This window comes from Anabrus simplex, chromosome 11, assembly GCF_040414725.1.
Source record: "Anabrus simplex isolate iqAnaSimp1 chromosome 11, ASM4041472v1, whole genome shotgun sequence".
Classification (NCBI taxonomy): Eukaryota; Metazoa; Arthropoda; class Insecta; order Orthoptera; family Tettigoniidae; genus Anabrus; species Anabrus simplex.
The window spans coordinates 99,139,355-99,283,533 of record NC_090275.1 but is presented as its reverse complement, the minus strand read 5'-3'; positions in this window follow the sequence as shown (position 1 = coordinate 99,283,533).

Here is a 144,179-nt window from a genome sequence, read left to right as displayed (position 1 = left end):
ACGGAAATTCCATGTACTTACGTTGATATATCGAACTCAGGAGGAAAATCTACCCAAATACATCTCTTCAAAATTCCATTTATTATCCTCACTCCATAATTGTAACACTAGATCTGGCACTCCCCTCGCTATTCTCGTCAACCACTCTTCAATACATAACAGATATTTCGTTGTGGCTGGGTCATGACTTTGGAATTCACTGCCAGCTGCTGTCAGGAACTCTAACTGGATATCAAAATTTAAGACTGCATGTAGAGATTACCTGTTGAATACCGCTGATAGTTTCGTGTGATTGGTGACCCATAATAGGTTGTGTGATTGTGGTCATTATTATTATTATTATTATTATTATTATTATTATTATTATTATTATTATTATTATTATTATTATTATTGTTGTCGTTGAAAATGAAAACCTACAACCTGTTTTCCAGTCATTGACCGGGTCAGGGATGGAAATGAATGAAGCAGATATAGGCTATAAGGACGATGGGGTCGCCACTCCCAAAGTGATTTATTAATGAGTGATAGATGCTATGAAATGAGAATGGAGAGTGTTGCTGGAATGACAGATGACAGGGAAAACCGGAGTAACCGGAGAAAAACCTGTCCCGCCTCCGCTTTGTCCAGCACAAATCTCTCATGGAGTGACCGGGATTTGAACCACGGTATCCAGCGGTGAGAGGCCGACGCGCTGTCGTCTGAGCCACGGAGGCTCCCATTATTATTATTATTATTATTATTATTATTATTATTATTATTATTATTATTATTATTATTATTATTATTATTATAGTGTAATGTACATAATATTTAGCTTCTTAATCATGTACATAGATCACTTTTATGGGCATACTTATATTCCCATTTACTTTATTACTTATTGTGTTTCCTTTATGCCTTGCTTATTTTTTCAGTTTGTATCTTACTTTTTCATTATGACTTTGTCTCTTTTTATCTTTACGCTTCGAATTTATTCTATTTTATTTGTTGAACTCTGCTTTCTTTCTTGAATATATGTTGTCCAAATCTGTAATTTTTAGCTTATCTTTGATTTTATAATATAATAGTACTGTACCATTACGTTACGATTGACGTCAGTTTACATGAATATACATCGGAAGAAAAATGGCGCAGATCAGCTTCAAGCGTTAAGAATGCACGGAATAACTTTTTGTGACAAGTTGACCGCAATTAGGAGGCAGTGCCTGGCGAGATGGAAAGGAAACTCTATGAGAAATGAACCATTATACGTAAAAAAAATTGAAAAACGATCTATTATTATCTACTTTGGCAAGAAGAGTTTTCGTCGTAAACGGACTGTGAATTGCAATTACTTGACCAGAAGATTAGCTGACATAATCAATATAACCATAATAGGAGCCATACGAAGGAAGAATCCAGAAACAAACTACTGGAAAATACGTAAAAACGGCAGGGAAACACGCATAATAGATTTCAAATACTGTACGGAAGAAGAGGTGTTGGAATACGGCATTCGTAAATAAGGCCTACACTGACTTAATAAACGGCCAAATTTTCATCAAATTATACGTATTGCCCATTGATAAGATTTAAAGAACATTATTCAGACAACATAAAAAAGACCAAGGAAGAGCCAGTTTATGAAAATAAAATTGAATCTGAGCAGTATCTTTAGAGGAAAAGAACTATATATACAGTTAGAGAATGTACTTGGAAAAGCTTTATATACTGAAAATTAAGATGTATTCTATCAATTTAATATTGTCTTTTCGTTGCATGGAAATTGGACACGAAATGGAGCTAGCCTAGAGCGATGGAGGGAGGCTGACCGGATCATCGTAAGCTCAAGCCTGAAGACCTAGAGGTCCAGCATGACGTGATCCAGTGCAAGGCTAGGCTTTCCGAGATGCCGTGACGAGGAAGAAGAAAGCAGAGTCGGACATAACATGGCCAGAGATAAGTAACATTCTAAGAAATTTAACTATAAAGTATTTCATTTGGTGTAGTATAATTGTAGGAATGCTGAAGTGCCAAAGATATGACCTGTTTGTGCCATTGTGTGAATTCTAAGGCATATGCCGGAGAAAATAACCACAGATACGTATTATTTATGTGTAGTAATATACTGCCGTGCTCATAAGTTTGACATGAGGTTAATGTGAGCAGTATCGGGAAGAGAATTATGATGTCTTTGAACCTATATGCTTACGAGAACGTCATATATTAAACTAGGCAAGGCTAAGATAGTGAAGTGCAATATAATAATAATAAACCTAGGCTACCCAATGACCAGATTGAATAACTAGGCCAATATCGTCTACATTTACGATGAGTTGAAATAAACAGTAGCAGCTTGCGGTGTTTTGAGTAGATATTTAGGTAAAAGGAATGTTTTACTGCGACGTGGTAGACATTACGTGGAAGCTGAGTAGAGATATTGTTGTATGCGGAGGAATCGCAGTAATTAAAAGCATAAATGATAATATGTTGTTGGAGATTTGAGATGTTGAATAGATATTGTGTAAGTAAATGATTGAAGGAAATAGGTGCGAATTTATGCTTAGCTACAGTTATGTTGCGATTGAAAATGAGGCAAGCAGTGAAATTAAGGCCTAGATACGTGAATATATTAAGTGTAGCAGTGAGATTAAATGGTCTATTGGTCGAACTTATATGGAATATGGTGATAGATGGATCGTAATTTACATGTGTTTTGAAGTGCATATAGAAAAGAGATATAGTCGCCTAGTAATATATTCGTCTCACATAATGAATATATAGCAGTGGAGCACGCGTTAACCTGAAAATGGTAAAATTAGTAGGCAGTAGAAGGAGTAATTTTAATTGAAAATACACATAATAATTAATCGGTCGGTACGATTCTGACAGGTCATGACGGTTGAAGAACATGGCGATGGCATTCGTAAATGAAGATATTTAATTTTATTTTTGGCACACATTTTTAATATATAAGGATGTTGGAATTAATATTTATGGTTAGGATTAATTTCTTTTAGATACTTAAAATGGCATTTTGAAGCCATATTTGGAAAGAGTTACTTATCTCATGCCATAAACAAGTCAATACGCAAATTCCCAAACCAATTCGAAAGAGTAGAGCAAATAGACCTAAAGGAAAGAAAGACCACTCCCTCCTTTAATAAAGAGTAAATCCTAGTTGTCCCCATATTGAAATAAAGTGATGAAGTGTGGTCACGCAACAAAATAATAATTGCCCAGATGAATTAAAGATACCTGCCCAATTTTAATTATGTCAATTCGTCAATTTTAGTTGTCAAGAAAAATAATATGTGATTTTTTGAGTTTACTTTCCTCTATTACCAAAGATGATCATTATTTTGTTAATTATAATATTGGCATGCTAATAAATTAGTTTTAAGATTATTCTAGCGTTTATTTTCAAAGGTAGAGATAGGAAGATTAGTTGTAAGGATACATTTAGGCTGATATTTCGGAGTCATGATATTTAAAGGCTTATATTAATTCTACGGTAGGATTTCGGAGTAAATGAGTAACACATTGAACTATACACCCTCTTCAACGGAACTTGCGAAAGTAAATAGTATTGTTGAATATATATAGATGTTTTTACCCTGAGATATTGACTTAATATGGACATGCAACCACCGCGTTTGATTGGTATATCCATCCCCGATTTCGCATAGTTAATTAGCAACATGTAAGTGGAAATATTGCACGGGCAACATCATATTAAATTAGTACTACAACTTGAGGTGAAGTATGAGGAAGTACAGCGCGATGGTGATACCTATATTTTTATCAGTCCAACCTGGACCTTGGTAAGAATTAGGACTACGAGGCCACCAAAGGTTGCATTAAATTTGTTGCCCATACATGGGGCAAAGTGAAGAGAAAAACACTGTTGCCGCAGGTTGCAGTACATTTATTTTGTATACAGTATGTATTATCTGTAAATTAATTATGTGGTTAAGTGTAAGAGAGGGCCACGAGTCCTAACTTCGCCACTGCTTAAAGTCAATAAATAAACAAATAAATAAATAAATAAATAAATAAATGGCCATCACCACCAGGTGAGATTAAACATGATACCTCGGAACTTTTGAAATTATAATTATTTTCTCATCATTTTTATTTTTGTTAATGACTCTTAGCGTTTCAAATAATTTTTCATTTACTTTGCGAATACATTAATATGGTTGTTAATATTCTCATTCTCATTACCGAGCTCGATAGCTGCAGTCGCTTAAGTTCGGCCAGTATCCAGTATTCGGGAGATAGTGAGTTCGAACCCCAGTGTCGGCAGCCCTGAATATGGCTTTCGTGGTTTCCCATTTTCACACCAGGCAAATGCTGGGGCTGTACCTTAATTAAGGCCACGGCCGCTTCCTTCCCAGTCCTAGCCCTTTCCTGTCCCATCATCGCCGTAAGACATATCTGTGTCGGTGCTACGTAAAGCCATTAGCAAAAAAAATCTCATTGTTAAGCATCGATGTGATGATGATGATGATGATTATTATTATTATTATTATTATTATTATTATTATTATTATTATTATTATGATGCTTGTTGTTTAAAGGGGCCTAACATCTAGGTCATCGGTCCCTAATGGTACGAAATGAGACGAAATGTGATGAAAAATTTAATGTCCAAAATCCTCCACTGACCAGAATTCAAAACGTGAGGACAAAGAATGAATGGATGGATATGAATTTGAAACAATCAGTGAATCAGACCGGCAAAGCCTAACATTCACAGAAAGTGACGTAAAACAATAGTATTACTGACCAAGGGACTGCTTCTATAGCACAATACTGAATCGATGATGCTTGTAGTCTAAAGGGATTCAAAATGCAGGTCATCGGCCCCTCATAATGGTACTTATTGCTAGGAAAGTAGAACCATGGTATTTGTCATTTTGCGGTACTAATCTAAAGTAGCGTAGACTCGCGATATTCCACACACTATTCACAGGTAATGAAATTCGCACATGTAACACAGACCTATCGTGTTTCGCACATTGCGGCGCCAGTGCAGACAACGCAGACCTATGGTGTTCATCACATAAGTGTACTAACCACAACGACTCGTACTATCCCGTGGTGTTCCTCATATAGTGGGTACTAATCATAGGCATGCCAGAACCATGGTGTCGTTCATATAGTGGTACTAATCACAGGTACTGCAAAAGCCGACAGCGCACTCTGTTGCTACTAATAACAAACCTATTCTGTACCTAACATAGTGTTACTACGCGCAAGTAAAAGCGACCCATGGTGTTTTCTGTGTGGTGGTACTAATTACAAGTAGTCTCATGGTTCTATTTCGATCATCCCTTGGTCGTCCCTTTTTGTCGCCTCTTACGACAGGCAGCGGATACCGTGGGTGTATTCTTCGTCTGCGTCCCCCACCCACTTGAGGTAAGAATCGATGCCTTCGGGGTAATCTCATCTTTCCATTTACTGAAAGGAGGCGCTACTGGGCCACCTAGAGGAACGACTGTGTTTAATTTAAGAACTTCGTTGGTATAAATGTGATATCTTTGAAAATACTGGAGAGATAAGAATGTACCTCCTTACTGGTTCTGCTGTAGTATAATTGAAAACATTATCTTCAACATCATTTATTTTGTAAAGGGAACGATTACACATAAAAATTACTAAGAATGTACTCGTTACAAGAAATGCGATTACCTTTACTCAACTACTTCTCAACTCCGGTTGTAACCATACCAGACTGGCATACTAATAGGGAAACTACTGTTGGTTGACGGTACCGAATTACTAATCTCCATGACATAAGTGCCCAAAAGAAGCTAAATAATGAAGTACCACAAGGCTCAGCACTGCCTCCTCTTTTATTTAGTTCATACATCGCTAATATACCTAATACGATTTCAAGAAAGTATGGATATGCTGATGATTATTCAACAGGTAGCCAGCACACAAACAAACAGGCCACCGAACACACACTTACAAAGGATTTAACCACACTTCGATGTGGTTTTCGACAGTGGAGGCTTCAACCTTGCATGAACAAAATAATAGTAGCAACTTTCTATCGATATGCTAGAATAACTAACAAGGATCTTACAGTGTACTTTAATAACATTCGTTGATAGAAAATAGCCATATTAAGTACCCAAATACTATTCTCAATACAATAATTGTCTTTTAAACGAAGTCTTCAAACCTCTGATGTCATTATAAAGACGAGAAAAAACATCCTCCGGAAACTCCAAGTAGTACCACAAATCATCTGCAGGATAATTTTCTGGCTCCTAATTTGGCAGCTGTATTATCAAGATGTTTATTAAAAGACAGTGCACGGTCCAGAGCGATACCTAAATATTGAAGGTGTTTATTACATCTCAGCACTAAACCTTAAAACGATACTTGTACAGCACTATCCGCCAATCTGTTGTTTAAATCGACGCATGGTACCTCAGGTTTTGTTGCACTTGGTTGGAGCCTCCATTTATGAATTCTTTTTCAAGACTTGTTAAGACATAATTGAGTACATTCTCTACGACACTGACATAATTGTGCCTTATAGTCAGACGTCAGAATAACAAAACTACGTGGACTGTGTTTCTAGTAGGTATGAGAGATAAATATTGAAGAGAAGGGGACACAGCACTGAACCTTGTGGAAACCCGTTGTTCTGCTTCTTTGGTTTGCTTATTGTTTTTCCAAGAACGACTTGGAAACATCTGCTATTGAGCATGTTACCAATAAGCTGAATGGTAATTCTGAAGAATATTACTCGTGTTTGTTTTGCTCCTGGACTTACATGTCCTGGTTTTGAACACTGAGCAGCATATTGGTAATAAACACATCTTACGTAAAGGAAATAGACACCCAACTAAACCACCCCATGCGTTACCCCTCCTCAGTGACTTCCCATCCTAAGTTCTATCCCTCCAGAGCAATGCTCTAGTTCGAAATTATCTTAAAATAATTGATAATCAACAACTGCTTATTCATGAAACTGTCGCAAAAAAGTGAGTTTAATACGCGGTCTCGGTTACGTAGCTGTGAGTTTTATTCGGGAGATAGAGGCTTCGGAACTCACCATCGGTAAGTTTCCCATTTTCACAGCAAGAAAATACTGGATCAGTACCTGAATTAGGGCCACTGTTCCTTCGTTCACACTCTTAGCCATGTCTTATTCCATCGTGCCGTAAGACTTGTCTCTGTTAGTGAAGTAAAACAAACCAAAATATGATGTCAAATTTCCATTTGGGAAAATCAAATAATTCTAAATACGTATTTCAATAAATATAAAACTCAAATTCATAACGATTAATTTGATGTTTCTAACGAATCGTTTTCTAGAGACACGTGGACGGAATGTAGTCGATAAGTGCAGGATTCAGCGCATCAAAAAGAAGAAACTGACTCAGGGAATATGAAACTACCAGGAATTAAATAAACAGTACTGTAGACTGTGATGAGGCGAGGCCTCTTTAATAAAAGAGAACTATACGTTTCTCAATCTTGACGATACACCAATACTTCACATCACAACCTGCATGTTTGTTAGAAAGCATCCCGTCACAATATTTGTTTCCCTAATTTCACATGATACCCAACTATAAGGCACATTTATGTCAAAAGGATATCTGGGCAGACTACTTTCGATCGAGGCTTCCCTTCTTCAGCTGACAAAGGACGTAGACAAACAGTGATCACAAGTGTGCCAAACATTCTGATCTCTATAGCTTAGCGGCTTTCCATGAATTACTCTCCCCGGATTTCACCCCCTCGAGGAATTCATCAACTCTTATCCGCGCACGAGTGCACACAGTTTGTCGGGAATTCCTCTATCAGTGTATTTTTAAAAAATCCTCATGTGAGGCTGGTGGACAAACTGTCCGCCACGCCACTCAAGAGTATGTTCTGAATGGGACGCAGGAAACTTTCCAAGCAATTGATTGAATCACGAAACTTAAATTGAAAACTGTAATTTTTGTGCATTGAATATAATGAACGCCATATGCTTCGCTATTGTACATTTCCTCCGCTACGCGAAAACGCATAAATTCATGTAAATATTTTTGGGCTTAGAAGAACGAGTACAGATTATTTGGTTGTTCCCCTCTTAGTAGCCTCTTACGACATGCAGGTGGTACAGATAATGCATCCTTTGACTCCACCCACAGGGAGAGCCCTCTGATGTCATTGTGCCTTACAGCCAGAGCTATATCGTCAGCATATCAGAACTTCATGTACTGTGTTTCTAGTACGTATGAGAGGTACAGATTGAAGAGAATGGGAGATAGCACTGAACCTTGTGGAAACCCGTTGTTCTGCTTCTTTGGCTCGCTTATTCTTTTTCCAAGAACGACTTGGAAACATGGCTAAGAGTGTGATGGAAGCAACAGTGGCCTTAATTCAGGTACTGCCCCAGTATTCTCTTACTGTGAAGATGGGAAACTTACCGATGGTGGGTTCCAAAACCTCTATGTCCCGCTCACAGCTACGTAACCGAGACAGCGTATTAAACTTGCTCTTTTTGCGAGAGTTTCATGATAAATCAAAAGAAAAATTACTCTGTCCACAAAAGAATGGTAAGGCTCAGGAATTGTGCAAAAATGAAAGACATTCTAGAGCTCGTAAATATAATACTAATCTAATTATGCTTCGTCTGCTTACTTCGCAATTGACGTACTTTGGACCACAGTAAACAATTGACTGCTGGTTAGTCCCTTTTCCTTCTCACAGAACTTCATCATTTCGCTGTGGTTCCCCCTTCCGCTCCTCCGATGATATGTTCCTGGACCTTTATTTTGCTTTTCCTGAAACCCCTTGAATTTATCAATGTTAGCTCAAAACACATCTCTATTAAATATTTCTTTTGGATTGATGCCAACTTCCTTCATGTCCTTTCTTGTTTCTTCTAACCATTTAGTTGTTGTTTTTATTTTTTGATGATGTAGTTAAAGATTTTATTTCGTTCATTCTTGTGAGGTGCCCATAGAACTTCAGTCTCCTCTTGCGTCTGATGTCTGTGATCTTCTCTGTCCGTCTGTATAGATCTTCACTTATCCTCTTCCTCCATGTACCATCCTTTCTTTTTTCGGGTCCCAAGATCTTTCACGAGATTTTTCTTTCTTTCTTCTCTAGCTCATCCGTTTCGCCTTTCTTATTCAGAATCAGACATTCTGAACTGGAAAGTCGCTCTGGCTTGATAACCGTGGTATAGTATCTGATCGTTCTATTGTTGTATCTATTCTGTTCTCTAACGAAGAAATATTACAGAGAGCAAACACTAAAAGAGAACTACTGATTAACATCAAATGCAGGAAAATTGCGTACTTAGCGCATGTGTTACGTGGTGAAATATATGCAGTATTGCACCTCATTTTAAAGGGTAAAATCGAAGGACAGTGAGGAATAGGCAGAAAAAAAAGTCATGTCTCAAGAACATTCAAGACTGGACTGGACGACGATCCGTCGCACAACTCTACCGTGTTGCTGAAGATCGAAGAACACTGTACATACTGACCGCCAACGTCCGAGAGACTGGGCAGGACATATAGAAGAAAAATCTATTCTGTACTAATCTATAGGCTAACTCTACCTTTCTGATCCTTCTGTTATTTTCTTCTTTATCAAGCCCATTCGAATGGATCCATTCACTAAGTATTTAAATTTAACTGATGTCTTGACTTTCCCATAATTTGTTTCCAGATGCTTTTCTTTAGTGTGTTTGTACTCTATGTACTCTGTCTTTGATATAAGATCCTGATTCCTGCTTTCTCTGCGTTTTCATGTATTATTATTATTATTATTATTATTATTATTATTATTATTATTATTATTATTATTATCATCACCACCAATACCTATGGTGTAGAAGTAACGTGCCTGTCCCTTATTCCACGGCGCTGAGTTCGTTTTCCGCCCAGTTCAAGGATTTCAATTCTGGACTGAAGCGGAGAACAGATTTCACTTGATACGGGATTTTCTCAAGCTCTTAGTTACAGGAAGAAAGCGCACAGTGAGAAGATGGCGCTACTGACCTAGTGTACATAGACCAACAATGGTTGCCATGGTTACACCACCACCAGCCTAAAGCACATACATGTTAAAATCATTCCTCACCCTCAGTATAAATAATGAGGCTTGTAGACAAACTGTCTACCATGTCACTCATGCTTTCCTAAGGGACCCAAGAGACTTCCACTTGACAATATTCTAAGGATTTCCAAAAGGAATTTAAGAGTGTAATTTTTGCTCATGGAATGTATTGAAAGCCATACGCTTAAACAAAAAATAAAGGAATCTCCATAATACCATATTTGTTAGCAAGTTGGGGCCGAATTAGGTGTAATTTGCGAGGCTTGGTGACGAATTAGTAAACTCCGCCGCAGAAGACAAAGGAATATGTAGAGAATCTTACTAAACGGAAAAACCAGCCACAGGGTTGAATTACATTACTCACCAAGACGATAGCAGATATTGAAACTTCACGACATATACTTTATAAGTCATCAGAAATTTCCGAATATAAATTTCGTGAGGAGACGCTATATTATAATAATGACTATCAGATTTTAAGATACGCTTGATAAAAATAAATAATGTAGTTATTTTACTATTATTACTCTGCAGATACATAGAATTTCTTTCTTACTTCACGAGAAAGAATTTAACACACTAACTGAAGAAATGCATTCGTTCCAGTTGAAAGAACTCCGATCTTCTTACAACAAGACTTCCTTTTTTTTTTATTAAGGAGCCAATGTGAGTGAGAGTCTAACAAGATGGAGGGAATTGAGAGACAGGATATACGGATCTGTAATTTCGCGCCGTTGGTGTACAACTGTTACAAGGCTAAAGCCTAGTCTTTAATTTTAATGCTTTAGAAAACTGAAATTGATGTGTTTTATCTGATAATGACAGTGAAAGACGGCTCAATTTTTGCAGCTTAGAATCGCTTGTTATTGGACGGTACCTCAGCTCTTGCCCTCGGCAAATATAGTCACATAATTGCATCTCGTTTAGTCTTGCCTTGTCTTGTTCCTGATTTATAACATTACCTCGCAGTACCCCCCCTCGCCTTGCTCGTCATCTCTCTCCCTCTTTCTTTCATAAGACTCTTCTCAGATCCAGAGCATACATACATTCTACAGGTTTTTAACGTCCCACTAACACATCGAAGATTTTTGGCGAACCAAGTGTGTGAAAGAGCTGGGATTGGGAAAGTAGTGGCAGTAGACTTTTCCCTTTGAGAAAATCAAATGATCAGAAATAGGGCTCGCAATTTGAGGAACCGAGTTCGATAGCTGCAGTCGCTTAAGTGAGGCCAGTATCCAGTATTCGGGAGATAGTGAGTTTGAACTCCGCTATAGGTAGTCCTAAAGATGGTTTTCCGTGGTTTCCCATTTTCGCATCAGGCAAATGCTGGGGCTGTACCTTATCTAAAGGAACGACCGCTTCCTTCCCACTCCTATCCGTTTCCTGCCCCATCGTTGCCATAAGGCCTATCTGTGTCGGAGCGACGTAAGGACAATTATTGAAGACGAGGAAAAATCCTTTTCGTCTTGAATGTCCGAAAAAGAGGCCCAATAAAATGTACGTTCATTCTGGGTCATTGCAGGCCAGAAAATTGTGGGTTTGATTTGTGCATTTCTTCCCTTTTCGCTGTTTTTTCTTATACGCCCTTTTTTAGATTTTTAGGCCATAAAGGCTTTTTTGCAACTTTCCCTTGTTTCGATTACATTTTTACTTCCCATTCTCAATTCGAATCAGCATTATTTCATCCATCACCTCTCAAACGTCTTTTCTGTAGTAACAAAGAAAGTGAAATGAAGATGAAATAAAAAATGAAACTAATGCTAGGGACTTCAAAATATGTGCAAGATAAGTGAGATATTGAAAGGAGAAAATGTTTATTTGTGTGTTATTGAAGAGAAAGATCTCACTTGTTTCAAGTATCAACCGATGATGATGATGATGATGATGATGATGATGCTTGTTGTTGAAAGGGACCTAAAATCTAGGTCATCGGCCCCTAATGGTACGAAACGGGACAAAATATAATGACAATTTAAAAGTCCAAAATCTTCAAAACATAATGATGAAGAAAGAGTGGATGAGTATGAATTTTAGAACAATCAGCGGGTCCGACCCTCATTGCCCCACCTTAGGAGAAACTACCTTAAAAAAATAGAATTACTGATCAAGGGACTGCTTCTAAAGCACAGTTCTGAAGCTCATGATGCTTGTTGACTAAAGGGGTTCAAAATCCAGGTCAACGGCCACTCATAATGGTACTTATTGCTAGTCAAGTAGAACCATGGTATTTGTGATGTTGCGGCACTAATCAAAAGTAGCGTAGACTCACAGTGTTCCATACTGAACCCATGACGTTTGTGCCCTAAGAACATTATGCATAATGTAACAATTAAAGTAAAGTTGGATTCTTGATAGCATGGATTTGACACGTGACGAGGGGGTGATTACCTTCGGTCCCACGCTCTGGGGTACGTGACGTCAACCACACGTGTCGACGGCGGAAGAATCTCAAGTCATTTTTACGAACTATTTCAAAGCGCGTGTACATGGCGTGACCACGCCAAGTCAAAAAATATAGTGCCTATCAAAGGAGGTCAATCATCTCACAAATCTAACCCGTAAAATTTTTAAATGTCCATGAACACTACCGTCAGAAATGTAGCAAGCATGTAGTCACTTTCAAAACTCTTGAAATTACAGTTTAGGTAAGTCAGAAATGTTAGAGAAATTTTCTTGGCGGCAAAGGGAGAGATCCGAAGAGAGGGGGTAACTGCTATAAATATGAAGGGACGCCATGACGAAGCTTCCTTCTCCGGCATTTGTGATACAAAGCGGACGAAAAATTGTTGAGCTGCTCTGCGAAATCAAACCAACGAAAGTAGACTGAGTTCAACTGCAGATTTTAGCCATTGCGGCTAAGTCTTGACTCCATGAGGAGATAGTTTTCTTGAGTGAAATAACTGTACCAGATAGGACGGTCAAAGTACTGAAATATTCTAATGTGATTAAGTAATTCGTGTGCGGGAATAATTATAATCCATCGTGTGCGCTCCGCAAACAAGTGAAGGGTATTTCTTTTTTTTTTTATGCTTTATTCCAGGAAACCTGAAGAAACATAATGAGATGTACAGCCATGAATGTAAAGATGGCTAAATAAAATGCCAGGGTCACAGGTGAGCCCTAAGACGAATACTGGCGTGACGACATGAGGTAGGTGGCTTTCCATCTTACTACCTCTTATATCTCGTCTCGTGATTTCTAAAAGTGTATTTGCATGGGGATATACGACGCAGTGGTCGCCCTACTAAGTTTTGTAAATGTGAGAATACGACTAAAAGAGTCATTTGTTTTATTTCCCACTTGGATAAAATTTTGAAGTCTTGCGAGTGTCGTATAATGTTCTAAAAGTTATTGAATAGGGTTCTGAAGTGATATCACGTCCAATGTAGATCGTCATCCGTGTGAGTGTACTGCCTGTATTTTGTGATGTCGAAGTAAGATGTTCATTCGATGTAATATTCTTCTGTCTGCAATTTGACGTTAATAATAATAATCCATGGTCACTCATTTTCAATCGAGTGGAAGCGCGCTGTCGGGTGAGAGCCAAGGGTGATGAATTTGGTCACGGAGAGAAACGTTCTTTTTTAATGCCCATTTTAAACTGTGTCTGACTGACAATAAAAAGGATCTAGTAGAATGTTTCAGTCATTTCTCGTAAAAATCAAGTTATTAAATACGATATCATTTATGCGAAGTTATTCATGAGTAATGCATTGTGCGATATTAGACGTTGGGATTTCTAGTGGGGATTTTATTCCAGTTCTTGGTCGATGATAATTGTGGAGCTGGGAAACAGAGGTTAGTTTTGTGAATCAGGTTGGACCTGTCATTGAAGCCGGGACCCGGAAGCCCGAGGAATGTTTTATATGAGTTGAGATGAGATGTGCGAATCAGGTTGGAGTCCTGTCATTTGAAGCCGGGACATGATAGCTCGAGGAATATTTCATAATGTTGAGAATGGAAAGAAATTCGTAGAAATCCATAGCGGTATAATTGGCGACGCGTATAATTAGTGTGGGCATCTTGAAGCATATCTGTGCATTTTGTTGGTTAGAATATCGTATTTGTTTAATCATGTCGGCAGAGTTTAAAGGGAGCATTTTGAGAAGTCAGTCAGGTAGAACGAACCGGGTGGTTTATGTAACTGCCAAGCGAGCTTGGGGGGATGAGAGAGCTCAGCTATGATAGCGGGAAAGGAGTGGACTTGAGATTGTACTGTAATTCTCGGCCAGGGATACGTTAAAATGCTGGATTTAGTTGAAAATTCATAGCCGGTAATGATCTAAGTATTGTGAAATACTGTAATTGAGGACGTAATGAACATTTGAAACCATGAACTTTGAGTATAAGGAACAGAGTAACCAAATTTAGGGTTGTCCAAAATATAGAGCGATGGTCGTGACGGTCGGTTTGTCTGTGAGGGGTGTGCAAAATTCATAATGGTAATGACGGGATATGACATCGTAATTATATGGCGAGTTGTTTGGTTTGTACGTAGATTATTAGGATATCCAAGTGTTAATAACGGTTAGGACTAGATTAGAATTTTAAAGTGTGATATCACGAGACGAGATATATAGCTGGACATGAATGATGTAACAAATTCTTTTCCAGCCAGATAAACATCGCAATATTGAACTCACATCAGAGCTGCGTAGAAATTTGTGAAGAAACCAGAGTCCGCGGAGATAAAATTTACTGATCTTTAACATTTCGTTAAATCATTTAAATTTATTTAATTATTAAATTCAGTGAAACCGCATTTTGAAATAACTTTAATCAAGCGAATAACTTGGAGATGCATTCTGGAAATTTTAGTTTGTTTCTGGGAAATATAAAAATAAAGTAACGATTAAGGGGACATATCCGAAGGAAATGGATTTTTCTGCCACTAAGTTTGTGAGCATTGCTATTGTTGTAATTATTGAACTTTGATTGATTGAGCAGTGAATGTGCTGGGGATAGTAAAGTGGAACTTTGGTCATAAACCGATGTAACTTAATTGTGTTTAGCCTTCAGCCTAGAAACTTGGATGGTCAGGGGGTCATCAACCTCAGTGACTTAGATTAGGGCCATATGCCATCGTAGAATCATTTCCTTGCGGTCATCATCCACAATGACTTTAAAGTAACTTAAAAGATTAGATGTCGGTCCATGACATAGACGCAGGTCACATCGATTCAATTAAGGGTCCATGCCGTAGAACCACTGTGTGGCACACACCGATTGGACGGCCTTAATTATACTCAGAGTCCAGAGTTCGTGTTACGAGGGCTGGACCATAACGAATCACTATGATGGTACATGTGGTCTCACATGGAAGCCGAATTTAAGGATTTCCAGACTTTCCTTTCTTAAATGATTAATAATTGAGACAATGGTTTCTAGTAAGAATGCCCATCAGGCAATTACGTTAAAGTCTCACACCAGTGTTCTGACATTTATGTAAAAATGATTGTGGTGTCCAGTGGACACAATTGACTATGACACCGTTGACCTAGTAAATTACTTCAGAAATTTCCTGAATAAATAGGAATCTTTTAAATAGACCTTTCATTCCAGTAGATAGATTAGAATTAATGAACCCTACCTTTACCTCAGCAAGTGACGAAGAACCCGAAACGACCCAAGAGACAGATCTCATGAACTTTGCTGATAGGTAAGGAAGGTAGGTATCCCTCAATATGGACCTAAAGGGTTCAATACATTTCGGTAATACTCTCAAGTATTGTACGTCGCACAGGTAACGTAAGACCTATGGTGTTTATCACATAGTGGTGCAACTCATAGGAAACGCAAACCCATGGTGTTGCTCAAATAGGTGTAACAATCACAGGGACTAGTATTATCCTGTGGTTTTTCTGGCATAGTGGATACTAATCACAGGCAGCGCAGGCCCATGGTGTCGCTCATAGAGTGGCACTAATCATAGGCAACGTAAGCCCGCGGTATTCCGCATATAGTGGTACTAATCGCAGAAAACGCCCAGACCCGTGGTGTTTATCACATGACGGTACTAATCGCAGAAAACGCCCAGACCCGTGGTGTTTCTCACATAACGGTACTAATCACAGGCAACGTGAGCCCGCGGTGCTCCGCATGTAGTGGTAATCATCACAGGTACTGTAAACCCACAGTGAACCCCACTCTCTTGCAACTAATCACAAACCTATTGTGTACCTAACATAGTGATACTACTCGCAAGTAAAGGCGACCCATGGTGTTCCCTGCGTGATGGTACTAACCACAAGTACATTAATGGTTCTAATAAAATTATCCCTTGCTCGCCCCTTTCAGTTGCCTCTTACGGCAGGCAGGGGATACGGTGGGTGTATTCTTAATCTGCGTCCCGCACCCACAGGGGTGTCAAGTATGAACCCTTAACATCCGTTGATCTGAAGAGGATTTTCTCGATGTTTTGCAACGTGCTGTCTGAAAACCTTTTACACCGAAGAACCTGGAGTTAACTATTGTGATATACTTCAAAGCCAACTGAAGTGAGGTTTCCGAATTCCAATTTCTGTAACCCTAGTGTTGTTAAACCGAATATCATTCCAGTTATATTAATTTCAATTTCTTTCACTAGGACGTCCATTGCAGGATCGCTGAACTCACTGCAGGTGGCAAAACATTTCATTCTAAATTCTCCAAGCACTTTATTTAACAAACACGGAACTCCTTTTCAAAAATCACCGTTGATCTAAAAATATATAATGTCTGAAAGAAGATGTTTTCACTGTATGTTTCATACCGCCAGCCTTTTAAATTTAAGAACATATTCCTTTATTGCATTTATGTATTTAGAACAAAAATTATAAATGAATTTCGACCGCATTTGTATGTTCCTTTTGCCCGATTTAGGTCCTCTTTTGCACATTTTAAGACCTCTTACAGGCCTGTTTAGGCAATTTGTAGGTCTTCAATTTCCGATCCCTAATCATAAATATGTCTCTCGGTCATGGCCAGCCATCAACGGCTGCTAATTTCAGATGGCAACCAGCCATAAGGCATAGCTTGTACAGTTGCTAGGTAACATTGTCTGGCCATTCATCCATACCTTACATCACAGTCTGCACGGTTGCTAGGTAACATTGTCTGGCCATTCATCCATACCTTATATCACAGTCTGCACGGTTGCTAGGTAACGCTGTCTGGCCATTCATCCATACCTTATATCACAGTGTGCACGATTGCTAGATAACACTTCCGTCACACATTTTGTGACATTCACACTAGTTACACAAATTTTCGAATGACCCAAAGCTCTAAGACATACTTACGTCAAAACTGGAAGTCGAGGAGAGAAGAATTTTGAGAATAATCCTGGGGCCTGGCACTGTAAAATGAGGAATATCGGAGATGTCACAATTCAGAGCTGTACTTCCAGATAGAGCGGTTCTCTGTCTGTGCTAGGAAACAGAGAGTAGATTTCTATGGTTATGTGGCAAGATTGTCTCCCAACACACTGACTGCCAACCTGTTTGCATTCTGACAAAACTAGAAAGTCCGTACCAAGTGACTGATGGAGACTGAGACGGACAAAAGAGATCTGGGGTTGACGGATGTACAACAGACGGACTGTGGTGGTTGTGGTGGTGGTGGTGGTGTTTTTAAGAGGAAGTACAACTAGGTAACCATCATCAGGGAACAAATTAAATGGAAATAAAAGTGAAAATAAATTTGAAACTATTTATTAGACTAAGAAATTTGAAACTCAATTTTTTCTTACATTCTTAATCTGGTCACCCTTCAGGGTTGATTTCTCCCTCAGACTCAGAGAGGTATCACACCTCTACCGCCTCAAAGGCAGTATCCTGGAGGACAAGACTTTGGATCGGGGATACAACGGGGAAAAAGGACCAGTACTTCATCCAGATGGGCTCACTTGCTATGGAGAACAAGGGCCTTGTGGGAAGATGAAAAGATCGAAAGGGATAGGCAAGGAAGATGGAAGGAAGTTGTCGAGACCTTAAGTTAGGTACCATCCCGGCATTTGCCTGGAGGAGAAGTGGCAAACCACGAAAAACCACTTTGAGGATATCTGAGGTAGGAGTCGTACCCCCCCCCCCCTGTCTTCTTAATATTGCTATCAGCTTGTTGGGAGATCGGATAACTGGCCACTCCGATTCCCAGCCGCCAAAATTGTTCGACGAAACTGAGAACAAATATCCGTAGTGGTACGTTCTTAGGTTCAGCTGGTAAAAATGCAGCTTCATCCGCAAGTTAATTTCCCGCAATCTCACTGTGGCTTGGGAGCCATGCGAATGTGACTGAAAAAATTCCGTGGTTTTCAGGAAAAGCCTCCAAGGAAGAAATGTACTCCGTAGTTAGAGGATCTACACCGTGGCAATACTGGGCAAAGGTCAAATCTCAAAGGCTGAGCAAGTGTGGCCCAAGTAGGACCAATCGAAAGAAGCAGAAGAAGAAGCTACAAACTTTGGGGTACAAGGCGGAAATATTCTTCTGTGTATTTTTCTTTCCTTTATGTACAGCCATATTTAAGGCCCTGCGGGGTCATTTAAATCACACCTGAGCGTCACTTAACATGAGCACACTCGCTCCAGCTTTGTTTCCTTTCTCTAAAGTAACCTCTTCTATAATTCAGCTGGCTCTAGACAAACCTGTTGTAACTTGATTAGCTCCTAACTTTGCACTAAGCCACAATACATGTGATTCATAATTTGCACCATCAATTGTTAAAACGCTTGAAACCTCCCGATATATAAACTTCGTTTAAAGATGCGATGCCTCTAATTAACAAAAAGTTGTTAAAGTATAAGCTTCAAAATATTTCTATTTTCTTTCTTAGCTTAATAATCAAGTCTGAAATCAGAAAATGAAAGATTGGTTGACATACAGCATTATTTTGAAATTAAAAAAAGAGGCCCACTCTTTTAGAAAAAGAAAAAGTCATAATTCCGAAACTAATTGCTCAATTTGAATTCAATCTTGAATTTGTCTTTATTTGGAGTGCATTTATAGTCTCACAGAATTTAGTGTAAACTAGGCTAAAATTAATAAGAACAGAGGTTGTTGGTTTTTTGCTAGTGGTTAAGCGTTGCGCTAACACATCGAAGGTTTCGGTGACGCAAGGTGGAAGTGGCCGTGGCCTTAATTAAGAAACAGCCCCAGCTTCCCTATGGTGTAAAAATGGGAAACCACGGAACACCACCTTCAGGGCTGTCGACAGTGGGATTCAAATCCACGATCTCCAGAATGCAACCTCACAGCTGGGCGATCCTAACCATACGGCCAACTAGTTCAGTGAATTCAGTAAAAAACACGCACACGCCTTTTTATAATGTTTATTTTTAAGAACATTTTCATTCCTCCCCTGAAAGGGGAGGTGGGACATCTAGAAGATAACGCCTTCTCTCTGGCCAGGGGATTCAGGCGCGTTAAAGCTGAAGTGAGGGATTTAGGAGTTGGGCAGGGGATGTGTGGAAATAAGGAGATGGTTAGGCGTATTGGCAAATCTTATTTGTTCTTTTTTCCTTTTTCTTTTATTCTATATTTTCTTCTATTTGTGCCAACGGCCGTAGATGTGTTGAAACACCGGATCCCGTGAAATCTCCGAAGTTAAGCAACATTGGGCGTGGTCAATATTTGGATGGCTTGCCACGCAGTGTTGGTGGGGGTAAGGGAATGGAGGAGCAGAAAGGAACTGGCCACCCTACCGTACGTAAACTCCGGCTCAGGCACACCTCTCCGGAGGTTCAGACCTGCCTTCGGGCAGAATACACCTTTACCTTAACTCTTCTATTTATTATTTAGAGTACATAGCTTGGGATATTTATAATTTTAGTTTTATCAAGATGTACATAAGCCTAATACTTATTTGGTTTTAAGTATATATATTCGCATTATTTATATACAAAGTTTCCCATTACAATTGTTATTGTGGATCATATTGACTTTTTAATTTTTTTTTAATTGGGTGAGAGATGGGAGGAATGTAGGGTTTAGGGTGTTCTGTCACAGATCATAGTTAAACATCACATCAGGGTGGGAGGAGGGACCGGTAAAGATGTAGGGGAGTCTGGATAAAGTCTGGGGAAGGGGGATGGCGATCACGTAGGAGTTGGTTAAGGGAGCGGTGATCTCGGTTGAGGTCTCAAAGGAAGGCACGTTGGAATTGGATTAGGTAACGCCTTCTTTCGAATCGTGGATATTGGTAAAATCTTAGTGAAGGTTTCCAGTCGGCTGTGCTTACGTCGAGGACCCATGGTTTCTTGATTTACTAGTACGATAAACGATCCTCTTTAGGATAATATTCCAGCATTCCAGCCACACATAAAAGCCACAGCAATTGAATTGACATTACAAACACCGAAGGAGTATTATTACTGTTCTTATTGGTAGATCACGCTAGCAGCTGTTGGCGTCTTTACTACATGGTAAGAGATCAGCTCGGATCAATTTACTCAGAGAGAGTCATTCTGAAAAACTCCGAAGACGAATATTAACAGAAGTGTACATTGAAAGAGTTATATCTCACCTGTGTTTAACTCGGCCCAAGGTCAACTAAGCGTAAATCCCGGATGAGATCTAAGTACAGACAGGTGATTCTCACCTCCACAATCAACCAATTCTTCCTGAGGCGAACGATTCACGAGAACGTGTATGGAGGCTTTCATGTGGAACCAATTCGAACCATAAGGTTCGACAACATTTGACATAACACATACAAAGGTCAATTCTCCACTATACCGGGGATATACACCGCCGGAGCTAGCTCTTGATGATATATTTATTCTCCACTGGCTTTTCCATCTGTCAATAACGGGTTAGCTTTTATACCATTGCAGAATATATCTTTTCATCATCCCTTTACAAGTAATACAGTTTGACGGTCATCCGTGGTAAATTATAGGAATAGATATAATTACCCGTACCTAATGTTATTAGTTTCACGGTTTTTACAGATGCCGAAATATTTTCCCCAAGAACAAATGTACCCTAAACAGTTTCTCAATGTTTGATGTTAAAAGTGTGTAAGCAATTATTTTCATTTTTTTCCCGTTTTGATGGATGTAACTCACGTTTTTCCGTCCCTCTCTTAGCATTTATTATTAAATATTTTCCCTATTCTTTTTATATACCCCCATTTAACGTCCTTAAGGTCGGATGCGAACTCACTTTAAGTACATCGGGATATCCTTCAAATATTCTATCTTTGACAAGTGATCATTTTGGCTACTTTGTTGTTTAATGAGCTACATACATCAGATTCATACTATGGATTATCAATAGACAGTGATATACAATTTACTCTCATAAGACTCAATGTGTTCCAGATGAAATAATTTCTTCACGTCCCAATTTTAAACTATTTGTTTTTTCTACATCTTAACAACCATTAACTGGTTGTTTTGCCTGTAATTTGTACATAATCTTTTGATTACTTTTAAAACATTGTTAATTTGTATGACACAACCTGTACACAATTATTGGAACATTCCTATCAAGTTTTTAAATTAGTCTATTCTCATTATTTCTGAAGACTTTTTCTTTTTCTAGTGGCTTTAGGTCACACCGACACAGATAGGTCTTACGGCGACGATGGGATAGGAAGTGGCTAGGAGTTGGAAGGAAGCGGCCATGGCCTTAATTAAGGTACAGCATTTTCCTGGTGTGAAAATGGGAAACCACGGAAAACCATCTTCAGGACTGCCGACAGCGGGGTTCGAACCCACTATCTCCCGGATGAAAGCTCACAGCTGCGCGCCGCTAACCGCGCGGTTAACTCGCACGGTCAAATAGTTATCAACTCATAGACTTCAGCCCGAAGGGATCTTGTTGGCGACCACTGAGCATTTAGCTCAGTTCCGGCATTGCTTCCACTTATTTGTGCCAGGCTCCTTACTTCCTTTTATCGTATCGGAGCTCCCTTGATCTACACTTGTTCTTTTCTGACCCCGACGGTATTAGGCTTCTGAGTCCTACGGTGTCTTTAATTTTCACGCCCTTCGTGATCCTTGTCCTTCCTTGGCAGATAGCTTCACTTGTTTGAAATGTCGGACCCCTTCTGATTAGTGTTAAAAGGGGATCGTTGCCCATTTGCAGTTCCTCGTAAAACAATAATCACCACCACCACCATCACTCTTAGACTTCAACTTTCACATGATCGCCACTGATATTTGTGTTATTTCTACTGTATCATAAAAAGAGGTATAAAACTCTAGATATAAATAAGACTCTAAAATTTTTGCTCTATGCAATTACTTTTTCTGTTTTGTCATAAATATATCTTATGACTGGGGGTCATCTGAAAATTTGCGTGACAGAAGTGTAACCCTAGCAACAGTGCAGGCTATGGTGTAAGGTACGGTTGGATGGCCAGACAGTGTTACCTTGCTACCGTGAAGGCTGTGATGTAATCTATGGATGGTCAGACAGTGTTACCTAGGAACCGTACAGGCTTTGATGTAATGTATGGATGGTCAGGCAGTGTTACCTAGGAACCGTACAGGCTGTGATGTAATGTATAGATGGTCAGGCAGTGTTACCTAGGAACCGTGCAGGCTGTGATGTAAGGCATGCATGGTCACACAATATTACCTAGCAAGCGTGCATGCTGTGGTGTAAGAAACGGTTGGATGGCCAGAAAATGTTACCTAGTAACCGTGCAGGCTGTGATGTAAGGTATGGTCGGATGGCCGGACAACGTTACCTTGCTACCGTGCAGGCTGTGGTGTAAGGTACGATTGGATGGCCGGACAACGTTACCTTGCTACCGTGCAGGCTGTGATGTAAGGTACGGTTGGATGACCAAACAACGTTACCTTGCTACCGTGCAGGCTGTGATGTAAGGTATGGATGGATGGCCGGACAGTCTTAACTAGCAAGCGTGCAGGCTGTGGTGTAAGGTACGATTGGATGGCCGGACAACGTTACCTTGTTACCGTGCAGGCTGTGATGTAAGGTACGGTTGGATGGCCAAACAACGTTACCTTGCTATCGTGCAGGCTGTGGTGTAAGGTACGATTGGATGGCCAAACAACGTTACCTTGCTACCGTGCAGGCTGTGATGTAAGGTATGGATGGATGGCCGGACATGTTACCTAGCAACCGTGCAGGCTGTGATGTAAGGTATGGATGGATGGCCGGACATGTTACCTAGCAACCGTGCAGGCTGTGATGTAAGGTATGGATGGATGGCCGGACATGTTACCTAGCAAGCGTGCAGGCTGTGGTGTAAGGTACGGTTGGATGGCCAGACAATGTTACCTAGTAACACAGCAGATTATGATGTATGGTATGGTATGGTATGGGCGGAAGGCCAGGCAATGTTACCTAGTAACCGTGCAGTCTGTGATGTAAGGTATGGATGTTTGGCCAGACAATGCTACCTAGGAACCGTACAGGCTGTGATGTATGGTATAGAAGGATGGCCAGACAATGTTACCTAGGAACCGTACAGGCTGCGTCTTATGGCTGGTTGCCATTTGATATTAGCAGCCGTTGTTAGATGGCCATGACCGAGCGAAATATTTATGATAATTTAATTTTTCGCAAAGGGAAAAGTGTGCTTTGTCATCGTCAGTTGAATTTGAAATCCTATCATAGTGGCAGGATCCTAATCCGATATAATGAATCGGGTGGTAACAGCTGACTAACTACAGTGGGCAGTCGCCTACCCTGAAAGTGGAACAACAACAATTACAACTCCAAGTTGCTCCAGAAAATCGTAGCACACCTGTGTTGAAATAGAGCAGTAGATATCTCATTATTTTTAGCAATTCACTTAAACCCTTTTGAATTGGAAATGTCTCCTCAATCGAAATGGATAGTTGCGAACCGTACCCAATAAAATACGTTCCAGGAACTCATCCATCTCGATGGTAACAAGTATAAACCACATTCCAATTTATGTTGAGAGTTATACACCTCTTTAGTGTGACAAACGAGAGAGTAACATTCAATCTAAGATGCTTTCAGATCGAATGGAGCGAGAAGTGTGGGAGAGAATAACGTTATATAATTTGAGCACGTCTTCGACACGGTAATTGTACAAGTACAGTTTCACCCACAAGTTTCGAACATTGTGGTCATTGAAAACAGTTTTGGCGTCGTAAGTCGAGATCGAATTTGGGTTCCTTGGTTGTGTCTCATTTGCTATTACAGGAAAATTTGTCCCATTTACGATCAAGAAAAAGGAACCACCTTTCACTTTGCGAAAATAAAATGATCATAAATATTTTATTTATTTATTTGTTCATTGTTCAACAGGCATTTCTGGCCACTTAAAGAACATTTCCATTTCTTATTTCTAATTTTATAAATAATTTACAGTAAAAATTAACATATGAAAACTAATAGTATACTTATGAACTATGGACAGTGGTAAGTATGTGTTTCAACTTATTATTTTAATTTCTCCTAAAATATACATTTTTAATCTAAATTAATCCAAGGACTTAATTATTCATGGCACACAAGTATGCTACACTATTTAATTTATGTCTTCTCTTTGTGTGATTTCACCTATGACTGACCCTAACAAGACACTCTCCTCGTGAAATATTTTATTAATTGTCTGACATATTCTGTTTAATGGTGAATTCTTATGGTGATTTGTGTCCGAACTTTTAACAAAGAAAGTTGAATTATTTCTATGACTTCCAAATGGTGCATACAGGTTTATTTGGTGGAGTAACTCTCGGTTTTCTATGTAGACATTTTACACTCGTTAATGTTCTCCTAGTATGAAAATTATCTATCCCAAAATTTGTTAGTAAGTCACTATATGCCACATATTGTGCACGAGTTTTAGAGATACAGAAATACAGAGAAATTTAGCTTGGAAATTTTCTATTTCTTATATACGTTTATTACAAGATGGATTCCAGACTGTAGATGCACATTCTAATACTGTTCAACTAGTGAATTGTATACGTGCATTATGGCTTTGATATTTTTGAATTTGTTTGTGTTTCTCATTAGAAATCCTAGGCTCATACATGCCTTATTTACGGCGTTATTTATGTATATATTGAACTGAAGTTTACTATATAATATCACTCCTAAATCCTTCTTTTCTTTAACTCGTTTTAGGATGATTCTGTTCATTTCATAAGAATGAATTTTTGGTTGTCTTTTTCTAGTAAAGAACATCTCCCGGACATGGCCATCCATCAACAGCTGCTAATTTCAGATGGCAGCCGCAATACATAGTCTACACGGTTGCTAGGCAACACTGTCTGGTCATCCAACCATACCATACATCACTGCCTGCACGGTTGCTATGGTTACGTTTCCATCACACATCTTGTCGCGTTACATTACACAAATTTTCGGATAATCCTGAGCCATAAGATAAACAAACTGGCGGTAGGTGGTAGGGTCGAAGGGTTACTTATTAGGAACTGACCACGATGTATTCACAATGACAGCTAACTTTCAAATGAGTGCGCAAGTCAACACAGCGCCATCTTATAAAAAAGTATACGTATGACGTCACATATTTAGCATATATTTTGCCTTACTTTGCAGCGCTATTTCATCATTATTCATAATAATAATAATTTCGTGCGGCTATTTTAGCCGGGTGCAGCCCTTGTAAGGCAGACCCTCCGTTGAGGGTGGGCACGCTATTTCATGAAAAGTACGCTTCAGATTTTCATTTTATTTACGTATTTATTTTTAGCGACAGGTAGCCCGGTCTTTTAACTTTCAATTGAGACATTAAACATAATCGTGAGTTAAATACTCTACACTAAATACACTAAAAAGATCTCCGAATTTTTATTTCCATGTAACCATTGTCGAGGAACGTAAGTCTACGTTAAAACAGTGCGAAGAAATACTAGTTCGTATCTTATTTGCAATCACTGTAAAATTATCAACAGCCTGTCAGGGTTTTCCAACGTCCGTGTTAATTAGGGCGTACTCCAGATAACCGTCAGATAAGGCTAGACTTAGGGTTTTTCCAAACCCGTCCCCTCTTTCTGGAATTAGTTCTTGAAGTATTATCACAGTCTAATATATACAGTCGCGAAGCTCTAATAAGAGGATGGTTCATTCACTTGACAGCTGGAGCGACACTAGCACCTCTAGCGGCGAGGTAGAGGCAACTTGCTAGCAGACAACAGGGAACGAATTACCACTACAGTATAAAATGGTCATAACTTCTGAACCATTCATGCAGATAATGTCCTGACCAGGTTATTGTAATCCTTATGAAATAGTGGAGGTCAAACAATTTATTTCGATGCAGAGTTCGAGGATAATATCGAAATATGTATTTAATCTTAAGGAGTTATTTTTTTACCGCGGACTATAACATAAAATCGCTTCTAGTGGGCAGCCGGTTCGAAATAGGTATATACAATCGCGGACTTTTTTGTAGAGGTTTTTATGCTATACAATTCGTACGCTTACACTTGGGGTCTATCGTTGACGGTTCAACGGCCAAGAAAGCAAGTGACCTACCATGTAGAGCGCTGGCCTTCTTAGCCCAACTTGGCAGGTTCGAAGTCGGTCGGTCGGTCACTTGCTTTCTTGGCTTACGCTGCCTGAACCGTCAACGATAGACCCCAAGTGTAAGCGTACGAATTGTAGAGCATAGAAACCTCTACAAAAAAGTCCGCGATGGTATATACCCCTTTTGAACCGACTGCCCTCTAGAAGCGATTTTATGTTACAGTTCGGTATCTTTAAGTCTTTGGAACAGAGAATGCGGGCTGCTGTTACGGGCAGGACGTCGAGAAACACATGGTGGGCTGCAGCTTGGCTGCAGTCTAAATATGTCAAACACATTGCGGGCAGCTAGAAATGAATGCCAGACTGGTGATAGAAAGCTGGAACAGCTAGAGGAATTCAAGTATTTAGGATGTGTGTTCTCACAGGATGGTAATATAGTAAATGAGATTGAATCAAGGTGCTGTAAAGTTAATGCAGTGAGATCGCAATTGCGATCAACAGTATTCTATAAGAAGGATGTCAGCAACCGGACGAAACTATCGTTACATCAGTCTGTTTTCAGACCAATTTTGCTTTACGAGAGTGAAAGCTTGGTGGACGCAGGATACCTTATTCGTAAGTTAGAAGTAACAGACATGAAAGTAGCGAGGATGCTTGGTGGTGAAAACAGGTCGGAACAATGGCAATGACGCTGATTTAGGAATGTACTCGATGGATGAAACTGTACACATAAACCGGCTTCCCTGGTGGCGTCATGTGAGACGAATGGAGGAGGGTATGTTACCTAGAAGAGTAATGCACTTTGTTATGGGAGGTAAGAGAAGTAGAGGGAGACCAAGGCGCGATCGTTAGCCTCAGTTTCTAACGATTCACAGATAAGAGGTATAATAATAATAATAATAATAATAATAATAATAATAATAATAATAATAATAATAATTCTATTTGCTTTACGTCCCACTAACTACTTTTTCTGTCTTCGGAGACGCCGAGGTGCCGGAATTTAGTCCCGCAGGAGTTCTTTTACGTGCCAATAAATCTACCGACACGAGGCTGACGTATTTGAGCACCTTCAAATGCCACCGGACTGACCCAGGATCGAACCTGCCAAGTTGGGGTCAGAAGGCCAGCGCCTCAACCGTCTGAGCCACTCAGCCCAGCAAATAAGAGGTATAGAACTAAATAAGGTGACAGCACTAGTTGCAAATTGAGGTTTGTGGTGACGTTTACTAAATTCACAGAGGATTGCAGACTGAACGTTGAAAGGCATAACTTTCCATAATGATGTATGTATGTATGTATGTATGTATGTATGTATGTATGTATGTATGTATGTATGTATGTATGTACGTAAGGGACATTTTAAGAGAATCAATTGAGAATTGTTCCATTTTAATTGTTATTGTTTCGAAAGTATGTTTTGTCAGAGTGCTATCAGTTCTAACAACTTCCAAATTTAACTTGCTTTTCTCTCTCTAAAAATAACACCAAACTTTACAGTAGTTTAAAAATACTTCAGTGCAAAAACCTGAACGAAAACGCAGAACAAATCGAAAAACTCAGAAATGGGAAATGTACACCAATAGGCCTACCTACATTTCTTGTACAGCTATGGGATTCTCTCGCTCTCAAATGGACACTGCTTCACAACATCGCTATCGCCGCAATACGAGGTTCAGTAGCCATACTCCGCAATCGTCTATATAACATTTGACGAGCCACATTCGAAATTTATTTCTGAGCCTTGAGATTGTTGACATTTCTATCTGGAACACTAGCAAACTCACCAATGACTTGGAAGACATAATATTGTGTTAACGATATACTTTGTAGCAGCCTCTTCATAGGGGAAGTTGTATTAATAATTAATTATCATCTTTGAAATTCAGCGTATCGTTAATGAAGTCCTAGATTTCAATCAAATATACCAATTTTATAATAAAGTTCAATTTAATTTGAAAGACCGGAAAAATCAAAAGACCACCTTTCATGCATTAGCAGAAGAGAAACGTTGAATATCCTAATTTTACATTATCGAGATAGGAGAACAACCTCCACCTAGCACGCATTTATTTCTACATTCTTGGATCGCAGAAGAAGCACCTGGGCGGTAAGTGATGCAGCTGTTCAGCATGCCGTCATGAATTTTCCTGATCAAAGAGACATATTAAGAGAATCAATCAGAGACTGTCGGTTTCGATGCCTTCGCGTGCGCCTGGAACAATTGTTTGGTCCAGAATGGTGACTTTGTTTAATACTAATGTGTATCAGTGCCCTGCTATTGTGTATTCTTTCTTATATCTGCCTGTAAAATAAAGTGTTCCGTGTGAACTCTTATTAAATTATGTTTAGAATGGACATGTTTTGGGGCTGGAGGTCTATTTGGAATATTAGCGTCATCAATTTTTCGTGGACAGAAAACCGACTTCGTGGTAACCAGGCAACCACTGCTTGTCACATTCTTCCTCACCTGTGTGCCAGAACACTGCCTTCTATGTACAGTAGGTACAAATGGCGCCGTGTTTTGAAGGAGTTTCCACTGCCTTTGACTGGTGTTTCGTCTAGGTCACAGCAAAGCCCCTTACACACGGTATCGTCACAAAGGCAGCAGAATTTTTCTCACAATTCGTATCTTGCGAATATTTATGGACATAAAATTCTGCACTAAATCAGCGACCATTCTGTTGCCATGGGAATATTGTGTGCTGGATCAGCTGCCATATTGTTGGACGCAGATCTTTGTAGGTGTTGCTATCTTGTGACATAGCATGGGATCTTTGTGTGGTGGATCAGCTGCCATATTGTTGGACGTAGATCTCGATAGGTGGTGCTATCTTGTGACATGGCATGGGAACGTTGTGTGGTGGATCAGCTGCCATATTGTTGGACGTAGATTACGATAGATGGAGCTATCTTGTGACATGACATGAGAATGTTGTCTGGTGGATCAACTGCCATATTGTTGAACGTAGATCTTGATAGGTGGGGCTATCTTTTGACATATGGGAATATTGTGTGCTGCATCAGCTGCCGTATTGTTGGACGAGGTGGTGCTATCTTGTAACATGACATGGGAATGTTGTGGGCTGGATCAGTTGCGATATTGTTGGACGTAGATCTTGATAGGTGGAGCTATCTTGTGACATGCCATGGGAATAGTGTGTGCTGGATCATTTGCCATATTGTTGGACGTAGATCTAAATAGGTGGAGATATCTTGTGACATGACATGGGCATGTTGTGTGCTGGATCAGTTTCCATATTGTTGGACGTAGATCATGATAGGTGGAGCTACCTTATGACATGACATGGGAATGTTGTGTGGTTGATCAGCTTCCCTATTGTTGGACGTAGATCATGATAGATGGAGCTATTTTGTGACATGACATGAGAATGTTGTCTGGTGGATCAACTGCCATACTATTGGGCGTAGAACATGATGCTATATATTTCTTTCGATTTATTAGAACTTTTCTTCTCCCCTGTGGGTTGAGTGAAAGGATATATTATATGTACCCCCTGTATATCGTATGAGCCTACTATGAGTGGAACAACCAAACAATCTGTACTCGCTGTCTCAAATTCTAAGCCCAAAATCAAATCCACTATCCTATGCTTTTTCGTGTAGCAGATTAATTTACATATATTGACTTTCCTCTGAAGCGTTTCTGTATCTCTCCAGCAGTCTGTTCGTGTTCTGTTTCTGATAGTTTTAATTAAGCGTTATGCGTCAATTCCTGTAGTTAAACGCTATAATTTAGGCTCACCATGCATAATCCTAACAATTGTCAACTTATGGTAATTTCTGTCTCCCCCTAAGGGGCCTGTTAGAAACTAATGAACACTGGTCGGTGTTCCTGCCTGAGATTTCTCACTTTAAACACATAAACTTAGTTGCGTGACTGTGTATGCTAATGAGAGGAGAATTCATTAACGGCGAATCGCTTGTTTTTTCTGTTGATAACTGAATTTAGTCTTGCCTCAATCACTTCTTCCTCTTCTCGTTGTTCATTAATTGATAATTTCAAGGACTTGTAACAGCGTTCTCATCAGTCCCAAGAGCAAGAACTGTTCGTGTAATGGTTTGCTATTATGTAGTACTAGCCGTCTTACTTGTTGTCGAGGGGTTAGTTTTTGTAGGAGCATGCAAAATAGTCGATCACTCTAATGTTATTGGTGGTCAATTTTAGGAGATTTGAATGTTGTAGCCCATCACATTTAGTTTTTTTTCTGGCTGGGCGGTATTTGGTCAACTACGGCAAAGGAAGTTCCTTTTTTCTCCCTCTGCCATTCATTTTTTTAAGCATCGTTGTTAACATTGAAAGTTTTGCGAGATATCGAAACCGACTTTCAGCCTATTAGGTCGTGTTACGTACATTTAGTACGTGCAGAAGAGATGTCAAGTACAAAACAAAAATGGCCAACCGGACACCAGTGGGTTGCGAGTTACATTTTCCTCTATCGTATTCCTGTAACATAGATAGCAAGTAACACAATAAATTGAACAAAATCAAGTGATAATTAATTCTTTTTGACATAAATATGTCTTATGGCTGGGGGCCATCCGGAAATTTGTTCAACGTGACGCGACAAAATGAGTCACGGAAGTGTAACCTTAGCAACCGTGCAGGCTGTGATGTAAGGTATGGATGGATTATCAAACGATGTTACCTAGCAACCGTGCAGGCTATGTCTTATGGCTGGCTGCCGTCTGAAATTAAAAGCCGTTCATGGATGGCCATGACCAGGAGACATATTTACGGTGATTTAATTTTCGCAAAAGGGAAAGTGGTTTCTTTCTGTTATTGGTCACGGTTCGAGTCCGAACTTCACGAACATTCAGGCACTCCTGTGTGTAATGCTCCGCCATACATCGTAGTCTTCTGCTGTGTCCATTAGTCTTCGAAGTGGTAGATTCGTAAAACTCTTCACCTGATCAAGGTATACTCAACCACACAAACATTGGCAGTCACAGAAGATGACTTTCTTTGCAAAAGAAAGTATCATCCCTTCGGCCACGGACTGTCCACTAAATTGCATAATTACTCAAAATTTAAGTGTTGACCCTTACACGTTAGCTCAAAATTTAATTGGTGCAAGGAATGTTGGCATTGTTTTCGCAGTAAACCTTGCACGTTACCTCAAAATTTAATTGGTGCAAGGAATGTTGGCATTGTTTTCGCAGTAACCCTTGCGCGTTAACTAAAAATTTAATTGGTTTAAGGAATGTTGGCGACATTGTATTTCCCGTCACATTTGCGTGGAGTCTCAGAAATGCTGGTTTGAGTTTAACCACTTTACGAGTCATCGTGAATTCTAGAACAGCCTCTGAAGTAGTATCGTCTACGTAGTGGAGGTTGGAGATTGTCTTGCAGCCTGTTTGTATCGCACCTCTTCAGATTTTCCTATGATTCACTGCCCGTAGATATTGAATAATAGTCATGAGAAAACAGATCTCTATATGATGCCTTTTCCAACCTTAAAGGTCTCTAATAACTCCCTATTGATTCTACGTTTGCCTTGTTGTTGGTAGAGAATGATTTTATCAGTTGTATCGATGACTTGGTATTGTCATTTCATCAAGCACGTGTCACATATGGTTCTAATTAACATTTTCGAAGGCTTTAGAAGGAAACAGAATACAGCAGGTACATTATACTCGTAGAGTATCTCTATCAGGTACCTTTAATTGTTGATGTTCCACCCACACGGCCAACCCCCTGCAGTAGAGTACATCCACGGTATCTCCTGCATGTCGTAGTGAGCGACTGAAAGGGGAACGAGGAGCTCTGAATTTTGGAGTGTTGATTGGCGATCACGGTTCCCCTAACTGAGTCTGGCATTACTTCAACTTACTTACACCAGGTTACTCGGTGTCATATTTCCTATACGACCTCCCTTGGTCAAATCTTGTTATTTTCTGATCTCGACGGTATTAGCTTTTCGAGACCTTGTCTTTCATTTCTCACATCCCGTGTAGTTTTTGTCTTTCTTTTACGAATACCTTCATTTTGCGGAAAGTCGGAGCTCGTCCATTATTTCTAGCTGAAGTTGGACGAATTATTAAGTCTAATAGTGCATATACTGTATATACGTATTTGCATATATTGGGGATTAGTGCATAAATGTCAAATTTGGGATTTATTGTGCATGTTTGCGACTTTTATTATGCATATTTTAACGTGTTTAACAAGCAGTCTTTAACAAAATGTAAAGCAATTACTGCCATAAACCCTTTCGGCAATGAAACGGTTCAAAGAGAACTGGCACTTTTAAAGACACACTTCGAAATCATCCCAGAATCAGTCCAGAAGCTAGAAACACGTGGATTGCGTCTTCGTGGTTCACTGGACATGACGGAAATCGTGAAGCGTGAAATGGAAGGTATTCCATCAGTAGTGGCGCTTGGGGGGCGGGGGAGGATGTGTAGACGGGGTGGGGAGCAGTTATCCCCACCCCACATTGTGGAGAAAGCCGGCTGAAACTGGGAATTATTAACACAAGCAGTTTGTACAAACCCTGTTGTTTTATTAGCTAACTATTTCCTTTAATTATTAACGAAATTACGAGTATTAGCGGAAAAATACCGTTCGTGGCGGCTAACCGACTTGTATAGAGCCATAGCAAGTAGTGGAGACTTTAAATGTGCTGTGAGGGAGGGTAGCAGGGGTACAATTTTTGCCTAGGTCAGGGTCACTGAGGTATGATTCACCCGCATTCCACCCGCATTAGTCAGTATGGCAGTCTCTTTAGAGTCTGTTAGTTTGTAGTCAGATACTAAATAATTTTTAACTGTATAATCATGTCGTACTTCTATTTAATTGTAATACATGTCTAATATTGTTCCTTTGGGAATAGTTTTATCGTATAGTATTTGATCAAAATCTCAAAAAGCTATTATTACCGCACTTAAGTTGGTCAACAGTCAACATTTACCTCCCCATTGAAATTTTCGCTTAGACAACATATAAAACTTACCGTACCATTTCGTAGATTTTAAATCAGTTTTGATGTAGGGCTATATAACCCACTTCATCCCCCCCCCCCCACATTTTTTGCCGACCCACTTCTAATTCCCAATCGACGCCACTGATTGCAGGATACATTGGACTCAGTCTGCAAACAAAATACCGTGATGTCGTATCTGGTCTACGACATCATGATGTTGTTGTTGTTGTTGTTTGAGTCATCAGTCCATAGACTCGTTTGATGCAGCCTTCCATGCCACCCTATCCTGAGCTAACCTTTTCATTTGTACGTAACTATTGCATCCTACATCTGCTCTAATCTGCTTGTCATATTCATACCTTGGTCTACCCCTACCGTTCTTGCCACCTACACTTCCTTCAAAAACCAACTGAACAAGTCCTGGGTGTCTTAAGATGTGTCCTATCATTCTATCTCTTCTTCTCGTCAAATTTAGCGAAATCGATCTCCTCTCACCAATTCGATTCAGTATCTCTTCATTCGTGATTCGATCTATCCATCTCACCTTCAGCATTCTTCTGTAACACCACATTTCAAAAGCTTCTATTCTCTTTCTTTCTGAGCTAGTAATCGTCCATGTTTCACTTCCATACAATGCCACGTTCCACAGGAAAGTCTCCAAAAACATCTTTCTAATTCCTATATCAATGTTTGAAGTGAGTAAATTTCTTTTCTTAAGAAAGCTCTTCCTTGCTTGTACTAGTCTGCATTTTATGTCCTCCTTACTTCTGCCATCGTTAGTTATTTTACTACCCAAGTAACAATATTCATCTACTTCCTTTAAGGCTTCATTTCCTAATCTAATATTTCCTGCATCACCTGCCTTCGTTCGACTGCACTTCATTACTTTTGTTTTGGACTTTTCCTCTTGTACTCCTCACCCAAGACTTCGTCCATACCATTCAGCAACTTCTCGAGATCTTCTCTGCAGTCTCAGATAAAATAACAATATCATCGGCAAATCTCAAGGTTTTGATTTCCTCTCCTTGGACTGTGATTCCCTTTCCAAATTCCTCTTTGATTTCCTTTATAGCCTGTTCTACGTAAACATTGAAATGGAGGGAGGACAAACTGCAGCCTTGCATCACTCATTTCTGGATTGCTGCTTCTTTTTCAAAGCCCTCGATTCTTATCACTGCACTGATTTTTATACAGATTGTAGATAATTCTTCGTTTTCGGTACCTGATCCCAATCACCTTCAGAATCTTAAATAGTTTGGTGCTATCAACATTATCGAACGCCTTTTCTAGATCTACGAATGCCATGCACGTGGGTTTGTCCTTCTCAGACGTAAAGTAAGGATTGCTTCACGTGTTCCTACATTTCTTCTGAAGCCTAATTGTTCTTCTCCCAACTCAGCTTCAACTTGTTTTTCCATTCTTCTGTAAATAATACGTGTTAAAATTTTGCAAGCATGAGATACTAAACTAATAGTGCGGTATTTTTCACACCTGTCAGCACCGGCTTTCTTGGGAATAGGTATAACAACATTCTGCCGAAAATCGGATGGGACTTCTCCTGTCTCATACATCTTACACACTAAATGGAATAACCTTGCCATGCTGGTTTCTCCTAAGACAGTCAGTAATTCAGAGGGAACGTCATCAATTCCAGGTTCCTTGTTTCTATTTAGGTCACTCACAGCTCTGTTAAACTTTGACCTCAAAATTGGGTCTCCATTTCATCAGCATCAACAGCCTCTACATGTTCCAGAACCAATTATCTACATCTTTACCTTGATATAACTGTTGGATATTCTCCTGCCATCTTTCTGCTTTGTCTTCGTTCCCTAGAAGTGGCTTTCCATCTGAGCTCTTAATATTCATACACCTAGATTTCCTTTCTCCAAAGGTTTCCTTGATTTACCTGTATGCAGCATCTACCTTTCCCAGGACCATACAACCTTCGACATCCTTGCACTTCTCCTTCAGCCATTCTTCGTTAGCTACCTTGGACTTTCTATCCACTTGATTCTTTAATCGCCTGTATTCTTTTCTGCGCTCTTCATTTCTAGCATTGTTGTATTTTCGTCGTTCATCAATCAGGCCTAATATCTCCTGAGTTATCCACTTGTTCTTAGTTGATCTTTTCTTCCTTCCAAACATTTCTTCAGCAGTCCTACTGACTTCGTTTTTTCATGACTATCCACTCTTCCTCTATTGTGTTTCCTTCAGCCTTTTCATTTAGCCCTTGTGCAACATGTTCCTTGAAACAATCCCTCACACTCTTTTCTTTCAACTTGTCTAGATCCCATCGTTTTGCATTCTTTCCTTTCTTCAATTTCTTCAGCTTCAGATGGCATTTCATGACCAACAAGTTGTGGTCAGAGTCCACGTCTGCTCCTGGAAAAGTTTTGCAATCCAACACCTGGTTTCTGAATCTCTGCCTAATCATAATGAAGTCAATTTGATACCTTCCAGTGTCTCCAGGTCTCGTCCATGTATACAGCCGTCGTTTGTGGTGTTTGAACTAAGTATTGGCAAGGACTAAATTATGAACAGTGCAGAATTCAACCAGCCGACTTCCTCTTTCGTTCCTTTGTCCCAATCCAAATTCTCCTACTGTATTACCTTCTCTTCCTTGGCCTACCAAAGCATTCCAGTCTCCCATCACAATTAGATTCTATTCACCTTTTACATACCGTATTGTACTAAATCTTCTATCTCTTCATATATTATTTCGATTTCCTCATCATCCGCTGAACTAGTAGGCATATAGACCTGCACTATTGTGGTGGGCATTGGTTTTGTGTCTATCTTGACGACAATAATTCTTTCACTATACTGGTCGTAGTAGCTTACCCGCTGCCCTATTTTCTTATTCATTATTAAACCAACTCCTCTGTTTGATTTTGTGTTGATAATTCGGTAGTCTCCTGACCAAAAATCCTGTTCTTCCTGCCAACGTACTTCACTTATACCAACTACATGTAACTTTAGTCTATCTCCCTTTTCAGATTCTCTAACCTATCACAACGATTCAAACTTCTACCATTCCACGCTCCGACCCGCAGAATGTCAGTATCCATCTTTCTGATGATCGCCCCCTCTCGTGTAGTCCCCACCTGAAGATCCGAATGGGGGACTATTTTACCTCCGGAATATTTTACCCAGGAGGAAGCCATCATCAGTACATCATTCATACAGAGAGAGCTGCATGTCCTCGGGAGGTAGTTACGGTAGTAGTTTCCCGTTGTTTTCAGCCGTGTAGCAGTATCAACACAGCTAAGCTATGTTGAGTATTATTACAAGGCCGTATCAGTCAATCATCTAGACTGCCGCCCTTGCAACTACCGAAAGGCTGCTACCCCCCTTTCGATGACATCATGATAGTTACAAACAAATATTTGGCTGGTACTAATGATGTGGATCTAACAGAACGTTTAACACTTACACCCGCTCCGGAATTCAAGTAATGTCCTGTCACATCCGTAGTTGTAGAGAGATAATTCACCACACTGAAGCTAGTTTTAACAGGCAAACGCCACAAATTTAAACCGGAAATCTTGGAAAGGCTGTTGTAGTGAACTGCAAAGCAAATTATGGATAGTAAAAGTAAGGTGTGCAGTGTAAAATGAAAGAGGCATGTGGATTTAAATGTCTCTCCTCATGTTTGTGGTGTTTATCACACGATTGTGTTAAAATCTTACTAATTTATTTATCATGTGTTTTAATTAACACTGTGTGTCTTATCTACGAGAAGTGTTCATGTTGTTTTTTTTTCTAGTGACTTTTCGTCACACAGGCACAGATAGGTCTTATGCCGACGATGGGTTAGGAAAGGCCCGTGGCCTTAATTAATGTACAGCCCCAGCATTTACCTGGTGTGAAAATGGGAAACCACGGAAAACCATCTTCAGGGATGCAGACAGTGGGATTCGAACCCACTATCTCCCGCATGCGAGCTCACAGCCGCAGCTGTAGGTAGTGTGTTTATTTTATTTTTATTCAGTTGTTTATTTATGATCACAATTTTATGTATCGGTATGGGTGAATTGCATGTGTCTAGTAAAAGAATGCTACGTTTTTATTTCATACGCGTGTTTAATAGTATAAAAATAAGTGCAGAATTAAATGCATATTTCACCAATTTTTGCAGCATAGTTGCATGCTTATATTGGTGATTTTCATAGCATATGAATCCGATGTCTAGTGGCTAGTGCTAGTAGAGGGTGGTTGCCTGGTTGTTCGTTCGTTCGTTCGTTCGTTCGTAATCTGTTTACCCTCCAGGATCGGTTTTTCCCTCGGACTCAGCGAGGGATCCCACCTCTACCATCTCAAGGGCAGTGTCCTGGAGCTTCAGACTCTGGGTCGGGGATACAACTGGGGAGAATGACCAGTACCTCGCCCAGGCGGCCTCACCTGCTATGCTGAATAGGGGCCTTGCGGGGGGATGGGAATATTGGAGGGGATAGACAAGGAAGAGGGAAGGAAGCGGCCGTGTCCTTAAGTTAGGTACCATCCCGGCATTTGCCTGGAGGAGAAGTAAACCACTTCGAGGATGGCTGAGGAGGGAATGGAAACCCCCCCCCCCTTCTACTCAGTTGTCCTCCCGAGGCTGAGTGGACCCCGTTCCAGCCCTCGTACCACTTTTCAAATTTCGTGGCAGAGCCGGGAATCGAACCCGGACCTCTGGGGGTGGCAGCTAATCACACTAACCACTACACCACAGACGCGGACTGCCTAGTTGTACTTCCTTTTAAAACAATAATCGCCACCATCATTCAAACGATGTTTGAATCTCTGTGGCTACTACAGAGTGAAATTTCATCAGGAAAAGGCACCAAACAAAAGCCTGAATCCGAACGAGTTGCATTGGTCTTTCATATACTTTATTAGGTTGATGATGATGACGATGATGATTATGATGATGTTTAAAAGGGGCCTAACAGCTAGGTCATCGCCCACTAATGGTACGAGGCGAACGAAATGAATATTAAAACTTCAAAATGTATCCACTGACTAGAGTCTAAAACGAATAATGATGAAGAAATGATTGTAAAACGAAACCAGTCATTTGATCCTATAGCTGCCTCTGTGGATCCGTGGTAGAGTGTCGGCCTATGGATCCCAAGATAGCGGGTTCAAACCCGGCAGAGGTAGTCGGATTTTTGAAGGGCGGAAAAAAGTCCATTCGATACACCATGTCGTACGATATCGGCATGTAAAAGATCTCCGGTGACACATTTGGTGTTTACCCAACAAAATTCATTAAATCTCAGCCAATGACGCCCAAGAGAGATCCGGTTTACTCTGTCTGCCATCTAGTGGGCCTAGAGCAAAACGGAACGTCGAAATTGACGAGCAGACAGCCAGATGGCGTCAAATTGAAATGTCTGCACACGGTAGCTGAGGCCATACGATTATTATTATTATTATTATTATTATTATTATTATTATTATTATTATTATTATTATTATTATTATTATTATTATTATTATTTGATTCTATTCAGAATGCCTTAAGTACTGGGATGATACTCATCTAGGGGATCCAAAATCCAGCTCACCGGCCCCTCACAGGGGAAGCAGCAGCATGGTGTTCCTCATATAGTGGGACTGTCCGACTAGTTGTTTGAATGGTCAGCGTACTGGCCCTTGCTTCAGAGGACCCCGGGTTCGATTCCCGGCCGGGTCGCGGATTTTAACCTTCATTGGTTAATTCCAATGGCCCGGGGGGCTGGGTTTTCGTGCTGTTCCCAACATCCCTGCAACTCACATACCACACATACCACTATCCTCTACCATAATAACACGCAGTTACCTAAACATGGCAGATGCCGCCCATCCTCATCGGAGGGTCTGCTTTACAAGGGCTGTACTCGCCTAGAAATGTATGTATGTTCAGTCCGTCAGCGATTCCGCTGGTGGGATCCTCAACAGCTCTGCCATCAGCTGGCATAGATGACCTAGGCATCATTAAAGAGGCGTACTAGGGAAATGAGGAGCGGGGTAGTTTCCCGTTGCTTTCCTCGCCGAGGTTGCTATTACATATCAGTCTGCCAATGCATACACCAACTGACCCTATGAACAACATTTTCACACCGTTCATAGCAGGGACTGGCTCCATAAGGATTGTCATTACTAGCATCGCTCATACCGCAGTCACTTTCACATTGTCAAAGCCAAGGAGAAGACCGAGACAGATCTATGAAAGTAACGAAATTGCTCTAGCCTATACCAGAAGACATAGTGCACTGTAAACACTAGGTCCTGCCAGCAAAGGCATCGCCTAGAAATAGTCACACGAAATTGTATATACAGTGGGACTAATTACGGGTGCCAGTATTCCTGTGGAGTTCCTCATCTAGTGAAACTAATCACAAGACACGTATACTCACTGTGTTGCTCACACAGTGCTGCTAATTATAAGTAATGAAGACCCATGGTGCATCACACATTATGATAACGCCCCACAGGAAACACAAACCCATAGTGTTCCCCACATATTGGTATCACCCTCAGATATCACAAACCCGTGGTGTTCCTCGCATAGTGCTATTACTCTCGGGCAACGCAGATCCATGGTTTTCCATCACAGTGGCACATATCACGGGCGCCAGTCAAACCTGTCGTTTTTCTCACAAAGCGGTGCCAATCACAGGCAACATAGACCCACGGTATTCCTTATAAAATGGTACTACCCATGGCTAACGCAGAGAAATGCCGAACACAGTGGAATGCACACAGTAACACTTATCACAAACAATACTCAGACCCATAGTGTTTCTCGCATAATGGTACTGCTTCTATGTAACGTAGACCCATGGTTTTCCTCGCAAGGTGGTACTAGTCGCAAGTAATCTCGACCTATGGTGTTCCGCATGTAATGGTACTAATCACAAGTAATCGCATGATTCTAATGTCATCATCCCTGGGTCGTCCCTTTTAGTCGCCTCTTTCGATAGGCAGGGGATACAGTGGGTATATTCGTCGTTTGCGTCCCCCACCCATAGCGAGTACTTTATTTGGAATTCTACTCATGAATGTCGACAAAATTCTGAAGATAACCAATAACCAATATACTTTGCAGACGACCGGGCGAGTTGGCCGTGCGGTTAGGGACACGCAGCTGTGAGCTCGCACCCGGGAGTTAGTGGGTTCGAATCCCACTGTCGGCAGCACTTAAGATGGTTTTCCGTGGTTTTCCATTTTCACACGAGGCTAATGCTGGGGCTGTACCTTACTTAAGGCCACGCCCGCTTCCTTCCTATTCCTAGGGCTTTCCTGTCCCATCGTCGCCATAAGACCTACTATCTGTGTCGGTGCGACGTAAAGCAAAATAGAAAAAAGTCCTTCCAGACAAATACTATAATTCACTCTGCGGCGATGTGTACGCAATACGCACGCGTTCATTCTGTTTCTCGTCATGCGTACACGCGCCGCTGCAATTTCAGGATTGCCACTCGACACACGGTTCGCATATTTATTAGCTGGTGTAATATCCTGGTTCCCACGATGTAACTGTAAGTCATGTCTATGGGCAACCACAGCCTTTATGACCGCGCACAAGGCATAGCCCAAAGATCTGGATCAGTCAGACGGCCTGTCATAAACAGGGGCAACAAGTAGCCGCGTTGTTCTGTTTACCCTAAAGCACAGGATTCCTACAAGTTAATCCAGCTCCTGCTTCAAGGCTTCAAGTAATCTGTGATCGGTTGTCACGAATTCTAAGGGCTCCTGGCCATGGAACCTGAATGTTTGAGGCCATTTCTGTACCGTATGCTGTAAAACAAACTGAAATGTTACTTAATTACGTCGGTACAGTACGTGTTCAAAATTTGTAACATTATGAGCCACACATTGCTTGTTGATTGATGTAGCCTTCATCTGCTGAATCACTTGCATTAGCTAATTTTGAATACTGATATATAGTTTACAACCATCTAGGAGTAGAATGGGGAGGTAAATTACTGTGTGCTCAGAATTCTCGTGTGAGATTTATTTTTGAGTTCGTTATGCTGACCGTGTCACACAGTCGTACAAGCGGCTTGAAAGAGTACCGCACACTTCATACGCTTTCCTTTATGCTAAAAGCATTTCTTGGGAGACAAAGTAGGAGCCCTTATACTACGAAACACGTAAAATTAAGCAGTTTCCTCGTCTGTGCCGAAAGTTGAAGGACCTAAGCCCTCGGAAATGTATCAAATTGGGAGTCTTGGATACCTCTATCAAACTAAAAAGCAAATTTCGAAAATCACTTCCGGCCTAAGTGCAGATCCTGAATAAAGCTTGCTTGTTTCTTTGCTCGTTTACCTTTTGATTCGAATCCTAACCAAATTAACTTATTTACATAATTCCTTCTATAATGTGTTCCTTGGTTCAATACCCTCAGTTTTTTTCGAAAAATGACCACACCGAATGCTTAAGTGAAACTCTGCATTGTCTCACATTAGCGCCATAGTGGTGTTTAAGTGAAACAATGCATTGTTTACTTACGGTATGCATTGACTCACATTAGCGCCAGTAGTGGTGTTTAAGTGAAACAATGGATTGACTCACATTAGCGCCAGTAGTGGTGTTTAAGTGAAACAATGGATTGACTCACATTAGCGCCAGTAGTGGTAGAAAAAGGCAAACTGCTAATCTAATCGACCGGATAACGATGATTAATAAAATATTGTAATTTTTTGGGAATAAATAAAGAATATATTCTCATACTTTATTATATTTTATTTACCCAAAATTCGCAGCTCATATCCCTAGGATGTATTCAACATTGAGATTGTTGCATAATATTCTTAAAACTTCTCGTCCAGCCATCTCCGTAATCCCAACAAACTCCCCTCCACAGCCATAACAAAGATACCCGGTCCTGTAGCACTATGTGTTTATCGCTTCCTGCACACTGAAGGAATGTATTCCTTTCCACATGCCATTTTCATCCATCAACGGGAAATATTCCTTGACATGAACCACTGTGTAGACCAAGTGTGTTTTGGTTGTTAACATTTTGTTTATACAACCATTCTACTCTCAATTTTCTTCATTCTTCTCATTTGGTATTATTTTTATTCTTAAATATTGTTTCCCTACATTTATCATGTTGGTTTTTAATTTTTTCCGCTACATTTGTTATTTCCATTCTGCTACTCTACTGTTAATGTCCATCTTATTGCGGAACTCTGAAATTCGGCATCTCGCTGGTTTTGTTTCCCAAATACCGTAAGTAAATAAACAGCCGGGCTGAATGGCTCGGAGGGTTCAGGCGTTGGTCTTCTAACCCCAACCTGGCAGGTTCGATCATGGCTCAGTCCGGTGGTATTTGAAAGTGCACAAATACGTCAGCCTGGTGTTGACAAATTTAATGGCATGTAAAAGAACTCCTACGGGACTAAATTCCGGTATCTCGGCTTCTCCAAAGACCGTAAAAGTAGTTAGTGGGAAGTAAAAAGAAATAACATTATTATAAATAAACTAGCAGTTTCCCGCTAGCTCCGCCCGCAATGTACAATGTATGGTGTTGTTCGTTACTATCCTCTTGGATGTGTTTGCAAAGTTTCGAGTTAATGAAATGAAGCACATGATCTGCTGTGGCAACAGAATGTAATATTATGCCAACAAAACACTTTAAAATACATCACACAAAGAAATTGAATTAAACGTTCCTTGGAACTACACTACGCGCCGAACTGTTAAAAAGTCCTTCAGAGATCTTCGTCATGGAGACAAATGTACTCATAACATTTCTCAGAATCTACCAATTTAAGAAATTATCACCTCAAAAGAAAGCGCTTGATCCACTGAGTGTTCTTAGATCAAAATGAACTGCGTATCTCAATTAGTACGAAAGATATCATTGCTTCAATGAGAAAAAATGTTGAAGAAATCCAAATTGAATGTGCACTCATAATTTTCCTCAGAATCAACCAATTTGAATAGTTAAGAGCCTGAAATGAAAGATCTTGATCCACTGAGTGTTCTTAGGCCAAAACAAACTCCATACCTCAATCAGAACCAAAGATATGGTTGCTTCAAAGAGACAACAAATTGAAAAAATCAAATTTTGAGGAAGGTGGAAGTTAAGTCATTTATAGTACATGATGACAAATCTGCACATGAATACCTTTCAGTTAAAATAATAAAGAAGGAAATCGACCGGATAGAATGGCCGGACTGACTGACTTTAGTTTTCATAATTGCCACGAAATTTGAAAAATGGTATGAGGGCTGGAACGGGGTCCACTCAGCCTCGGGAGGTCAACTGAGTTGAGGTGAGTTCGATTCCCACCTCAGCCATCCTGGAAGTGGTTTTCCGTGGTTTCCCACTTCACCTCCAGGCGAATGCAGGGATGGTACCTAACTCAAGGCCACGGCCGCTTCCTTCCCTCTTCCTTGTCTATCTCTTCCAATCTTTCCATCCCCCACCAAGGCCCCTGTTCAGCATAGCAGGTGAGGCCACCTGTGCGGGGTACTGGTCATCCTCCCCAGTTGTATCCCCCGACCCAATGTCTCACGCTCCAGGACACTGCCCTTGAGGCTGTAGAGGTGGAATACCTCGCTGAGTCCGAGGGAAAAACCAACCCTGAAGGGTAAGCAGATTAAGAAAGAAAGAAAATGCATTTGTTAATAATAATAATAATAATAATAATAATAAATTAATTATTATCTGTTTCTTCTTAGACTTTCATCGCTGAAACGAAGCACCAAGGTCACCAGCAGAAATCCTTGTTTGAGTTACCTCTGTAACCGAATGTATTATCTTATTCTCAATTAATTAATTTTGATAAAATGAAAGAATATGCAATTTTTCAAAAATTGTTACAAACCTAGTGAATGAAACATCGTAACGGGCCCTACTTGGGAACCTCTAAGCTAGACGTTCTATGAGACAGTCGATACTCGTCCACCACCACCACCACCACCACCACCACCACCACCACCACCATTTTGTGGTTACACCCCTGAATTTAGAGAGAAATGCATTCATGGTATGTGTCGTCCTGCAATGTTACTGATCAATATTGACAGCATTGCAGCCTATGCCACAGGCTGAGGTTGCAAGAAGCTTTCTACTCCAATAAATAATTAAAGTCGTAATGATACGGCCAATAAACAATACAAGGCAATGGAATGTGAAATCGTTCATAAGTGCATATGACCAGATCTGGGTCACTCGTATGTGTGCTCCGTCTCTCTCCACATTGTCACACCTGCTCGGTGCCTGCAGCCAAACTTAACAGCCGAGAAAAAGAAGACCGATCAAATAATAAATGCAAGATATAACTTTCGCAGTGCGTATAACTTGCAACTAAGGTATAATTCAAAGCGAGATTACTAATAGCAGATTGGAGGTGACTAACCGCTCTACACATTTAAAATAAAGTAGAAATTAAATAAGTGCTCATTTATACGTTAGAAAAAACAACATACACAATTTATTTCCCAACATCGCAGTCAATTAATCTGCGAAATTATTTTAATCTCCACTCGCAGGTCGCAGTAGCCTTAGGTGAACTTTCGTAATACCCACCATCCCCCTGTCATTAAGTAGTGAGTGGTGTAATCAAACGCCCATGCCTACTGTGTTCCATAATTATTGTATTTCTATATCTGAACCTGTCTAACGCATAATAACGCATGCATAGGTTTTGCATATTGTGTTTTCCGAAAACATTTCACAGGAAAAAAATGACACGAGTCCGCCTCTGTGGTGTTGTGGTTAGTGTGATTAACTGCCACCCCAGAATGCCCGGGTTCGATTCCCGGCTCTGCCACGAAATTTGAAAAATGGTACGAGGGCTGGAACGGGGTCCACTCAGCCTCGGCAAGTCAACTGAGTACTGTAGACGGGGGGATCGACTCCCTACTCAGCCATCCTCAAAGTGGCTTTCCGCGGTTTCCCACTTCTCCTCCAGGCAAATGCCGGGATGGCACCTAACTTAAGGCCACCGCCACTTCCCTAACTCTTTCTAGTCTAACCCTTCCAGTCTTCTCATCCCCCACCAGGGCTCTGTTCTGCATAGCAGGTGAGGCCACCTTAGCGAGGTACTGGTCCTCCCTCCCAGTTTCATCCCCGACCAAATGTCTCACGCTCCGGGACACTGCCCTCGAGGTGGTAGAGGTGGGATCCCTCGCTCGGTCCGAGAGAAAAACCAACCCTGGAGGGTAAGCACATTAAAAAGAAAGAAAGTAAGAAAAGAAATGACACAAATTGTTATTGCAATTAAGAAACCACATACAGTAATGATGATTTCTGATTTGAAGCGACATTCAAATTCGTGTTGGCGATCTTCGATAAAATATCGATAAAACGCTCTTCATGTAACGCAGAAGGTTATTACAATTCCAATAGTATTACATACGGTGTTGATCTTCAAGAGTTTAAGCGCCGTTTCTAGATGAATGTGGTTTAAGAGTGGAATGTCACTCATCCCAATATTTGCAGCTGGAACCGTTGCAATCAACATTGTGAGAGATATCACGTTCTAAAGTGCCCCAAAAGAGGGACCTCGGTAACGAAATCCTGCCTGGAGGAGTACTTTTAGTTGATTATTTACAATAGCCTAATATAACTTGTATATGGCCATATGGCTGTATTAAAGTTATTATTAAAAGTATCACATATACGGGAATGCTTTGTGTAATTTTTGAAAGAAGAAGGATGAACGCACGTGATGTGATCACAATACCGTTCCTGACGTATTACGCATGACGTCATCGCAAAATGGCCGCGTAGGTACTGAGGTATGTTTTGGCCGTTGAAAGAAACTGTAGGCGTATAGCTTTGCGTGTGGATGTCGCGCAGGGGCAAGTGAGATTGATTAGATTCCTCTTGAAGAGATCTTTCAGAAAATACCAGTAACATTTGACTCAAAATACCTTTAATATACATATATATTTGCAATTGGCTTTATGTCGCACCGACACAGATATGTCTTATTGCGACAATCGGACAGGAAATGCCTAGGTGTGAGAAGGAAGCAGCCGTGCTCTTAATTAAGGTACAGCCCCAGAATTTGCCTGGCGTGAATATGGGAAACCACGGAAAACTATCTTCAGGGCTGCCGACAGTGGGGGTCGAAACCGCTATCTCCCCGATTCAAGCTGGTAGCTGCGTGCCCCTAACCGTATGGCCAACTCGCCCGTTTCAAGATGAATATCGCTAATACCGCCGCGGCGCATACTATCCACACAAGAAGAAAGTTGTAAAGTTGTAATTCACCTCTTCACTTAGCCCACATAGAATGCGCTGCTAACGCCCTGAGCCAATTGTCATGAGGCCGCGGCGCATACTATCCACACAAGAAGAAAGTTGTAAAGTTGTAATTCACCTCTTCACTTAGCCCACATAGAATGAGCTGCTATCGCCCTGAGCCAACTGTCATGAGGCCATCGCTTGTATCGATAATGTCTACGAGCGGACTGACTGTCGTTTGTTTACTTCTAGTTGTCTTCACGCGGAAGTCATGGCCCGGCGGTCCACAAGGTTGCCAACCTTTCTAGTTAGGAACTAAAATAAGACGTAATTTGCCAGCGGTGACAAGGTGTATGACACCTTTCTTAATGCTGTTACTGTTTTTACTTCCCACTAACTACTTTCTTGACGATTTTCAGAGAGCCAGAATTTTGTCCAGCAGGAGTTCTTATACGTGCCAGTAAATAACTTATACCAGCATGAGGGTGACGTATTTGAGCACCTTCAAATACAACCGGACTGAGCCAGAATCGAACCTGCCAAGTTGGGGTCAGGAGACTAGTGCCTCAACTGTCTGACCTACTCTGCCTGGCAACACGTTTCTTCTTGCCGTGCGGACAGCATGCACCGTGGCCTCATGACAGTTGGCTCAGGGCGATAGCAGCGCATTCTATGTGGGCTAGGTGAAGAGGTGAATTACAACTTTACAACTTTCTTCTTGTGTGGATAGTATGCGCCGCGGCCTCATGACAATTGGCTCGAGGCGATAGCAGCGCATTCTATGTGGGCTAGTGGTGAAGAGGTGAATTACAACTATCTTCTTGCCATGCGGACAACATGCGCCGCGGCCTCATGACAATTGGCTCAGGGCGATAGCAGCGCATTCTATGTAGCCTAGTGGTGAAGAGGTGAATTACAACTTTCTTCTTGCCGTGCGGACAGTGCGCGACCATAGATAAAAGCCTCACGAAGGAAGTGAACTGCTTTTACACGGAGGTAAATTTCACATCAACATATTCCTGTTCTGTATTCAACATCGTTTTCCCACGATGTTCTATTTACTTGTGCTTTTATTCTGCGGGGTTGGTAACGAAATCTAATTCTCAACATTGCCGGGAATGACGTCACATCCCATTTTACGTTGCCCAATAGCAATGCTGGTATCTATATTTCTGCGCTACACGGAAAAGCATAGAATCATGAATATGTTTTTCGGCTCAGAAAACGAGAGAGCGAGTACAGATTATTTGGTTGTGCCCCTCGTAGTAGCCTTTTACAATTTACATGGGGCACAGATAATACATCCTTTCACTCCATCGACATGTGAGATGAAATGAAATGGCGTACGGATTTTAGTGCCGGGAGTGTCCGAGGACATGTTTGGCTCGCCAGCTGGAGGTCTTTTGATTTGACTCCCGTAAGCGACCTGCGCGTTATGATGAGGATGAAATTATGACGGAGACGACACATACACCCAGCCCCTGTGCCAGTGAAATTACCCTATGATTGTTAAAACTCCCGACCCTACCGGGAATCGAACCCGGGACCCCTGTGACCAAAGGCCAGCACACTAACCATTTAGCCATGGGGCTGGACACATGTGACATGAGGAGTTCCGATAAATCGACAGAAATGTGGCAACTGATCCAGCACACAGCATTCCCATGTCATGTCACCTATCAAGATCTACATCCAGGAAAATGATCGCTGATTTAGCACACAATTTTATGGCCATAAATTTTCGCAAGATACGTATTACGAGAAAAATTCTTCTGCCTTCGCTGACGTTACTGTGTGTAGGGGGCTTTGCTGTGATCTAGATGAAACGCCGGTCAGACAGTGGAAACTCGTTTAAAAGACGCGCCATTTGTACCTACTGTGTATAGAAGGCAGTGTAAAAACGCGAGGAACAAGAAGACAAACACTTGTTGCCAGGTTACCAGGGTGTCGGTTTTCTGTCCACGCTAAATTTCCTACGGTAAATTGATGAAGCTAGTTCCAGATAGTTCCCCAGACCAAAACACATAATATGCATGTTAAAATACCCCGTTGTAGGTTAATTATCCTCAACTCATTCGCAGACAATGAAGAACACATAATCAAAACTTGTAACTGTTTGTTAATATAATAATATAATCATTAAAACATTACTCAAAAACTTAACAAGATACTTGAAATAAATCAAATAACAATAATAATAATAATAATAATAATAATAATAATAATAATTGATCGAAATATCCGTAGCGTGGACGCCAGAGTTCACCAAAATGGATCCCTCAAATTTTGATACAGCATGATAATAATTCTTTCTTTCCCAGGGCGTGTACATAAAAGCTGCGTACTGGTACATCTGCTACAGGCCTTACCTAACCTTCTTAAAACGACTGAGGGCCGGTTCTACCATCTGCTGGTAAAGTGACTGGCAGCTGCCCGGGAGGTAAACTACCTGGAGGTGTAAATCGGCTGGTACTTTGGCTTGCGTCCAACCACCTCCGCGCAAGCGCTAGGTAGCTACCCGGAGCTAGACACCGATATACGAAGTTGGCTAGACTGATTTTCAGCGATTTCTCGCTTTCGAGTGTGGTGCTATCTATCGTCAGATGCATGAAACCCATTTCGATTGTCTTATTTCCCTGTGCTTGCGTCTGCTGATTATCACCAAAAAGCCTAATAAGGGGAGTCTTAAGAATTATGGACAACGATTCATGTCAAGCTTTCGTGATTTTAATCTATGATCTTCAATATCAATACCTAATTGGGATTAAAATCTCGAGATTGCATTTTCTTACGCCAGTTATAACCTGCCATGCAAGGCAGCGTTTTTGAAAGGTATTCTCGTAGTAGACTGGTCAAGTCGCTCGCTCCGTAATAGAAGGTACGCAGGTTTTCATCGTATTTCTAATTTACATTTTAAAGTGTATTTTCGTTCCCTGCCGTTGTTCTTAACTCTCTTTTACGCGCTTCCATATACGTATATATACACATCTTCTTTACGGACTTATTAACTTTGAGCATTCTATCTGCAGGCTTCTGTGAATTGATTAAGTATCTCCGCGACGCTCTATTTGCAATCAGTTCTGTGACCTCGTTTAGTTCCAGATGCTTCCATTTATTGATAAAGCATTTCATTTTAATTTTTAACTTTATGAAGATAAAGTTGGAAGGTACTGTAAATGTAAAGAACTAATCGGGATAAATACCCATTCATAGGAAGAGGAATTCGGGAATGGAATAGTTTCCAATTTCTTCGAAATAATTTACAAGCCTATGTAAACAACTAATAGGGAATCTGCTACCTGGGCGACAGTCCTATATGCTATTAATCATAACATCACTTGCTATAGGTAGCATACATATAAAGCAATTTTCCTAGTAGACATAATATTGTGATCAGAACGTATGAAAAGAGGCATACAGATTAACACAACGCTAATAATGGAAATAAAAAAGATTCGTCATAATAAAGACTCAAACCTCCACACTTCGTATTACGAAGCGTACGTGTTAACCACTACGCTACAAAAACGCTTGGGTTAGGTAGGATACATACAGTAATATATATCTCGTGTCCGAAAACTGAAAAAGTAGAAAATTAAAGCCCATTTGAAATGATTTCCAAATAGATTTTGATTTTACATCCTTTTAGAGTTTCTTTACGAAAGCTTGACGTATAAAATGTGTTCCCTGCGCTACCGATGCGAGAGGCTGGTGTGACCGTTGCAACTAAAGGGAAGCATTAATGTTCAAAATCCTGCAATACAATATCGATCACTGTTACAGTATACTGCTTTTTTCAGTATACTAAGCTAATTTGAGTTGCATATCACCAGAAATACAGCTAATAATGTTCAGCTCTCAGAACTTGCCCGGCAGGTAAAGTCTTATCGGGCCCTCGAAGTGGCCGAGAAATTACGCGCCGGGTAACGACGATTTATGCTGCCAATAGCGCTACCTGGGAGTGGTCGGACGGAAACATCCTTTTACGCGGAGGGCAAATTACGCGCTACTTTACCAGTAGGTGGTAGAACCGGCCCTGAATAGGTAGGAACTGCACTTAGGTTCATCAATAACTCCACCGATTCTAAAATAACTACTATATTCTCAATAAAATCCGTGCATCAACACACCAAAATATACATATAACACATACACAAAATATTACTGGAGGACTCTATATTTACAACAATAACAATGAAAAAAGTGGGGAAACGAAAGCAAGGACTAAGCCATACTTTGCAATTACTCCGTTGAACAATGCATAAATATGTTGATAAGTACCCTTCACTGTCTCTGTGTATCCACACGACTTGTAGATACTCATAATTGGCACTTATTATATCACACAGATACTGGACCTCATAATACTGGGTTCACTGACTCTTAATACTTGTTTTAAAGATGTATTAATTTGAGCAACACACGCTTGTCGTTCTAAAACGTAAATTCTGGAAAGTCTGAGATATAGCACCTCACAGCTTTCAACAACATATAATACCAAGCCGCCACAAGTGCTACAATACTTAGTGCCTAAGCACTGCACAATTGCAGGTCAGCCACGTTCCACAAACATAAAAATACCATGTTCCACGAACGTTTGAAGTCAAGTCCAGTATAGTGCAGCAGTGTCACTCCAGTACCGTATATCCAGTCCCCTTCCACTGCGATCACACAAGCTTATATAGACCTCCACTTCCCCCTTCCTCTCAGATGATACATCTAGATTCATCCTGGCCAGCCAATCATATGTATATCCTCATGTCAAGACAACGCCCCGAATCTCTTCCTGACCCCAAGACAATAACACCATCAACGGACTCGGATGTTTCAATGAGTCATCGGAAGTTTTCGACTACAATAACAAGTCCATCTCATCAGACTTTTGGGATATACACATGAGTCATACGAATTACCTGAATTATGATAGCAATGATAATCCTATCAGTTTGTACAAAATAAATTACTCATACCACAAATGGAGAACTCCCAGCTTACAAATATTAATGAAAAAATATACAACTGAAATAATAATAATAATAATAATAATAATAATAATAATAATAATAATAATAATAATAATAATCGAATACTGACAATAATATCTCTCGCTTCTAAATAGAGTGCGAGGGTGTGATATATGTACTATCACAAACTATTAGAGTAGATTATTCGAGCACCGGTATCAGTGCCATTTCCATATTTCCATACTGGAATTACGACTAGGCCTACTACTACTACTACTACTACTACTACTACTACTACTACTACTGAGGATGTTTTCTATGAAAAACGAAACATGTGCCGACCAATTTAAAATAAATTAGTGTTATTTTAATCTGGGAAAATTCGTGGGGTTTTAGAGAGGTGGAAGGGTGGAACTTCTCAAACTTACAAGTTGGAATTTGTTATACATAAGCATTAGGCTATGTTCTGAGCTGTCAGTGGAGAGATGGCGTCGAATAAGCTTACGTGTAGCTTTTATAGGTAAGAGATAAAATAATGAAAGTAAAATTTGAATTCAAGAGGACAAACTGGCATAAATATTAATTTATATGACAAGGAATAAGGGATTGAAATAATTTATCAAGGGAAATGTTTTTTTGCTAGTGGCTTTACGTCGCGTCGGAACAGATAGGTCTTATGGCGACGATGGATAGGAAAGGGCTAGGAGCGGGATGGAAGCGGCCGTGGCTTTAATTAATGTACAGCCCCAGCATTTGCCTGGAGGGAAATGTTTGATAAATTTCAGAGTTCTTTGAAAACATTTAAGAAAAGCCTCGGTAAACAATTGGTAGGGAATCTGCCATCAGGTTTACAGCCCTGATTGCAGATCATTGATTGATTGATAAATGTTTTCATTCCAGCCCTGAAGGGGGATGCGGGCCTCCTAGACTGTGACGCCGTCTCTCAGGCCAGGAGATTTGTATCGGAGAAGGAGATGTGCGGCCTGAATACAGTTGCGTATTGCCACAGTAGAGCCGTGGTCACCCCTCCTCTGTTCGGTTGGCCGGTCGAAGTACAGAGCTGTCAGACCACGGACCAACCGTGGCCACTTGCGCACCGAGACTCACTCTGAATCTTCCGACCTACTGGAATCCGGATGAGTAGAGGGTTTTGGCAATCCTACTGGCGAGCCTAATTCCATACTTGGGTGAAACCCTGCTAATTACACTGCTAAAATACCTAAAGAACTTAAATATCTTTGTAATACTTCTGTTGTTTCTGAGATGAAAGGTATCAGTGAAGAATGCACTCCTAGCTCAACTGGTCAAAAGCTAGCTTATGTTGCTTCTCGAATGACCGATTCAGGCACGCAGCCGTCTTTAGATTTTTGGGCAGTCTACGTTAATAAGTAATTAATCAGAACTCATAACTGATGTTAATTATGAACTCGCCACGTCTGGCTGAATTTCCAAATTATAGCTTAATTCTCTCCGTGACTGGACGCTAACATATCTTAGACAGAGATTAAATCTTAATATGATTTGAGTGGGGGCGTGTTGGCTCAGTTCCTACTCCTGGTTAGATTAGCCGCCTTTAGATTACGGATATGTGATTAGAAATATTAAAATTCACGTTACGACAGAACATGAAAATCATGGTTTTGAATGATTCTCTATCACAATGAACATCCAAGGTTATATAGATTTCTGCATGAACAAAAATCATTCAAAGAATTTTACCTTCGGGATAAATCAAGTGATCATAAATAATTCATTTAAATGGACGACACGATATTAAGTAGCAACCGTCCATACTGTGATGTGAAGTATTGACGGATGGACATAACATACAGATTCAACTGTTGGTAGGTAACATCGCGGCACACATTATGTTACATGACACTATTTTTCGATGATCCCCAGCTGTAAAATATGTTTGTGACAATACTTTCGCAACTACCTTTCTGCCACAATATGGTACAAAGTTACCAGTAGCATTTCTTTTTGAACAGCTTTTAATAATAATAATAATAATAATAATAATAATAATAATAATAATAATAATAATAATAATAATGTTCTCCAATATAAAGATATTCCTAATGAACTTCAAATATGACGAACTCGTAATGGTATCGATAGAGATTGCCTTGCTTTTGCAGATGACCTTGCTCTCCTTACTTCCTCTCCTGGACTAGCTACTCAACAAATCAATCACCTGCATGAATGCGCACTTAATGTTGGCCTTAGAATCTCCTACACCAAAATCCACTACATTTCTAACATCATAGACGCTGCGCCACATCTTCAGAAACTGGAAAGATTCAAATATCTTGGTAATAATAATGATAATGGCGCGTAGCCTCCGGAGAGGCCTCGTGCAGGTCTTTCGATTTGACTCCCGTAGACGACCTGCGCGTCGTGATGAGAATGAAATGATTATGAAGACGGCACATTCACCGGGACCCCTGTGACGAAAGGCCAGCACGCTAACCATTTAGCCATGGAGCCGGACAAATACCTCGATGAATGGGTTGAATCCAACAATTCTGAGGAATTCGCCGTCAACAAGTTTGAAATGCCGGGCTGAGTGGCTCAGACGGTTGAGGCCCTGGCCTTTTGAGCCCAAATTGGCAGGTTTGATCCTGGCTCAGTCCGGCGTTATTGGAAGGTGCCTAAATATGTCAGCCTCGAGTCGGTATCATTTCTGGCACGTGAAAGTACTCCTGAAGGACAAAATTTCGGCACCTCGGTGTCTCCGGAAGCCGTCAAAAGTAGTTAGTGGGACGTAAAAGCAATAACATTATTACAAGTTTGAGACAGCCTTCCGACTCGCTCGAAACATATAACAAAACGTTTTCTCTCAATAGACGTTATCAAACTGTAATTAAACCTGAAGCATTATATGCAGCAGAAAGTTTAACATTTCGAACACATACCCTGCTTTAAAAATTGGCAATTAAGGAAAGGAGGATTATTCGAAACTTCTTGGATCCAGCCTCATATATAGTGTTTACAGACTTCGGAGCAATTTAGAAATATGCACCCACATCGAAAATATATTAAGGGGAATCCGGTAAAGAAGGATAACTTGTTACGCTCATCTCTTCAGATTACCAGCAGAAAAAATCTGTAAACCTTTCTTATCATACTTCAGAAGTCTTTAAAGGATTCCTCGTTTATTAGTGGACATTGATAAGGATCATTTAAAGTATGGAATCACAGAAAGAAATATTCAACTCCGAGCATCACTCAAACATAAACTTAGGGCCGGTATTATAATAAGGGTTTAAACTGAAGATTGAGTTAAACTGTAACTTGAGTTTAAACTGATTTTGAGTCTTATAATGACCGGCCTAAGTTAAACTGAGGTGAAGAAGGAAATATACGATCTTGGTAGCAGTGACTTGCGAGAAAAGGTGACTTTCGATAATGTTTTGCAGTGACTTGCAAGAAAAGATGACTGTCGATAATGTGTGTTTACTTCTTGTAGGTAAAATGGCGAATAAAAGCAATAAACGTTGTCCTAATTTTACTTGTAAGGAAATAGAATTGTTTGTGCAATTAGTACAGGAATACTTATATAGTCCGTGAAACAGTGGCCTTGTGAATTACTCCGAAATTTCCCATTGTAATAAACATACTACGGGAGGCATAAAACCGCAATGCTATTAGTAGCTGACTGAGGGGTTCTACAGCATGATTTCTGAAATAGGAGGTTAAGTTACTTTATTTTCTAAAATTTTGACATTCAAAACTTTAAAAAAGTCATTTTTGCATTCATACCTTTACGTTGCATGTTTTATTCTAGCACCAATTTGCTGAAATAGGGTTATGACAGTCTGTTTCGTAAGTCTAAACCTATTTAAAAACTACTTTTTATTCCATATATGAAAGTAACGTGCCGTTGCTCGAAAAACTCGTGGTGCCCGTGTTCGTTCAATAATTTGAACCACTTCTTCATCATCGCTTAGTATTTCTTCAAACACCTCAAAAATATCTTCCAGATCCATTCGTTTTGCCATTTTGTAAGGTTATGTATTCTTAAACTTCAGTTTAAACGGTTGAAGACTGGCAGTAAAATTAATCTCTAGTTAAACTTAAGATTAAGTTTTATAATACACGACTAACAGATAAACCGAAGTTTAATCTGAACCAGCAGTTTAAACCCCTATTGTAATACCGGCCCTTAGACAGGTTCACCAAGAAAAAGTTCCAACTCGACTGAAGCATATCCATTCTGATGCATGGAAGAAAGCACACTCCGTAACGATGAAAACCTAGTGGGCCCGCGAAAAGACAAACAGTTGAGATCACACGGTATTTAGAGGCCCTAACAATGAATAATAATAATAATAATAATAATAATAATAATAATAATAATAATAATAATTGTACCAGGAGGTAGGCACCTCTACGCCGCACATTTAAATCTTGCGCCTTAAAGAACTCCTCTACAGGAGAAACACTGAACTTGAAACTGGACCAACTTATAAATTTTCTCTGAAGATGGCACAAATAAAATTTGGCGTAATTTCGTTATTGTAAAGTTTCCAGTACTGTGTGAATTTCAACTTGTTTTGTTTTCCGTTCATCAAGAAGTTTGGACATTCTCTCATAGATGTCACTGCTAGAAAACTATGATCACGCACCCTGGTGCGAAGCGAAAGAACCTTTTTGAAGAAATTTTGTATTCATAAGTTTTTTCTTACTAAATTTTGTTCATTAATTTTTAGGTTGGCAATATTTATCTTTTCTTTCCGCCAGTTTTGAATTTAGCCAATCAAGAATTTCTGTAATTAATTTTCAACCAATCCCGTATTTCTTCTACGATATTGAGGCCCCGTAGGTTGGGTACTATATATCTCTGTGTAATAAGATGGCTATTTGTAAATTGTGAGGTTGTGGCTGTTTTATTCGTGAAAAGTCTCGAAGTTCCCCGAGGGTTTATAAACTGCAGATTTTCTCGTCATTGGCCATTTTTCATCGTCATCTAAGTGTGTGTGTCAAGCAGGGGGCGGGAGGCGCCTCTTTCATCAGGCAGCAGTACTCCGACAAGGTATGGCCACTTAACATCTTCATTTTTGCTAGCTCCGCAGTTTAACCCGAGGGAAAGGTTCGAAACTTTAATTATATAACCAACTTCCTTAAAATGTAATTCTCCGTTCGGCTCATGTAAAATTTCATAAATCTTTAACTATAATCCGGGGATAGAGAGTGATATACCCTCTCGAGCTGCCCTTCATCTTGGTTTGAGGTACCGCATTTGCTTTTGCAATGTATTAAAGTGATTTCCATCCGCGCTACCTCAGTAGATTGGGATTAGCCCCTGTTTCGTTGGCCAAGTGCCCTATAGGTCTGTAAATGTTTTGTGGAGCTCAGTCTCCGACTCCATTCCTGTTGTACTCGGGCCGTTTATTGAACCTGTTCTTTTTTACTAAGGCCCCGTAGGTAAGGTAGTAGATACCTCTGTGTAATAAGATGGCTATTTGTAAATAGTGCCTTGTAAGGCCAGTGATTGTTAGATTCTCATATTGTGTTGCCTGGAATAGCCTTAAGAACTGAGAGCGTGTGAGCTCTTTTTCAAGTGTTGTAAAATTGCCCCTGGGAGGCATGATATTGCGATTTTGGGAGCAAGTGCTCCAGGTATTAGGGGATTTCTGCCCTTTGGGTAAATGTATTTTCTTTGTAAAATCGAGCTGGGTATCCAAAAATTGTAAAACTAGGGGCTTGTAGCCCAAGAATGTTCAAGTTCGAAAATCTTGGATCTTTCTAAATCTTGTTTCTAATTTGCTATGTCATTGTTATTTTACTAAATAAAAAGTTGTTAAAGTTTTGTTATTTTTCGAAGAATATAACCTTTGTTAACATTTTTAAATTAACTTTGACTTTGTAGTTAGATCCATTCACCCCGGCACCTTCTTTCACCTCTGCTGATCGACAGGTAACCCCGTAACAATAATAATAATAATAATAATAATAATAATAATAATAATAATAATAATAATAATAATAATAATAATAATAATAATAATAATAATAATAATAACAGGTGAAATTATTGAACCAGTTGGGTTAAATCAGCAAGCTAACAAAGAAAGAATTGCAAAACTTCAAAGAGCATATAAAATTACTTGGAAAAGATACAATAAAAGAACTACATCAGAAAAAGGCAAAATTACACCATTACAACACGTTATAGTTGGGCCTACGAGAGTTGAACTCTGACATTTGAGCGGCGAAAGCAGTAACTAGGAAGTACGCTGCGTTGTCATAGTTACCTCTACCTGCGGCATATCACTCTTTCATACGGGCTGAATATTTAATCAACTATGTTGACCTAATGTAATTCAATAAACTCTGACCCGTTCCTAAGCTCGTGCTAATTCCGACATTTAAGACAGAACACGTCATTGCCGATAAATAAGAGATTTCATAATCACTAAACTGACAATAACCTCAACAAATGCACATGTTAAATAGAGAATAGAACTGTTCAACTTGCCAGTGATTAACTTATAAAAAAAAAAAAAAAAAAAAATCTAACAACGAAAATAATATTCAGGAAACAAACACTTAAATTATTACATAAATCAGCAACAACTAACACAGCTAACACAGTTCTACTCCGAATAAAAACACAAAAGCGACTGAGAGGAAGCCAACCCACGTGCGATAGCGTTCTTAAATGTGGCATCTCTGTTATCATTGCCATAGCAACAGAACATTTTCGACCAGCGTTAGTCAATTTTTTCTCGCCGATGGCGCTAAACGTCAGATTTCAACTCTCGTGGATCCAACTATAGTTAAAACAGAAGCACTCTATGTGTCGAAAGCTATTGTAACTGGTGGTAGAGCTCGAATAAAGATGATCGAAAAACAAGGAAGAAAAATACACAGGAAAATCTTAGGACCAAAATGCTAAAATGGAATTTGGATGAAAAAAGAAATCACACGAAATATATCAAGTTACAGTAAACAGAGAAACGACGATTACAACTTTATCAGTGGCGTATGCTGGGATCAAGACGTGGGCTACCACTAGATTTACGTTACCCCTTTTCCATGATTCGTTTAGTGAACGTGAAGCCTTCAGCATTTGAAGTTGCAGCCAATAGCCAACGGAGAAGCCTGTTGTGTTGTGAAGGCAATACTCAACACCTGATCAGTGGAGATGGAAGCGTAAGGTTTAGCAAATTAAAGTCCGATTTTGTGGCTAAATGGACAGAATGCTTGCCTTTGGTCCGATGGCCCAGGTTCAGTTTTAAGAATCAACCCTCGCACTATCAATTCCCCTAGTTTGGGGACTAGGTGTTTATGACGTCTTCGCCATTCATTTTATCCTCATTAGGACACCACCAAGCCTATACAGATGCCATGCACCATTATTATTATTATTATTATTATTATTATTATTATTATTATATTAAATAAACATGTTCAATTTTACAGCGGCCGTATCCATCGTTCACTGCTTCCTCAGGAGATCAGTGGTGATGTCGGACTCATGATCACGGGTTCGATTCCAACCAAAAAAAGAGAACACTAAACCTGAAAGAATGCATTTCATTTTAGCAGATCTATATATATATATATAAAATAGCTTGTCCTGACTGACTGACTGATTCATCATCGCCGAGCCAAAACTACTGGACATAATGAAATGAAATTTTGGGGATGCATTCATATTAAGATGTAGGTGCTCGCTAAGAGAGGAGTTTTGGATATTCCGTTGCTAAGGGGGTGAAAAGGGGGGGTGAAGTTTTAAAATGAGTGCACCTATATCTTAAAACTTTAAAAGTTTACAAATGTAAAAATTGGTATTTAGAATCTTCTTTGAAAATAAGGAAACACGTATTTTTTTGTTTTCAGAAAATCCCAATAGGAGGGGTGAAAAAGGGTGAAAATGGGGGAAAATGTGTTGAATGCCTTTAATCAGGATACCGGTACTTATATCTCAGAAACTGAAGATATTACAGACCTGAAAATTGGTACTTTTGATCTCTTTTAAAAATAAAGAAACACGTATTTTTTTGTTTTTGGAAAATCTAATTAATGGGAGGGTGAAAAGGGGGTGAATTTTTAAAATTAGTGAATCTATATCTCCAAACTTTTAAAGTTTGCAGATGTAAAAATTGGTATTTAGAATCTTCATTAAAAATAAAGAAACACGTATTTTTTTGTTTTCGGAAAATCGCAATAGGAGGTATGAAAAGGGGTGAAAAAGGGGTTGAATGCCTTTAATGAGGCTACTTATATCTCAGAAAATGAGGATATTATAGACCTGAAAATTGGTGTTTGGGATCTCCTTTAAAAATAAAGAAACACGTATTTTTTGTTTTTGGAAAACCCAATTAAAGGGGGGTAAAAAAGGGGTAATATTTTAAAATGAGTGTATCTATATCTCAAAACTTTTAAAGGTTATAGGTGTAAAAATAGGTATTTAGAATCTCCATTAAAGATAAAGAAACACGTATATTTTGTTTTCGGAAAATCCTAATAGGAAGGGTGGAAAAGGTTGAAAAAGGGGTCGAATGCATTTCATGAGTCTACTTATATTTCAGAACCTGAAGATATTACAGACCTGAAAATTGGTGTTTGGGATCTCCTTTAAAAATAAATAAATACGTATTTTTTGTTTGTGCAAAATACAATTAATGGGGGGGGGGGGGGTGAAAAGGGGGTGATTTTTTAAAATGAGTGTATCTATATCTCAAAACTTTTTAAGTTTATAGATGTAAAAATTGGTATTTAGAATCTCCTTTAAAAATAAAGAAACACGTATTCTTTTGTTTTCGGAAAATCCCAATAGGAAGGGTGTAAAAGGGTGAATAATGGGTTGAATGCCTTTCATGAGGATACTTATATTTCAGAACCTGAAGATATTACAAACCTGAAAATTGGTATTTTGGATCTACTTTAAAAGTAAAGAAACAGGTATTTTTTCGTTTTTGGAAAATCCAAATATTGGGGGGTGAAAACGGGGGTGAATTTTTTAAAATGAGTGTGTCTACATCTTAAAACTTTAAAATTTACAGGTGTAAAAATTGGTGGTTAGAATCTCCTCTAAAAATAAAGGAACACGTATTTTTTTGTTTCCAGTAAGTCCTAATAGGAGGGGTGTAAAAGGGTGAAAAATGTGTTGAATGCCTTTAATGAGGATACACATATCTCAGAAATGAAAGATATTATAGAACTGATAATTCGCATATGGGATCTCCTTTAAAAATAAAGAAACACGTATTTTTTAGTTTTTGGAAAAGCCAATTAATGGCGGTTAAACAGGAGTGACAAATTGGGGTGAATTTTTTGAAAGACTATACTACAGAATATCTTGGAATCGTAAAATGTTACAGACGTAAAAAGTGGGTGTAAATCTCCTGTAAATGTAAAGAAATATAGGTTATTTGTTTTGGAAACTCTACTTAAGGGGAACCCAAAAGGGGTGAAATTTTAAAATGAGAATTTTTTCGGATATCTAAAAAACTTAACATGTTACAGAAGTGAAAAATGGTATTTTTTTATCTCTATTAAACATAAAGAAAAGTGTATTTTTAGTTTTCGGAAATACCACTTGGGTGGAGGGCGGGGGGGGGGGGTAAAGTGACTGAAAATGGTGATGAATTCTTTTAATTAGGCTACTGATATCTCAAAAATGAAGATGTTACAGATGTGAAATTTGATATTTGCAATCTGCTTTAAAAGTAAAGAAACACGTATTCTCGGAAAATCCAATGAAGGGGGGGGGGGGGGTGAAAGAATTGAAACATTATTTGACTTAATTGTATGAGAATACATACATCTAATACTAAAGTTGTTACAGACGTGAAAATTCGTATTTGGATCTCCTTTAAAAACAAAGAAAAAGGCGTTTTGGTGGGGAAACCATCTTGGAGGGCGGGAGTGTAAAAGAGTTGAATTCCTTTCATGAGGACACATAAATCAAAAACTGAAGAAGTTAGAGTCATGATAATTGGTATTTAGAAGATCCTTTACTATTAAAGAAACAAGTATTTTTTTGCTGGAAAATGCATTTAGGGGGAGGAGAGATTATTGTGAAATGAAGTGAAAAAAAGTAAATTATTTTTATGTGGATACTTATATTTCAAAACTGAAGGTAATAGACGTGAACATTGGTGTTTAGAATCTCCCTTAAACATAAAGAAACAAGCATCCTTTTAATTCTTTTTCGAGGGGGGGGGGGTGGCTGTAAATAAACTTAACGGCGGTGGGGTGTAGAAGGAGGTGCGACCAATTGATTTTACTGTTATTAATGTACTTATAAGGATCCTCCGTTGCTCAGGCGGCAGCGCGCCGGCCTCTCACAGCTGGGTTCCGTGGTTCAAATCCCGGTCACTCCATGTGGCATTCGTGCTGGACAAAACGGAGGCGGGACAGGTTTTTCTCCGGATACTCCGGTTTTCCCTGTCATCAGCCATTCCAGCAACACATAATAGTAATAATAATAATAATAATAATAATAATAATAATAATAATAATATTCCGGACCGTCGTCAAATTGCGGACCGCGATGGAAACGGCTCCTGGAGGGGTAATGACTAAGAATGCAGTCCGGTCGCGGGTTCAGTGCCGCCAAGGCACCCAGTATGACAGCACGCCGGATCTCCTGAAGGATTATATCCGTATTAAAAATATTATAGGAAAAGATGGCAAAGATTTACGGACCCAACTGACCTGGAGGAATACCTGAGCCTAACCCGGGAAGTACGAAATCGATTGCTGGAAAGGAAGATTTAAAAATGGGAGGAAACGTGCCGTAAAATAATAGATCGGGAATTTTGGTGGATTCTCGCAGAGAACGAGTCAGATCGCGAATTTCGGCGGATTATATATCTAAAACAATAAGCATTCAATTATAAATTTCAGTATAATACCGTAGCGAAGCACGGGTATCTTGCTAGTCTACCTATAAAAATAAAACTATATTACAGGAGCCCTGCAGTGTCTTGGAGGTAGAAGTAAACGGGAGTGAAATACCAGCACTCTGTTATCTATATGGAGGTGAGGAAGTACAGTATATACGATGTGTAACGCATGGTTGACAGCAGTGGCGGTCTGGTGGAACGAAGCCTAGCACAGGTATTACCCCCGGTCCCAGCACCTATAGGACCTACGTCAGCAAGCCGCGCGAAGTGGGTCGAGGGGAGAGGGACGAGAGTCTGGGCTGCAATATCAGTCTCCGATGCCTTGCTCTCAAAAATACGTGCGACGTTTTTTCTCACTGCTTTCAAGTATTGTAAATGGAAGAATGTGTCAGATGCTTACATTATAATGTGCTTTAGACTTCCATTATTCTCAGTTGACGTTTGGGCTTCACCGATAGCCTTGGTAGCCCTCAGTATACGCCACTGAACTTTATGGTCACTTGTATAGGATGAATAATAGCAGGCTCACAAAGAACATTTTAAACTTAGGCTTTATAATAAAAAATTACAATAATTGGCTAAACGAAATCAGTGAAGACCTAAATGAAATTGGCGTTACTGAAGAAACGATTTATGCCAGAATAACATTCAGAACCTTAATTCAAAAACACAAATTTTCTGTAAAGCCCACCGGACTAAATACAGGTTGGACTGAACAATGTAAAAAAGGAGCACAGCGAGAGGATGAAGAGAGATTAGGAAGAGAAGAAGAAAAATTGTTAATAAGTTCAAACGTGCTCCTTAGTTGGGCATAACGAATCAAGAAGAAATAATAATAATAATATAAAAAAGGACCACTACACCGATCAATACACAAATAATCAAAATAAGAACACCTAGCATTCTTACTAACTATTCTATAATCAATACCACCTGTAACACTCTTATACTTATGACTTCTAAATACAGTGCACTTCTCTGCCAAAGCAGTATTAATATTTATCATCTCAAAAATTATTTCAAATATTTAGTCCTTTCGCCCAATACGCGCCGTGCGTATCTGTGAAAGCTGGGGCCTACCTGAGATAAGTCTCATGGTGAAGACGGCATAAACACCTAGCCCCCGTTTGAATTAACCAGTTGTTGATTCAAAAATTCACATACATTTTTGTGTGTAGTGCCTTTTCAGGAGACATTGTGGGAAAAACAATAAGTGCAGCGGCTGTCCGTGAGGATCGAGCCAAATTTTTATATTTTTCACAAATAATACAGCACTATTTGATACACAAATTATTTTTTATAATTAATGTTCGGTGCCTTAGGAGGGAGCCACTTGTTAGTAACTTGATCCCCGCTACATTTCAGCTCAAGGCTCTCTTTCGGCAAGGCACAACGAATAAAGAACAAGTTTAAGTAATATCCTTTAAGTTATCAGTAATCATCATTGAAACGGACATGAGAACGCGAGATAAACAAAGTTCTTCTCCACTTTAAATCTCAACTCGGGCTAAACGCGTCTCTGTTATCATGCCTCATTAATCTTTTAATTCTGTCCTCATCAGGAGGATATTAACGATTAATGATCTTAAAATAAGCTTGATTAAAACTCGTTACCGACCGTGACATAATCTAATGGAAATCCTCGAGGATGAAAGGGACAATTATGTAGGTGATACGCAACATGTTCATCGACACGTTGTCATTAAGATGGGAGCCAGAGTTTAGCACCAGTCACGTAGACAACAGTCCTATCTCAAAGTGGAGTGGAGGGCACTCCTTTTGTGTGAGGGAGTGTAGCCAGTGTTAAGACAGTGTTGATTCTGGATCATATCGTGGAGGTGCAGGTGCAATAATAATAATAATAATAAGAAGAAGAAGAAGAAGAAGAAGAAGAATATATGGCAGCGAGACCCTTACACTAAATGGGAAAGGTGACCTAGAAAACATTTTAAAAGAAGAAAGAAGAATCCTGAGGAAAATTCTCGGCCCCCGAAAAACAGAAGATGGATATAGACTGAGGTCAACGCAAAGTGACAGAAGAGCTTTCCAACATTGCAGCAGACATCCGCAAAAGACGTCTGAAATTTTATGGGCACGTTCGCAGACTGCCGGCAAGTAGACTAACACACAAGATTCTCACCTACATAGAACATCTAAAAAATATTCCATGGGTACTGGAAGTGAAGAAGGATCTGGAAAAAGCCCAGATGAACTCTACTGACACCGCGGACAGAAACCTCTACAGGAAAAAAAAATGGATGGAAAGTGCAACCAGAGAATGAAGTGAAAAAGAAGACTGGAGCAAAGTGGACAGAAGAACGAAAAAGGATCAACAGAGAAAGAATGAGAGCTGTTTGGCAACTCAGAAAACAGAATCGTTAGAGCTTTGCGTGATCCAGTGGGTCCACACGCACATAATAATCATAATAATAATAATAATAATAATAATAATAATAATAATAATAATAATAGTAATAATAATAATAATAAACATACATCTTCATTATAGAATGTTATTCCTTTGAGCGTTCAGTCTGCAAGCCTCCCCGAATTTACTATACGCATCACAATGCCGTCGAAACCGGTTATAGCGACTCCGAAGGAATCACCTAGTAAAGGGGTGTCGTCCTGATTGTGAACAGTCCAGATTCTGGACAGGCATGAAGTAGAGGCGCTTAAGCGAGAATATAAAAGAGCAAGAATATATAATTTTATATATGTCACGCTACTTAACCTAGATGGATTGTGGAAGCAGTGTGCATCACTAGAGGCGCCTACAGTCTTCTTAAGTTCTTTAGAAAGCCACTTTAATTATTACCAGGGAGATTCGAATTTATTCACAAACCAACTGTAGCATTTTTTTTTCTATTTGTTTTACGTCGCACCGACCCAGATATGTCTTTTAGCGACGATGGGATAGGAAAGGCAAAGGAAGGGGAAGGAATCGGCCGTGGCCTTATTAAGGTACAGCCCCAGCATTTGCCTGGTGTGAAAATGGGAAACCACGGAAAATCATCTTCAGGGCTGCCGACAGTGGGGTTCGAACCTACTATCTCCCGATTACCGGATACTGTAGCAATAAAGAACGCGGCCGTCAGGTCTTGTCATTCTAAATTAACCTAACATATAACAACCCCATCACCTAAAATAAATGATGTATTTACAGTCGATATTTACAAATCTACATTTACAGCTTTCCTCCAGCACTACTCCAGATTCAGTACACATTGCATTGTTTTCAAAAACATATTTCTTTTTCGCCGTTTTCCTCGTAGCGTACTTCTTCCTTTTAACCCCTTCCATATGGAGTTCTTTTCTCATTACTTTTAGGTTGGAGTGCTCCGCTTCAGACTTTACATTCCTGATAAGCTCCCTAATTCTTGGCTGCTGTTTTCCAAGCTGGCTATTAATTTTGTGGTTCTGCCCTTCCACTGAGTTGTCCGTTCTGTGTTGACGACGATAGCAGCTCCATACCTGGGCAAAATTTTTAACAAGTAATTATTTGCAAAAATACGATTGATCTTTTTATGGTTGTTGTATGTAGTATCAAGTTAGTCCAGTCATTATCTATAAAAATGCTTAAATTGATATAAAACACCTATTTTGGCACAGTTGGATTATATAGTCACTGTTCCTCGAAGTAGTTAAAGAATTCCGTCAGATTTTCCTTCAATGGAGCTGTCTCTTGGATAAAAATCCACCCTTCGTCTACGTCTTGTGGATTCAGAAGTGCCAGTGCAGTGCACAAACGAATATGAGACTTATCATCACTATCTTCCTTATATAAATTTGTCAAGCCAACGTCTTGAACTTGTCGCAACAAACATTTAGTAAAATGAAAATAACACCCATTTATGTTCACTGAAGGAAATACCTCTTTTGAGCTGAAATAGCACTTGCTTCAAAGTCAGTCTTGACCGTATCAGGAGCCCAGTTCGGCACTTCTTTTTAAATCATTCGAAACATACGAACATAAGTTTCTTTCTTCTTACTGGGTTGCGGAACAAAGATTATGGGCACCACATTAGTTTCTGTTAGCATACTTCCCAAATCTACGTGGATTGTATATATCTGAGTAAAATGAGTGCTACAACTTTTAAAAGTCCCATCCTTGAAAAAGCTGGTTTTATCTCTCATAACTTCTTTTCCTTTTACCCCAGCAAAAATGAATATCCTATCCTGCAACCATCGTCAGCCAAAAGAAAACTGCTCCCGTCGCTCATTTTAAGTGTTTTTTCATCGAAAACAACTTTCCCTGGCTGCTTTGGTTCTTTTCCTACTCCCTGTGCCTGTTTTCTAATGGAGTACAATGAACTTCGTACATTACAATACTGAGGCAAGCAAGTGACAAATTGACAGCCCCTATTCTGTAATGAATGAAACTCTTGATTGTAAATCTGGCGTACCTGCGTATCGCTGTCCTCGCAGGCCCGCGTCTTTGCATTGTAAATTGCTTTCTTCACATCTATGCTGGCTTCGCCCAGAACACACTGGTGGTCGATGACCTTGATTACTTCGCTATCCTGACTCATAAGCTTCCCTTTGCACTTGAAGGTGTTCTGCTTGACACAAAGCCACGTCACTACACCTTGTTTATTTTCCCTAATTTGCGATACGGGTATCCATTATAAAGCGCGCACGGTTTCCCTTTCTCTGTCTCAATTAACTCCATTACAAGTATAGCACAACAGAAAAAGTACTAGGAATACTAGGACACTACACCAAGAAAACTGTGACTGCTCCTAGCAAAAACTAGATATGAAATGACAAGTTTTGCGGTAAACTTTTTTTTTTTTTGCTATTGGCTTTACGTCGCACCGACACAGATATGTCATATGGCGACGATGGGACAGGAAAGGGCTAGGACTGGGAAGGAAGCGGCCGTGGCCTTAGTTAAGGTACAGCCCCAGCATTTGCCTGGTGTGAAAATGGGAAACCACGGAAAATTCATCTTCAGGGCTGCCGAGAGTGGGGTTCGAACCCACTATCTCCCGAATACTGGATACTGGCCGCACTTCAGAGACTGCAGCTATCGAGCTCGGTTTTGCGTTAAGCAAGTAAACTATTTTGGGGGTAGAGGGTGTCTGGAATGTTGTTTCAAATCAACCATTTGTACGTGTGGCTACAGTCATCGACCACTCCCCACAGGAAATACCAAGTAGCCCAACCCGCTTGACTAGAAATGTTGACTTGGATATGAACAAGATTCGAAATTAGACGAGCGGCACATCAAGTTCTGGTACACACAATTTGAATACTGGGTAATACACATACTCATTTGGAGTCATAAAGTGGACTACAACGGAGTTGAAGGATCTTCAAACGAAAGTGAATGTGTTACTGACAAAACACAACATGCATCATCCAAAATCAGCCTCAGAAAGACTCACTCTGCCTCGTTCTGATGGTGGCCGTGGACTAATAGACCTTGAGAAATTACACAATGAACAAATTACATCACTAAAGTGCTACTTCAAACATAAATCAGAAACCTCAGCCCTACATAGTGCAATGGTTGTGGCAGATAACGGTTTTACACCCCTCATTATGAACACCCTGGCTTCACTTACAATGCCATTCTCCACAAATGAGGAAAATATCGTTCTATGGAAAAAGAAACCTCTTCATGGGCGGTATCCAAATGAGTTCAATCAGCCATATATCGACAAACACGCGTCGCATGAGTGGCTGACACATTCGGATATATACCCAGAAACACAGGGCTTCATGTTCTCCATACAAGATCAAGTCATTGCCACAAGGAACTACAGAAAGCGTATACTACATGATCCGTCTGTCTATTCATATCTGTGCCGACGATGTAATACATCTCCATAAACCATCCAGCACATAACCTCAGGTTGTCAATTAATGGCAAACACAGACTACAAGTACAGACATGACCAAATTGCAAAAATCATTCACCAGAAATTAGCCCGACAAAGTAACCTAATCCATTGTACCACGGCATATTGGAAGTACAAACCCCAATCAGTCTTGGAAAGTGAACATTACAAAATTTACTGGGATAGAAGTATTATCACTGATAAAACTATTACCTGCAATAGACCAGACATAACTTTTGTAGATAAAAACAAGAAAATCTGCTTCATAATTGATATAGCATGCCCTAATACTCACAACCTTCAATCAACACATACAGAGAAGATTTCCAAATACACCGATCTGGCCACAGAGATAAAAACCATGTGGAAACTCAACAATGCTATCATAATTCCAGTAGTGATTGGATGTAATGGTATTATACCAAAGACACTACACAGGAGCATTGAAGCCCTTAATCTCCACCCTCTCACTTACAGAGAATTACAAAAAGCAGCAATACTGGCCACTTGCCATATAATAAGAAAGTTTATTGGCATGAACCATCCACCATACACAGAGGATTAATGAAAATCGTCCACTAATAATTATGGCCGTTTATATATAGTAAATATCTCATAAATATCTGTCAAGTCTGTTTGTCAACAATGTTAAGTATATACCCATATGTATGAAGCATATGTGCGTATGTACCAAATAGTACTTCTTCCATGTACATTGTACCGAAGAAGCTCATAAACCCAATTGTAAAGTTGTGAATTATATAATAATAATAATAATAATAATAATAATAATAATAATAATAATAATAATAATAATAATAATAATAATAATAATAATAATAATAATCTATTACTACAACTCTCTCTAATCCACCATAAATAACTACCGCTGTAGTTATGTTATAGAGTAAAAAAGATAATCTTCTAAATGGTAAGATTACCTCAAACTAAATTATTAATCATTTTCAATAAGACAAAATATTTTTTAAAATATGGTTAGGTTATCGAAAACATCCTAATGTACCAGTTAATGTTTTTTAATAATATTTGTTCGTGACGTCGACATCTACAGATCTTTCGCCACTACTTTCACCATTTGAGAGGAACCTGCGTGTAAGTGAAATTGCGGAAGTGTAGAGTGTTGAATGTGAGGAAAGGAACGTTAAGGACAACACAAACACCCAGCCCCCAGGACAGGGATATTAATCATTTACAATTAAAAACCCCTGACCCGGCCGGAAATCGAACCCGGGGCCGCCGGGTGACAGGCGGTCGCGTTGCTACCTACACCACGGGGCCGGAACACCAGTTCATATTAATATTACTACAAAAAAAAATTAAATATGAGATTGTTTTGAAAATTGTATGTGTTTTATGTATCCCAAACGGCCGTAGCCGTGTTGAAACACCGGATCCCATGAGATCTCCGAAGTTAAGCAACATGGTCAAGATTTGGAAGGGTTGCCACGCGCTGTTGGGAATGGAGAAGCGGAAAGGAACTAGCCACTCTACCGTACGGAACACCTCTGCGGAGGGTCGGACCTGCCTTCGGGCAGAATGCACCCTTACCTTACCTTACCTTATGTATCCCAGGTCAACACTAATCTCTTGTCCGCAATATGGTCTGTTCGCAATCAATACATAACCATTAACGATCGTTATAGGACATAGTTTCACAAACCGATCTAATTTTTGTTGCTAAAAGTGTTATATCTGAAAGTTTAGGCTGCACACTTAAATGGTTAATTAACAGAATAACTTAAAAATTCAAAAACATAACTGAAATAAGTACTGTATTTGCCATATGTTATTTATGGATTGGAGCTGAAAGGAATCTTTCTTCTAATGTTTACACAGTACGTAGAGTAATCATATGCTAGTAAAATAATAAGTAGAGCCCGGATATATCGAAGTGTCAAACAGAACCAAACATGTTTCCGTACGTTTGGGAACGGTAGGACCAGTAATTATTTTGCCTTTTTATTGCATATTTTAGCTTCCGTAGCCTATTTGATAGTTTAATGCCTGTTTTTGCCATTTCTTAAGTTGTTCTGCTGTTATTTATGTACTAAAATTAATCAATGGAAAGACAAAAAATATAATTCCAATGTACTGTATTAATAATAGAGACAATTCCGGCTCCGTGGCTAAATGGTTAGCATACTGGTCCTTGGTCGCATGGGTCCCGAGTCGATTCCCGGCAGGGTTAGGAATTTTAACCATAATTGGTTAATTTCGCTGGCACGGGGACTGGATGTATGTGTCGTCTTCATCATCATTTCATCCTCATCAAGACACGCAGGTCTCCTACGGACGTCAAATCGAAAGACCTGTATCTGGCGAGCCGAACTTGTCCTCGGACAATGCTGGCACTAAAAGCCATCACCGTTTTATTTGAATAAAGAAAAAAATAATTTTAACTTAATACATACATTATCATTTCACCATTTGATAGGAACCTGCGTATAATTGCGGAAGTGTAGAGTGTTGAATGTGAGGAAAGGAACGTTAAGGACGACACCAACACCCAGTCCCCAGGTCAGAGATATTAATCATTGGCAATTAAAAAAACCCTGACTGGTTTTTGTTATTATTGTCTTAAGGTGTAAACACGCGTCGTCATCTGTCAGTATCGACAGGGAAGAAATATGAAGATGATTATAAAATATGACTGGGCGAGTTGGCCGTGCGGTTAGGGGCGCACAGCTGTGAGCTCGCATCCGGGAGATAGTGGGTTTGAACCCCACTGTCGGCAGCCCTGAATATGGTTTTCCGTGGTTTCCCATTTTCACACCAGGCAAATGCTGGGGCTGTACCTTAATGAAGGCCACGATCGCTTCCTTTCCATTCCTAGGTCTTTCCTATCCCATCGTCGCCATAAGACATATCTGTGTCGGAGTGACGTAAAGCAAATAGCAAAAGAATGTATATGAGAAAAATCACAATGGAACGATTGCTTGAAGAATAAGACAAGAGGGAACCATGAAAGAAGGAGGGCTCCATTTACATTCGATCCTCTAATACCCAAGAGTCAGAAGAAAACTAACTGTACAGGACTACAATATCCGAAAACTCACAAAACTGGTCAACAATAACATTACATTGACCACTAGCTGAAGACATCCTACTTTGCTGGGGTTTTTGTACGATCGTACGGTTTTCAATACGTAATACAGAAGACGTGCGTTTAAAAGACCATTCTTTTTCTGCTTATTCTTTTAGTTTTATTCTTTTTTCGGGGACATAATTATCTTACTTTCTAAGACAGTTGATGTCCGGCCCCGTGGTGTAGGGGGCAACGCGTTCGTCTGTCACCCGGCGGCACCGGTTTCGGTTCTCGGCCGCGTCAGAGTTTTTTAATTGTAATGATTAATATCCCTGGCCTGGGGACTGGGTGTTTTTGACGTCCTTAATCTTCCTTTCCTCACACACCACATTCCAATTACACGCAGGTTCCTACAATATGGTGCCAGAAGGGGCAAAAGATCCATATGGGTCGACGCCCCGAACAAATATTTAAAAAATAATTTTTAAAAAAGTAATTTGATGTGTTGTTTACCGGTGCATACACAAACAGATTTTCTTCTTGTCCGACAAGGGAGAAAGGAACGTACAGCTGACCATGTGTGAAACAGGAATCCTTCAAATTAACTCTGCAATAGTGGAACGTTTATCCTGAGCCTTATTGATAGTCATACTGTAAGCTAATCTCACTGTAACTTGTAATCGTTTGAAACAAAATGACAAATAAGTCGAGATCAATGGAATTCTTGGTATGAAAACAGATTTTTCCTTTTTTTTTAATTACCATTATTGCCTCAAAGATGTCGTTAAGGAGCTATTGCAGTTGAGATCACCATACTCCTGGGAGATGAATTAAAGATATATAAAACCAAAGAGTACACATCACAGCCATCTAGAGTACATTCTCACTCATTTTAATACATTCAATGAGGAAGTCGTCCTGTTTCAAGTCCCAAATCTCCCAATCCACCACAGCAACAGACACGCAACCCCTATGATGCACGACGGGAGTCTCGAGGCTACTACCACACACAAACTCCAGTGGTTTACAGTGGATAGCTGTGGCTGCAGGGTGAAATATACAAACGCACACGTCTATTTTTAGTGGCCCCTTTCAACTCTCTCATCTACCACACTACCACAGCTCCCGACACGCAACAACTACAGTGCGCAATGGGAGACTCGAGTTTATTACCACACACAAACACCAGTGGTTTACAGTGGATAGCTGTGGCTGCAGGGTGAAATATACGAACATACACCTCTATTTTTATACGTAGTTGGTCACTTTCAACCCTCATATCTACCACACCACCACAGCTACCGACACGCAACCACCATAGTGCACGATGGCAAACTCGAGGCTACTACCACATACAAACACCAGTGTTCTGTGGTGGGTAATTTTGGCCGCAAGGTGAAATATACGGAGATACACTTGTATATTTTTATATAGACATATACTGTTGTGATGTGATTAGTCTCTTCTGCTGCCATTTATCTCACGCAGACAGAATTACTACTGCACCCCATGTAAAACAGCATGTCTGAATATTAGCGGAAAGGAGCTGGGAAGTTAGATAACTTTGCACATTGTATATGATCGACTCGACAACGGCAGGCACTGAAGCTGGTCATTTATATAGAAAGTGGGCCTTAACACGTTGGCGACTCTGAGACCCGCCGGTGTGTCACGCCATCTCTTTAAATCCTGACGGCGGGTTTCATGAGGCATTATAATGCATATAATGGTTCTGCACTGCGCTTCGTTCACAGATTATGCTCACGTATTTTCTGGTTCTTACGTACAGAAGGCAAACTAACATCTTACGAAGTGGGACATGTAAGGGGTACATAAAAGATAGGATAAAGAAATCCACAACCTTTTTCCAGTCATTAGACCGGGTCAAGGCGAGGTTAGGAAAGTACCGGCTGCCCGAAGCCCGTCGCACTCTGTGAGTGACAGATGAAATGAAGTGCTATTGGAAAATGTTGCTGGAATGAAAGATGACAGGGAAACCGGAGTACCAGGAGAAAAACCTGTCTCGGCTCCGCTTTGTCCAGCATATATCTCACATGGAACGACCAGGATGCTCCATTAGAAAAAGTGCCGTGTATGACCCGTGAGCGTTGCGGCTAGCTGCGGCATAGCTGAGCAGTCCATCGCAGACACCAATGTCGTGAAGATGGCAACACGTCGCGAGTTAACCGACTTTGAACGTGGGATGATCATCGGCGCACGGCGCATGGGTCATATCATTGCGGAGATTACACACGAATTCGGTTTCCAACTCATTCCAAGGTCAGCAGTGTCCAAGGTGGATCTTCAAGATGACCAACTCGTGTCCCTTTGCCCGACACATGGGCCCGCGAACGTCGACAATGGACCATGGAACCGTGGCGGTGTGTCGTATATATGGTCCGATGCATCCCGATTCGAGTTGTTTCGAGCTGATGGGCCCGTGAGAGTGTGGCATATGCCCCATGAAGCTATGGATCCTGCGTGTCAACAAGGTTGAGTCCAGGCGATGGTTCAGTTCTGGTGTGGGCGGCGTTCTTATGGTCACAATTAGGCTCCGCTGTCTGGCTGCAGGGAGTGCTGACAGATGCACGTTATGTGGACATTCTATCAGACCATCTGCATCCGTTTCTGGCCCTGCGGGCCGACGACCTTCGATATTAGGCCCCTTTAAACAACAAGCATCATCATCATCATCATCATCATCATCTGGCCCTGCAGTAGCCTGTTGTAGGTGACATGTTTCAGGAGGACAATGCGCGATGTCACCGCTTTATGGTGACAAGCAGGTGTTTGGAAGAGCACTCCAGTGAAGTTACGACTATGGATTGGCCCTCCAGATCCCACGATCTTAATCCAGTCGAGCATTTATGGAACGCTCCTACTACACAATACAATACAAGATGCGTTGGTCCCGATCCCTCCAGAACGATTCCAACACCTTGTAGAGTCAATGGTTCGCCTTATTGCTGCCGTTTTGAGGACTCGCGGAGGAGCAACTCGTTGTTGACATCACATTCATTGTCTTCCCATGACTTTTGGCCATCCAGTGCAATACCGACTTTAATATATATTCCATAAATTTATTATTACAATAAGCTTGTTAGTAGAACGTACCTCTAAATTAAAACGAGAATATGCAGAACTCAGTAATGTTTCATTCCTCTCAACTGTACTCCGGACTCTCAGTAGCAAGATGAGAACTGAGACTAAGAACTGAATCATTCCGCTTATTACCTAGTCCTGCACTCAGAGAAGAAGCAGTTGAAAATTAAAGGCTATCTATCGAGAAAAATAAGCGTTTATTGTGAATAACTGTTACAGTGACCAGTAGAGGGTAGACGAGGCTACAAATTTACAAAGCCCGCTATAAACCTGTAGGGCAAGAACCTTCTACCATCCGGTAGGGGTAGCTCAGCTGAATTTTCACCTTTTGTGGTAGGTTCCAACGAAGTAACACATACTAATAATCACTAATTATCCTTTGTCCTTAATCGAAATAAATCAAACCCGAAGAAAGTTCTGACTACATAACTTATATTCCAAATTATCACTCATCGCTATTCCAATTACTTCATAACTACGAATGATTCTTTCCACTTCACTCTGTCTTGCTGTACTTCACCACTGAACACCAGCCACTTCCTAGAATTCTTGAGACGTACCTCTGTAGTGGACATCCCAAGTTTCTTTTTCTTATCCTGGGATCCCATATTGTTGCGGTGTAAGCCCGAGCTCAGTGTCCATTTTTATTGCTTTCATAGCAGTCATTATTTCCTCCGATGTTATTATAGGATAAAGATGTTATTTAATGATGAGATTTTGCCTTCTTTTAAGTGAAGTGATTACTATTCCCGAGTCCAATTGTTTTCATTTTAGAATCTCTCACCGAAGTGATAAATTATATCATTTTAACTTTCTGTGCAAGTAAGTTTGTCCCTTGCAATTTCAGCCGCTAACTGCAACATTCTCGGTTACTGGATCGTTTCATATGCATATTTTGACATGAATATGTGTTATGGCCGGGGGTCATCCGAAAATTTGTGTAGCGTAACGCGGCAAAAGTGTGACGGAAGTGTCGTTACCGCGGGCCTTGATCGCCAAAAATGCTGCGGCTGTGGATTTGTACGAATAGAGTGTGTTGAAATAGAAAGTGTACCGTCAGTGACGTCACATTAGTAGTTTTTGTAGGCCCTGGTCGCCAAAGATGCTGCGACTGGAAGTTAAGTTCCTGTGACGCAGAGTTGCAGTTCTCCTTGATATAATATTGAGTTTCTATTATTGAAAGACATATTCATGATCATTAATATTTTGCAAAGGAAAACGTTTCTTTTTCCCTCCGCTTTTGAAGAACTTTCTTCGAGGCTTGGGTAGGATTTGATAACTTGTTATAATTTCGATCTAATAACATTACATTTCATGTCTTTTGTGCTTCATAAAATTTTGTTGCCGGGTGTTTATTTGGACTAAGAAGGTGGAAACAGCAGAACTCTCTAACGTACTGGTAGAAATTTGCACATTCACTAAGGGTACATAAATAAGCCTGTCCAAATTCTCCTTGTATGCAGTTGTGTGTGCCTGTGGGCTCTTGACCGATTGATCAAGAATACTCAGCGAATTCTTAGTTATTTTATACAGTGGAAGCAATACGTGAATATTTATGCCAAAAAAATCCCTGTACTCATTCATGTATGCTCCGCTTACATGTATGTTAACTGATTTGTAATATTTCCCACAACAACGACACACATTTAAGATGAACGAAGCATTATGCTTCAATCTTTATACCACCTTTGTTCGTTTCATGTAAATGCATTTTTACCTAGTATAAAATTAAGTCCTCGATTCTGTCTGTCTGTGTGTGAGGGCTAATCTCAGGAACCATTGGATGGATTTCGATGCGGTTTTCGCCATTCTATTAAGCATTTCTCGAGAAAAGTACATGTACAGAAATATTAGTCTATGACCAAAGTAAGCTAAGCAGTAACGATTTAAGTGAAACAAGTTGAAGAAATTGCGGTCTTTCGTGCGCCTTTTTTAGCTTACGCTGGTTAAACAAAGATACGTCTATACTATGAGGGAAATAATTGTTCACCATAAAAGGTTCTACAAAAAAGTCCGGGACAGCACATACGGGGTGTATCCGTAATGATGTTACAAACTTTCAGGGTTAATGAAGGATGTCACGGCAAATGGATCCATTTCAGATAAGGAACCGTAGAGCGGAAACGCTCGAGTCAAAAGTTATAAATACGTTCATTCAATTTGTTTAACGTCCGTCCGCTCTTGACAGACGCCGCAGTGTCAGGATTTCGTCCCTCGGTAGTGCCGAAAGCCAACAACATGGGGTTGTCAACTTTAATCAACCTTTAAAGCCACCGACCTGGGATTAGTAGACCAACGCCGTATCCACTACACCACTGAGGCCGGCAGTCAAAAGTTAAAGCAAAAATCGGTCTGATACTTCGAAGATATTGTATGAAGTGGAAGACACAGGTTTTCAAATTTTGCGGTTGGTTACTGACAACTGTACAGTTAATGCAAATATGATGAGAGGCTTGTGAAACGGGACTCTCTCACCTGAAATTCAGCATCCAAATGACCAAAATCGGCCTCTCTTTCTGAGTTTCGTCTCTAGTCATGTGCTAAAGAACATTCCTTCCCAGTTTAAAAAATCCATGATAAAAATTATATCAAACATCCACATTAAGAGAGTATATAATATACAAAGGTAGCAAACAATGAAGCCTGTTTTTATCTAACCTGGAAAAAATGAATGTCGAAAGGATTATTTTTTATTTTCGAAATGCGCTACAGAAGCTTTAAGAACACCACTCATTGTTTTCTCAGAAGCAATGTCAGATATGGGACCTCTTCATAAGACCATAGAAAGTTATAGAATATATCAGGAAATGGCATGGTATTCATGACGTAGGTATGTAACATTAAGCACTCTTACAAGTCAATAAATGCGGATAAAATGATCTTTATGGAATCGGATGATGAAAGACTAAAATGGCTTGAAGACACATTTCTTCCTTATTTCAAAGAAGTTCAGAAATACGTTGTGAAGATTCACAGAATTATTCAAGAAAGCAAGTCAGCTGTGTAGAGGGTACTTATTATCAGTTGGCTTCCATTATATCTTAAGTCGGAACTTGGGTAGCTTTTGTTTAGTCGTCTAAGAAGAAGAGAAGGATTTACTTATATGATGGATGTGAGGTCCTACATTTATACCATGGAAACGACTTTAATTAGGGCATGATAAATCCATCTGACTCTTCGAACGTGAAAAGACAGGCTTTCAGGACATGAGCTGCAATTCGTCAGAAAGAATCAAATGATCAGAGCAAATTAGATCTGGTACCTACTACTCTTCCAACAACAATTTTGGAATTACTTGATGAGACTCTCGAAGGTAAGCTAACTAATCAATTCGCGATTAATGTATTTTCATTCATGTGTATTATTTTTAATGGGCCTAGGAGATCTGCAAGTTTTACATTATCTTATACGCTATTGACATTAAGAATGACACCATGCCTTTTCAGAGAAACCTGTCACTCTGGAGTTGTCTTCCTTGGTCATGATAGATGGTTATCTTGTTCCCTGGCTTGATAGCCATTTCATCTGTGATAAGGTATCCTAACGTTTCCTCCAAGCATTTCATATTCATGGCTTCGTAATGGAGCCTTCGTTTAATAAGGGATGTTATTCCAGTTTCTCCATTCGAAAATCCAACATAATTCTTAAGTGTCTTTTGATGCGTAAGTCGGAGACTGTGACGTGATCTAATGAATCTGTAGCCCACTGGCAATTTTCTTTGTCAAAGGACAGAAGTTTTCAAAGTTGCTTCTCCATATCTTACATACTTCTTCCCATAAGCGCCTTATTTGTTGTAACGGGAATAATGCTTTCATGTCTCCATTACCACCATCTTCCCTTATCTTATTAACTTGTTCATCAAAAGCAGAATTTTCAGCTTTCTTCGAGAATTTCAGATCTTTTATTTTATTTCTTAGCTTGCGTATTGTTTGTCTCAGTCGGTAGTTTTATTTCCTTTTCAGTATATATTTCACTTTTGGAATGCTAGCGTTATGGTCAGCAAGTGGAAAAGGGACTTGAATTTCTATATTGTGGCATGCCTACTTGCGTAATCTGGCAGAGTCATTACATTTTCAAATCATCTGTGGAACACCGTTTTCTTATTTTATTTGGAGTTGTACATGTAGCTTCCGGTTTCGAGAAATGCCACTTTCTACACTCGACTACAGGTGTGACACCCTCCTGTTTGTAGGCGGGATAACGTAGGTATGAAGACTGAAGGAACTCTTCGCAATAAATTGTCTTTTTGTTGTACTTAACACTGGAGTCTCAATATTTAAAATGTAAATTACAGACTCTGGATAACATCCCAGGCGATCAAAGAGAACCTAATTTGTCCCCCTGTCTGGATACAGCAATTCGCCAATTATTTAAAACTGGATCGGCAGGAAACGATTGAAAACTCCAATGGTCTCCTTTCAATGACGAATCGGACTTAAAGTACGCTACACAACGATATAACCATACTTTATATAGTGTATGTGAAACACTTGGAGTTCATTTGAACACTAAGTGAAATATATACGTAAACGTATTAAAACACCTTTCTCCATATGTTAACACACTAGAGCACATGGAAACTATAGCACGATGTAGAAACATCTGGCGGAGATACTGCAAACCTGGTTGGGGACGGCCCAGTCGGCCGTGGGGACGGTAATTTATCCTCAGAACCAGTGCACACTTCCCCGCCTTGAGTATCTCGTAGAGGCAACGATTATGCCACGGCCGACTTGATGGGTCGCTCTTCTAGCTCAAAGAGCGCAGCGAGGGATCCAGTTGGCTGCGATTATACCACCGCCGTCTCGATCCTCCTATAAGAAGATCGACGCATCAAGTCGGCCGTGATTATGCGTACGTATTTCTTCAAAGCCCCGTAGGATGGCGATGGTGTCAGACTTCTGACTCACGTCATTTTGGATTGAAGATTCGTAGGATTCTCTGGATTATTGGACTATTTCGTAAAAGAGGGAGAAAAATATGTTCTTCTAAAAAGAATTGTTTTATCAAATTTTGGTGATCAATTACTATAACATATGATGCACAAATAAGAGTATCCCGCATATAGCTACGGCTTGCTGGAGTCTTTATAGAGCAAGGTAGAGTGTATGTTTATCACAGGAAACGAAACTTCCTCTTCTTCATGGATCGTTGGACTGTTACGAAAATCAAAGCTTCGTAGTGTAGTGTAGGTCACAGAACACCAATATATATAGGTATTCGTACAGTCCGGATTGTAATTTAACATTATAAAGGTGACTAATATTTAGGTATTGATGACAAAACTTTTCAAAATATTGACATATCGATTTTTCGATACATCGGTGTTAAAATATCGATGTCATTGAAATATCGGGCTCGAAAATATCGATATATCAGTTTTTAAAATATTTATGCTCTTATCCATGTTTGTAAGTCTATTTTTACATTTATCACAATGATTAAAGTCTTGACACAGATCAGAAAACAAGCTTAAAACAATGACCAAGTAACATGGCTTTTTCACTACAATGACACATTATAAAAACATTTACAGCCGAAAGATGTTACGATGCATACGAAAACAGTATAGGAACGAACTAAACTTACACCGAAAAACCACATGAAAAAACTACAAATGTATAATTTGTGTACGAAGTACGTCTGATAATGAAAAATGAAATGAAATGTCTTATGGCTTTTAGTGCCGGGATATCCCAGGACGGGTTCGGCTCGCCAGTTGCAGGTTTTTCTATTTGACACCCGTAGGCGACCTGCGGGTCGTGATGAGGATGAAATGATGATGAAGACAATACATACACCCAGCCCCCGTACCGTAGGAATTAACCAATTAAGGTTAAAATCCCCGACCCGGCCGGGAATCGAACCCGGGACCCTCTGACCGTTCAGCCAACGAATCGGACGTCTGATAATTATCAGAGCTCTATAAAATAATAAAACATTTTCTCTCCAACTTCTTCCTCAGCACTGCAATTCAATTTGTTCGTGAAAAAGAAAAAAGAAAAAGTTCAACTGCGTACACGTTCAAATATGCAAATATGTAAGTATTTTCAAAATCGGACAGTCACATTTTGAGATATCAATAAGAACAGCAAGCAGAGTTTTGCATGCCGCATCAGACAGCTTGCAGCTGGCAAGAACATACTGACGCGCAGGCAATTTCCTGGGTGTGATTCTAGCCACAGAATGCATACTCGTCATGTAAGCATGTCGTACACAAAGTGTGTATGACAGGCGAACTCACGATAGGACAGGGAGGGTTGATGATTTTAAAAGGAATAAAATAATTACTTTGACTTCAAAGGAACATAGCGAAAACTATAACTGTCACTCGTTTGATTGTACAGTACATACTAATGTACTAATTGAGAAAAAATCATAATAGAGAACACCTACAGAGCTCCTTCTAGAAAAAAAAAATGAATAATATCCGAGGTAGACTTCTTTGGAAATCATCGGCACGGGAACATAACAACATGCATTCCGGAGAGCGCAGGTTCGGGTCCTGCCTCTCCCGACCTGAAAGTGATTTTCACGGTGTCCCATGTTCAATACCAGGCAAATGCCGGATTGGTGCCTTTGGCATAGGCCACGACCGACATCCTTTCCAAATCCTTCTCATTCCCATCCACGGGGAAAGATTCCAAACTGAGTGCAACCTTTAAACATGGATTTCGAAACAAAAAAACAAAAGCAAACAAAAAACTTTAATCTCCGATCCCCGTTGTGCCCTACAATAACGTTGCACACCCAGGGTATGTAACGGTACATTACATTAATGTATGTGTACGATATGCTTTCATGCCTGGTATCCGTTGTGTGGCTGGAATCAATGCCAGGAAACGTTTGCGTGCCAATACATCCTTGGCCAATTGCATGCAAAAGCCCAAATAAGGTTTTTGTTGATATCTCAAAAAGTAACTGTCCGATTTGGAAAATACTTACATATTTGTACTTGTACGTAGTTGAACTTTAGGTGCATGAATTTGTACCGTTCCATTTAAAAATATGGAGTTAGTATAAATATGTCGGTTATTAATCACCCCATGAGAAAAAAGTAGCACATTATTTTACAAGCCCCTGTATATCATTTATGAATATGAAAACAGAATACCGATATGTTTAATGGTCTAGACGTTATTTCCGTGTAATATCTTAGGTTAATAATCCTGAATATAAGAAAATATAAAGGTCCAATAATACCGCCTTGAGGAATTCCCCTCTTAATTATTACAGGGTCAGATAAAGATTCGCCTACTCTAATTCTCTAAGATCTATTTTCTAGAAATATAGCCACCCATTCAGTCACTCTTTTGTCTAGTTCAGTTGCAATCATTTTTGCCAGTAGTCTCCCATGATCCACTTTATCAAATGCCTTAGACAGGTCAATCGCGACATTTGAGTTTCTGAATCCAAGATATCTGCTATATCTTGCTATTGCTATTACTTGCTCAGCTTATAATTTGTTCTTATGTTACTCGGTACACATTCATTATTTCTAACATCTTAAAGAAAGAATAAGTGGCTAATATTAACATGAAAGATATTCATCTACTTACAAATATTCAAATTATCATATCTTTATTGTGGTGGAGGCCCATATCATACTGTAGATGAAGAAGTCTCTTGTAAATATCACTTATTTACCTAAATGTTTCATCTTAAAATGACGATTGAAGTATTTCTATAATTGAAGGATGTAGAACATACTGAACACACGGAGTTATTTATGAACACTTAAGCTTAATTAAAAGTTTCAGTCAAAATTCTCAAAGAAAAAATTAAATTCCATGTTTTAACAAACTTCGTCTGACTATCGCAGCTATAGATTACGGATTGAGAGAAAGCATTTTTTCGCTCGGAATCTTCGGGAATGCATACACTACAAGAAAGGAAAGTAAGACTTGTCATTAAAGGATGTACGGTAGAATATATTTGGCACACGAAGTTATTCATGAGTATTTTAGAATTAAATAATACACTAGCTAAACTAATCATTTCACTCCGATATTCTCGAATAATCAAAGGTGAGCGGGACTTGTGACGACACGATACTTTTGGCACTATGAGCCGAGTGACAGCGAATATAGCCGATGACGACTCCTGAGTGTTAGTAGCTAGAAGAAAGTTTTCGAGCTGACACCGTGTAGGCGACCTGCGCGTTTATCAGGATGGCACCCTACCTGTGACGAATTCTGATGATGAAGACGGCACAGACACCCAGTTTCCGAACCATTGGAATTAACCACTGAAGGCAGGCATGGCGTCTTCTATATGTTCAGTGAAGTCCCTAGTATTAGTAAAATTGTTTATCAAGAGCCTATTTCTTGAAAAAGCTCTGTATATTCGCGCACGGATAATTTTGACTTCAACACCCTGTTGCTCTCCGGTGCCAGCGAAAAGGTTCAATTTCTGGACTGTGATTGGGACTGCGGTGCGCAAAGCGAGGGGCTATTATAAGCAAGGAAAACAGGCGCAGGAATCGCTGGCGAATTGACGAGCAGTTCCCGAATTCGCCGAAGTACTTTCTCAGAGCGCGCGGTTAAAGTTTGCCATATGTGATATGTTTTGAAGGAATTTTAATGTCACGTTTTCACGGTTCTCATGTGTTTTCCATCTAAACAACAGAGAAGCTTCCCGAACTCTGAAGGTCACTTGACAAGGCATAGCATTACAACACAATCCTACCCCGAAGTACCTCGGAGTCACTCTGGATCGTGCCTTAACCTACAGAAAACATTGTCTGAACATCAAGCAGAAAGTGGCTGCTAGAAACAATATTGTGCGGAAGCTAACTGGAACATCTTGGGGAGCACAACCAGACACAGTGAGGACATCTGCCCTTTCGCTCTGCTATTCCGCAGCTGAATACGCATGCCCGGTGTGGTACAAATCTTGCCATACCAAAGCAGTTGATGTAGCACTCAACAAAACCTGCCGCATTATTACTGGATGTTTGAGACCTACACCTTTGGAAAAAGTGTATTGCCTTGCAGGGATAGCACCTCCCGATATTCGCCGTGAAGTGGCAGCCATGAAAGAAAAGAGAAAGGTGTTGACTTCGGAAGCCCACCCTTTGTTTTGATATGAGCCACCACGCCAGCGGCTTAAGTCTAGCTTCTTGAGAGTAACCGAAACACTTGCAGGAACAGCACAGCAAGCAAGAATTCAAGAATGGCGCGTCAGGAGTCAACATACGAGGATCAGTCAATGAATGACCCCAAAAGAGGAACTCCCTCCTGGCCATGTCTCAGATTGGGTGAATTGGAGAGCACTGAACAGACTGCGCTCTGGTGTTACGCGGTGCAGGGTAAACCAGAAGAAATGGGGTTTCGAAGTGGACAGTACCTTGTGTGTATGTGGAGAAGAGCAGACCAAGCCCATTTGCTGCAATGCAGTTCATGCCCATTCAGCTGCACAACAGAAGACCTGGTTAAAGTGAAGCCAAATGCACTTGATGTTGCAAGGTTTTGGGCTCACATAGTTTAATGTGGCTCTTCGCCATTGGAGTATTTATATTATGTTTTATGTTTTTCCTTATCTTTAATTTTAAACTTATGTATGCTTCTGACACGATATAAATAAATAGACATACGTAGCCTAAGTTCTTGTAATTAAATAAACTTTTAATTAGTAAAACGTGTTTTATGAAAAGTAAACAAAGTACGTCAAGATATAAATAATAGTAGTCGAAACACCTTCTTGAAGCAGTCATTCCTAGGCAAGCGGAATCTTCAAAATCAGAGGAAAATGGATTAGGCTGAGACAATACACCTCATATTCTCCCTCGTTCATTCCTCAATGTTTTGGTCATTTCTTCAAGCTGCAGCCGTGTGCCTTAAAAGGAACGCGCGTTGCTGATCATGCGATGTCGCCATTTTACATCTATGTAGCACTTCATTTTCCAAAGCAGTGAACTCCGAGACGTGTCATCCATGCGCGACCGTTGAATGAACGGTAAAATCACCGACCCGGCCGGGAATCGAACCCGGGACTCTATGGAATAAAGGCCAACGCGCTAACACTATTTAGCCACACAGAGAGATTATACACGTGACTGATAGTCATACATTTGTATGTATTTTGATATGAATTCCAATTAAGTATTCTATCCTTATTTATGATGTACCTATTCCTTACTTTCTGTACTTTGTTTTTACTCCGAGTGAAACTCTTGTTTCCTTTCTTACAATTTACGTTTTTTTTAATGATACGAGGTAAATTTGACGTGATTTGTTGTATGAACGCGACCATTATTCCTCCTACAGCAGTTTTACTTTTGGGAACTTTCTATTTTTTTTTTTGTAATATTCGGTCAAGTTGTTAACGAACTTAAATAATGACATTTCTGAGCTGAAGAGAATGTGCAGACAAAGAGAACAGAGCCTAGGGCAGGTCTCTGTAACTTTTTCAAAAAAAAAAAAAAAAACTAGATGAAAATAAAGAAACGTTACGCAAGTACGCCAAGTTTAAACGTATAAATTATTGAAGAGAGATGAAGGATAAAAAGTTTTAGACTGAACAAGGAGAATGCCGAAAAGAAGGTACAGTCACCAATATAGAAGAGCACTCTCACATATAATTTTGTATTTTTTCTTTTTTTAATTTTGTTTCCGAATTTGGCCATCTATGAAACGCCTATGGCCTTTCTTCGCTTCTCTTCCCGTAACCTCTTCATTCTCTCGCTTCTCATCTTTCTCTCCTCTTGAGAAATGATCCATTTGATATTCCTGTTTAGTGGTTTTTCTTTCAATGATTTTAGACTGCCGACTCTTCTTCCGAACTCACTTCTATCGTGGTTCATCTGCAGTGTAATTCCAACTTCTACTGCATCCACTTGGAGGTGGCTTCTAATTGCATGATGTGTCTGATGATCTCTTTTTGGTCAGTCTTTCATCAGCCATATATTAGAAATCCACGGAATGCCATCCAAACTTCCAGAAGTTGCTCCAATACTTGATATGAAATTAGGAGAAGATATTGATGATCGCCATAGACTTCCAAGTTGCTGTAACTCTGAAATGCTACCAACAGACGTTGTTTCAAGATTCCAATATTATTATTGTTATATGCCAGCCCCGTGGTAGCCCCTTTCAGTACTTCCAGGAAGGAGCTAGTGACTCAGACGACCTGGCATCTCCCAGCCGGCTTGTGGGAAGGGGGCGGCCTTTCCGTGTATTGTTCTGTTCGGCCGGCTTACCTGTGAGTCTCTTGGATCTCTAAGGGAATGTTCTACCTTTAGCGAAAATTTTGGCTCAAATCACGCCAACTATAAAAAGGGAGGCTAGCCGCGGGCAGTCAGTCATAGTTGGGCTCCGTGGTGGAGCTAGATTCAGTGTTGGACACCGTGGTGGAGCCAGTGTGAGGCTCAGTGTAGCTAGCGTCCCAGCGAGGTCTGAACCAGGATTCGTTGTTGTGGTGTCGGAGAGACCAGTGAGTGGGTGGGCTGGAGACGACGGAACGGAAGATTGTACTGTGTGTTGGTGTGTTTCTACGGACTGAGGCTCGGCGTGAGTCAGCCAGTGAATGTAAGGGTAAATGGATCCGTGTTAATATTTGCTGTTGTGAGTATCGTCCTGCTGTTGAATACTGTTGAGCTGTTTAGTTGTTCACTGTACATGTCTGTGTGAATTACTGGACTGTCTGTGGAGTCGAACCAACGAACAGTCAACGTGTGTCGAGTGCCTCGTAGTCCTGTGTACAGATCCAGCGGCCTACACACACCTGCTGCACGAGGTGACCGGACTTAGGCCCGGTTTCATCAACACATGTTAGTACTTAACAAGGTGTTAAATCATTTTAACATACGATTTAAGAAAATTTGCGTTTCATCAACAAATGTTAACATTAACAAATGTTAAACTGCGTATTAAAGTTAACATCAGCCATCTCCAATGTTAAATGGCTAACATTAGCATTTATCAACCTGTTCCAAAATGGCTGCTGTGAATCTCGCTTTCAAGGCGGAATTGCTCTATTTAGATATTTTATAAAACAATCCTGATCGAAGAAGAGTTCAGCGACGTAATGACTTTGAAAATCTGACGGATCCGAAATTTCTTCATAGATACAGGTTATCGGAAACAGTCGTTGCTAAGGTTGTTGACGAAATTCAAGTGAGGTTAGAATATCCTACGAAGTGAAACTTACCTCTTTCTCCAATGTTGCAGGTACTGATAATATTACGAGTTTTTGCTACTGGTTATTTTCACATAATGGCCGGAGACAATGCTGGAATTTCTAAAGCCACTGTTAATAGAGTTGTTTGTCGTTTGTCTGCAGCAATAGCATCCATGAGAAGGAGGTATATAACATTCCCTTCAGTAGAAGAGCGTCAGCAAATTATCCGCGACTTCTATGAAATAAGCCGTTTTCCTGGTGTTTGTTCTACGTGCAATAGATTGCACACATGTAAGAATCCAATCACCCGGAGGCAATTGGGCCGAAATATATCGTAACCGAAAGGGATATTTCTCTGTTAATGTTAATGTTCAGGTGATTAGTGAGCCTAACCTCCAAATCAGGGATATACTTGCTAGGTGGTCTGGTTCTGCACACGACAATACAATATTTAATAACTCCCATATCGGAGCACAGTTTGAAGTGGGACAATTAACGAAGTGATTTTGTTAGGTGACAGCGGATACCCGCTAAAAAAAAGTATCTGTTTACCCCCATTGAAACCCTTGCGGACTTTTCCCGCGCCTCGTCCTTTTCTTTTATCGTCAAGCCATCTTTGCGTTTGCACTCAATAACTTATATATATATTTACTAACTAATTCAATTAACAACTCTTTTTCGAAGGAGGAAAAATTAGAACTACGATTCCGTTTCACTTCACGCGCCATATTTTACAGCTGTGCTCAAACAAAAGCCGCATCGGAGCGCGCTGTAAAACAGCATGTTCGTACCACTGCCTCCTTGATTCCCTCCAGTTCGCAATATTGGGAGAGTTAACAGTCGATTAGTTAACATTTCACAAGATAAGTTTGATGAAACGCAAGAAACCTAACAAGATGTTAAATTTCTAACTCCATATTAACTGACTACTTGTTAGTATATATTTAACATGTGTTGATGAAACCGGGCCTTAGGGAAGTGAAAGTAAGGATTAACCGTTCGCAGGTATAGCAACGGACTGGACCGCCTGTTGTGCCTTAAGAAAGAGGGACTTGTAAATAGTCGGTAATTAGTAAGTGTGGCCATTCATAACTGATTAGAATTGTGTGTATGTATATATATATATGGGGGGGGGGGGGCATTTTGGGTCATCCTGAAATAAATTAGAGTAATGAAATAGATGAAGTTGTATTCGTGACATTATTATTATTGTCACTGACTTCAATTTACACGATATGACAGTACTTATGATCTTAAATGGTCAAACAAAAGTAAATGTAACAAATTTGTTTACACCTCTTAAACACTAGGGCCCTGAACAATGTTAGAAACATTAACGCAAAAACTATTCATCTCCTAATCACTAAAATTCATCACTTACAATTTCAGGAATAAACCGACCCATTAGATAACAAATAGCCTCCGCTGAATATTGTATTCAAGTACGAAAATATGACGTCTAATGAAAATGTACTTTTCTCAAACAATTTCCGCGGTGCAGATTTTTTTTAAAGACGTATAATTTATTAAAGACGTATGAGTACCATAACTTTATTAACTGTGAGAGTGTAAACGAAGTTGTACTCTGTAGTTGACCGGTGTGTTCCCAAATCAAAGCACTTGGTTTACTCACTTCATAGAATGAGATTTAAAACCATAAGAAAAATACAGGAAAAATGAAGTATTGTAGGTTCCTTCTTAAAAATGGAATTTTATTATCATTCTCTTTATACATTTGGATGTTTAGAAACAAAAACAGCATAATTTCGTTGTAATGAATATTAATAATTTCAACACCATCCAGAGCAAAGAACATCTGTTGTTTCTCCAATTTGACTTGCTCTGGCAACTAATTGAGTACTTTAATACCCAGCTTCTTCTTATTATTATTCTTTTTCTTCATTTCCCGTTTCCAGTCTTCTGGATCGGGCTTTGAAATAAGGACCACCACAGTGTTCTGTCTCTCAACCACTCCCTTTCTTCCTCCAATATTTCTTCTACATTTACTCATCTCTTCTCTATATTCTCTTTCATTATATCCGTCCATCTTCTTCTGAGCCTCCCACCGTTATCTTCCTCCTATTATTTCCTTCGTAAATACTCGCTTTGGAACGCTATTCTCTTCCATTCTCATCATATGCCCATACCATTTCACCTTACTGGTCTCTGTCTTGTCTTGCAGTTTAGGGAATCCAATTCTCCCTCTGATTTCTATGTTTCTCATTTTATCCAATTATTCCTCTAAGGAATTTCATCTCGGCTACTTTGGATTCTGATTTCATCATGTCTTGCTGTTGCCCATGTGCTCACTACGTATGGCAATATTGATGTGTAATACAATGGGTAGAGAATTGTCTTGCATTTCTCTGGAACGTCCCGGTTCCGTACTATAACTCTCACACACTGGTAAAACCCATTGGCTTGTTGGATTATCTTTCCAATTTCTTCGTTTATTTCCCAACATCTGCAAGTATACTCTCCAAATATTTGAAGCTTTTCAAAACTTCTTATTATCTTCCACTTTCTTCAATATTCCCTCTTCCTTCTCCATTACCTCTCGTCATCACTACTGTCTTACTCTTTTATACTCAACTATCTAACTAAAATTATTAACGTCTCTTAGAAGTTTTGTAGGCATTTGGTAATAAATAATTACTTTACAAATTAGTATCGACGAGTTTCATTCAAACATATTGTTGTAACCAAGGTTGAGATTTACAAAACACAACTTTATTATTCGCTTCAAATGCAAAATACACTATTTACACAAATAAAACTGAAATTTAACTTGAAGCAAATGAATTAGGAATCTTGAGAAAGAGTCTAGCTGTTATACACTATATACAAGTTTGCAGTATTTACATCCACTACTATCTCGAAAAGATAGTCCTTGATATGAAAGTCGATAGTCGAAAACTATCCGAAGTACTGACATAAATGTTTTGGAAAGTCCTTCCTTGCTGAGTTCATCAAAGCAAGTTCAATGTAGGAAGAATTCTTACTTGGCGAAACCAAGGGAGCTTGCATTAATTAGGGAAATATTACGGTATGTAATAGTATGACTGGATATGGGCAGCGGAATAAGAGGAGCGGTGACCAGAGGTGAGACCTCGTACTGCCAGAAATTCAGTCCACCTGGCCGAAGCACATTTTCAAGAGGAGTAGCCTCCGTGCTCGACGTAGGGTGTATTCTGGAGCTGGACACCGGGGCAAGTGGGCATCTGGACAGGCTGGGAGTTCCTCTTTATAGTACACACACGATGGTTCAGGCACGCGCACTGAGGGCTGCGCGTCGAGGCTAGAAGAATGACACTTGGCGCGCGTGTAGCTGGCTGGCGGAGCGAGAAGGGAGCGCCGGACATACAACACATAGGTTTATAAAGGATGCTCCAAAATATGGAGATGGATAGCACACCCCAGAATGACACAAGGTCTTAAAACCATTTGCTCTACGATGGATCGTTTAGGAGCTTCGCCTGTTTTAGTTATTTGTAAGAATTGGTGGATAGTTCGTATTTAATATAAAGCTGGAGTCAGGCATGCTGTTATGGAGGTCGCAGTACTTCACCAAAGTGGAAAACAAGGTTGCTATCAATTCCTGAAGTGTTCGAGTGTCAGACAGCAATGAGGCGGCGTGTTCAGACGTTCATTCAGGTGCATGGTGGATATTTTGAGCACTTGAATGCAGTATCCCCACTATATGTAAATCAATGCAGAATATTCCTTCAAAATGATTGTCTGATAACACGGTATCTGAAAAGTCACACTCTTCTCAGGTCTAAAACATAAATCCGGCTACAACAAAGCGTAGGAAGATCAAGTAGCTCTCACAACGATCAATACGCGAAAATATAAGAAAAACTTCTAAAATTTTACATTGGGCAGAAAATGAAAGAAAAAGAAAACATAACAGCAACTTCCGAAATTTTTAATTCAGCAGAACATAAAATAAAACTGATTGCTAAAAACTGGAATAAAGTGGTAAAGAGTATGTAATTTTCAAGAGAAATTAATTTTAAATTCAAAATATTGGCCATCGGCTTTTACACACTTTGCCCATCTTTCAGGTAAGTTATGAATACCATGCCAGAAAAACTGCTTGTCTTATGCGGCCAACCATTCCTCGAGCCATTTTCCAACTTCTTAGAAATTGTTGAAGTGCTGCTCTGCGAGCGCGTGCCCTATTCACGCGAAAAGTGATACATTGCGCCAGGTCGGGGCGGTACGGCGTGTGCGGAAGGCTGTCCCATCCAAGCGATTTCAAGTTGTCTTTCACTGGTTTTGCTGTGTGAGACGGCACATTGTCGTGTAACAAAATCACTTTGCCATATCTTCTGGCCCATTCTGGTCGTCTTTCGATCAATGTGTGATTAAAATTAATCATTTGTTCGCGATAGCATTGAGCATTAACGGTTTCAAGAGTTCATAATACACAATACCGCACAAAGCATGGTCTTCTTGCCGAAGCGATTTGTCGAAACCAAGTCTCACATATTATAATCTATGGAGCGTGTTCACCATATGTTTCTACCAGCAAACGATGATCTTCCACAGTCTTTTTCTTTTGATTAAATAAGAAAAGCAAATGCACGACGCAAGCGTTCTTTTTCAGGCACAAAAGTCGACATGATCACTGAACGATATAACACAGACGCTAGTGCTTGGCTTGTGTCAAACTCGTACGCCATGTACTGTTCGCTGGTGCCATCTCTTAGTGAAACCGGAAAAGAACTTATTGCATAGAACTGGTATATCAAAGGATATAGCCAAACATTTTTGCCAATGTTTATAAATTATATTCAAAAACTATTCTCAACTACAGTATCGAGATTAACACTAAACCTTCTGAATGTAATTATATTCAAAATCACATGGATATTCCTAAAATTGCAAACGATATGGTAGTGTGGCGGCCATCAAAACTGTAAAGGCAAGGAAGTCATCGGGACCAGAAGAATTGCCCCCATACATCTTCAAATTATATGGAGATTATCTATAGGGACCGTGCGTATAGCGAGTGCTGCCATCTGGTGGCTTAATCTGAGGTAACTGGTAGGAGCATTTTTCACCACCGAGTTATTGAATACTGTTTTTTTATTTTACTAGCTGTAAGTATTTGACTGTTCACATTGCTTACTGAGGTAGCCTACATTTTGATTAGGTTCTTTCAGCATATTCTCCAAGCATGAACGATCCTCACAGTACCGTACCAGTAAACGCAGTAAATGTCACGTGAACTGTTCCGTGTACGGTTGTAATTATACCTAATAAAACAGCCCACCAGGAACGAATTTTTTTCCTTTTCCAGCCGCAGCTGCCCATAAATCAGAAGGGAAGCATGGATAACTTCTTTAAAACGTTCAACGCTTGATGGAAAACTGTGGGTTCCTGCCAGTAATTCCAGAATCTGCATCCGACACTTCACTGATGGAACACCTACCAGAGACCCTGATATCCCTGGATATAAACCTACTTTGCATATGTTACCAGGAAGAAATAATGAGGACGAAATACACAGGAATCTGACAGTCAGGTACAAGAGGAGGAAAGGGAGACAAAGTGAAATGCAAGAAAACGTGAATTCTGTTCCTGAATCACAATCTCCCCTAACTGTTTTAGTATAGGTATTCAGACTGATAATTTACCATTTTCATATGACCAGGGAAATGTAAATGTACTGTTTTGTAATTTATATTTGCCCAGTGATAATTCAAAATGTGATTCAGAAACTCTGACGATTTTACACACGAAAGTGTTAGACAAACAAAACACGTACGGAAGCGCTGCGACGTAGCAGAAAAAATAGTTGTAAGGTACTAAACTATGTAACCATATTACTCTCTTCGAGTAAAATATTTCGTACTTTTTCTTAATTTACCGCAGATTTTACACTTTATTTGGGTAAAAACAATTATTATCTTCCATTTGGGACAAATAGTACCGTGACATTTCGTGGATCGGTTTCGTTCACGTAAGCAAAGTATCTCAATTAAGATTTCTTTCATTCTTATCTTGATGTTAATATTATATGGGGTTCGATTAACATTTGTCTCTCTTAAACATAATCCAGATACTTCTTTTGAAAGTTTTTCTTCCACCTGATATATGTGATGGCTATCATTAAGCTCTCTTCCTTTCCTCAAAGTAGAATTCCTAAAATACTGAGAACTCCACATAATTTTCTGAAAACCCACAAGAATAATAGCATTCGACATAGCTGATTAATTCAAATTATACCTATTCACAACACATTTCAATAAGTAAACAACGAAAGCTGATGTTATTCTGGTGTTTCTCCTACCGATGAATAATCGTCTCTTCCGCTAGGGGCGCTGCGGTCGAAAATTTGTTGTTACGCACGGTCCCTATATAAACCGTTAACGGTAATATAATTACAATATCATGCTTAGGACCAGTATATTGATTAGTAGATGCAAACTTGCGAAAGCAGCGTGAATATTAAAATCCTGAAACGCTGTTCAGATTAAAAGTTATAGAGTAGTTTCGTCATCACCAGTAAAGGTTCTTGAGAGAATAATATACAGCCATATTTTATTGTATGTCAGGTCCAACATAATCCTACAACCAGTATGACTTCATGTCAAATAGATCAACGACGACCGGATCAATTTTACGCCATTTGTATCTACGTTACTTGATAAGATATGGCAAGTACACTTCATGTTATACATATAAATGTTAAAAATCATTCGATAAAGTGGATCACGATGTTTTTATAATGAATTTAAGCACGAATAACTTTTCTGAATCACCGCTCAAACTACTGGTGTTTTATATCAAGAACCAGAACTCGAGTCGTTAATTAAAACTTGTATTTTTCAAAAATTTACCATTAATTCCATTATCCCCCAGGAATAGTTATTTTTAAAATAAATAGTCAATGAACGTTCATAATTTTCCCTCATTAACCTAATCTTCTTCCTCGTCCTCCCCGTCTTCATAGACGTCTTTATTCATTAAACGTAGAAACTTTGCTTCGAGTTTCGAACCCTTGATCTTCTGGAATCCTTTTAGAACGACATGTATGGGCTTGTATATGTGACATCTTAGTGAGGGCAGTTGGAATTTAAGACTTCCTGCGTTCGAGATACTACGATAGTTCGTACCACTGGCATGTTTTATTTTCATCCTAACTACGTTTAAAACAGACAGCTGCTGAAGGAAAATTAAACACATATTCATATGCATACGATAAGTACAGGTGAAGCTCCGTGGCTCAGGCGGAAGAGCACCGGCCTCTCACCTCTGGGTTCCGTGGTTCAAATCGCGGGGTGAGATTTGTGCTGGACAAAGCGGAGGCGGGCCAGGATTTTCTCCGGGTGCTCCGGTTTTCCCTGTCATCGTTCATTCCAGCAACACTCTCCAATATCATTTAACGCGCTCAAAACGCATGTGTGAGGTATATATGCAATCTAAGAAAATATGACCACGTATCATCATCTTTCCTAGAACTAGAGTGGTCGCGACTCCACGTTCGTCGTAATCATCATACTCTGTCTCTCCTCCACCGAGTCCTTACTACATCTTCCCCAACTTACCTTTCTTCGCGTTTCCATTATTTCTCAAATGTGCATAACAGAGGTACACGGGCTCAAACATCAAACCTGCTCGTCATTCCTCACCATCGAACTGCAACATATAATAACTCATTTTCTGTGTTTGCCGCCCGAGAATGGAATCGCTTACCGGATGACGTCAGAGGAATACCAACCACCAGGTCATTTAAAAGAGCGTTAAGAGGTACAGCAGGATACGAATGAACTGTGCATTTCTAGTCCTTTACTGATGGTGTTAGTACATTATTACTACTAGCTATTATTATTATTTTATTATTATTATTGTTGTTGTTATTATTATTATTATTAGGCCTATTATTATTGTTGTAAGTATGTTTATCTCACTGGGGTGGAATTTTATTTCTGTTATAAAATATTTAGATTGTCTTTAACTGTGCTATACTTAGTATTAATTACGGTAGTGCTAACTTTGATTCTATGTACAAATTGGTTTAGTGTAAGAGAAGGCCTAATGGCCTTAACTACGCCAATAAAGACATTTATCTATCTATCTATCTATCTATCTATCTATCTATCTATCTATCTATCATTTCCTCAGCCCCAGAAAGTGCAACAGTCTTTGCTAGCCGGCACAATTCCTATCTTCGCCACTAGATGGCGGCTTCATTCCATTCCTGCTCCGATAGAATGACTGGGAAAAAGCTGAGGATTTTTCGCAGATAAGTATAATGGATGATATTTCCACCTAGTTGCTATTATGTATGAAGTGAGAGAGGAGGAAAATTTGGAATATTTCCTCCAGATTCTTTATTTTCTGGAATAGTTTAAAAAGAACTAAAATTTCGAAGGACCTGGCAACAAGGACTTAAGTTTACAACTTGCCTTACGTCGCACCGACACTGTTAGGTCTACGACGATGGGATAGGAAAGGGCCAGGAATGGGAAGATCGAACGTGGCCTTGATTAAAGTACAGCCCCAGCATTTCCTGGAGTGAAAATGGTAAACCACAAAAAACCATCTTCAGGGTTGCCGAAATGGGGTTCGAAGCCGCTATCTCCCGAATGCAAGCTGATAGCTACGTGACCCCAAACTGCGCAGCTACTTGGTCGGTTTACGACCACTATTTATTGCGATATCAATCAATTACCTCTGATCTGCATACAGGAAAGTCGCCCAGGTGGCAGATTCGGTATACCTAGTTTTTTAAAATAATTGCAAAGAATTTGGAACTTTATTGAACATCGACCTTGGTAAATTATTGCAATCCCTAACTCCTCTTCCTATAAACGAACATTTTCCCCGATTTTTCCTATTGAATTCCAAATTTATTTTGCATATTGTGGCATTTCCTACGTTTAAAAACACCACTCAAACTTATTCGTCTACTAATGTCACGTCATGCCATACCTCCAGTGAGAGTTCGAAATATAGTCTACCAATAGTCGAGCAGCTCGTCTCCTTTCTCCCAAATCTTCCCAGATCAAACTTTGGAACATTTTCGTAAGGCTACTTTTTCGTCGGAAAACACCAGGAACAAACCGTGCTGCTTTTCTTTGGATTTTTTCCAGTTCTCGAATCAAGTAATTCTGGTGAGGTCCCAAACACTGGAACCATACTCTAGTTGGGGTCTTACCAGGAACTTTTATGCGCTCTCCTTTACATTCTTACTACAACCCCTAAATACCCTCATACCCACGTGCAGAGATCTGTCTATTTACAGTCCCGTTTATGCGATTACCGTAATGAAGATCGTTACTTATATTAACACCTAGATACTTAAAGTGATCCTCATAAGGAAACTTCACCTCAGCAACGCAGTAATTGAAACTGAGATGGCTTTTCCTTACAACCTGACTTCTTCACACCATTTTCTGCTGTCCATCTCACAACACTGTCGAAGTATTTTTGCAGTTGCTCACAACCTTGTAACTTATTTATTACTCTATAAGGTCATCCGCAAAAATCCTTATCTCTGATTGTGATTTAACTCCTCATGCATTTTACTTTCTAGTGTGTTGTTGTTGTTTGACCAATATTTTATGAAGATTATCATATCTAAATGTTCTCTGTTAGTCACGAATTAAGTGTGAAAGTTTCCTTTTCCACTGCAGTACATAAGCGAATACGGAGCACCAAGGTAGCGTGTAGTAATTGCTCATACTAGTCTCATAATAGACGTATTTTATTTGCTGTCTTTACAACTCTAGCAATTAGAAACGACGGAGTGAGAGGTGTGTATGGCGCCAGACTTTAAGTAATGAGAATTACTCAATCATCAAGGAAGTTTCTACAATTCTCCAAATTAGTTACGGGTTTAAATTCCTCTCAGATCTTCGTGTGAGTTTTATGAGGTGTATATTGAGGTAAGAAAGGAAAGCAAAGTCATCTCCATGGAGGCAATGGAGTGGGGTTGGAGAAGTAAAGACTTCCACTATTCGTAACCTCGGCACTCGGTGAGGTAGAGATTTAAACCACCTTTGTCCGAAAAAATAAATCTGGTACTAATTTTTACTGTAGACTGAGTGAACCTCAGCCCATCTGCACCTTCTGGAAGTGGGAAATATATTTTCTTAAATGTTTGGCTTCCTCTCGGGGAATCGAACTCACATGCTCAAGCGAACACATCTTTACCGGCTCGGTCAGACAGCTGCCTGTATATTGATGTAGTAAAGCTATTTTAATTGATGTTACACTCAATTCATGTTATAAATTCCTCTGTTATTGCATGTAGTACCTTGGTTAAGCCCATGTCCACTTCCTTTCCAATTATTGCTCTTGCCCATCCGTGCATTGCAGGATACCTTACATGTGTTATTCTGACGTTAAACCACTGGCAAATAATAATAATAATAATAATAATAATAATAATAATAATAATAATAATAATAATAATAATAATAATAATAATAATAATAATAATTGTTACGGAGTTATCCGTGGTAGTTAGTGGTGAAAGAAGGTGCGGGCGGGAATAGGTCTCAACTACAGAATTAAAGTTAATTTAAAACTTTAACAAAGGTTATATTTTCTTTTCCAAAATCAACAAATGACAACAAATAACAAAGGTGTAACAGGTACCAAGTAGCAGATCAACAATTTAAGAATTTACAGATTACAGTCGTTACAAGATTTGGGCTTCGAGCCCCAAGTTTAATTCCTGAGCTCTCAGCTCAAAACCACCATAGCTGAAGGGCAGAAAACCCCTAAGTACGAGGAGCACTTGCTCCTAATTACAATGTTAAGAGACAAAAAGCAGACCCGCTCTCAATTTTACAAGCCTATCAAAGGCTACAACAAACTTCACTCCTAACTGCCCTCAAGGCACACATACAGTGAAACAGGGGTATCTTGTACCCAACCTACAGGGCCTTCACATGAAGAAAACAAAACATCAGGTTAAGTTACTGGCCCATAATGCAAAAATAGAATGGAGGCGATAACTTGCACTCCTACACCAAGTTTTGTCAAAAACCTATGTGGCGCTAGGCCGATGATACAGGGGCTAATCCCAATCTATGGAGGTGACTAGTCGGCAAATAAGTTTAAGACTTTAAGATGGAAGAGAAAAACGGTTACGAAAACCTAGTCACCTCAAATTCAAAATGAAGGGGAGTTCGAGAGGGTGAAGCACTCTCTATTCCCGCTTTACAGATTTGTAATTTGTAGATAGACAGAAAAGAATTTACATTTTAAAAGGGTAGGTTACATACTAAAGGTTTCGAACCCTCCCCGAGAGTTAAACTGCTGAGCTAGCAAGAAATGAAGATGTTAACAGGCCATTACCTTGTAGATGAACTGCTGCTTGGAGAAAGAGGCGCTTCCCGCCCCCTGCTACATATCCATACACTAAGAAAGATGTTACAGAAGTGGCCCGGAGACAAGAAAATCAGTAGTTTTTATACCCTCGTGGAAAATTCGAGACCTTTCAAGAATGAATAGACACACCCCTTCAACGTTATTAGTAGACTAGGAATTACACATGGAAACCTGAGGAAGAAAGCTATGATTGGAGGAAAATTAATTACAGAAATTACTGATTGGTTAAATTCAAAACTGGCGGAAAGAGAAGGGTTATACTGCCAACCCAAAAAATGAATGAAAGAAATTTAACAAAGAACAAACTTATGAATACCAAATTTCTTCAAAAAACAGTTCCTTCACTTCGCACTAGGGTGCATAATTATAGTTCTTAGGCAGTGACATCTAGAAGAGGACGTCCACACTTCTTGCTAGATAGTAAACAAAAACACGTCGGAATAGGCACAGTTCAGAAAATTTCAAAATTACACCATTTACCGTAGTGACATCTTTTAAGAAATAGTAGAAGTAGTTCAGTTTTCAAGGTTCCAAACTTCTCCTGTAGAGGAGTTTAAATTGGCGCAATATTTGAACTAGCGGCGTGGAGGTGTACCGCCCGGTACAATAATAATAATAATAATAATAATAATAATAATAATAATAATAATAATAATAATAATAATAATAATAATAATAATAATAATAATAATAATTGTACCGGGCGGTACACCTCCACGCCGCTTATTTAAAATTTGCGCCAGTTGAAACTCCTCTGCTGGAGGAAGTCTGAACTTTATCTACGGTATTAATTTTCTACTTTCTCAGAAGATGTCACTACCTGGAAATTTTGGAGTTTTTGAACTGTGTCATTTTCGACGTATTTTTGTTTTGCTTGTAGTAAGAAGTGTGAACTTTCTCTTCTAGAGGACACTACTGAAGATCAACAATAGTGCACCCTAGTGCGGAGTGAAAGAACTGGGTTTTTTTGAGAAAATTTAAATTCAAAAGTTTGTTCTTTGCTAAATTTCTTTCAGTCATTGGTTAAGTTGGCAATATTAACCCTTTCTTTCCCCTTGTTTTGAATTTAGCCAATCCCGAATTTCTTAAATTAATTTTCCACCAATGATGTGTTTCTTCTTCATCTTGTGTAGGGGTTTTCTTTAACCACCAATAAAAGATTGTGGGCGGGTGTTTTCCTTCCTAAAACGCCTCGAACTTTCCGCGAGAGTATATAAACTGCTGATTTTAGGGTCTCTGCGCCACTTCTGTTCCATCTTTTCGTGTGTAAAGTACATAGCAGGGGGCGGGAAGCGCCTCTTTCTTCGGCGGCAGTCAACAACCAGGTAATGGCCGATTAATTACTTCTTTTCTTGCTTGCTCAGCAGTTTAACTCTCGGGGCGGGTCCGAAGTTTTTCCATTATGTAACCTTCCTTAAAATGTAAAGAAACTTGTATCTATTCTATCTTTTAAACTACATATTGGGATAGAGAGTGCTTATCCCTCTCGAGCTCCCACTCATATTGTTTTGAGGTGAACTGATTTTCTCAACCTATTCTTCCTTAACATTATGTAAATTTGCTTCTTTCTAAAGTCACCTCTTTAGTATGGGATTAGCCCTTGCATTTGTGGCCTAGAGCCAGATTAGGTTTTAAAAGCAAATGTATTAGGAGTGCAGTTCGCCTCCTCTCAACTTAGTATTTTAGAGGTCATGTAATTATCCATTTATCGCTTAATAGACCTTAGTAGGTTGGGTATTTTACCCCTGTGCTTACGTCCTTAGAGGACAGCTTGAAAGTAGAGTTAGGTGTGGCCTTGTGATAGGCTTAAATCTTTGAGAGCGGATCGCTCTTTTGCAATTTGTTTCTGCGTGCCTCTAGGAGGTATCACTGTGTAATTCGGAGCAAGTGCTCCTGGGCATGATTGGGGTTTTCTGCCCCTTTGCTAAACCTTATGTACATGTATATTCGGGCTAACCGCTCGAGAATTGGAAGTTCGGGGCCCGAAGCCCAAAACCTGTAAATACTATTGTTGCTCTTTGTTGCCTTGCTACTCTGTACCTGCCATTCTTGTTATTTCTGAGTTTGAAACGAAAATATAACCTTGTTAAATTTTAAATTAATATTACTTTCGTAGCTTGAGACCTGTTCACCACCCCGCACCTTCTTTCACCTCTAACTACCATAAAAACACGGTAACAAGTGGTAGCAGAGCGTGGTTGAATGGGTCTCAATTTAGCCCCTTTTGACGGCTAAACATTGTTTTGTTCCGAACTCTAACCATTTTCTCAGTTGCTGGAATTTTTTGAGTTTTTCAAAATTGTTCTGTCATCATGCCCGGCCCTCGCGATGTTCTCCATCTTAACTATTTGCGCAAAGAGGAGTTGATCTATGAGTTAACTATCAGAAATGTGCAATCTGGAGGCACGGTTGCAGTAGACACAAATAAGCTTAGAGAGTCCCTTGATTTGCCCATTTCCATCCCCACCTTGGGAGAGAAAGAAATTCACGACTCTCTTTCCACGATCGTCGAGAATATTACTGGGCTAGCATCTGTAGTTAGTTTTTTTGATGAAAATGATCCTTCTCCTAATCAAATTAAGCGTGTGCAAGCCAGGCTGTTTCATTTTTCAAATAGAGTTAACGATCTGTTGTCTCTAAAGTTGAATGACGTTCAGAAGAAGGAAGCTAGTACGCTGCTTGAAAATATTTCTGAATTATCTAGCAAGGTCACTCAATTGTTAACTGGGGAGGTTCCTCCCAAAACCGATCTACCCACCACAGTGAATGTAGGTAGCGAGGAAGAGCCTCCTAAGGGAGAAGTAAATAGGAAAACCATCGCTGCTCAACCAACCTCTGCCCCATTGGACGAGTCTGAACGCCGTAACTCATTAAATAATGTACGTTCTGAATTAACTTCCTTGCGACTGAAACCTTTACCTACTATGTCACCCGGGTTCAGCAGTTTGCCTCATCCATTGGCAATGTTGCTCAGAGGTATCTCTAAGTTTTCCGTTAATACCACCAGTGAAGTAATTTCCTTTTTAAGATTTTTAGTTGAATTTCAGGATCATGCCCTTGTGTTTTCTCTTTCTCCATGTCATATTTTGCAAATCATCTATCCTTATGCAATTGGTATTCTCTCTGACAAAATAGTAAGAGCCATTGCCGAGCAATCATCTATTGAGGATTTCCACGCCCACTTGCTAGCTAACTTCATCCCGGCTAGGGCCAGGTCCTCCCTTATTCAGAAGTACTATTATCGTGTACAGCGTTTGGATGAAAACTTGGCAGACTTCATCCAAGATATTAAATTCTATACTAAGGTGTTTGCTCTTCATTTTCCTGAAGATCAGATTGTACAGGCTATTGTAGAAGGAATTTCACCATCCTATAGGTCATATTTGTGTTTCGCGGCGTGCCCGCAAACCTTCTCGGAACTTGAAGCATTGGCCGATTCAGCGGAAGGGGTTAGATACGCCGATTCCTTGCGTGTCGCGAAAGAACCCCCAACTTCCTTTAGTAATACTCAGCCTCCACCTCGCCGATCAGTCACTCCTCGTAAATGTTACGCTTGCGGGTCGCCTGACCATCTGCGGAACAAATGTCCATTGATCAAATCTAGTAGGGCAAATAATGGAGCCGGTTCATCACAAGGGTGTTTTAAATGTGGGGCTTTCTCACATATCGCCAAGAATTGCCCAAATTCAAATAGCACCCCCTCCTGCTCAACTTCTGGTGTAAATTCCACCAATCCCAATAATAAAAAAAAGACTAGTGGCTTCGGCTGAGTCGACTAATCCTTCTTCCCGAGGCTCAGCCCCTGGTAAACAGGTCGAAAATTCAGGGAACGATCAGTCTTCAAATTCATCTTTTGAATGCCCTAAAGAGTGTCTTAGGATTGCGGCGGATACCCCCGCACCGGTCCCCTTTCTCAAAATTGAGGTAAATAACGAACCTATCACAGCTCTATTAGATTCAGGCAGTGTTTGTTATATTATTTCGGCCGAATGGTATGCAAAATTGAAATCTGTTTGTAAACTACCTGACTATGACTCATCTCCTGTTCAATATGTTTCGGCTAATTCATCCCCATTAGAAATTCTAGGTTCTTTACAGGTCAAAATTCGTATTTTTAAATTTACATGGAAAATCAAATTGTTTGTGGCTAAGCACTTGTCTTGCCCCATTATATTGGGAGCTGACTTCATTTCCTACACTGGTCTTGTGCTCGATCTCCTGAGTAGGTCGTGCTTTTTCAAATTTGCGTTTAATTGTAAAATCCCATTATTGAAATGTAATTCTGTATCATGTTCATCTATTTCGCCTACCCAGGATGAGATGTTGTTAGACCTTAGACATCTACCTGAGGAGCAGGCTGATAGTATTCGTAAGTTGTGTCAGTCGTTTCCAGAGGTGTTCTCTGATACTCTTGGTGTTACTGACCTTATCGAATACAAAATTGAGGTCACGGATTCGATTCCTGTCCGTTTTCCACCTTATAGGCTATCTCCACCTAAAATGATGGCTCTGAAAGAAATCATCGATCAAATGTTGAAGGATGGTATTATTAGGCCCTCTAAGTTGGCGTATTCTTCGCCTATTTTTCTAGTCCCGAAACCCCAAGGAGGCTTCAGGCCTGTCATTGATTATAGGGCTCTCAATCGGAAGGTAGTGTTGCAATCTGTGCCCCTTCCTGACCTTCATTCTTGTTTTTCATGGTTTCGTAAGGCCAAGTTCTTTACTATCTTGGACTTGAATCAGGCCTATAATCAAATTCCCCTTGCCGAAGAGTCTAAACATCTTACAGCGTTTGCCACGGACTGGAATTTATATGAATACAACCGCGTGCCTTTCGGGCTCCCCACGGGAGCAGCTGTACTCACTAGGCTGCTAGATAGGGTCTTCTCCGACATCAAATTTGAGTACTTGTATCACTACTTGGATGATGTCGTCGTATTTTCGGAGACCTTTGAAGAACATCTAGATCATCTGCGAGAAGTTCTCAATCGCCTTCGTAAGGCTGGGTTAACTGTCAAGTTGTCCAAGGTTGCCTTTGCTAAGCCCTCTATGTCATTCCTAGGGCATATTGTGTCACCTGATGGTGTGGCAGTCGATCATTCTAGAACACAGGCCATCCGTGATTTTAAACCCCCTAAGGATATCAAAGGTATCGCTAGGTTCATTGGTATGGTGAATTTCTTCAGGAAGTTTATTCCTAACTTCGCTAATAGAGCGGCGCCCTTGAACCTTCTTCGTACGAAAGGCATCAAATTCGAGTGGGGACCTTCTCAACAAGCCGCTTTTGAAGATCTTAAATTAGCTCTCTGTAATGCCCCTGTCCTTGCTATGCCTGATTTCTCAAAGAAATTCATTGTCCAAACCGACGCGTCGTCGTCAGCAGTAGCTGCAGTCCTTCTTCAAGAGACTGAACTAGGGAGGCGACCCATCGCCTATGCATCTAGGACCTTGTCGGCTCAAGAAGCCAAGTATTCTATCTATGAGCTCGAAGGTTTGGCAGTCTTATTTGCCTTAGAAAAGTTCCGTTTCTATCTTGAACATGTCAAATTCGACCTGGAGACAGATAATCAAGCCTTAAGCTGGGTCTTAGGTAGGCCGCGTCGTACTGGTCGTATAGCCCGTTGGCCCATCCGTATTTCTGCCTTCCAATTCGATGTCAGGCATATCCGAGGCACCGAAAATGTTGTTGCTGATGGACACAGCCGTATGTTTTCCAACGACGTCGCGACCCATGAACCGGTCGACAGTTCATCATTCATCACCTTCCTAGTCCATACTATCTGATGTTAATGCCATCTTAACAGATGCTCCCATGCTCTTCAGGGATATCGAGAAATACCAACGTGAAGATCCGACGCTGGCTCCGATAATGGAAACCCTTTCTTCTGGGGAACATGTGGTCCCTTATGTTCTGAGGAATGGTGTTTTATGTTGCCCATCGAGGCATGTTAAGATGATGAAAGTTGTCGTTCCAGCTGTTCTTGTACCTATGATCTTCAAGTATTATCATGAAACCCCATTAGGAGGGCATCTGGGTATCTTTAAAACTCGTGAGAAGATTCGTGAAATGTTCATCTGGAAAGGTATGGACGGTGAAATCCGTGAACTAGTGAAGGCTTGTAAATCCTGTTTGCTTATTAAACCAACCATGTCCACCAAGGTAGGCCTTTTGTCTTCTCATCAAGCGTCGCGCCCCATGGAACGCCTGTATATTGATTATGTAGGACCCTTCCCCCAGTCTAAGGGAAATGCTAACAAGTTTATCTTTGTATGCGTAGATGGCTTTACTAGATTTTCCTGGTTATTTCCGACTAAGCTGGCTACCGCTCAGTCCACCATTACTTGCCTAAATTCTATTTTTGCTTCTTTTGGTCCGTGCCAATATATTGTGTCTGATAATGCTAAGGCGTTCACATCAAATCTTTTTCGTAAATTCTGTTTTGACTTGTCCATCTCTCATGTAACTACTTCTGCTTATTACCCTCAACCATCTCTGGCTGAACGGGTTAATCGTAATCTCAGGTCCGCGCTTATTGCCTATCATCATGAAGATCATTCCAGGTGGGACACGTCCCTGCATTGGTTAGCTTTTGCTTTGAATTCGGCGGTTCATGAATCTCACAAGTTTACTCCAGCCTCTTTGATGTTCAAGTTTGTTCCCAACACGCCGCTCTCTAACCTCTGGTCTCTGAGTGACATTCTACCTGAGACAATAGATCCGGACAACATTAAAGATCTTTGGAAGAAGGCTAAAGCCAATCTTAAAGTCTCTCATGAAAAGGTTAGGGAAAGATATGATCGTGGACGGAGACCCACCCATTTGAAGGTAGGTGACCAGGTGATGGTCAAGAATTTTGTTCCCGCGGGCAAGCTTGCCCCCAGATTTCATGGGCCGTGTATCATTCTAGATTTCCTTACGCCGGTCACATTATTATTAAGCAATCCAGCAACCGAGAGGATATTTAGGGTTCACCTGTCACAGGTGAAACCGGTGTAATTTCTGGGTTAACTTGCTTCATATAATCGTGAAAGGAATATGAAGGTTATATTTTTTTTTTTGAGTTTTCACTTTTAAGGCATTCTGCCCCTTCTATAATATTTTGTTTCATATGTAAGTTTCTTGTAAACCTTCCCCGCACGGTTAAACTGCCATCCTATCCTTGCCACGGCCATTACCACGCTCCCGTCTCCTGCTCCACTACACACAGTGGCTCGCATCTGAAATGAATTTCTGCACGCCGCGGGGCCCTCAACCTCTCCACAAAGCCTGTGCCCTCAAAAAATGATGATGGTCCAACAATTCTGCCACCTAGCTTTAATGTTTCAGTGCCCCCGCAGCCGCGCGGCGCCGTGCTGCGACTGGGATAGAGGAAGGGCCCCCTCTTCCCCAGCGAGGACGACATGTGCACGGCGAGCCGGAGCCCTCCTCCCGGCCAAGGCTGATGTGCGGCGCACGACCTGCTACTGGCCCGCAGCCTGTATATGTTCACCGCGGGCGCGGCGTGCTTCAACACCTCTACTCCTCTCATAGTGCGGGCGAGCGGTATCTCAGGGTACTTGAGGGGTCCGAGCGGCCTCCTCTGGACACAAGCTGCAGCGGCCGGTCTGGCCATCCAATTTAATTAACTACATGGACAATTACTATCAGCAATTACTATACCTGAGAATTCAACAACAATATCTGGTGGACTTAGAAAATTTTTCCTCAACTTTAAAACTAAAGTTTTCCTTCTCAATTCAACCTTCTACAAACATTAAGACAGTACTTCCGCTGTTACTACAAGAATTTTTGAAACTGAATCAAACTAAATTTCAACCATTTCGATAAATGCTTCTGCAATCAATCTTCATATCCACATCATAACTTGGACCTTGTTTTCAAACAAATTTCATGTGTCACCCCTGGAGGAACCTTTGGGGGGGGGGGGAGGTCTGTACCGGGCGGTACACCTCCACGCCGCTTATTTAAAATTTGCGCCAGTTGAAACTCCTCTGCTGGAGGAAGTCTGAACTTTATCTACGGTATTAATTTTCTACTTTCTCAGAAGATGTCACTACCTGGAAATTTTGGAGTTTTTGAACTGTGTCATTTTCGACGTATTTTTGTTTTGCTTGTAGTAAGAAGTGTGAACTTTCTCTTCTAGAGGACACTACTGAAGATCAACAATAGTGCACCCTAGTGCGGAGTGAAAGAACTGGGTTTTTTTGAGAAAATTTAAATTCAAAAGTTTGTTCTTTGCTAAATTTCTTTCAGTCATTGGTTAAGTTGGCAATATTAACCCTTTCTTTCCCCTTGTTTTGAATTTAGCCAATCCCGAATTTCTTAAATTAATTTTCCACCAATTATGTGTTTCTTCTTCATCTTGTGTAGGGGTTTTCTTTAACCACCAATAAAAGATTGTGGGCGGGTGTTTTCCTTCCTAAAACGCCTCGAACTTTCCGCGAGAGTATATAAACTGCTGATTTTAGGGTCTCTGCGCCACTTCTGTTCCATCTTTTCGTGTGTAAAGTACATAGCAGGGGGCGGGAAGCGCCTCTTTCTTCGGCGGCAGTCAACAACCAGGTAATGGCCGATTAATTACTTCTTTTCTTGCTTGCTCAGCAGTTTAACTCTCGGGGTGGGTCCGAAGTTTTTCCATTATGTAACCTTCCTTAAAATGTAAAGAAACTTGTATCTATTCTATCTTTTAAACTACATATTGGGATAGAGAGTGCTTATCCCTCTCGAGCTCCCACTCATATTGTTTTGAGGTGAACTGATTTTCTCAACCTATTCTTCCTTAACATTATGTAAATTTGCTTCTTTCTAAAGTCACCTCTTTAGTATGGGATTAGCCCTTGCATTTGTGGCCTAGAGCCAGATTAGGTTTTAAAAGCAAATGTATTAGGAGTGCAGTTCGCCTCCTCTCAACTTAGTATTTTAGAGGTCATGTAATTATCCATTTATCGCTTAATAGACCTTAGTAGGTTGGGTATTTTACCCCTGTGCTTACGTCCTTAGAGGACAGCTTGAAAGTAGAGTTAGGTGTGGCCTTGTGATAGGCTTAAATCTTTGAGAGCGGATCGCTCTTTTGCAATTTGTTTCTGCGTGCCTCTAGGAGGTATCACTGTGTAATTCGGAGCAAGTGCTCCTGGGCATGATTGGGGTTTTCTGCCCCTTTGCTAAACCTTATGTACATGTAAATTCGGGCTAACTGCTCGAGAATTGGAAGTTCGGGGCCCGAAGCCCAAAACCTGTAAATACTACTGTTGCTCTTTGTTGCCTTGCTACTCTGTACCTGCCATTCTTGTTATTTCTGAGTTTGAAAAGAAAATATAACCTTGTTAAATTTTAAATTAATTTTACTTTCGTAGCTTGAGACCTGTTCACCACCCCGCACCTTCTTTCACCTCTAACTACCACAAAAACACGGTAACAATAATAATAATAATAATAATAATAATAATAATAATAATAATAATAATAATAATAATAATAATAATAATGACAGATACGCCGTATAGAGATTGAACAATATACTCCTAGCATCAAAGGGAGGCCTCCAGATATCGTACGGAAAAAACAGTACATGAAAATCTACATCAACATAGCAAGAAAACTCCGCTAGAAATGGAAAACGCCACAATTTCACACGTGCCCTCCTTCAAATACTTTGGAGAAATCATACTACCATCGGGACTAGACAGTGGGACCGGGACCAACGTAGAACGATCCACCAAACTAACGTGGAATTACTACAACAAAAGAGTCATATCGCATTATGCAAAATTACAACATTACATTACAACATTTTGCCGGACGTTTTATACGCCTCAGAAACCATATCCCTTGGAGTTCACTCCAAAATTATAGAAATTGAAGAGCAATAAAGGAAAGTTCCCAGAAAAATGTGTGTTCCCACGAGAGAAAATGGAATGTGGAGTAAGAGGAGAACAGTGGACCTCTACTCATTAACTGACAGATTCACTGATGCCGTACGCAAGAGCCGCCTCAAATTCTATGGCCACAATGGACAGCGACGGACTCACCAAATTATGATTTAAAGTAATCACCTGAAAGAAGGTAAAAATAAACTGGCTAAAAGAAATTAAGGGGGATCTTCAAGAAATTAATATCACGGATTAATATCACGGATTAATATCACGGATGACTCGTAGAAGATCGTGGAGACTACTACAATAGTAGCCAAGCACAAAATTGTGGAGAAACCTAAACAGAAAACTAGTAGGAAGTGGTCCACGGAACGCAAGATGCAACACAGTACATTCATGAGGAGAAGGACATAACGAAGTATTAATAATAATAATAATAATAATAATAATAATAACAATAATAATGCCAAGTGGAGTGGCTACGGCTGTTAAATGCGCTACGGCTATGCAGCCAAGCTATGCATTCGGGAGATATGTCGGTTCAAATCCTACCGTCGGCTGCCCTCAGAATATAGTAGTTTTCCGTGATTTTCCATTTTCACTTCCAGAAAAATATAGGGACATTTACTATTCATCGATCACAGACGGTCGCTTGCACCTCCTTACCCAATTTCATTCACCATCATTTGTTTCAACATTAGCTGCTCGACTGAGATTGGCGTCAGGAAGGGCATCCGGCCGTAGAAACAAACTTCATCTCATTTCATTCCCGACCCCATACCAAGTAATTGGCCAAAAGGTATATAATAATAATAATAATAATAATAATAATAATAATAATAATAATAATAATAATAATAATAATAATAATAATAATATACAAATTTAATAAATGCTCCAGAATTTCTAATAAAAGAAATCGGTCGGATAAGGAAAGTAAATAAATTGAGATATCTGGGAGAAACCATTCAAGAAAATGGTTTGAAAAATTCTGCTATACCGTAGAAGAAAGAATGCATAAGATGGAAAGAGCATACGATTTGTGTTGGGATAATCGAATAGAAAATAATTGCTTATTCGATTATTTCATTTTATTCGATTATTCGATTATTTTTCGATTATTCATTCGAATGAATGAGGCAATCGAATGGTGAATATTTTTTTCCACCCGACTATTTATTCGATTATGTAAATAATCGGATGGAGGTTATTGGATTATTAAAAATATTCGATTTTCCCATCACTACATACGATATAACCAGGAATATCTACAACAAAAATTGTATATCTAAAAACATCAAAATATAAGATAACACTACAACGCAGTAGTCAAACCGGAATGGCTATATGCGAGTGAATGTACGGAATTATACATCTCGATATCCATTAAGAGAAAGCTCTATTTAGCATGTGTCAGGCCCATATTCCCCCTGTGGGTGGGGGTGGTAGAATAACACCCACGGTATCCCCTGCCTGTCGTAAGAGGCGACTAAAAGGGGCCTCAGGGGCTCTGAACTTTGGAGCGTGGGTTGGCGTCCACGAGGCCCTAAGCTGAGTCCTGGCATTGCTTCCACTTACTTGTGCCAGGCTCCTCACCTTCATCTATCCTATCCGACCTCTCTTGGTCAACTCTTGTTCTTTTCCGACCCCGACGCTATTAGGTTTGCGAGGGCTAGGGAGTCTTTCATTTTCACGCCCTTCGTGGCCCTTCTCTTATTTTGGTCGATATCTTCATTTTTCGAAGTATCGGACCCCTTCCAATTTTCCCTCTGATTAGTGTTATATAGAGGATGGTTGCCTAGTTGTACTTCCTCTTAAAACAATAATCACCACCACCACCTGTCAGGCCCATACTGCTCTATGGGTGCGAGGCCTGGGGCTATATTCCCAAGACTCCTCTTTCCAAATTACAAGTTTTCCAAAATAAAATATTAAGAAAGATGACAAGAGCGCCCCTTCTGAGATCTAATAGGAAGATACGCACAGAAGTCCGTATTCCGACTATTAGAACTCAGATTAACAAGCTAACAAGGATGACCAGGGCTAGAATTCTCCAAGCCCAGTCTACGGATCAGGGCATCGCACTATTAAACCAGGTCATAAGGACCAAAAAGCCGAATACTCGCTACAAGTATCGCGGCCCGTGGCTCCTGTATGACCGGTCTTAAGTAACCATTTCGGCCTTTTCCAAATTAAACACTATCAACTCAATAAATACCTAGAAATTACACCCTGGAAAGCCCCGTTTCTTAAGAATGCTCCTTCTTCTTCTCCGCTTACCCAAGGGTTTTAATTAATTGATAACAATTACTTAGCGAAGAGGGGGTTTTCACCTCTGACTTGCAGGCTTAAGCCTACAAGACAGATCGCTTTCTCCCCCGCCAGTGCATGATTGCGATTTTCCGACTCATCGGCTATTCCTAGAAAACAGATGAGTAAAAGGGCATAGTTTTCGCCCTGGGACTCTCCATTTCGATGCCCACAACACCAAAAAAAAAAAAGAATTACAAGCTGAATAAATTAGACGTACTGGAAAGAAAACATTATACGGCAAATCCTCGGTCCGCTAAGAACTACAGAACTCTGGAAATCAAGAAGTAATGGTGAAATGTGTCGGAACATAGAAAACATAACAGAAACAATGCGGAACAGGTGATTTATATCTTTTGGACATTTATACAGAACTAGCAGTTACTCGCAGCTTGACTCGCGTGGATTTCCTGATTTGATAAAAGTAATCGTTCCTCGGCACATTAACTGAAACTCCCTAAAGTATAAAAACTCAAAAAAAAGTGTTTCTTTATTTTTAAAGGAGATTCCAGATACAATTTCTTTGTCTGTTAACCTTTAATTTAAACTTTTAATTTAAAAATGCCACTGCCCCCTTTTTACACCCTTACCGTCGGAATATCCGAAAATCCTCCCTTAGTGAGCATTTACACCCTAATACAAATGTATCTACAAAATCTCATTTCTTTATCTAGAGTAGTTTTGGCTCGGCGATGACGAATCAGTCAGTCAGTCAGTCAGGGCATGTTGTATTTTATAGGCTACAATAGATGAATGACAACATGTTAACCAAACAGATGTTCAAATATCCCTGGAACAAGAAGTCAACAACCACCTGGATTCATGAAGTCAAGGAAGATTTGGAAAGAAACAATGCAAGGAACGAAGCAGCAACAGAGGAGATTTTTAGAAAGAAATTGTTGGAAGGATTCCAAGGTCGGGAGGGAAAGGAAACAGGCTCAAAATGGTCCAAGGAGAGGAAAAGGAGACACAGTGAGCAGATGAAGGAGTATGGAAGAGGAAGAAGGATAATAACAACAATAATAATGTGCTTTGCTTTACGTCCCACTAACTACTTTCACGGTTTCGGAGACGCCGAGGTGCCGAAATTTAGTCCCGCAGGAGTTCTTTTACGTGCCAGTGAATCTACCAACACGAGGCTGACGTATTTGAGTACCTTCAAATACCACCGGACTGGGCCAGGATCGTACCTGCCAAGTTGGGGTCAGAAGGCCAGCGCCTCAACCGTCTGAGCCACTCAGCCCGGCAAGAGAAAGAAGGAACAACAGAGGATGAAGCATTGAAATTGTCACGTGGTCCCCAGACGACCCTGACGGAGAAATGAAGGAAGATAAATATATTTCTTTTATGTCCCACACACAATCAGTGTTCTAGTGGAACTTCTGTCTGTGAGTTGTTTTCCTTGGTACAGTGTTAAAGTTATGTAAATGGTTGATTTCGCACATCTCAATAACGCTGGGTGATAAGGACAAATGGTTTGTATGTTTTGAATCAACATGTTTCAGAACGCGTGTTCAATACCAAGATATCCGCAGAAAGTCATTGTTTGTTGATCAGTGTTATCAAGTGAATTATACAATAAATCGTCGCTGTTCGGGCAGAAGATCATATCTCCCAATACTCTTCCTGGCCATTATTTTCCTTGAGATTGATCACGCCCAAATATGGATATGCAGTCCATCAGAACAATTTTCGTTGTGTTCATTTTCGTATGCTAACTTGTAAATTAAAATGAACCTTAAGTAAATTATACTCTAGGAGTGCGTAAATAAGTCATGTAGACATACGTTCCTAGAGGTAAGGTTCATTTTCCTTTACACGTAAGCATAGGGAAATGAAGACAACGAAAATTGTTCTGATGGACTGTATATTCATATGTGGCTGGGAGGCGTGACCAATCTTAAGGAAAAGAATGGACAGGAAGAGTATTGTGACATATGACGAAATTGACAAGTTCTGTGAAAAGCGTTTAAGAAAAAGCCAGCTAAAGAATTATCCCCTTCCTTTCCCTCCCTCTTGCCCACCTACCATACCATATCCTGTTGTCGGCTCTATGGGTGAATGGTTACTGTGCTGACATTTGGTCACAGGGGTCCCGGGTTCCATTCCTGGCAGAGTCGGAAATTTTAACCATCATTGGTTAATTCCGGTAGCCTCCGTGGCTCAGGCGGCAGCACGTCGGACTCTCACCGCTGGGTTCCGTGGTTCAAATCCCGGTCACTCCATGTGAGATTTGTGCTGGACAAAGCGGAGGCGGGACACGTTTTTCTCCAGGTACTCCTGTTTTCCCTGTCATCTTTCATTCCAGCAACAGTCCAATATAATTTCATTCCATCTGTCAGTCATTATTCATTGCCCCAGAGGAGTGCAACAGGCTTCGGAAGCCGGCACAATTCCTATCCTCGTCGCTAGATGGAGGCTTCATTCATTCCATCCCTGACCCGGTCAAATTACTGGAAACAGGCTGTGGATTTTGATTTTCATTGGTTAATTCCGCTGGTACAGGGGTTGGGATTATGTGCCGTTCCCATAATGATTTCATCCTCATCAAAATCCTCATCACAACGTGCAGGTCGCCTGCAGGCGAAAATCAAAAGACCTACGTCTGGCACGTCCTTGGGCAGTCCCGGCACTAAAATCCATACGCCATTTCATTTTTCACCATATCCTGTACATTGATGGAGGGAGACCTAAATTCAAGTTACAAGTCTAATTATCTAATTATCTCCCTCCTCTCTACCTCTCCCCTCATTCTCCTTAGGAAAAATAATAGTATTAAGATGAAGTTAGAATTCTTCTCCTTCTTCTTCTTTATCTGTTTACCCTCCAGGGTTGGTTTTTCCCTCGGACTCAACGAGGGATCCTACCTCTACCTCTACCGCCTCAAGGGCAGTGACCTTTTGCTTCAGACTCTGGATCGGGAGATAAAACTGGGGAGGATGACCAGTACCTAGCCCAGGCGGCCTCACCTGCTATGCTGAACAGGGACCTTGTGGGGGGATGGGAAGATTGGAAGGGATAGACAAGGAAGAGGGAAGGAAGCGGTCGTGGCCTTAAGTTAGGTACCATCCCGGCATTTGCTTTTAGGAGAAGTGGGAAACCACGGAAAAACACTTCCAGGATGGCTGAGGTGGGAATCGAACCCACCTCTATTCAGTTGACCTACCGAGGCTGAGTGGACCCCGTTCCAGCTCTCGTACCACTTTTCTAATTTCGTGTCAGAGCCGGGAATCGAACCCGGGCCGCCGGGGGTGGCAGCTAATCACACTAACCACTGCACCACAGAGGCGGACGAAGTTAGAATGCAAGAGGGGAAAATATGAATCTGTACGACGAGGAGTAGGGGACTGGAATAAATTATCAAGGGACATGTTCGACAAATTTCCAAGTTGCTCGAAAACGTTTAATCTACAGTAGGTAAACAATGCAGAGGGAATCTGCCACCTGTGTGACAGTTCTGAATGCAGATCATTGATGCTTGAATGACGAGATCAGCAGTGTCGAGATTTGAAAGAAGGATATGGTAGTGGAAGACTGACATCTATCTCCCCGTTTAACAAGTCTCTTGTCTCCCAATTTCCGCGGTTCGACCTTGTTGTCGCATCGAGGAAGGAGCTAGCCAGTCTTGCCTCTGCTCAACAGCCCGTAACGACTCCACACTACTCTCGACTCGCTCCAATGCACTTCACAAGTTTTTCTAATAGTAATGAATTACCGAAGCTGTCTCCACCACTGTAGCGTGGGATGACATTGCTTCAACAAGGTAGTTGCCAATTCATCAATATTTACCACGCAGACAGATCAATTTCTGCACGTGCCTGCATCGACCTCTTATCTTCCGAGCCCATCTCTGCCGGATATGTATACATTTCCATTTATTTAGGAACAACCTCCTTTATTTACAGGAAATTAAGGTAATACACATACAATTTTACCTGTACAGTTCTCTAAAGTGAGGAAGAAACTCTCGGTCATGTCCTGGGATTCTGCACACGTTGGTATTTCCTAAGAAACACGCGGCCGAAGAACTGAGAAAGAAGGGATTCAATGTACATGAGGAGGTACACGGACAGGCCATAAACGGCAGTTCGCAGAGAACTGACACCATAGCCTTTAAAGACAGCAGCTCCCAAGGATTCATTAGATCCGACTATCAGGTTCGGGCACCATAGCGCTCAGCCAGAGGAGGTCAGTCTAGGAAAGATTAAGACATACAAACCCCCTATCCCTTACTACAAATCTAAATATCACCTTCAGGAAATTGAAATAATAGCGATAATATTTGGAGCTCGTGCTATGGTAGCTCGTCACTTTGTCGCCATGTGGAACTTCCAATGAAGCTTATCCCCGAAATCGTGAATGTTGTCGTGATGTCCAGGCCGTATTGTAGCGAGCGCCGAAAAGCGATCAGCTGGCCGCTAGGGTAGAAGGTTAGCACGTGGGTTAGTTGAGCCGGTTGTGAATTTTTCGCAGTTCAGTTGAAATTTTTAACGTTGGCCGCATATTTACTCAGAAATATAAGAGACTGTGTGGTCATCGACTGCATTTTTAAATGAAAAGTGCTTAGGGGTAGTCCGTGTAATTTGGTATTGGCAAGTTTGGTCACCGCCCGTCTGACGAAAGGTCACCAAGGCAGCCGAGGTAGCTTTCTTCCTGGAAGTTGTTTCGCTAATGGACTTACGGTTGAAGGGGGAAGAGGAACACAATCTTAATACTCACATTCCTTGTATGCTTATACGGCGACAAGATAGTGTACTGTGAATTAGTTATTTTTGCTAGAGGCTTTACGTCGCACCGACACAGATAGGTCTTATGGCGACAAATTAGTTATTTCAGCCAAGAGGGTGTTCACCTTTTACAAGTACTGAAGAAATATCTGGATAACTTTAAAGAGAGTTTATCTTTGCATGCTGTGTAATAATATTTTCGTGTGGCTATTTCTAGCCGAGTAGAGCCCTGTAAGGCAGACCCTCCGATGAGGGTGGGCGGCATCTGCCATGTGTAGGTAACTGCGTGTTATTGTGGTAGAGGATAATGTTATCTGTGGTGTGTAAGTTGCAGGTTTAAGTTGCAGGGATGTTGGGGACAGGACAAACACCCAGCCCCCGGGCCATTGGTATTAACCAATGAAGGTTAAAGTCCCCGACCCGGCCGGGAATCGAACCCGGGACCCTCTGAACCGAAGGCCAGTACGCTGACCATTCAGCCAACGAGTCGGACATTTCGTTCGTTGAAACAATTGTAATAATTACGTTTCTTCGAAGTTTTACTAGTGATTCTAATAATTTGTTTTATAATTTGAGTCTGGACCCGCGCTGTAGGGGTAGCGTGTCTCCCTCTTAACCGGAGGCTCCGGGTTCGATTCCCGGACAGGTCAGCAATTTTTACCTGGACCTGAGGGGTGATTACGTGATTAAAAATGAGAGCATTTTATGTGACAAGCATTATAATGACTACTGGATTCAGTGCAATAGTTGCAAAAAGCGGGCTCATGAAAACTGCGCCAAAATTCAGATTATTCTTGTCAGACTTCACAACTACGTTACTGGGTTATGCCATGAAAATTGAAGGTGAACATAATTGTCTAGGCGTAATTTGCTGTTTCAAAATCTACATTTTTTCAACATTAGCTCAATTTTATGACGGTGACAGTAAACATTTTTTGTTTTGTTATTTTTGGAGGTTAGAGGTCCTGCAGTGGTCGTGGATTGGAAATAATGAGCCATTTCATCAGTCAGTAATTAATGATTGCCCGAGAGGAGTGCGACAGGCTTCGGCAGCTGGCACAATTTCTACCCTGACCGTTAGATGGGGGCTTCATTCATTCAATTCCCGACCCGGGCGAAAATGGAACAGGCTATGGATTTTATTTTCATTTTTTCAAAACTCCATCATAAACTACCTAAATGGACTCCTGCGCATTTAAGATATGTTTTATTCTTTTTCTGCGTAATCGTTTGGGCCTACTGAAGGCCACGGGGCTCGTATTTTCTCGTTACTTGGGCCTTCTGTTTTCTCCTCTTCCAGTACTCCTTCATTACCTGGCTGTAAGCCAGCTTCCTTTCCTTCCTCCATATAGATCTGCAGGTTCCCGTGTTCTTCCTACTCGTAAGTAACGTTGGAAAAATTCCCCGCTGGACAGCGTACCGAAACTGTGGACGGTCATGTATGGACTCATGCGTCCCCAGCTGTTCCAGATCCGACTTGACCGAAGAGATCCATTTGTTCCGGGATGCCTTCCCTCTACCTGCCAAGGCGATGATCCTGTTGGTAAGTCTGCAGGCACTCCGAAGACCTTAAAAAGTAGTTAGTGGGACGTTAAACAAATAACATTAAGTCTGCAGGGGTTCATGCGCGTTAGGTGACCAGGCTCCTTTTTCCTTTTTTGTACAAGTAACGATGTCTTCCTGATGTATTATTATTATTATTATTATTATTATTATTATTATTATTATTATTATTTGCTAGGGGCTTTACGTCGCACCGACACAGATAGGTCTTATGGCGACGATGGGATAGGAAAGGCTTAGGAGTTGGAAGGAAGCGGCCGTGGCCTTAATGAATGTACAGCTTCAGCATTTGCCTGGTGTGAAAATGGGAAACCACGGAAAACCATTTTCAGGGCTGCCGATAGTGGGATTCGAACCTACTATCTCCCGGATGCAAGCTCACAGCCGCGCGCCTCTACGCGCACGGCCAACTCGCCCGGTATTATTATTATTATTATTATTATTATTATTATTATTATTATTATTATTATTATTATTTTCCTTTGCATTCAGGCCATCTGTGGACCACGGTGCTTGTGTTATAGCTGTGTTTTTGTCGTCGTCTGCCCCTTTTAGCGTACTAGATTTTGTTCTTAGTGGCCTCTCGAGCCTTCCTGTTGGCCCTGTATTCCTTCATTTTATCGCTGAATTCTTTCCTGCACTCCTCTGATCAATTCCCGGCTCCTTTGTGGCTAGCTGATGTTAGGGATGTTAGGAAAGGTTTAGTTTTGACCAATAAACGGTATGCATTCCTGTCGGTAATGGCGGCTTGATTAATATTAAGCTCTGCAAGATCTTTGTCCAATTGCTTGGTCCAGGGGAATCCAGTAGCTTTGCCTTTGTTAGCATCCTTGAAGATCTTATGGGGTAATCTATTATGATCCATTCTGTATAGGTGTCCATAGAAAGTCAGACTTTTTTTCTGATGGCATCTATGAGGTTTTCTTGATACTGGTAGAGCTCATTGTTGGGTTTGTACCATCGCCTTCCATCTGCTAGGATCCTTGGCCATATTATTATTATTATTATTATTATTATTATTATTATTATTATTATTATTATTATTATTATTATCCCACCCAAGGAAAAGTCGTATCTTCGCCACTGTTCTCCTCTTCCGTGGTAGTATTATTTAGTATTACTGACCTAGGGGAAATATTGAACCAATTTCGTTTTCTTAAGTAGATCCATACAGATTTAATAATAATAATAATAATGTTATTTGTTTTACGTCCCACTAACTACTTTTTAAGGTCTTCGGAGACGCCGAGGTGCCGGAATTCAGTCCCGCAGGAGTTCTTTTACGTGCCAGTAAATCTACCGACACGGGGCTGTCGTATTTGAGCACCTTCAAATACCACCGGACTGAGCCAGGATCGAACCTGCCAAGTTGGGGTTAGAAGGCCAACGCCTTAACCGTCTGAGCCACTCAGCCCGGCAACCATACAGATTTTATCCGCCAAAACAGCATATATAAATTAGGGAAATCCGGTGCAGTATCGTCATAAAATTGACCCAGAGAACGTTACCGAGATCATCATCTCCATACGACGTGCCGACTCTAGGTAACTGGGCAAAGCCCAAGAAGAACAAGAAGAACAAGCGAGGTTAGGAACTGTGCCGGCTGCCGAAGCCCGTCGCACTTCTCTGCGGCAATGACTGACAGGTGAAATGAAATGATAATGGAGAGTGTTGCTGGAATGAGAGATGACAGCGAAAACCGGAGTACCCGGAGAAAAACCTCTCCAGCCTCCACTGGGTCCAGCATAAATCTCACATGGAGTGACCGGGATTTGAACCACGGAACCCAGCGGTGGGAGACCGACGCTTGAGCCACGGAGTTTCTTACAAGGAGGTGGGGGGGGGGAGAGGGATACAATAATACACATAATTAAACACGTTTTATTCGTAAAAGTGAGATATGTTTTCTTCCAGATTTTTTTAACCGCCATATCTTAATAAGTCTTCCTCTTCTTCTTTACCCTTTCCCAATTTATTGGGGCCGGTACTGGATGTGAGCATGCCCCAGATTTACGGCCGGATGCCCTTCCCGTCGCCATACCTACATGGAGGGGCGTAACGACTATCTTGTTTCTGTCGTGGTTGATACAACGACGTATTTTATGGAAATAAATAGAAGTGCATTGAAACAAAAACTCAGTGCCCGAGCCAGAGAGGTTAACCATGTATATTTAAAATACCCGACCCGGCCGAGAATCGAACCCCTGGACCTCTGAACCGACGGCCCGTACGCTGATTATTCAGGCAATGAGCTGAAAGCAAACGTTCATTACAATGTAATTGAATGTGTGGTTATGTTAGTAACAATGGAGCAGAAGCAGTCTAATATTACAGTGGGTGCCACCTCAATAAAGCACGATTGATGTATTTCACAGAGAATTATTGTTACCGTTATAAGGTTTACTTAACAGTTTCCGTAACGAGCTATGTTTACATAAAATATGTTTTTGTTCCCATTATTTCACATTTCTCAGCAGTACGATTAGTTCTTTTTACCGCCAGTGACATATGCTTTATTGCCTGCACCTTTCCTAAAGAGCCCATGTATCTGCTGGAGTAGAATGCAGTGTTTTTTCCTTTTTCTTCCCTGGCCATTTATTATAACGAAAGGCAAGAGGTCATAAATCTCGGTGCGCTTCACTTGTCAGCAATATTAGAACACGATATTCTGCTCTAATCCTGCACTATAAATGTTGATACAAGAAATAACACTCCACACTTTATGATACCCGCGGTTGAACGGCGCTAATGGACGAACTGATCACATTCACCGCCTTAGTCCAAGTTCGGGCTGCAATTAACATTATATTGCACCTTCACGTTCGACATAGCTTGTCCAGAAATTGACGTCTGCACCAAAATAGGATAATGTTGATGAATCGTCCTAATTTCAGCTGGAGGTATATAACTGAAACACAAAATTATATAAAACTTACAAATAGATTTTAAAATACTTACAATATTTAAAAAAATGGCTACTATCTACGTATGGTTGCCTACAATGATATCCTTTTAAATTTCGAAGTGGAGAGTTTATATATTTATTTATTTATTTATTTATTTATTTATTTATTTATTTATTTATTTATTTATTTTAAAACCGTAAACTACGATACTGATAATCCTGAATTACTGTCTCTCTGAAATTCCCACGTACCTCGCCTCAATTCCAGAAATAACATAACATTTTTAAAATGAAAAAATCACGACGTGTGCCAAAGATAACTCACCAGTTAACAGACTCTGCAGTATCTTCAACAGTACCATGACTTCAGCCTGCCAATGCGCAAGTTTTTAACTGAACTTAATTGCGTAACTGCATGAAGTAATATAAATAGGGGACATTTTAAAGTGAAGTTCTATAATATTACGCTTGTCCGTGAATTTCTTCATTTATTTTGTCATTTTATTTAGTCGTGTGTATTTTCACTGTATTAATGTAAGGTTCTTTAGTTTTTAGAAAAAAACATTAGGTTAGGTAAAATTGTAGAACATAGTTTACTTTAGATATACGTACCGCCATGTTAACTGCAGATTATATATCATTGTTACCACCGTAATTGGGACACAAAGTCCTGTAGTGTGAAATAAATAAATAAATAAATAAATAAATAAATAAATAAATAAATAAATAAATAAATAAATAAATAAATAAATAAATAAATAAATAAATAAATAAATAAATAATATTGCAACAAGAGAGTCAAATCGCGTAATGCAAAATTACATTACAAGACAATTGTTTTGCCGGAAGCTTTACACGCCTCAGAAACCATATCCCTTGGAGGTCACTCTAAAGTTATAGAAATTGAAAAGCAAGAAAGGAAAATTCTCCTGAAAATTTATGGTCTCACGAGAGAAAATGGAGTGTGGATTTCGAGAACAGCGGAGGACCTCTAGACCCTACTCATTAACTGACAGGTTCACTGATGCTGTACGCAAGAGACACCTGGAATTTCTTGGCCATAACTATAGAATGGACAGCGACAGACTGACCAAAATATTATTTAAAGTAATCAACTTAAAGAAGGCCAAAATAAACTGGCTAGAAGAAACCAAAGCGGACCACCAAGAAATGAATATTACGGATGACATGATAGACGATCTACATACAGCATTTAGTATAATAGTAGCCGAGCACAAATTCATGCGGAAACCTGAAAAGAAAACTGGTAGGAAGTGGTGCACAGAACGCAAATGCAACAAAGTGCATTTATGAAGAGATTTTGGGAGGATAAGAAGGCGAAAACCATCAGGCCAACGAACAAGTTGAAACGCTCTCTAATAATAATGTTATTTGCTTTACATCCCACTAACTACTTTTAAGGTTTCCGGAGACGCCGAGGTGCCGGAATTTAGTCCCGGAGGAATTCTTTTACGTGCCAGCAAATCTACACGAAGCTGACGTACTTTAGCACCTTCAAATACCACTTGACTGAGCCAGGATCGAACGTGCCAAGTTGGGGTCAGAAGGCCAGCGCCTCAACCGTCTGAGCCACTCAACCCGGTGAAACGCGCTCTTTGAATGGACATAGTGAATAAATAAATAAATAAATAAATAAATAAATAAATAAATAAATAAATAAATAAATAAATAAATAAATAAATAAATAAATAAATAAATAAATCGTCTTTTACTTTCTGAATATTAACCTGATAGAAAACAAAGTCATCTCCTTACAGGTCATAAAGGCCCTTTGAGAGGTGGAAGGTAAAGACTTCCACTATCCGTAACCTCGGCACTTGGTGGGGTAAAGTGGTTAGCTGTACCTCCCGCCGCCTTTGCCCCTCTTTAATCAACCTGGTACTCATTTTTGGTGTAGGCTGAGTGAATCTAGGACCATATGCCCCTCTGGAAACGGGAATCTCGTTCCTCAAATTTTTCGACTTCCAAGCGGAGAATCGAACCCACGTCCTTTTAGATGAACAGAACACGTCTTTACAATCTACGCCAGGCAGCCACATGTATATCAGCTCATTAATATAATCTGATCGGTGAATTTGAAAATTCGACTGAATCATGCTGTAATAAAGATGAAACAGATTTCGCCAAACTGCTACGAGATCAACAATCCATTCTCCAGCGTTGGGCAGATTACTTTAATAACATCAGCAACAAATAATTTACGCATCCACCAATTTCTAGTCCTGATCCTATCGTAGGCCCTGTTCCCTCAATTACATCCGAGGAAGTAATGCTTGCCATTAGCAAAATGAAAAATGGAAAAGCAACTGGTCCAGATGACTTACCAGCGGAAATCTGGAAAATGCTCGGAAAGCCTGCTTCAGAGTTCCTTGTCTCGCTCTTCAACCAAATGATCGCCGAGAAACAGCTTCCACACTCATGGACAACTAGCACAACAGTTCCAATCGGGAAGGGAAAAGGAGATGTGAGTGATTGCTCGACCTATCGCCCTATACGACTCCTCTGTCATACCTTCAAGATCTTTGAACGTGTACTTGACAGCAGACTCAGATGTATTGTCTCTGTAACACCAAACCAGTGTGGATTTGTTAAGGGATGCAGTACCATCGATGCTATCCATGCCACACGCCTCTTGATGAAAAAGCACAGAGAGAGACAGAAGAGTGTACACATGGCATTTCTAGACCTAGAAAAGGCTTTTGACCGTATCCCACACGAACTTATTTGGCGAGCTCTTCGCTGTCATGGCGTCCCTGAAGAGTATGTAAGGTGGGTGCAATTTCTGTATCACAATTCCACTAGTGTCGTCCGGAGTCCTGCTGAATCTCTCCGCCTGTCGATATCACTGTGGGTGTTCATCAAGGTTCTGCCCTTTCACCATTGCTACTCATCCTCTGCATGGATACGGCAACAGCTAACATACAGACTTCACATCCCTGGACCCTTCTTTATGCCGATGATGTGGTACTTGCACAAGAAACTCGTCCTGAACTCCAGCATCAGGTTCAAACGTGGAAGGACAGGCTGGCTGAAAATGGACTGCACCTCAATATCCAGAAGACAGAATACCTGGAATGTGGCCCCCAAACCAGTGGTACCATAAGTATCAGTGAAGAAGACCTGCAGAAGACCATGCAATTTAAGTACTTGGAATCCGTCGTCACCTCAAACTGTGACACCACTCCTGATACTCGGATGAGGGTAAATGCAGCTTGGCTCAAGTGGAGACAGGTCACTGGAGTCCTCTGTGATAAAAATATGCCTCAATATCTAAAGGCAAAAGTTTATAAGAGTGTGGTACGGCCAGCAGCGATCTATGGGACTGAATGTCGCCCCATGACGAAACAACAGGAGCAAATGTTGACAGCCATGGAGATGAAGATGCTTCGATGGTCCATGGGGCTGACCCGATGTGACCACATAAGGAATACGGACGTCCGGCAAAGGTTTGGTGTCGCGCCCATCATAGACAAAGTGAGGGAAGCCCGCCTCCGCTGGTATGGCCACGTCATGAGAAAACAGGACGACTCAGTTGCCAAAACAGCGCTCCACATCAACCCAGAGGGAACAATACCACGAGGAAGACCGGCAAAGAGATGGACTGACAACATCAGGGCAGACATGCACAGTGTTGGCTTAACACCAGAAGATGTCAACGACAGACAGAAATGGAGGAGGTGTAGCAAAGCAGCAGACCCTGCAAGTCGGGATTAATGCTAAGAAAGAGAGAGAGATTTCGCCGTAGATAGCTCTTCAGGTTAGCTATTTTAAAACATTTGTACATAGATGTAGGCTATCAGAGTCCCTTTTTCTAAGCCATAACAGGCTAAAGGAGCATTATTATTATTATTATTATTATTATTATTATTATTATTATTATTATTATTATTATTATTATTATTATTATTAAGTCCGCTCCTGTAGCGTAATGGTTAGTGTTATTAGCTGCCGTCCTCGGGGGCCCGGGTTCGATTCCCGGTACTGCCAGAAATTCAAGATTGGCAGGAGGACTGATATGTGGTTGAAATGGTACATGCAGCTCACCTCCATTTGGGGTCTGCCTAAAAAGAGTTGCACCACCTCGGGATGAGGACACGAGTTCACTTTTTTAAATTATTATTATTATATGAGAAAGTCCATAAGGACTCCGCAAAAAATACTTAAGAGTCGTGCATTTTTCTCTTAACATGGGAGCGTGGATTAGTCACCGCGGGTCCCTTAGTTGAGTCCTGACATTGCTTCCACTTTCTTGCTCCTCACTTTCAGTTATTCTATCCGAACTTCCGTGGTCAATTCTTCTTTCTCGACCCGAACGGTATTAGAACATTCGAGGCCTAGGGAGTCTTTAATGTTCACGCCCTTCGTGGTTCTTGTTGTCTTTCTTTGGCCGATACCTTCATTTCTCGAAATGTCAGATCCCTTCCATTTTTTCTCTCTGATTAGCGGTATAGAGAGGATGAATGCCAACATGTACGTCCTCTTAAAACAATAATCACCACCACCACCACCACCTGACGACGACGACGATGATGATGACGATGGCATGTGGTCTCCGGAAACGCCTGGAGCAGGACTTTCGAGCTGACAACCTATAGGAGACCTGCGTTTCTTTGAGGAGGGGGCCGTCTCTAAGATGACTTCTAATGCTGAAGACGACGCAAACACCCAGCGCTTGAGCCAGGGGATTTAAGTAAGGAGAATTGATAACCCAGGCCTGGCAGGGAATCGAACCCGGGACCACTTGGACCAAACGGCAGCGTGCTAATCATTAAACCATGGGTCCAGACATAAGGTCAATAATCGACTAACTTCTGTCGGATAAATATTAGTAAATTACCATAATCCGCGCCAGAGTGAGCATATAATGAAGATAGTTTGATGCATAATGGACAGTGAGAGGAGTAATATCATCTCACCTCATCCACGACCCCAACAAGGAAATGGGACTAAGGGTTTTTTTTATTTTTTTTATATTTTAACGATATTTGTTCGTGGCGTCGACCTCTGTATATCTTCAGCCACTACTTTCACCACATGAGAGGAACCTGCGTGTAAGTGGAATTGCGGAAGCGCAGAGTGTTGTATGTGAGGAAAGGAACGTTAAGGACGAAACAAACACCCAGTCCCCAGGCCAGGGATATTAATCATTTATAATTAAAAACCCCTGGCCCGGCCGGGAATCGAGCCCGGGGCCGCCGGGAGATAGGCAGGGCCGGACAGACTAAGGGGTAGTCATACATAAATGAAAAGGAAGAAATCCATATTAAATGCATTAGTTTCAGAACCATACTGTATTTTGCTTACACAGTAATCTCCTACTGGAGCTACTTTGAGCAATTTACCCAATTGAAAAACACTCAAAAATGCCTCTTTTTATTTGAGATCACACTTCTCACTAAAATGAACTCTTGGGTGGGAGAGTATTTGAACGAATGAATGTACGAACAATAGGTTGGTGATGTAAACAACGAACAGTGATGACTGATGATGTTATTTATCAAGCGATGTTTGCAATTACGACTGTAGTTGGAGGGATAAACCTTACTGACGGAATGACGAAATTAAAAAAAATAAATAAACGAAAACAGTAGCGGCGATAAAGCGGGTAGGGGGGAATGGCGAGGTGGGGCAGTCCCTCCCCCCCCCCCCTCACTTTGTGGAGAAACATTACATTTTTATACCATTTTAGTCGGCTGAATCTAGGAATTATGGGAATTATATATAAAAAAAGCAATTTGTGCAAGCCCTGTTTTCATATCAGCCACTTCTTCCTTTTATTTACTTAAAATTATTAAAAATATTATTAGCGGATGTACGCACAAAATGTTGTTTGTCGCGACTAACTATACCACAGCAAGTAGTGGAGACTATATGTGCTGTGAGGAAGGGTAGCAAGGTAACTGAGACACTGATGTATGATTCATCCACTTGCCGCACGCATTCGTCATTCTGGCAGTCTCTTTAGTGTCTGTTAGTTTCTTAAAATTCCCATTTCATAACTTCTTTCTTTTTTAATATTCCTCCGCCGGCTATATCCCACAAAACAGGGAACTTTTTCTTGTCTGTACATTTTTTGCCCTGCCACTTCTAATTCCCAATCGCCGCTACTATACGCAAGATTATGATGATGATGATGATGATGATGACGATGATGATGATGCTTGTTGTGTAAAGGGGCCTAACATCGAAGGTCATCGGCCCCTATACGCAAGAGATGACGTGGCATACTCTAATGAGTGGAGTTACGCATAGGGCTCACTGCTTATTCTCGTGTTTACCCTGGTAATGATTTGTTTTTCACAGTTCTCTTTTACGTCGCACAGACAGGTCTGATGACGACGATGGGATAGGAAACGGCTAGGAGTGGGAAGGACCCGACCGTGGCCTTAAGGTACAGCCTCAGCATTTACCTGGTGTGAAAATGGGAAACCGCGGTAAATCATCTTCAAGGCTGTGACAGTGGCGTTCGAACCCATCATCTCCCGAATGGAAGTTCACTGCTACATGACCAAAACCAGACGGCCAGCTCGCTAGTTTTCTGTTTCACAAGAGCAGAGAGTAAGTGCAAAGAACAACTTTAACAAAGCACATGAAAAGGAGATCAAGAATTTGAACTGATACTAAGAACAACAAAGGAGATTCTTCGAAGACTACTTATAAGAAAATCCTCAGCCTGTTTCCAGCAACCCGACCGGGTCAGGAATAGAATGTTTGAAGCCCCCATCTAGCGGCAAGGATAGGAATTGTGACGGCTGCCGAAGCCTGACGCATTTCTATGAGGCAATGAATAATGACTGACAGATGAATTGAAATTATATTGGAGAGCACCTGGAGAAAAACTTGTCCCACCTCCACTTTGTCCAGAACAAATCTCACATTGGATTGACCGGGATTTGAACCACGGAACCCAGTGGTGAGTGGCCGGCGCGCTGTCCCCTGGACCACGGAGGCTTTTTACCACATACAAGATACTGAAGTAAATACAGTTAACACGGGGACAATAGTGGCGACTAGAGGTGGCAGCCAGTGAAATGACCGGACGAGGGCAGAAATCGCTTCTATTTTCATGTTCTGGTGGCAGCCAGCAACTACTTTTTGTGTGGACGTGGTGAGTGTAACGTTGTTAGAGAATGTGTGAGAACATGGAGGAGGCTGATGAAGACCAAGACTATCTTGTTTAAGCGAAGAGCCTCAAGAAATATTAACCAAAAATAGTGTATGTCGTCAGTGCCCACTCCACTTCCTTTTGATTCACTCACTTTCAGGAATTCATTCACTTCTGTGCGTGGCCCTCGTAGCCTTCATACGGGCTCTCAAAAACTCAAGTCGGGAACTACGACACCTAGTCCTATTAATTTCCACTTTTACTTTATCATTGAACTCTCCCTCTTCGCTCTGTTGGCATAATCAGAAGGACAAACGTTCCTTAGTAGTTCATTTAAGTTTCTAAAAACGTACCGATATTGTCCGTTGGTTTTGTCTTCGTCCGCCTCTGTGGTGTAGTGGTTAGCGTGATTAGCTGCCACCCCCGGAGGTCCGGGTTCGATTCCCGGCTCTGCCACGAAATTTGAAAAGTGGTACGAGGGCTGGAACGGGGTCCACTCAGCCTCGGGAGGTCAACTGAGTAGAGGTGGGTTCGATTCCCTCCTCAGCCATCCTGGAAGTGGTTTTCCGTGGTTTCCCACTTCTCCTCCAGGCAAATGCCGGGATGGTACCTAACTTAAGGCCACGGCCGCTTCCTTCCCTCTTCCTTGCCTATCCCATCCAATCTTCCCATCCCTGCACAAGGCCCCTGTTCAGCATAGCAGGTGAGGCCGCCTGGGCGAGGTACTGGTCATTCTCCCCAGTTGTATCCCCGACCCAAAGTCTGAAGCTCCAGGACACTGCCCTTGAGGCGGTAGAGGTGGGATCCCTCGCTGAGTCCGAGGGAACAACCGAACCTGGAGGATAAACAGATTAAGAAGAAGAAGAAGAAGAAGAAGAAGAAGAAGGTTTTGTCTTCGCTTCTTCAGATTATGAACACATTTTCGCAACGAAAGTAAATATGTAAAGTAAAACACCCTAGTTCCTCATTCAACAGGGTCTAGCGTTCTACTGCAAATAGTATGAGTGTACCACATTCTATTGAATAAAACGTATAATCCACATCATATTTGTCTTTTGTCCGACTCGTTGACTGAATGGTCAGCGTACTGGCCTTCGTTTCAGAGGGTTCCGGGTTTGAATCCCGGCCGGGTCGGGGATTTAACCTTTTTTTTGCTATTTGCTTTACGTCGCACCGACACAGATATGTCTTATGGCGACGATGGGATAGGAAAGGCCTAGGAATGGGAAGGAAGCGGCCGTGGCCTTAATTAAGGTACAGCCCCAGCATTCGCCTGGTGTGAAAATGGGAAACCACGGAAAACCATCTTCAGGGCTGCCGACAGTGGGGTTCGAACCCACTATCTCCCGATTACTAGATACTGGCCGCACTTAAGCGACTGCAGCTATCGAGCTCGGTGGATTTAACCTTCATTGGTTCATTCCCATGGCTTGGATTCTGAGTGTTTGTGCTGTCCCCTACATCCCTGCAACTCCCAAATCGCATATACCACTATCCTCCACCACAATAACACGCACTTACCTACACTAAGGCTCTAGCCGCCATTTTGGTTCATACATGTGCAATGGGCCATGAGATCAAAATCTAGTTGCTTTAATGACCGCGTGCAAGGACAGAATAGCGCTATATTTGTACGGATATTTATTACATAATGATGGGTTGTTCTGCACCTAATTGTAGAAATGTGTCCATTTTGTTTGCTAGTTGCTTTACGCCGCACGGACACAGACACGTCTTATGGCGACAGGAAATGGGAAGGAAGCGGCCGTAGCCTTAGTTAGGGTACAGCCCCAGTGTTTGCTTGGTGTGAAAATGGGAAAGACCGGGCGAGTTGGCCATGCGCGTAGAGGCGCGCGGCTGTGAGCTTTCATCCGGGAGATAGTAGGTTCGAATCCCACTATCGGCAGCCCTGAAAATGGTTTTCCGTGGTTTCCCATTTTCACACCAGGCAAATGCCGGGGCTGTACCTTAATTAAGGCCACGGCCGCATCCTTCCACTTCATAGGCATTTCCTATCCCATCGTCGCCATAAGACCTATCTGTGTCGGCGCGACGTAAAGCCCCTAGCAAAGAAAATGGGAAACCACGAAAAACCACCTTCATGCCTGCCGACAGTGGGGTTCGAACCCACTATCACCCGAATACTGGATAAAATGTATAAAATAAAATGTATAATCCACACCATATTTGTCTTTTGTCCGACTAGTTGGCTGAATGGTCAGCGTACTGGCCTTCGTTTCAGAGGGTTCCGGGTTTGAATCCCGGCCGGGTCGGGGATTTAACCTTAATTGGTTAATTCCAATGGCTTTGGGGCTGGGTGTTTGTGCTGTCCCCTACATCCCTGCAACTCACACATCACATATAACACTATCCTCCACTACAATAGCACGTACTTACCTACACTAAGGCTCTAGCCTTAAGCGACTGCAGCTATCGAGCTCGGAGTAATGCCTCTACTGCCGAATACAGGTTGTTTAGATTCCCTTCTGGTCTGCATTATGCCTTCACTGTTTATGCTACACCTTATACTTAACTGCTGACTTAAATCCGCATCCAGCTCCCACTGATATTACTACACACCTTAATTCAGTCACATTGATCATTCAATATTCAGTTCTGCCTCCAACATTCGGCAACAGGAGTTGAACATCCAAACAACACAGTTATAATATTTGTCAAAACTAACTTCATATTGAACCATTTGGGCCAAAGGTCATGGGTTCAATATGACAGAAATCATTTGTTTAACGTAGGTGGTAGTACAACAAATGTATTATTGAAAACCAAGATCTCTGGAAGGCCTATATACAGCCTGGTTTTAAACTATTAACTTTCTTATTCAAGCTCTGAAACATTCGTATTTTTTTTTAATTGGTTGGTCTAAAGAAGCCAAATTGTGAACTTATGGAATTAATTTGTAACTGTGAGGTCCTCTGTACGGACTAAAAGCATTATATAGTGCAAAATGGTGCAAATCTTGTAATGGAGAAAATTAGCCTATGAATGGTAAATGTACCACTACATGTTCTCCAACGTGCTGTAATTTAAAAGACAAACATTTTAGACACTTCTTCATAATGCGATCCTATGTTGTTGTGGACTTTAAACAAGAATGTACGGAAACGAGGTAAAATGTATGGGAACTACTTCGGAAAAGAAAAGAAAAATGTAAACAAGGAATGGAATGTTATTTTTTGTAAATACTTTCATAAAAGGAGACAGTAAATTTGTAAAATATTAATTAAAAATCTTTTTTTTAATGTGCTGTCTGAGCAACTTAACCAATGTTGCAACCCTTTGAAGTTTAATAAGGTGAGTCGTGTTGAGGTATAATACTACTACTCCTCAAACCAAAGTAATCTCTGTAAAAATATATAAAAAAGTAGAAAAGTACTGTTAACTTTGCCGAAGTTAAAAATTTTCAATATTCTCCACAGTTATAGCCTACGTATCTCAGGCGGCAGCGCGCCGGCCTCTCACCGCTGGATTCCGTGGTTCAAATCCCGGTCACTCCATGTGAGATTTGTGCTGGACAAAGCGGAGGGACAGGGTTTTCTCCGGGTACTCCGGTTTTTCCTGTCATCTTTCATTCCAGCAACACTCTCCAATATCATTTAATTTCATCTGTCAATCATTAATCATTGCCCCAGAAGAGTGCGACAGACTTCGGCAGCCGGAACAATTCCTATCCTCGCCGCTAGATGGGGACTTCATCCATTCCATCCCTGACCCGGTCACTGACTGGAAAACAGGTTGTAGGTTTTCATTCTCCACAGTTCGTGGGTCACTCCCCTTACAAGTCACTGGTAATTGATTATTAGTACAATACTTCAGGTTGGGAGAGAAGATTCAGCTATAGAAGTAGTTACTCTATTCCTATTTTCCTCCCGAATGCAATTCAAAATAACATAATATTTGTTTCATGTACTATGTTCGGTTGAATAAACTAAAATGGTCTGTTTATTACAACTGCATAAGCAGATGAGATTCAAAACACTCACCAAAAATTAAGTTTACTTTGCACAGAAAATCTATTTTCTTTTAGTACTGGTAAATAAGAAAAGGGACTAAATTTTAGAAGAAAGAAATAAACTTAAAGAATCCCAGTTACTTGGGTGCATCACATTTCAGCGTTATTTTTGATCGAAGAATATTTTACTTATTATTTCGACATCACTGAAAATAGCGCTGAATCAATTTCACTGAGATCATTTGTTATCAAAATCTCCTATCACAATTTATATATCTTCCACAGTGTCCAATTACCACGTCAAATTCCACGATGTAAGAATGACAGTAACCTATATCAATACCACGGTGACCCTAACTTCATTTGACGGTACCGCGGCGCATAATTTACGAACGACCTATTATATTTGTCAATAATATAATAATAATAATAATAAAAAACAGCTTTATTAGAAAACCATTCTTCCTAATATTTCTCCTTACCGAGCTCGATAGCTGCAGTCGCTTAAGTGCGGCCAGTATCCAGTATTCGGGAGATAGTAGGTTCGAACCCCGCTGTCGGCAGCCCTGAAAATGGTTTTCCGTGGTTTCCCATTTTCACACAAGGCCACGGCCGCTTCCTTCCCACTCCTGTCTCATCGTCGGCATAAGACGTATCTGTGTCGGTGCGACATAAAGCAAGTAGAAAAAAAATTCTCCAGTGAAAGCAGATGGCTAGTTTGTTTGTTTATTAAAAGGCAAATTAGCAACGACCTTGCCTTTACAATCACCGTCTCAAGTAAAAATTAGACAATAATGTGTGAAATACAGGGTGACCGACGGGAATCTGACGTTTTTGGCATGGCTAGTACTCTCTCGGTAGGAGGAGTGGGGAGCGGAATTGTCAAGCAGGACACTCGTCATGCGTTGCCGTTTCAGTAGCTATGGAGCAGTGGTCGGTTGAACATCATATGTTTGCAGAATGGCGGGTCTGTTATAACAGAGCAGCGACTTTTTCGTGTGCGTCGTGGTGCCGTTCCCACGATTCTCAGTTGGGTTAATAATGTACGGACAACAGGATCTATTGTTAAAAAGATGCCACCAGGTTCGACTAAGACAGTAAGAACACCAGAAAACATCGAGCGTGTGAGAGCCGCGGTGACGCCATTCTGCACAAATGCGTCGTACGCAAACACACGATGTTCAACCGAACACTGCTCCATAGCTACTGAAACGGCAACGCATGGCGAGTGTCCTGCTTGACAATTCCACTCCCCACTCCTCCTACCGAGAGAGTACTAGCCATGCCAAAAACATTTGATTCCCGTCGGTCACCCTATATATTAATATTTATGTGGAGTAACCGTTTGGGTAACACTGAGAATGAGTATTTTTACAGAATGTTAGTTTAGCATTATTTTCTAGGATGGAAAACAGTAAGGCCGGCTCTGTGGTGTAGATGTAGCGTGCGTGCCTCTTTCCCGGAGGTCCTGGGTTCGATTCCCGGCCAGGTCAGAGATTTTTACATGGACCTGAGGGCTGGTTCGAAGTCCACTCGGCCTACGTGATTAGCATTGAGGAGCTATCTGACGGTGAGATAGCGTCCCGGTCTAGAAAGCCAAGAACAACGGCCGAGAGGATTCGTCGTGCTGACCACACGACTCCTCGTAATATGCAGGCCTTCGGGATGAGCAGCGGTTGCTTGGTAGGCCAAGGCCCTTCAAGGAATGTCGTACCATGGGGTTTGGGGGTGGAGAACAGTAAAAAAAAAAGAGGGATATACAAGGCTGGGGCGATCAACTGAGTTACCAACGTAGTGCAGGAATGAACCATAATGGCGAGCGAGCATACGCAGTTTTCAGAGAGCCCTACCCTACGCATGGCAGATGCCACCAACCCTCATAGGAGGGTCGCCTTACAAGGGCTGCACTCGGCTAGAAATAGCCACAATAAATGATTATTATTATTATTATTATTATTATTATTATTATTATTATTATTATTATTATTATTTGTCTTTTATTTCTAATAAGTCTACGAAACCCTGAAAACTCTGCGGCCGTTACCAATAGTGACAACCTATCGCCAATTTTCATTTCCTTTTTTTTTTTTTTTTTTGCCATAGGGTGTTGAGTTCGTGTCCCGAGGCGTCGACCTTTTCAACACATTTCTGTTCAGAGCAATTTGATCTGAGAATTATGGAACAGACTGGAGTCATTTCTCAATGGTCTGTCACTGCTTTCAGGTGGTGAGGTTCTTTCAACCATATCCGGGAATTTAACATTTCAATTAATGCCCATGTCCTTGTCAAACACAATAGCAGCTTGTATGATAAACGAGCGGTCCACTTGATGGACACTGACCTGCTCGCTCCAGTATTGTCTTATATCGTGACCAATTACATACTATCCCGGTCCGATCACCTCCTGACGTCATACGAAGCAATTACCTCGCTAGGAAACAATGCCTCACATACTTCTCGCTCTCCTTCAGTTTTGCACTCTTATCCTCGTCCTCCTCCTCCTTGCTTATATACAGTAATTATATTCTATCTGTGGCTTCATTTGCGTCCGACTCGTTGGCTGAACGGTCAGCGTACTAGCCTTCGGTACAGAGGGTCCCAGGTTCGATTCCAGCCCGGGTCGGATATTTTAACCTTTATTGGTTAATTCCAGTGGCTCGGGGGCTGGGTGTTTGTGCTGTCCCCAACATCCCTGCAACTCGCACACCACACATAACACTACCCTCCACCACAATAACACGCAGTTACCTACAAATGGCAGATGCCGCCTACCCTCATCGGAGGGTCTGCCTTACAAGGGCTGCACTCGGCTAGAAATAGCCACACGAAATTATATAAATTATAGTTTCATTTGCATTTACTTTTTGATAAATCACTTCCAATTATTTACACTATGGTATACATAATTCTTCTTCCCCCCCTGTCGTAAGAGGAGACTAAAGGGGGACCCAGGGGCTCTTAAGTTGGGAGCGTGAGTTGGCGACCACGGGGCCCTTATCTGAGCCCTGACATTACGTGCACGTACTTGTGTCAAGCTCCTCACTTTCATCTATCCTATGTGACCTCCCCTGATCATACTTCTATACTGTACGTAGGTCGAGTCATAAGGCATGGCAACTATTTTCTTTTTCTCGCGAACAGGAGACAACACGGAAAAATCTAATATGTGCATTTGGAAACGTACGGTATGTTCTTGCGTATGATGCTACTAGATGGTGTATGTAAACAACAGTGGGGGTCTAGCATGCCCACAAGTTCACTGTGTGAGTGAGAGCGTAAAAAAATGGAAGTCAACAAGCAGGAGCAACGATCGAATATTAAAATAGCAGTTCTCCGCCGCAGAAATACACGCCAATACCATGCAGAGCTGCGGGAAGCATTAGGTGGACAAGGGTTTGCTAACAAAGAGGACATTGTAACAGCATTTCGGAGAGATGATGTTTAAACGTTTTCTTTCAAACAGCAGTTTTGTCAGCCAATGTAAGAGTATTCATTTGGCTTAAAAATACATTCCCTTGGTACTAAATCGTCCTCACGATTTTCGTTTACAGTTCAAAGAGCAGACCAGTAGAAACGCAACTAAAACTGGACACTTATCAGAGTTTTCTGTACCAGTAAAGTCATTTTTATTTTAGTCATTGCATGAGAGGAAGTTGTTTGAGCTTTAGTTTGGATCCTGTAGAAAATGTCTAATTCTGGTGGCTAAGACACAGTTCACTTTCTCTCCACTTCTTCTCTTCTGCTAATCTGCAACAATCTGCACCACTTACCATAATCGTTTTCGACCATCCATGTTGTGTACGTAACATGAAAAGCACTTAATAAAACTCTCCCAAAATAAACACATGACTTTCACTTTCACGAATTTCTTCGAAACTCTTGGTATTATAGGAAATTAGCGGCCTTCCCGATCCACTCAATACATGCGGTTGTCTCTAGGTGGCGTTGATTCATCGTCGCTTGAAATCATCTTGATACTCGTGCGCATAACCAAGGGGGCTGTGTTTCAATATTTTGGTGGTGTTTATAATATTATTGCCAACAGATTTCACATAAGCGGAAGGAAAATTCCGTTATTCATGTTGGGAATTTCCGCTTTTGAATACCATGAGAGTGCGCGCATTCTAAAGACTCGTTTTCAAACTATTCGAGCTTTTCATTTCTTCCGCCACATAAATTTGCCTCCCTGGTCACGGGCCCATACGGCCCCTGCCTAAATACGGCCCCGAGTCCTACATTTTATTCGTTCGAAACTTTCTAGACAAGCTAATTACGTTACATTTGTAAACAAACGTGATATAACGATCAAATAAAACACGTCCGCAAGCTTCTGGTTTCTAACTTTTATTTCACCCGAGCGAGTTAAGTTTATAGAATGCAAATTATGTTTACAACAGGCCGGCTTTGCACACTCGACGGGCTGCGTGTGCCAAAAGAACCGTTCAGTAATTTGTGCCGTCCTATAACATTATGTAAATAGACTCTGGTGTCAATGTAAATGTCAGTGGTCACTGATGCCCAAACAGGGAGGGGGAATGTTTGAGTAAGCCTATTTGTCAAAATTGTTAACGTAACTAATATGTTTATTTATTCATGAATTCTGATGAAGTATAAAGAACATAGATTGTCATTAGTGTCAGCATAGGTGTCAGTTTTATGACAAAAGATTACAAATAATGGAGTCTTTAATATATTGTGTTGGTCGTTATTAGCTATCAGTTCAGTAACCTCTTGAGGTCATCATGACCTGTTTAAAAGTGCGGCTTGTAACCACATCTAGGTGTATGAGATATTTGTTTGTTATTACTAGGGCTTGTGTTTCTATGGCATGCTGTATTCCTTCCTGGTCCCTGTTTAGGAGAGCCGGAGGAGTTTTTGCGTTAAAATAAACATTCTTCTGTTTATGAGCTGAAGAAAGAAATTCAGACTATCAACTTGTTAAATGTAATTGTAAATAATGAAAGCCTTTGACTAAAGAAACCATAGAAAGAATTTAAAGGTGTTATGAGACAGTAGTGGTGGTGATTACTTTTATAACAGGAAGTACAATTGGACAGCCATCCTCACAAACAGTGTAATTTTTCAGAGATCACAAGATACAGCTACATTGATCACATTTCTAATGATTGTACTGTTTTTACTGATTGCTTGTTCACGCTAAATCGTTCGGAGCTTATCCATAGCAACATTTACAAGAGCAATTCTTATTCTGATCTCTTTCTCGCAGCTGCTAATATTGAGAATTCTTTTTTTTTTTTGCTAGTTGTTTTACGTCGCACCGACACAGATAGGTCTTACGGCGACGATGGGACAGGAAAGGGCTAGGAGTGGGAAGGAAGCGGCAGTGGCCTTAATTAAGGTACAGCCCCAGAATTTGCCTGGTGTGAAAATGGGAAACCACGGAAAACCATTTTCAGGGCTGCCGACAGTGGGGTTCGAACCTACTATCTCCCGAATACTGGATACTGGCCGCACTTAAGCGACTGCAGCTATCGAGCTCGGTTATTGAGAAGTCCGGCGCCTTCAATCACCGCTTCAATAGCAGCTTAAATAAGTTCAGAAACATTTCTCTAAGTTAATAATCTGACGTTTATTTGTTAATACTTGTTCATAAAAACACTAACTTTCAATCATTGGCAGGTTTGCGCGACATAAACGATATTGTACATATATGCGCATGATTTAAAGTGGCTTGCTGGAATCTGAGTATATCCTTGTCATTCTTTGCTTAAATTATAGTGATAAATGTATTAAATTATAATTAATGTTTTGCGGTAGACTAAAAGACTAAGTCGACACTGGAAAAAATTGAACACATTTTTAGCAAATATTGGAATTAGCGATGTTTCACTGCTCTTTATTGTACGCCGCCTGGCATAAACCTCACACTAGCACACGGCCCATTGCACAGGAGACGAACATCAGCCGGGCGTCTGTTATGCGGATATTGCATACCCACTGATTTCACACGGACCATGTGCACTTACACAGGAGCTCCATGGTTATGACTTCGAAGTACGGGTGGCGGCGTTCTGTTAATGGACGTTACAGCATGTGAACACTAAACATGCCTTTTTAGCGACTATCTTATTTACGGACGTTATTCGATGTAATATGCATTACTGGAGTGTGGATAATACCCACTGGGTACGACAGGCATCTCTTCAGGCACAGTGGAACGTGAACGTATGGAACTAAACGAGGCCATACCACCTGATAGGAATGTCAGACGTATTGCTGAACAAACGGAAGCTGACTCACACACGACATGTCACACAACTTGTTCGAAAAAAACAGTGTCAGAAAGGTTCTGATAGCTAAGGTACACCTTTGACAGCAACTAACAAAATTTGGCAATATCTTCCACAACAAAATATGCTGTTAATAGGGTATATGGTTACTCCTAACAGCCCCGCATGCTTCGCAGCGACGTGGCATGCTCTCTATCAGATGGTCCAAGAGCTCTTGCAGCAGTCGATCCCATTCCTCCGAGAAGGTCTTGGAGGGTCCTTGGTGGAGGTTGGCGGGATGCCATTCGCCTCCCCAATGCATCCCAGGATTCAGATCCGCAGACCTCGCTGGCCAGTCCATGCGATGACTGTCTTCCCCAGCCAGAAATTCATCCCCCAGAGCAGCGTGTTGTGGTCGGGCATTATCGTCCATTAAGGAGAATCCTGATCCAACTGAACCTCTAAAGAGTCGAACACGTGGCCTCAGTACTCGACCATGTATCTCCGAGCGTTAACAGTGTGACGCCACCACTACCATACTGGTCCCGTTCCATGATGTTCCTGTGGTTGTATCGGCTACCTGGTTCTCTCCAGATTAATGTGCGACGGGAATCGTTCTGCAAACTGAAGCGGGGTTCATCTGTGAAGAGCACATGCTTCCATTCATTCATGGTCCAGTTTTGATGGTGACGACTCCACAGTAAATGGGTCCGTCTCTGTGCTGGAGTGAGCGGAACGCACACCGCTGGACGTCGGGCAAACAGCCCTGCTGTTCGGAGCCTCCGGTACACAGTTTGCCGGGAAACGGCAACCCCTGAAACGGCTGCAAGCTCCGCCAACAATTGTCTTGCAGGTGCGCTCCGATTTCGTCGAGCGGTTAAGGTCAGATATCGGTCCTGCTGCGGGGTGGTTACCCTTGGTCGACCTGGTACTGGCCTACGACTAACATCTCATGTGTCTCAAAATCGTCTCCAAAGCCTGGGAATGACACTTTGTGGCACATTCAAGGATACGGCGACTTTGATCTGTGTCTGGCCTGCTCCCAGTTGGCCGAGTATTCTACCCTGCAAAACGGGGTCCAAATGGCTTCGTTGTGACATTATGTTGTCACGTTCACCACGAGGCTACACTCCGCACACTATAACAGGGCAAACACGACTGAGGGATTATGGGGCGCAGGCACTGACTGGGTTTGCCTTACGGTTACGCCGCTAGTCAAAGCAGGGAACACTCCTTTCCTATACAGAGCGAACACGTAACGTTGGTAGGTGCATATGTCGTGCGATTTGCGGTCTGTTTCATGTTGCCCTGCTTACTCGTAACTTATGCTTAACTTTTGGACATTAGTGTATTACTCCTCAACCCTCTGCTTAATACTGACAAAGCAAAACAAACTCGTCTCTGTAGAAGCCTTTGTCCATTGGAGGGGCGGATGGTGAAGGCTTCAGCTATCCATAACTTCGGGGATGTAGAGTGTTCAGCACTACGCCCCACACCCCCACAGAAAATAAACTGGTACTTATTTTCGGTGCAGGCTCAGTTAACCTCAGAGCCATGTGTACCTCCGGAAGTGAAAATCTTGTTTCTTGAATTTTTCGACTTCGTAACGGGGAATCGAACCTACTTCCTTCCGAGTGAACTGTGCACGACTCGGCCAGGCAGCCGCTCGTTTACCACTGCCACATCTTCTAATTCTAAAGGTCTTACCTTCCAATTATTAGAAACTGAATGTAATTGCTCTCTCTTAGGTCTTCCTGCGTTCGCATGTTTCTGTCACTTGCCATCACCGAGTCCATTATTGACCCAAGTAGCTTTCCTTCCTAAATGATCCGAACTACGGGAAGTCGTTTCCTACACACATTTAGCCTAGACGTTCTTACCTTCTAGCCTTTATTATTTCATTGCGAATTTCTTGTTGGCTCTCTTTCCATCTATATAAGCAATCATTCTCCCTACTAGTATATCTATTAACTTCGGCTTATAATATATCTTCATTATGGAATGCTATGTCCTTCAGCGTTCATTCTGCAAGCCTCTGTGAATTTACTAAACGTCTCCATAAATCTTCTATTTGTAACTAGCTCTGTGGCCTCCGTTAGTTCTATACCTCCTATCTCCACCATTGGGCTGACATCACCCCACCACCAAAGCCGCTTTATGAGTACAGCTTCATCAATCGATTTCATTTCTAATTCAGCTTTTATCTACCCATTCCGAGCAGCCTCCTACCATTCTTCCCACTTGTTTGTACCAGCGATCATTCTCCCTCCTCTCATGTCTCTTAAGTCTAGCTTATGAAAAAGATATCCTGAGTCCACCCAGCTTTCACTCCCATTAGGTAAAGTTGGTGTAAATATACTGTATGTTCGTCCGGGAGCTGACTTCCTTCCTACAGAATACTCTTGATCGCAACTGCGAGCCCACTGCATTAGCTTTTCTGCACCTTGATTCATCTCACTTAGTACGTACTACCATCCTGGGAGAATACACATTATGAATTCGTGAAATGATCTACCTATTCCAGTTGTGTATTCCCAACGTGTCATTCAATTACCTTAGGTTCCTTACCTACTGACATCAAGTTAGTCTTGGAAATGTTAATTTTTGGATCATACTCATTGTATACCTATTTTCAAGTTCCAGATGCACTGTGGAAATAAAAAGAAGGATTTCCCTGTGTAAGAAAGCCTTTGAGGAGAAGAAGCAGCTCGTAACTAATAAATCCTTAAATACTGAACAAAAGAAATTATTTATCAAAACGTTCATTTGGAGTGTGCTGCTATACGGCTGTGAAGGATGGACTCTCTTGAAGAAGGACGTGAAACGATTAGAGGCAGTGGAAATGTGGCTATGGAGGAAGATGACAAGAACTAGCTGGATTGAGAAGAAAACTAATGAAGCAGTACTTAGAGAAATAAACACCCGGAGACATTTAATAACAACGATAAAAAGGAGAAAAGCATCAGTTTTCGGTCACATTCTCCGGCATAATAACTTCATAAAGAACTTGTTCGAAGGCAAGGTGATGGGAAAGAAAGGCAGAGGGAAACCACGGAAGAAGATCATTGAAGAGGTAGTTGAGATGATGGGATGCCAAGGTTATGGAGAGATGAAAAGGATCGCAGAGAGAAGAGATCAATGGTTGCAGCGACAAGGCGAAGCCTTTAGATGATGATGATGATGATGATGATGATGATGATGAAGGTATTAGACTGCAGGCACTCTGCACAGTCTGCCATTAACACAAAGTCGTTGGCACACGCCAAAACTGCTTGCTACATTTCCATGCAAGGGCATTTACCATCCAGTAGATGATCCATGTAAACTACGAACAACAGTCTTGCCTAACCCCTGCAACTACGCCAGGAACTCATTCTAACAAAAATTTTGACCGCAGCCCAATTTTCAACATAAATTACTTGGACTGCTTTTAATAATCTACACTTAATCTCAAAGTCCGCCAGCACAACGAAAATATTTTTCCTCGGTACTCTGTCACATGTCATATCTAGATCTACGAAATATATATTATTTCAGTAGGATAGATCCCTTTTGCGGTGCTCACAAGTAGGCGATCATGACAAATGAGCACTCAAAAGAAAGAGAATAGACATTAGCAGTGACTAATTACACTCTCATTTCATAAATATATATATATATATATATATATATATATATATAAAGTAGCTTGTCCTGACTGACTGATTCATCATCGCCGAGCTTAAACTACTGGACATAAAGAGATGAAATTTTGGGGATATATTCATACTATGACGTAGGTGCTCGCTAAGAGAGGATTTTTGGATATTCCTTCTCTAAGGGGGTGAAAACGGGGGTGAAATTTTAAAATGAGTTGCTCTATATCTCAAAACTTTAAAAGTTTACAGATGTAAAAATTGGTATTTAGAATCTTCTTTAAAAATAAGGAAACACGTATTTTTTTGTTTTCAGAAAATCCCAATATGAGGGGTGAAAAACGGTGAAAATGGGGGAAAATGGGTTGAATGCCTTTAATCAGGATACCGGTACCTATATCTCAGAAACTGAAGATATTACAGACCTGAAAATTGGTACTTTTGACCTCTTTTAAAAATAAAGAAACACGTATTTTTTTGTTTTTGGAAAATCCAATTAATGGGAGGGTGAAAAGGGGGTGAATTTTTAAAATGAGTGAATCTATATCTCCAAACCTTTAAAGTTTGCAGATGTAAAAATTGGTATTTGGAACCTTCATTAAAAATAAAGGAACACGTATTTTTTTGTTTTCGGAAAATCGCAATAGGTGGAGTGAAAAGGGGCTAAAAAGTGGTTGAATGCCTTTAATGAGGCTACTTATATATCAGAAACTGAAGATATTACAGACCTGAAAATTGGTGTTTGGGATCTCCTTTCAAAATAAAGAAACACGTATTTTTTTGTTTCTGGAAAATCCAATTTAGGGGGGGGGTCAAAAGGGAGTAATATTTTAAAATGAGTGTATCTATCTCAAAATGTTTAAAGGTTATATATGTGAAAATTGGTATTTAGAATCTCCTTTAAAAATAAATAAACACACGTATTTTTTCGTTTTTGGAAAATCCAAAAATTGGGGGGTAAAAGGGGGGAGGGTAAATTTTTTAAAATGAGTGTGTATACATCTTAAAACTTTAAAATTTACAGATGTAAAAATTGGTAGTTAGAATGTCCTCTAAAAATAAAGGAAAACGTATTTTTGGTTTCCTGTAAATCCCAATAGGAGGGGTGTAAAAGGGTGAAAAATGGGTTGAATGCCTTTAATGAGGATACATATATCTCAGAAACGAAAGATATTACAGAACTGAAAATTTGTATATGGGATCTCCTTTAAAAATAAAGAAACACGTATTTTTTAGTTTTGGAAAATCCAATTAATGGCGGTTAAACAGGAGTGACAAATTGGGTGAATTTTTGAAAGACTATATCTACAGAATATATTGGAAACGTAAAATGTTACAGACGTAAAAGTGGGTGTTTGTAATCTCCTGTAAATCTAAAGAAACATAGGTGATTTGTGTTTGGAAACTCCACTTAAGGGGAACTCAAAAGGGGTGAAATTTTAAAATGAGAATTTTTACAGTTTATCTCAAAAAACTTAACATGTTACAGAAGTGAAAAATGGTGTTTTTATCTCTATTAAACATAAAGAAACGTGTATTTTTAGCTTTCGGAAATACCACTTGGGTGGGTGTGGGTAAAAGTGACTGAAAATGGTGTTGAATTCTTTTAATTAGGCTACTGATATCTCAAAAATGAAGATGTTACAGACGTGAAATTTGATATTTGCAATCTGCTTTAAAAATAAAGAAACACGTATTCTCGGAAAATCCAATGAAGGGGGGGGGGGGTGAAAGAATTGAAAAATTAATTGAATGAGAATACATACATCTAATAAAAACTAAAATTGTTACAGACGTGAAAATTCGTATTTGGATCTCCTTTAAAAACAAAGAAAAACGCGTTTTGGGGGGAAACCATCTTGGAGGGCGGGAGTGTAAAGGAGTTGAATTCCTTTCATGAAGACACATAAATCAAAAACTGAAGAAGTTAGAGTGGTGAAAATTGGTATTTAGAAGATCCTTTACTATTAAAGAAACAAGTATTTTTTGCGGGAAAATTCACTTAGGGGGGGGGGGAGTAGTGTGAAATGAAGTGAAAAAAGTAAATTATTTTTATGGGGATACTTATATCTCAAAACTGAAGGTAATAGACGTGAACATTGGTGTTTGAAATCTTTTTAAACATAAGAAACAAGCCTTCTTTTAATTTTTTTGGGGCGGGGGGGTGCCGGTAAATAAACTTAACGGCGGTGGGGTGTAGAAGGAGGTGAGACCAATTGATTTTACTGTTCTTAATGTACTTATAAGGATCCTCGGCAGCGCGCCGGCCTCTCACAGCTGGGTTCCGTGGTTCAAATCCCGTTCACTCCATGTGACATTCGTGCTGGACAAAACGGAGGCGGGACAGGTTTTTCTCCGGATACTCCGGTTTTCCTGTCATCATCCATTCCAGCAACACATAATAATAATAATAATAATAATAATAATAATAATAATAATAATAATAATAATGTTCCGGACCGTCGTCAAATGTGCGGACCGCGCTGGAAACGGCTCCTGGACGGGTAATGACTAAGAATGCAGTCCGGCCGCGGGTTCAGTGCCTTCTAGGCACCCAATATGACACCACGCCGGATCTCCTGAAGGATTTTATCCATATTAAAAATGACTATAGGAAAAGATGGCAAAGATTTACGGACCCAACTGACCGGGAGGAATACCTGAGCCTAGCCCGGGAAGTACGAAATCGATTGCTGGAAAAGAAGATTGAAAAATGGGAGGAATCATGCCGTAATCTAATAGAAAACGAGTCAGATCGGGAATTTTGGTGGGTTCTCGCAGAAAACGAGTCAGACCGCGAATTCGTCGGATTATATATCTAAAACAATAAGCATTCAATTATAAATTTCAGTATAATACCGTAGCGAAGCACGGGTATCTTGCTAGTATATATATATTTTTTAATGAGTTTTAAAAAATTGTACGAAGTGTGCGATTTGCAAATACTGTTGCTGTAGGAACATACGTGACGTCATTGCTGTCCACTTCACGTTTACGCCGCTGGGACGCCTGTTTTATGTCATTATAATATGCTGTAATTATCAGTTAAGAAAAGAATGATAGTAGAACCAAAAATTACTTCCGGAACATTCGTCAGTATAATAATGCACTTGCATTTGCTTCCGTTCAAGAGGATACTCTAAATGTTAAAAATCAAAGATTACATTAAGTGGTAAGTAAGATTGTCTAATATTGTACTGATTTGTTTATTCCTTAGTTCACCATGTGGCTACGCATGGGTCCTCTAGTAACTATGTACCAAGAGGAACTCTCCTTCGTCATGAACTTTTAAATTTACAATTCATACAGGTCGATCTGCATATATTATATCTTTGTAACATGTGTGTTTTTTCTTCCTATCTTAATAAAGTATAAATGTTGTCCCGTTCCCTTATGGCCCCAGGGAAATGCGAAATTATTTCCGCCCTGGTGGCACCCTCCAAATTGTGTTGGCAAGCCTTCCTCCGACCTGCGCACTCGTCGTGTTCTCTCTCCACCTTGCCCCTCCTCGCCTCTGCCGAGGGATGGCACGGTGCTCGCAGTAAACTTCGTTCAGTTCGCTTGGAGCGAGCAAGCAGCTTGGTCATCTAGCCGCGAGCGCGGAGGTAGGAAAGCTTACCAACCAACGTTAGGCTTAGGGAGGGAGTTGCCTTATATTGAGAATGTAACGTGTTTGTTCTCTTGTTAATAGAGGCTAAGAGCCTCAGTAAATAGTAAGAGGGTTTGCTTCTGTAAAAGTTAATGTGGTTTCTTTAAATTTAACATGTTGTCACTAAAAGGAGTTTGTTAAGAATTGAGAATTGAGAGTTGTAATATTTGAATTGTTCGAGGGCAGGTCCCCCAATGAATACGGATTTCATTTGTGCGCACTCATTATTGTAATAAATGTTCAGCATTACAACCACTCGGTTTTCGCTCACTG